Source organism: Gallinula chloropus (assembly GCF_964237585.1).
Source record: "Gallinula chloropus genome assembly, chromosome: 8".
In the NCBI taxonomy this organism is placed as follows: domain Eukaryota; kingdom Metazoa; phylum Chordata; class Aves; order Gruiformes; family Rallidae; genus Gallinula; species Gallinula chloropus.
Window position 1 is genome coordinate 21,547,072 of NC_140093.1, and position 143,275 is coordinate 21,690,346.

At 50.1% G+C, this 143,275-nt stretch overlaps 2 protein-coding genes across 3 annotated transcripts; both read right to left on the minus strand.

The window, feature by feature from the left end:
• Positions 1-17,440: 17,440 nt before the first annotated feature.
• IL12A (interleukin 12A) lies at positions 17,441-20,795 on the minus strand (the record flags this gene model as incomplete). Its single annotated transcript, XM_084267577.1, has 5 exons — positions 17,441-17,608; positions 18,570-18,674; positions 18,780-18,821; positions 18,935-19,042; positions 20,403-20,795. 5 exons carry the CDS (start codon positions 20,793-20,795, stop codon positions 17,441-17,443), a joined length of 816 nt encoding a protein of 271 aa, XP_084123703.1.
• A 12,848-nt stretch (positions 20,796-33,643) lies between these two features.
• LOC311194433 (schwannomin-interacting protein 1) lies at positions 33,644-94,409 on the minus strand. Of its 2 annotated transcripts, XM_084267532.1 has the most exons (8): positions 94,356-94,409; positions 74,425-74,952; positions 40,924-41,042; positions 38,669-38,786; positions 37,865-38,062; positions 37,132-37,255; positions 35,750-35,843; positions 33,644-34,325 (listed from the first exon to the last, which is right to left on the minus strand). In XM_084267532.1, the coding sequence occupies exons 1-8, from the start codon at positions 94,362-94,364 to the stop codon at positions 34,274-34,276; spliced, it is 1,242 nt and encodes a 413-aa protein (XP_084123658.1). In that variant the 5' UTR covers positions 94,365-94,409; the 3' UTR covers positions 33,644-34,273. The 2 variants fall into 2 exon arrangements, with proteins under 2 accessions (XP_084123658.1, XP_084123659.1); XM_084267533.1 differs by lacking the exons at positions 74,425-74,952; positions 94,356-94,409 and adding an exon at positions 44,793-45,169.
• Between the last annotated feature and the right edge of the window lie 48,866 nt (positions 94,410-143,275).

The window sequence follows — 143,275 nt, forward strand, 5'->3', positions numbered from 1 at the left end:
GCTGCTGATGGAAAACTGGACCAGTATGTGCCAGTGAATCGGGCCCTTAATTTGAGTGTTTTGGACCAAGTGGTGTGATTCTCCAAACAATGTGTGCTGGGCTGGCCCTGGGAGAATGAATGAATACTTTACGTTGGGCTGTTTACCAGGAACGTATTTCTTCACCTCAGTGTGAGGACATCTGGAAGAAGTCAGGAAAGGACAGCCTCCCCTTAGCAAGCTCTGAGTGGCAGTCAGGGGATGGGGCTGGGGCAGCAAAGCCACCACCCCAAACCCTCTGCATCACACAGCCACCCTCAAGTTCTCATTTCTCTTCCATCTTGTTGGTTTTGGTTTGGTTTTGTTCTTTGTCTTTCTCTTATTTACTCTTCACTGTGCCCTATTGTGGGCACTTAATTTCACTTCCCAGCTCATGTAATTGTTCCACAAAGGCTTTTTTGCTTCCCTTACTTTGTCCCAGGCTTGGCTCCCCTGTGCCTCACCTGGCAGCAGGGTGTTGCTTGCCAGGGGATTTCCTTCAGGATTTCTCCACTTTTTCCATCTCTGCCTAAATCGACCCTTTCTGTCCCTTTTCCAGCCTCTCCCATGACATGGGCTTTTATTTGGTTGGGTTTCCCTTGCTCTTTCCCAAACACCCCTCGCATCCTGAGCCACACAGCTTGTATTCCAAGCTCTGCATGTGTATTTTCCTGGGAATATGGATTCTCTGGAATTGTTTGGCAGTGTGGGGCTGGCAGGGTGCAGCAGCATGGCAGCAGCTGGATGCACGGGGAGAGGGGCAGCACTGGGGGTGCTCCCGATGCCAAGTGCTGCTCCTGATGCCAAGTGCTGCTCAGTCATACCCAGGGCAGGAGGAAGTGGGAGCTGAGCACTTCAAAGGTGCCTGGAAGGGTGTTTTGAGGCCATGTTTACTTTTATACTTGTTTGTTTATAGAGATTATCTTTTCTTTCTGGGCAGACACACAAAGGGTGACCCCACACCCCGACTGCACCCAGGAGCTGCTTTGGGGTCAGTGCAAGGGGAGGAGGATGATGCTGAGATTTGGGGCCAGATGGGGTAAAAGGAATAATTTTACAAGAAACATCTGACCCTCTCTTTCCCAAGGGCTTAGCTTGCCTGGGCATAAGCTGAGATGACTTGATGTTTCCAGCCCGGCGTGCTCGGCTGGGAGGCAGGGGGCACAAGTGGGAGTGAGGGTGTGCAAGGATGTACATGGGTGTACAAGGGTTTCCTTGTCCAGAATCTGCCCAGAGGCCTGGAAGTGCCCTGTCCCTGTGGGATGGTTGGACCTTGCCTGGGTTTGGCAGGGATGTTTCCCTGGTCTGCAGCCACAAGTGGGGCTCTCTGGCACTCCCAGGGCAGAAGGGCTGCTGGCTCTGCGAGGCTTACTGCATTGCTAGGGGCACCTGGGATGCTCCAGCAGCACCTCACTCCCAAAATGCTTCTGGTGGAGAAGCTTCTATCCCCTCTTTTGAAAGAAATGACCCACAGCTTATGTGCTATTGCAGGCTTGGACTGCTTTTTTCACTCTTTTCTCCTTTTTAATTTTAATAATCTGTTTTGCTAGCATCTGAGAGGCAGATCCCAACACACCAACCACGAGGGCAGGGTATGGCATTTATCCTTCCGGAACTCACAGCATGTGGAGCTGCCCACAGTGTCCCCCACGGGCAGAGGGAGGCAGGTGATGCCGGGGTGGTCCTGGGTGCTGGCAGTCCTCATGCCCTGCCTGTGCGTGGGGCTAGCAAAGGGGAAATGAGTGGCCCAGGCAGCAATTTCCTGCCCTGTGTTAGTTGCCTGGTTCCCATATGGCACCAGCTGGGAAACTGGTGGCGATCCCAGTGCCAGTGTGTCTGTGCCGGGCTGTGACCTCGGCCATCCCCCTGGCACATGAACTGGCATCCCTCATGCCCGGGCTGGCAGCTTGGGGTGAGGGCTGTACCCAGAGACCACGTGTGTGCAGGGGTGATGTGTGTCGCTGTAAACAGTGACATGAGAGCCCTGGTACGTATATACAGCACCTGTAGCCACTCCATTGCAATCTATAGCCACCTATGTCCGGCGCAGGGGTAGCGTGCATCCCTGGCGGTACTCCCTATGGCTCTGTGTCCACGGGATGTACGTGTGTGTAGCTGCGGAGCGTGTAGCGAGCCCCGGGCGAGCCCCGCACACACCCCGCCTGTCCCCGGGACGCCCGCACGCCCGGGCTGTGTACGCGGGGCGCGGGCTGCGCGCAGGGAGGGCGCAGCACACGCATCGCCAAGCGCGCAAACCCCGCCCGCCCGCGGGTTCCGGAGTAGGCGGATGCCGGGGGGGGCGGGGGGATGGCGGGGGGGGCGGGGGGATGGCGGGGGGGGCGGGGGGATGCCGGGGGGGGCGGGGGGATGCCGGGGGGGGCGGGAGGGAGACGACAGCTCACGCCTGCTCCGCCTCCGGGGGGGCGGGGCTTCTGCGGGGCCGACTGGGGGCCGCTCCCGCCTCCCTCCCGACTCGGCAGCTATGGCTGGGCGCGGGAAAACACTCGACAGGTGAGCGGGGAGGGGGGTTGGGGGGTCTCGGCTGTTCACCCACACCCCCTCCCCGCCCAGATGCGCCGCCTCGCACCCCTCCCCAGCATCCCCTGGACCCCCCGGGCCTGCCAGCATCCCTCGGCCGCTCCCGCCCTTACTATCTCCCGCCTTGCATCTTCTCGATGTACCTCTGCACCTCCAGTCCCCCCTGATTCCTCCCTGCGTCCCCAGCATCCTTCTCATCCCCCCCCAGCACCCTTTCCGCATCCCCCCCACCCCCGCATCACTCCTCCAGCACCCTTTCCGCACCGCCCCATCCCCCATCCCCTTTCCGTTTCATCTATCCCCCAGCTCAACCTTCCAACCTTCCCCCGCTGCAGCATCCCCCCTCCATCGTCTCCCCTACCTCGCCAGACCACAGCGAGAGCTCCCCCCTCTCCCCCCCCCGTTCCAGCGAGGAGCCACAGCGGTTTTGAGATGCAGGACCCGGCCTTGCACCTGCAGCGGGAGCTCCCCGGGGCTCCCAAGCGCCGTGCTAGGACCCGGCCCCGCTCCGCATCTCCTCCGGCAGACAAAAGCTCCGACCAAGCCAGCGCCGCTCCCGCTCCGCCCCCTCCCCATCCACACCCCCCCCCCCCCCCCCCCCCATCCACCGCGGGCTTCTCTCCCGCTGCCCCGGCTGCACCCCGGCTCCGCAAACGCCAGCTGCAGCCGTTTAGTAACCAGCCTATTTCCAGCCTACTCGGGGGGTCACCCCGCCTTGGTTCTGCTTCGGCGGGGGGCTGGGAAGCAGCATCCCCCGCGCAGCCCTTGGCAGGCCGAGTGGCGGGGGGGTGAAGCTGACAGGGTCTTTCTTCCTTGTTGCAATTAATTGCGGGCAATAACCGAATAGGGCTGGGTCGGTGGTGGTTGTTTAGGGTGTTTTCCCTCCTGCTTTTCCCTTCCAGAGAGTGTTATTCAGCTTAGAGAGGAGGGAAATGCAGCTGTGAGGGGTCTGTAGCTGCTGCAGGAGAGCTGTACTTAGCCAGCCAGCGCTGGGAAGGGTGGTTGCACAAACAACACTTGGCTCAGGCCCCTCTCTGGGGCTTTATCCAATATTTACAGATACTGTGTAATTTAAAACGTCGTTGTTTTTTTTTTTTTTTTAAAGATACAGTTTGGAAGCACAACCCCCTGTTGTGTAATCTCTAATTCATGCCCACGGTGACACCCTTACCCGGTTTCTCCTGGCACTGGTTTCCCTGCCCTGGACCAGTGAATTCTTACAGCTCCAGGCCGTGCAGGAGCATCCCTGTGCAGCTGCCCCCTCATCGTACAGGACCCCCCTCCCCACCTCCTCCCCCCGCCCCCCCTTCTTGCATCTCTTTGTCTAGTTAGGGTCAGGGGAATTCTTTTCCTGCCTCTACCACTGTCACCTATTTAGTTTTTTAATATTGTGATTGAGCTGTCCCAGCGTGGCAGTGGGGGGATGTTGATGTCCCCCCACTTCGGTGGCACCCCCATCGTACTGTCAGGTGCAGCCCAGGTAACTGAGTTCTGGAGCAGATGGGCTGTGGATGCATCTCAAGCAGGATGGTCAAACTCAGCTTCCTGCGCAGAGCTGGCAAAGACCAACTACCACAGCTTGGCTTTGCCATTGCCAGCCTCCCTCAGCATTGCTGTGGTGGCACAGAAATCCTTCACCTGCCTCCAAAGAGTGAGGGAACATTGGACTTTTCCCTGCCTGGTGTGCAGCTGCTGTTCCAGCTGGCTGCTGGCAGGGTGGATGGGCTGGGGTATTTACTCATCCCACCAAAGTGATGGAGAGCTGGATGTCACCTGCTGGTTGATGGTAACAGCACCCAGGGCAATTCCCTTCCTCAGCAGCAGTTGTGCATGGGGCAGCAGGAAGTGCTTTGTGGAGTTCCAGGGAGAGGTTTCCAGACCTGATGGTTATCTGGGAATGATAAAACCAACACATTTCCCCTTTTCAAGAGCAAACAGAGGCTGAAGGTTGGCCTGGATTTGCCCTGGGCCATGAATGGGTGATGGGATCTGGTGGAGTCATCTGCCAGGTCTGAGCCACAGTGTTTACCTGAGCTTCTTCCAAGCTTCTTCCACGCCTTGATGAAGAAGATGGGTTGGATTGCTAGCAAAAACAACCAGCCCCTGGCACACAGACTCACAGGGCTTTGCAGAAGGGGCTGAGGCTGGTGGGGAATGTGCAAGAGAGCCAGGTTTCCCTGTCACAGCAGGGGCAAGAGCCAGGGCCGTGGGTGATGTTAGAGGAAATGAAGCTTTCAGCACCCTCCTAAGTTACCTTAGTGCCTCGGATTCCCTGGACAAAGGCAGGGAGTGATGCCAGCAGGCTGGGAGCTGGGTGAACGTGAGGAGGTGCAGCTGACAGGTCTGCTCATGCATTTCCCGTTTTGTCTTCCAGTGGAGCCGAGTCCCTCTCTTCAGATGAAAAAGGTAAGGCAATTTTATGAAATGCACTGCTCCAGATAGGTTTTCTGGGGGAAATGCCCATCCTTTGGGATGGAAATGACAGTTTTATAACTTTTTATAGCTTTAAAAACCGTGGTGAGATGCTTTGTTTCACTGGACAGGAAGTTTGATTCTTTTATGCTGATTTTTAAAACCTAGAACTCTCTGCTTTTTACTCCCTTCCTATGAGCTGTGCAGTATAAAGCCACCAAGAGAAGAGTTACGTCTCTTCCAAGCTTATATCCCCTGACTGCTTTTCTCTTGCAGAGGTGTTGGCTGGTGATGCAGAGGATCAGGGCTTGGCTACGGAGCACCCAGCCGGTGAGCACACATGTGGCTGGGGACTTTCCCTGCATGTGGGATGGTGGGGCTGCCTTGCATCCAAAACCCATGGTGTAGACACTGCTGTGACTCCTCAAGTCACTTAATTTGCAATAGTGGGGCATCACCATGAGCCACGTCACTGGTGGGACACACCAGCTTCCATTGATGCCTCTCCTGGCTCATGGATATGTCACGGAAAACCATAATTGAGCTGGTTGAACTGGAATGTGTCACAAATGAAGCTCCAAAGTAGTCCCAGGTTGCATAAAACATTAAAATTAGGCATCTTGAACATCCCAAATACCCTTCAGAAAGGCCTGAGTGGTCCCTAAGTCTCCTCTGATCCTGGGATTAGATGCTCCGATGCTCCTCCCCACCCAAGTATTGTATCTACTCCGTTATTTTAATCTACCTACCTGACCAGCCTGATGTATTTAAACTTCTTGCTGTTCCCTTTCCCTTACCCATAGCGTTGCTTTATTTCATCCTGCCTGTTGCTAACAGTGTCCTTTTCTTAAAGGAGAGGATGATTCCGACAGCAGCTCCAGCAGCTCTGAGGAGGAGGAGCGGTCAGGTGAGCATCACCTTGCAGAAACACACGTTCCTTCTCTCTTTCAGCAACGTGTGGTCATGGGAGTGGTCCCAGGGGTATTGCATGAGGCTGGTTAATTTGGCAGTGGGGTGCTGAGAGGTAGAGTGACGCTATTTGTGAGTGAAGGATCGCCTGGCTGTTGGGTTTTGAGCAGGGCAATAATACCAGAGCGGCAGCTAACGTTGCTTTAGCCTCAGAGACACAATCTGTGCAGATGTTTTTACACTGCAGTAGTTGTCCAAACACCAAGAAGCTATAAATCTGCCTAGAAGTTGGCAGCAAAAGTGGGAAAACAGGATGGACAGGGAAAGAATTAAAGGAAGCGTTTGCCGTTGTTGAGGAGCAGCCGGTGGGTTTGCGCCGGCATAGGTTATACCACCAACAGTTTATTCTGGTTCCGTGCAAGATTGATGGTCTTTAGTTAATAATTAGAGAGCTTTTTCTTGTCAGAAAACAATAATGAGAAGAATAATTAGAAAGCTTTTTCTCATCAGATGCAGAGGAGCCGGAGGGAAGAAGGGCGGGTGAGTGTGCTTTTATGTATATATATATATATTTATACCTATCTATCTATCTATCTTGACCTTGCAGAGCATGAGGATAAGTATCACCATGGATAAGTGATGCACGAGGGTAGTGTTTGGCAAGAGAGCATGTCAGTGCTGGCCCAGCCATCGCTTCCGTGCCTCTCAGGAAACCCCCTGGCTTGAGAGCAGAGCCAGGAAGGGGGGTGCGGGGGGTGTGTGTGCTGTGTTGCTGCCTGGTTGCAGATGGAGCTGGGTTGGGGTTGCGGATGCAGGGTGATGCTGGAGGGAGCTGAGGCACCCTCCCACACCCACGTGCTGTCTGGGCCACTGAAATAACGTCGCTGTGGGAAGGGAGCCAACGTGCTGGCAGGCATTCTCCTTGTGTTTTCCAGGCTGTTCACTGCAGCGATACATTTTGCTGCCTCTCCCACATCCCAGGAGGGTGTTGATGCTCCAGGGTGGCTTTGGGATGGTTTGGCTGGAGTCCCACTTTGCAGGGAGTGGTGTTGGTGGGACAGGGATCAGGAGCCAGCGGCCCCGCCCTCCCTCCATCTCACCTCTGCAAAATCCACCCTTGGGGCTAAAGCTTTTGGCTGATGTCTCAGCTCAGCCTGCTTGCTGTTACACTGGGCAGCAGCCAGGAGGATCCAGACTCTTTTAAATCTGCTCTGCCCTCGTGAGGCCCCAGCTGGAGTCCTGTGTCCAGAGCTGGAGCCCCGAAGACAAGAAAGATGTGGGACTGCTGGAGAGGGGTCAGAGGAGCCACAAAGATGATCAGAGGGCTGGAGCAGCTCCCCTACAAAGAGAGGCTGAGGGAGCTGGGCTGGTTCAGCCTGGAGAAGAGAAGGCTGTGGGGGGACCTCATTGCAGCCTTCCCATCCCTGAAGGGAGCAGAGGAACAGGAGGGGAATCAGCTTGTTAAAGGGCAGAGACTGGCAGGACAAGGGGGATGGAGTGAAGCTGGAGGAGGGAAGGGTTAGATGAGATATTCGGGGGAAGTTCTTTGCAGAGAGTGGTGAGGGGCTGGAAGGGGCTGCCCAGAGCGGGGGTGGGTGCCCCATCCCTGGGGGTGTTCAAGGCCAGGTTGGATGGGGCCCTGGGCAACCTTGTGTAGCTCCAGTCCTGGAGGTTGGTGTCCCTGCCTGTGGCAGCGGGATTGGAACTCGGTGACTCTTGAGGTCCCTTCCAACCCAGACCAGTCTATGATTCGTGCCCACACTGTGCAAGGCCCACACTGCAAGGCCTACCCGTGCAGGCATGCCGGTGCCTGCGTGAGAGAACTTAATCTTAGGAATCTCCTCATCAGGTTTCTGTGAATGTAGGCAAATGGAATTGGTGGGTTGTCCTTGCTGAATATGGAAGCAGAAACATGCTGGAAGCTGAAACGTTTACTGGAAATGTCTTTTTTGTAGATGAAGAGCAGGAGGAGAAGGAATTGGTGCCACACTGCGATGGGTCAGGTAGTAATAGATCTCTTAAGGGTTGGGTTGTCTGGGGTTTGGGTTTTTTTTTTCCCTGTGTGTTTAATTACTTTGCTTTTAATAAGTTTTTCTTCCTATTCCCTCACTAGGAGTGACATGTCTGTCGCCCTGTGAGCATTGCAGAAAGGAAAATGTAAGTTTATTTAAAAACCCAACCCACGGGCTTTGCAGGAGATGATTTGCAGATGGTAATTCTGCACTCTCATCACCTTTTAAATATGTGTTTTTTTAAAATCTATTTCTAGGGCCAGAAGGAGCAGGTGACCCCTAGGAGATTTTCTGGAGGACAATATGTGTATGTATGTTTTTTAATATGATGGGTGTAGGTGTATGTTGTTCTCTTTAGGGTACTTCTCTGGTTTAAGTGGGAAAAAGACTAATTTGCTAATTGGAGCTATACCAGAAGATGCCCTAAATCCTTAAAAATAACTCCTTTAGGGCAGCTGCCTGTGCTGCTTTCAGATCCTGGTCCAAGAAAGCTCTTAGGACAGCTTCCTGCCTGCCTCGTTTTGCTGCAGCAATTAACACCAGGCACATTGTTATGTGCTCCTTTCAGTCTGGACACGTGAGGGGTCTTGCCCTGCTTCCCAGGAATACTCATCCTCCTCATTTGCTCTGAACTTGCCTTTTTCTTTGGATGCCAGGCTTATTCTCCCTCTCTCTGCCTTGGAAGTTGTCATCATTGCGTGCTGTCGGTGTTGTCCCTGTATGGTGTTGGCTCTGATGCAGATGGGAGCTGGGCTGCAGCTCTTTGTTTAAAAGCAGCTGCTTCGTTTGCAGGAGACGTTGGGCAGAACATTGTTTGCAGTTAGTTGGCTGGGTCCTCCTGGCTGGTTTTTAACACTCCAGTGACGGTTTAAATGTAGAGACAGGAGGAAAACAAATCGGTATGACTTCTGTGCTGTTCAGATAAGGCACTCAGTGCTCCCTTGGGTGGGAGTTTCTCTGTTCTCCATTGCAAACCACATTTTTATGGGTTTTATTTGGCAGTGGGAAATAAATTAATGGAGCTTCTCTTGTCCACTGCAGGATACGGCTGGATGGAGAGGGTACTTACCAGTGCAGTCTCACAGGCTTGATTTTTGAGGTAACGAGGGCCGTCAAAATCACGTATTCCCTCTTATCCTGGAGCAAATACGCCAACCACGTGGAAAAACCATGGATCGTGGGCGGCCCCCTCTTCGATGTGCACTGTGATTCACCCTCCACGCTCACCTCCATCCAGTTCCCGCACTCCGTCTGCCTCGGTGGTGAGTGCCTGCGGCCGGCCCGGAGGGTGCAGGAGGCTCCTGGCTCCCTGGCCTTGGGAGGTGCTGAGACAGCCCTGTGTCCCCACAGATCATGGTGCTGGCATGGCCTTCAAGGTTTTGCACATCAAAGGTGAGGATGCAGCCATCGAGCCCTCTGCTGACTACTCATCCTCCCATGTGAAGTGGCTGGTGAGCTCGCTGTCGCCGGTGGGACCGCTCATCCAGAGCCAGGAGACAGTGCAGTACCATGGTGCTGTCATCCTCTATAAGGTCATTGATGAGCATCCCTCCTTATCCTTCCGGGTCTACGTGGCTACAAACAATGACTCCTTTATCAAGGTATGGCTTGTGTTGCAGGTGTAGGGTGGCATGATGTAGAAACACTGGTGGGGATGTTATGTTCAGGATGGGGTATGGCAAAAGGATGCTCTTCTCTCACCCCAGTGTTCACATGTGAAGCTTTGGATGGATGCATGTTTGGATGGATGCATGTTTGGATGGATGCATGTTTGGATGGGTAGATAATGACAATTCCATACCAAAAAGGTCTGCCAAGTTAGGATACGGTATTTAAGGAATTATACCAGCTCACATGCTTGCTTGCAAGCTGCTAGAGAAAAGAAATGCACCAGAAACCTGTTGTCCACCAAAAAATCCACAGAGCTTGGGATTTGTACCTGAAAGAGCTTCTTGTCCTCTCACCTGTTCTCACCTGCGTAGGCAAGCGCTAGGAGAGGATGGTAGCAAATAACCTTCCTATAACTAGGCTTTCAAACTCTTCTAACTTCAGCCAGGTAGCACAGTATCTGAAGAAGTTTATTTGATGTTTTTTGAGGATGGGGTTTGGTGCACAGCTTTTGGTACAAAGCTTGCTGTGCAGAATGGGTCGTGACCGTTCTGTAGAGCTGGGGCCAGAGAAAAGCCCAAATAGTCACATGAAGGCAGGTTTTAGCTGTTAATTCCTTTACCAGAGGCAAGTAACCTTCCCATCATCTTTTTAAACTCTAGGATATCACAAAGGCTGTAAAACATTCAAATAAGAAATTCATGAAAATTGACAAGCCCCCCGTGTGCCAGAAGTTACTACAGAAAGGGAAGAGGTATCGGTTAGTTTGTGAGCCAGAAGCTGAAATAACTCCAGAGGTAAGTCCCTCCACAACCCCCTCATCTCATTTTCCTGTACATCCCTGCACTGGCATTCATTTGCCATCACTGTAGATGTTCTTGGAGCCCCAAAGTTTTGGGATGACCCTAAAGTCAACAGCAGACCTCTGGGGAGATTAGAGTTGGGCTCAGATCTGTGCCAACAGCCAGATACCCCCTGTTTAGCTTATGGTTTTGGATAGATATCTATTTTCAACATCTTTTTGCATCCTATAGGAAATTGAGTTTGTTGATGGATCTCTCTTGAAACTAAAAAGCTACATTGAAGTCTATTTGGAGAAACCTGATGACTTCACCTTGTCTTTGGTTGAGCTCGAGTCTGACGCGACCGTATGGAAAGCAAAACTAAGAGAGAGTGAGTCTTTGGTCTTCCCATGGCTAGTTTCTTCTACCTGAAAAGATGCAGGAATCAGGGTATAATTCAGCTTTTAGATGCAACTATATCCCAGCTGTTAAAATTACGAGGTTTGGAGCTGGAAGGGATAAAAGTTGGAGAAGAGAGGTCCAAGAGCTTGTGTGGTGGATGCAGCAACAACCTGTTGAGTCACTCCTGAGCAAAGGTGAAGGCTGTGGGCTCTACAGGAGGACGCTCTGATTTGGCTGTACAAACTGGGAATGATATGGAATCTCTATTGCATATTCCAGATAGATAAAATATGACAGGCTGAGAGAGTTGGGGTTATTCAACTTGGAGAAGGGAAGGCTCCAGGGGAACCTTATATCTGCCTTCCAATACCTGAAAGGTGCCTCTAAGAAAGCTGGGGAAGAACTGTTTCTGAGGGCATGGAGCAATAGGACGAGGGGTGATGTTTTTAAACTAGAAAAGGAGAGATTTAGGTTGGATATTAGGAAGAGGTTCTTCACTCTGGGGGTAGTAGATCACTGGCACAGGTTGCCCAGAGAGGTGGTGGAGGCTCCATCCCTGGAGATATTCAAGGTCAGGCTTGCTGGAGCTCTGAGCAACCTGATCTTCCTGCAGATGGGTTGGACTAGATGACCTCTAAAGGTCCCTTCCAACCTTAGACATTCTATCGTTCTATGAAAAGGGGGAAAAATCATCTCATTATATAAAATCTTGGCTCAGCAGCTGGATTTTGTGCCTGAGACTTGTTGGGCATTGGGTGTAGCAACAGGAATTCCCACCTTCACCTTTCTTTTCCTTTGAAAACTGTTTACCAGGTGACTGGATCCATTATGATCAGAACAAAAACGAGCAGAAAAGAAGCACCGTTGGTAAGTCAACTCAAAGATGCGCCGGGGTTTCTTCTTTTCTGTGCACCTGGCTTGCTGGTGTAGCCCCAGTGATGAGCAAGCAGTGATATCACCTCTCACTCGCTTCTTAGGGGTCAAAAAACGGAGACCAACCCTCAGCAGTATGGACTCAGATGAGCTCTGTAGCAAAAAGCAGAAGACTGGCAGTCCTACAGGTAAATCATCTTGGGGTCACGTCAAATAACAGGCTTGGGTTGTTGGGTTTCTTCAGTCACCCTGAGCTCACTTCTAGGAAGACTTGCATGGATCTGAGCATGCAAGATGGGAGGGGAAAGAGCTTCTGTAAGTGAGGAACCAGTACCCATGTTCATGTGCTTCAGTATGCTGTCAGTTGTTTGGTAAGTAGGTGAGGAGAAGCAGCTAGGGAACCTGCTTGGCAAGGGCCAGCTAAAATGGGATTGTCTTCTAAAACTGGGCAACAGCGGCTGTTTTTCAAATAGATTTCCAGTACCTGCCTCAGATTTTGCATCTGGGATGTTTCCTGAGCCATAACAGGCTGAGTTTTTCTGGGAAAAATAATAATAATTGGCTCCTGTTTATTGTTGATGTGTGATATCCACGATGGACTTCTTTCCATCAAAAGAAGGGTGGGCGGTGGGAACAGGGAGGGGATTGTCCCCCTCTGCTCTGCCCTCATGAGGCCCCATCTGGAGTCCTGTGTCCAGAGCTGGGGGCTCAATACAAGAAAAATGGGGAACTGTTGAAGAGGGTCCAGAGGAGGCCACAAAGATGGTCAGAGGGCTGGAGCAGCTGAAGGAGCTGGGCTGGTTCAGCCTGGAGAAGAGAAGGCTGCGGGGGGACCTCATTGCAGCCTTCCAGTCCCTGAAGGGAGCAGAGAAACAGGAGGGGAATCAGCTTGTTAAAGGGCAGAGACTGGCAGGACAAGGGGGATGGAGTGGAGCTGAAGGAGGGAAGGGTTAGATGAGATATTCGGGGGAAGTTCTTTGCAGAGAGTGGTGAGGGGCTGGAAGGGGCTGCCCAGAGCAGGGGTGGGTGCCTCATCCCTGGGGGTGTTCAAGGCCAGGTTGGATGGGGCCCTGGGCAATCTTGTATAGCTCCAGTCCTGGAGGTTGGTGGTCCTCCCTGTGGCAGGAGGTTGGAGCTCTGTGATCCTTGGGGTCCCTTCCAACCCAGACCAGTCTGGGATTCTATGGTCAGACGTGCTGGCGTCCAGGAGATCCTGCACAGAAACTACTCATTTACTAATAGTTACTTAGAAAAAATGCAGAAAAATTATGTTATTTCAATAAATTATGGGGGGGAAAAAAAGACAAACACATCAGGTGTAGGTAGCCACCAGAGGGAGAGCTTCTGTCCACCAAAACCGCAGTTGGAGTGTAAGTAGTGCCATGGAGAAGGAGAGCAGCTCAGTCTGTGTAACCAGGTGTGATGAGACTTCTGAGCCATTGTAATTCAAGGAAAAGTGAACATCTGGAGCAGCTGTAGGTTTTAAGAATGGCAAACATCTGGAGTTGCTGGGGAATTTGAGTGCTTAGTGTGGCCTTAGTATTAGGGCTGGAGGGCAAATCATCTGAGGAGCAGCTGAGGGAGCTGGGGGTGTTCAGCCTGAAGAGGAGGCTGAGGGGAGACCTTATCACCGCCTACACTGACTTGACAAGAGGGTGCAGAGAGGTGGGTGATGGTCTCTTCAGCCAGGGGACAGGAGGTGGGACAAGGGGCAATGGGCTCAAGCTGCCCCAGGGCAGGTTCAGCTCAGATGTGAGGAAAAATTTCTTCCCTGTCAGAGTTGTGGGGCTGTGGCACAGGCTGCCCAGGGAGGGGGCTGAGTCCCCACCCCTGGGTGTGTTTAACAGACAGGTAGATGAGGTGCTCAGGGATATGGTTTAGCACAGGACAGGAATGGTTGGACTTGATCTTAAATGTCTTTTCCAATCTGGTCATTCTGTGTCTCAAAATCTCTGGGTGCTTGGCAACCTAGTGTACCAAGGGAGGTGGTTCTGCTGCATGAAACACTGCTTATGAGTGGAAAACCCCCTGTAGGGCAGCCAGCACACAATCAGATGTTGCAGTCTTCAAGAACTAGGCTTGTTTGGGTCCTTTGGGTGCTTTTCTCCAGCTCTTGGCTCTGACCTCACTGGATAATCTCAATTACAAGCTCCCCTTCATCGTACTTTCCCTGTAACTAAGCGTTCCATTACAAGCTGAGTGGGGCAGGCAATGTTACACCCGATTTTTCTTCTATGGCTTTTCAGATGGAATTGAAACGAAAGTCTTAACTGATCAACAGCTGATGGTGATCGCAAAGCTGTTCGGCAGGGAGTGGAGAGAAATTGCCATCGAGTGTCTTCTGATGGAAATGAAGGTCATTGAGCAGATTCAGGCAACAGAGGATGAAGTTAATATGCAGAAATTTCGGGTGTTATGCAAGTGGAGAGACAGGGAGCAAAACAACGGGACCCCAGAGGCTTTGTACAACCTTCTCAAAAATAGAGCATCCTATGAGATCCTGCAGACCCTGGAAGGTATCACTCTCCCATCATATATGTTTAATTACCTCAGTGTTTAATTACCAGTGTGTTTGAAGAACTGTCATCAGAGAGTTTGCTGATTGCCCAGTACGTGTTTTACTGGGTAGGACCGAATAGTCTCACTTCTGGTATTAAGAGTGACTTTCTTCTGGCATTTTCATGCTAGATAAAATGCAGGATTGGATGTAAAAGCAATCCTGGGTTTGCACTGACTGGCTTGAGAGTACTCTCAGTGTGAACGGCCAAACCAGTTGGCATTGGGTCCTCAGACCAACTCTTGGTCTTCTTAGGGAGTCTGAAGAAGAGGTGTTTGGGTCTTTACTCTTGTGTGTCTTAGGAAGGGTTAATTAGCACCTTCCCCTGATGGATGACTTGGGGAAAAAGCTCTTTGCTCTTTCTTAACTCTCCCCAAAAGCAGCCTGGTTGCGAAGAGGGGAGAGCTGCCTGCGCTCCCTCGCTCACCTGACCCTCACAGACCAGCCTGTGCTGTGTCACAGGCTTTTAATCCATTTATTATTCAACTTGACTATTGCAAGAACCTCTAGAGATGGGATAACCCATGTTCTTTTCCTCAGATTTCTCACTTCAGTGCTGAACTGTCATGGGAGCAGCTAGAAGGAGCGTGGTGGGACCTTCCCTGACCAGCCGTTACCCTTCTTGGTCGCATCCCCAGGATCTCGCTGAGGTTTGGGAAGGAAGATCACTGGGTGGAAAGTTCAGGTGGCATTTTAGGAAGAAATGTGAATGAAATTGTGCGTGGATGGAGGCACACCTAAGACTTTTGGGAGTGATTACTCAGGTGGTGGATCCCGGCATCGCATCCGGGAGCGCCGGGCGTCACCTACAGGGGAAACCCAATGGTCCCACCCAGCTTTGTCTCGTTTGAGCCAGCCCTAAAAAGGCACGAACACTGGAAGAAACCAGTTTACCTTCTTCAGGTATGGGACCTTTGCAATGGTTTTTATTTACATCAGGGAATTAAGGGGAGAAAAGTTCAGCAGAAACTTTCTTCCATGTTGAAAACCAAGAAACAAATAATTGAACTGCATGAGGTACATTGAATTTCTCATGGATGCCTGTGGTCAGGTAACAGTAATCCTACACTTGCAAAGAAATTGCCTTCCATAATCACTGTTTATATACCTAATTACTGTATATGATCATGTACACTCAGTCTTTGTTTAGCTGTGGTTCTGTTTTCTGATAACCCAAAGACTGGTTTCATGGGAACACCACTATTTGTTCCAGGCAGCTTTGAATTTTCCCTGGGAATTTCTTCTTTTCCATACTGTCTGTCTCGATGTTTGTGATATATTTTTTTATATTGTATATTTTTGTCTTTTGATACTTTTTTTTTACTTGATTAATTTTAACTTGAATAGAATTAGGTGCTTAAATGAAAAAAAAAATGGGAGAAGCCATCTCTGTGAAAGTTGTTACTCTGTCAACAATCACTCCAGGATTGTGAAAGGTATGGAAATAATGTTGTTTGTAGAAGAAATCAGTGACCTGATATGGGAGATTCTTCTTTTTAAAGACAGGGGATTCATTTGGGCATCTTCCTCTGTGTATGTTTATGAAAGAAAAAAACATACTTTTAAAAAAATAAGGATTAAAAACATTTGAAGTATTTATGTATGATTTTTTGATTATTTTTTTTTTAAGATTTATTTTAGCTATTGGATCAAACATTGCAAGGTTGATGCATGTTGTGGGCAATCTTTGTGACCTGTTGATGCGCCATTGCTCCGTACATCCCAGGGGCATAGCAAAGGAGAAGGGATGTGCTGCTGCCCAGGACCTCATGGGCCCTGGGGTTTGGGGAAGGGGGGAGAAAAAGCTGTGGGAGGCAAGGAGACTTGTGTGGGGCTCTCCCTCCCCAGGTGGAGCTGCCCTTGGCTCTTTTCTCTGGGACAAGCCTGGGGACATCACCATGGGGGGACCTTTTGGATACCCAATAAAATCCAAAGCTTTGATAGGTCAGAAGTAGAAATCCTAAGCTTGAAATAAAGTGCTTATTCGTAATAAGAAGGGTAGCATAGCAGATGGTCAAGAGAGATGATAAGGTCTTAAACTTCGGGTTCTTTAAAGCAAGAGCCTTCAAAAAATGATGTATTTCTGTGTTTGGTTTGGCTGTGTCCAGTTCTTGTGGGTAGAAGGAATTAAAATGTGATGGTTGCATAAGAACACGAAGGCATCGAGGCGTGAGGTTGCTCTTCCCTGGCAACTCAGCCTAGGGACCACAGCTCTGGTTTCATTGGAAAGCTCTGGGAATGTAGAAGATTAATGTATGTACTATATACCTATAATATAAGGGCTGATGTGGTGAATGGGTAAGGCCAACCCTTGGGGAAGAGGAAGAGGATGGCAGCACCCTCCTTGTCATATGAAAGAGCTGCAGGTCTCACCAGCCCCTCAGCCTCAAAGGGTGCTGCTCAGGGGAAGGGGACACCAAAGAGGCGGGAGGATAGAGCCTGGGGAAATGGAACAAGGGGAAGGAGCTGAAGAACAAGGTGCTGATGGGGGTGACCGGAGGGAGCATGGGAGCTGGCTGGACACCTCCAAAGTCACTGCTCTGCCAAGGGAAGACCCACCAAAGAGGGGGATGGACGCCTTCATCTGGGCTGACTTATGTACCACAGGCAGGAATCAGGAAGATAAACCATCCCCACATCCCTCCTGGCCTTCAAAGCTCAGATAAACAAACAACTTAGCCATCACTTCCAGCAACCACGTGAGCAGCAGGAAAAGATGAGAATGAAGTCAAGGGGGCTGATTTGAACACTCAGCCTGAGAGGAAAGCCACAAGAAATGTAAGTAACCAGTATTTTAAACATATGATTGCTCTGAAGTTATCATACTGACTCAAGTTATGCCTTGAGGAAGGAAAAATTAAGGTCACTACAGTGATTTTATGCAAACTTCAATTTTATTAGGCAATAAATTAGAATAAATAAGGAACATAACCATAAATAATCAATAAATATTTTATTATTTATTAATTTATTGTTGTAATAATAAATTAATGAATAATTATTAAAAATATGTTTCAATTTGTTGAAAATTACAGCTAAATAAATAGAACAGGTAAGACAAATTACAGCTGAGTGTTTGGTGGTTTGAGAACATCTTGGTACTACACTGTAGCTTATTTTCCAGAAACTTCACCTAGTAGCTTAAAAGGCACTGCCAACAGCTCACTAAAACATGATTTATAGGAAACTCTTTGAAATATTATACACTTGGTTCCTAAAAAGCCCCCAACCACCTTGCTGGGTATTGACCCTATTATATATATTATATTTTTTGTCTTAAAAACATCCTTAGGTCTAATTTATACCCAAAGTTCTGGAGGGCTGGGTGCTTACAGTGAGCTCTCTGGAGATGTCAGGTAGTTCATCATCCTGTTGATGGTGACTGTGCGGATTCGGAAGGCGTGAAGGATGCTGCAGAGCCTCATCCTCTCCTTGAAGGAGGCCAGCCCCGCGCCTGCCAGCGGCTGCGGCGCGTCCTCGCTGCTCGTCTTCAGGGCCTGGGAAGAGGTTAGGGCATTACAAACTGTATCACCGGAAAACAGGCTAGAACAAAAACCTCTTGAGATGTTTTTCCAACCCCCCTGAGTGGTGTGTGACGACTTCCAAATAAGACTGAATCGCCGTAAATGAGAAATTTGGAAGATTAAACGATACAGTTAATACACTTGAGATACACAGCTGGACTTTCCCCGGGATAAAAATCTCCTTTCTTGCACAAAGGCTCTTTGTGCCCAGGAATAAAGATACTTTTTTAATAATCAGCCCATGGCTGGCTTTGGTGACCCCTTAGACTGGCCTCACGTGCCCATGGCCAGAATCTCCAGGCTGTTGGGAGATTCTGTCTCAATACAAAGGTAATCAGGTCTTTTTTATTATTATTAAATTAGCTTTTGTTAAGCAAAGAAGGTTTAACATCTATTCCCTGCACTCACTAATAATAATAATTATCAAAGCTCAGTATGCCCTACACTGAGCTCTCTTGAGGAGCTGGTAGCAAACCCTGGACCCCATCTCCTTGGGAGAGAGGAGCAGTGGGAAAGGAAGAGGGCTGCTAAGGAGCCATAACTGTTCAGAGCTGACAGGAAAGGATATATCATCATGGAACTGGCCATGAGACCCTCTTGACATGGAGAATTTTGAAACAGCCCCATAAAATTAGTAAAGAATGCCCTGAATATCAGTTGTTTACATGAAAAGAAAACATCCTAATGAATTTTGGCTTTAGATTAAATACATTAAATACGTTAAATACATTAAGTACATGATGTGCTGACCAGCTCAATGAGGCAAAACACATGCTTCCTAAGAATCGAGCCCCTTCTAGGAAAACTGGTAACCATTCTTTAAATTACCAGCTGAAAGGCCACTGTTGTTTGACTGGCTACAGAATGGGCCAAACTGGGTTAAAAACTGGTTGAAGACCGAAGTAGGGGAAAGGAAGAAGACCCAAATGCTTACTTTCATCATCTCATCGATAGTTGCCAGCACGTTTTGATCGTTGAAGCTCTTCAGCTCTGCCCTGTAAGCATTCAGATCCTGATAGATGCCCTGCAGGCATTTACTCTGTGGAAAGCAGGAATGATTAGGGAAGGTGGGAATCTGGTGTTGGAGGCTTTAAGCTTACAAGGAGCAGAAGAAGGGGGTTCCTTCGGGGGACTGGCAATTTACCTTATCAAAAGTTGATCTTTCTAGCTCTGGACAGTTTCCAGTCTGCAAATTAAAGGAGAAATGAGACCTGGTGATTTTGTGGAAGTGGGAATTAGCCATTCCATGAAAATACGATGCTCAAACTTGAGATATATTTATATATAAACACTTTTTACCCCTGCATCTTCAGATGTGCAAGCTGTTATCGTGTTGATTTGATTCTCAGTGATATCTTCAAGATCAACCTCCTCAAGGGTACATTCAAACCCCAGTGTACCAGGCTCCTGTGTTAAAGAGGGAATACAAAGGGGTTATTGGCTCATTTTCATGGCACTGTGTGTATATATATGTAAATAAACACCTAAGTGATGTATCACAGGGTCAGAGCTTAGCTGAATCCCAGGAATGAGGCTGTGTGAGGACGATGGTTGAATATGGAAACTGGCAAACAGCCCCAGAGACTGAAATGCACATGGCAGCTGAGTTTACTGTGAGTGAGCTCAGGCTTCAAACAGGTTTGGTTTATATGTTGTGGCAAATCACGCTGCCTCTCTTCCTTTAAATTCTTCTCTCAGACACTGAATCTGTTGAGAACTTTATGTGGCTATAGCTTCAAATGTAACGTCTCTTAGAACGTGAAAAAATCACAGAATCACTGGGTTGGAAAAGACCTTTAAGATCATCAAGTCCACCCGTTCCCATCCTAGGCTAAACCATATCCCTAAGTAGCTGATCTACCCCCTTTTTTAAGAACATCCAGGGATGTGCTTAAAACAACCCACTCCCTGGGCAGCCTGTTCCAGGCCCCGACAATAACTAATACCAGCTGCACAGATATTTAACAGCTCACATAAATGTTTATCAGCACTCATGGACCTGCTGGAAGCATGGGAACAGTGCCCTTATTCAGTGGTGGGGGTTTTGTAGGTCTCTGAGATGAAGCTTGCAACAATTGAGGGGAATTTTCGGGGGGGAAAAGAAATAAAAATCCCCATGGCACTACTGCTGGGGGCCTTTAGGATGGAGAGATGATGCTACACCACCAAGGCAAAAGTATGGAAATGTAACAATGAAGTAGGGAGTGAGTATTCCTGAGCCAGCTCTGCAGTGGCCTTAGAGAAAGAGCATGTCAAAGCTGAGAGCACTCAAATCAGCTGCTGATGCATTCATTGCTGGTGCCGCTGAGGAGGTGTTTCTGTGGGGCTGTGGTGTGTCAGGGCTGTGGAAGGCACCTGAGTGAATCCCCATCAGAGAAGGCATGAAAGCTAAGACCAGTTATAGATTCTTAAGGAAAGTCCACAGAGAGCATCTACCTGTGTAGGTGCCCTCAGCCGCCCATCACTGCCCAGGTGGGTACTGTCACTGTCTGTCTGGGTACCCTCACCTGCCCATGGCCTCCTCTCCTGGGTCCCATCGTTGACAGGATCAGTACCTTCACCAGCCTGAGTCACATCACTGTCCTCCTGGGTCCCATCACTGCCCCATCATCACTGCCTGAATTGGTACCCTCACCAGCCCATCACCTCCTTGCTTGAGTCACATCACTGTCCTCCTGGGTACCACCGCCACCCTATCACCGCCTGCCCGTGCCCCCCTCAGCCCCCTCCTCCCCTCCCCATTGCCCTCTGCGGGCCCCTCGCAGACCTTCAGCCGGTTGAGGGATGCGTTGACAGCCTCCAGCAGCTCCCGGGAGCGGCTCAGCCCATCGGAGAGGCGGTAGCGGGGGGGCGGCGGCAGCGCCCGGGCGGGGGTCGGCAGGGCCAGCGCCAGGCAGAGCGCTGGCAGCAGCGCCCAGGGCCCTGCCCGCTGCCTGCAGCGCCCAGCCGGGGCGCTACGCGGCGCTGCCCGCCCGCCGCTGCCCGCCGAGCCGCCCCGCTCCATCCTGCTGCTGCCGAGAGAGCCGGTGCCGGTGCCGCTGGGACCGCGCCGGCTTTTATAGGGACGGCGGGAGCGGGAGTTCCCCCTCTTCTCCTTTCCGTGCCGGCAGCGGCTGGGTGAGCGGAGGCAGCCGCGGGGCCGGGGGCAGCCATCACTCATCCCGAGAGCGGCGGGTACCGGGATTCCCGGCGGGCGGGCGGCCGCGGACCGCGTCCCGGGGCGGGGAGGGGTGTGTGTGTGTGGGTGTGTGTTTGGGAGGGGGGAGCATCCCGGGCCCGTGCTCCTGCTCCTGTTCCTGCTCCTAGGGTCGCTGACAGAGCCTGAGCCTGGCCGAGGATGCTGCGGGGCAGGTGCGGGGGCTGGAAGCCCTGTGCTCAGGTGTAGTCCCTCAGCGTGCAAACATCAGGGTTTAAAGTATGTTTATGACACATAAATAAGCTTTGCCATCTCAATTCTTTATTACTAGAAGCTCTAACGGGGAGATGCCATTAGGAATAGCCAAGAAAACCTGCCGGGAAACTTGCTCCTTGGTGATATACTCGATAATCACTGAATACTTCAGGGCTGGTTTGTATTGCATGTGGCAGTTCTTACCCTGCCCGAAAGGTGGTAGAAAACGTTCCTTGGCTCTGAAGTCAACGGGAGTTTGCTTATTGACTTGTAAAGGAGCAGAATGAATCAGGAGTTTTATATTCCATTTTCAGATTCTTTTTTGTTTTAATTGACACCTTGTTTCCCATCAGAAGGTTGTGGTGTGTCTGGAGACTGACTGTTGGGATAGCAGAGCTGCCTGATTTTCCAGTATCACCCTGTGTTTTCTATTTCTGCGCCAGTCACCGGGCTGTGGGCTGTGGTTTCAACTTGGTGCAGGAGACTCTTTTTCCCCTGAGCACAAGAAGTGAAAGAGACCTTCAGCACAGGCTTGCATGTGTGTTCTTGAAAAGGCATCAGTTCGGCTTTCCAGGTTTCCTTGCCCGGTGCTGAGCCAGAGTGTTGCCCTCAGCAATGAGGCACCAGGTTGCCCTTCACGTGGGGCACTGGCACACAATGTGACCATTGGCTTCTGGTTTATGGCATTCCTGTGCTTCACTTAGGTGGGTACTGGGGTGTCAGTTAGGGTTCTTTGTCCAAAAAAGAGGACTATTTAGCTCAGAGATCTCCAAACACAGCTGCTGTTGTGCACAGAACAATTATCTCAGGGGAAGCTCTGCTTGGAGGTGCCTCTTCTCAGCAGTCTCACCATCCAGCAAAAGACTTTCCTTCCTGCTGTAGGGTCCCAGCTTGTGGAAGGACCCGAGGCAGTGAGGTGAGGGAAAAATTGGGGCTAGAAGGTGTCCAAGACGGGCTGCAGAAACCTGGCTGTGATGGCCTGAGCATCTTCCCAGAGAACTTTACCCCAAAGCCCCCACCCCCAGCCAAATACAGGCTGCACAAGTAGGACAGCCGTGCAAGTAGGACACTCCTGATTGCCTTTTATGCAAAGCCTTGAGCTATATTTTGCTTTCTTTGGGTCATTTCTGCCTCTTACGATGCATGGCTCAGGGATACTCTGCAGGGAGTGTCATGTTGGTGTGTAGGTGTTTCCAAGGCAGAGATGCTTTCTCAGCCAGTGCTCCCTCAGCCCAGTGTTTAGTGAATCTGTTACTGAAACATGGGGTTTAAACTGCTGGTAAGATGGAATGTCTCCTACTACCAGTGAGCCTACTTTTTTCCTGGGGGAAGAAGAAATAGTTGAATGTTGCTGCAGTTGCTGTTGTAGAAATAGGAAGCTTTTCCTCAGCCATCTATAAAGAACCATTCATGAACAATACCTTTGTCACCACTCATTTGTTTTCCTGATAGCATCTGAAACTGAAGCCCTGGCCATGCCAGGCTGCTGAGTATCTTTGCATACCTACTGCAGGATCAGAGGAGATAAATCCAGAGACCCACTCTCTGCAGCCCCCAAATGCCCCTGGGGCAGCAATCCCACAGGTACTGCCCTGAGAGTCCCCAGGGCTGATGCTGAATGTGATGTTAAGCTGGTGGGTGTGCTGGTTTGGGTTGGTGGTGAGTTAAACCTGGCCAATTTCTGCTCCTTTTGCCCAATAGGCACAGTATCTATATTCTCTGCCCAGCTGCAGTTGGGTTTTGCTGGTGGACAAAAGCTGAAGCAGGGAAGGGTTAGATGAGATATTAGGGGGAAGTTCTTTACAGAGAGAGTGGTGAGGGGCTGGAACAGGCTGCCCAGAGAGGGGTGGGTTCCCCATCCCTGGGGGTGTTCAAGGCCAGGTTGGATGGGGCCCTGGGCAAACTTGTGTAGCTCCAGGCCTGGAGGCTGGTGTCCCTGCCTGTGGCAGGGGGGTTGGAGCTCTGTGATCCTTGGGGTCCCTTCCAACCCAGACCAGTCTGTGATCCTGTGACAGGCCGTGAGTGCACACCCATGTAAAGAACCTTGTATTGAGATTTGGTTTAAAGTGACACATCAGATACTCATTGTTGGCTCCTGGCAATGAGGTAATAAAGCCTTAATGACACGTTTATTTCAGGCAGGTGTGACATCTGTTTTCCATTCCCAGCCTCATCCATCTGTCTGTCTCCTCCATCTCGAGCCATGTCATATATCTGACCGGTCTCAACTCTGAAGGTAGTGTCTCAATAACTACTGTGTGTGGCCTGCTCTTCAAGCAGCTCCATGTCTGTCTGTTTGGCTTAGGGCAAGTGTAGTCTTGTGGCCAGCCTGGAGAAGAGGGGAGCAGCTATTCTTGGCATCAGGGATGCTCCAGCAGTCCCAGGGCTGCTGCAGTCCTGGGCACCAGTGGTCTTATCTGCAAAATGGGGATCATTGTAGATCTAAGGGCTGAGCTTTGATTTTCCTCAGTGGTTATATGCAGCCTGACATCTAATATTAATATTTTTTGAGGAGTTAGGTGTAACAATATTTCCTACATCAGCAGCATCCAAAAATGAACAGCAAGTTCCCTTGAGAGTGAAAAATCCATGTTCTTTTTTATCATCTCTTGTGTGGATCACAGGTCCCCATCTCACCGGGCAAACAAAGCCTTGTAGATGGAATGAAGCATTAAAGATAGGGATATACCACGGATGCATGTAGGAATGCAGTGCAGTGATTGCTTCCTGCAGTCTACCAGAACTCTTAGAAGATGTATGATTTTACAGGAGGAAAAAATGCAATTCCACAGGCTTTGCTTCAACTATAAATTGCTCTTTGCTGAGATTTATCTCCAGTGACAAATCCGACTGGCTCTGGGTCCAGCTCTAAACCTCTGCCATTATTGCAGCCCAAGACTGGGGAAAACTCCTCTCTTGGTCACAGTGCACTCAACTCAAACACTGCTTCAGAATCCTATTTGAAAAAGAAAGGAAAAAGCAATAATAATAAAGAAACCCAATTAGAAAAAAAGCCAAAACCCCCCAAACCCCTCAGCTCAGTTTAGTTTTGAGGACTGTATATGCAAGTGATGAGAAATAGGATCTTCTCCAACCACACTGTTCTAAAAAGTTTGGGAGGTTCCTGGAAATGTGTGCTGACACACAGGGTGCTGCATGAACCTTTTGTTTCAGTCTTGGCTTGCCTTCTCTCCCCTCTTACCAAGATCAATTTACATCTTTTGCTCTCAAAAGCCAAGCTAGGGGAAGATCACCTTGCTTTCAGAGCAAGCGATGCATGAAGAGCCACGGTGTCACTGGCCATCCTCTCCATCCTCAGCCTGTCTGCTGAGGTCCAGTGTGTGGGGAGGGAAAGCTCCTAACTGGGTCTCCTTTTGCAGGATGTTATTTCTCCTGTAACTTATCAAACCAAAGAGGTTTTAGCAGGCCAGGTCCCAAACCCTTCATGAAGGTCATGTAGCAACTCATAACCTGTCTTCGATGGGAAGAGATGGGTTATAGGTAGGAGGGTTTTAGTCTCTGTAATTATAATTATACATAATAAGGCAATAATTAGAAATATATAATTATACAATAATTGCATACATATATAACTTAAAGCTGCAGTATGATTATATCACAGCTCAGTGACAGCTAGCTGTAAGTAGTTGCTACATAAAAAGAGCCCCAAACTGTTGTGTGGAATAAGATCTCTGGATGCTTTGGTAAATAGAACTAATTTTGATGCTATTTACTCCTGTTAGGACATGCAGAGGAGTGATCATGGATCCTTTTTTTTGGTCCTGGAGAATTTGGAGGGGGAGATCTGGTGTCGGATCGGTCCCCAAATGACCTCACCAGTGGCAGCATCGCCTCTGATTTACGTTGGGAACGGGTGGCTCCATAAAAGGAGAAAGCAAAGACTTGAACCTTGTCTGTTGGTGCTTATTCATTGAGGAATCCCCTGGAATATGTAACCCTAAGAGCTGGTGTTTCATTGATACATGATTAAATGGTATTTATGAATCAAAGTGGCTCCCCTGAGCAGCCAGGGCACCGCAACCCATAAAATCCTGTGTCAATCACCTGCATCGCTTGGCTCTTCTCTCTTCCAGCCATCACCAGAGTTCCTGTGGCTTTCCCTGTGTACCATAGCATCTTTGCTCTTCACTATGGGACTCTGACCCTTGGCTTGTTTGGCAGTCCTGTGTCCTTAGGTGGCCAACAGGACTGGGGACCCCCCAAATCCACCGGGTGTTATTTGCAGGCTCCACTCTGAAGCTTGAGTGTGCCTGCCAGGTTACAGCCTGTTCCAGGATGGTTGCTGGATAGGGGCTGTAGCTCCCAAAATAGTACACAGGTATTTTGTTTGGTTACAGTTTGGGCAGGTAACTCCTCATGGTGGAATGGGGTTGGGGGTTGTTTGAAGAGTATCCTAGAACATGGGAGGAAAGGAAGGGGTTTATTCAGAATCAGTGTCTGCCTGATAGAAGAGTTACACTTCTTTATCCCAGCATTTTTTCAGCAGCTCTTTCAATCAGGTCTAGGAGCTGGGTTCCCCCCACCCCATCATCATCAACTGGCTGTGTTTGCTGCAGGGTTAACTAACTACAAAGCTTTCTGTTTTGTCAGTCTCACCGCCAGTCTCAGCGCTGTCACCCTAAGGGATCACCCTGCTCAGCTCGGGAGGCTCTGCCAAAAATAAAACCTGTGGGCAAGCTCCAGGAACCCTCACCCACAGGAACCAGGTTGGTGATGCAGTCAAAACTCTCCATCAAACTTGTCCTGTGGGTTTTGTTTTGCAGTTTTATGACGTTAGTAGGATAAAAAAAAAATCTCCTGTGAGGATCTCATTGCAGCCTTCCTGTCCCTGGAGGGAGCAGAGGGACAGGAGGGGAATCAGCTTGTTACAGGGCAGAGACTGGCAGGACAAGGGGGATGGAGTGAAGCTGGAGGAGGGAAGGGTTAGATGAGATATGAGGGGGAAGTTCTTTGCAGAGAGAGTGGTGAGGGGCTGGAAGGGGCTGCCCAGAGAGGGGTGGGTGCCCCATCCCTGGGGGTGTTCAAGGCCAGGTTGGATGGGGCCCTGGGCAACCTTGTGTAGATCCAGTCCTGGAGGTTGGTGTCCCTGCCTGTGGCAGGGGGTTGGAGCTCTGTGATCCTTGGGGTCCCTTCCAACCCAGACCATTCTATGATTCTATGCCCTTCACAGGGCTGGATGATGCTGCAGTGCAGAGAGGTGAGGCCGGGGAGAGCTGTGGGCTGGGGCACCATGTTCATCTCCCTGTACCTCCATCAGAGCAGGGAGCAGTGGTGCCTCTCCTGCTCATCACCCTGTGACCTTGGGATCCCGGTGAGATCCTCCTTTGCCTCCTCATCTCTGCCTCCCCCTTCCCAGCCATGAAAACACCCGGGGTGAGTAATGCGGCTGATGCTAGTGGTGCCCGTGGTTTCGTGTGTGGGGAGGGAGCAGGGAGCACTGGCTCAGCTGAGCGCAGCACTCCCAGGCTGCCGGCGCCTTCAGAGGTCCCTCTTTCACTCTCGTTTTCTGTTTCCACCCACAGTGACATTTCTCATCTCCGGGGTGTTTTTTTTTTTCTCTTTTCTTTCATCCATCCCTTTTACCTCCCATCTGGGGGCGCAGCAGCTGCTGTGGAGTCAGAGGCTCACACTCAACAGACAGGCAGAAGGGGAGCTGTGCCTGGGGAAACGGGTGACCATCATTTGGTCCTTTCCCTGCTGGTTCTGTGCTCCCTGTTTCACCTGGTGCACCCAGGAGGAGAAGAGGAGTGCTGGTATCAGTTAACCAGAACAGACTGATTCAATAAGGCGGTTTTTTTTTTTGCATTTCACTGATGCAGTGAAGAAGCAGGAGGGGTGAAAGTGTCTGTGTGCTCACTGCTGAGCCGGCTGATGATTCAATACTTACACAGGTCAGAGTCTCGAGTGCTTGGGGATACCCGGAGAGCTTCTGCCATGACTCAGAGTTCAAGCGTTCCCCCCCTCCCAACACGAGGGGGAAGCGAGCTCCAGTCCCAAGAACATCTCTTTGGTAGGTGCTATTCCAGCACCCATCCCCTCTGGGGAATGCTCTGCACTGGGATGAAGGATGCTGCTCTACGGGAGGGAGCGCATCCCTGGCTACCTGCGCTGCTCCTCCTCCGGTTGGAGCGCTCTCCTGGCAGGTCGTTTCTACACAGGGAAATATATTTAATTAATTAAGAAAAAAATGGTGAACATAGCCAAAAAAAAAAAAAAAAAAAAAAAAAAGCAGCAGCCCTGGCTGAAGGGAGCCCAGAGTCCTGAGGGAAAAGTGGGAAAGGAAAGGCCAGTTTCCACTAAGGCAACTACAAGAAGAAAACAGGATCTTATCTCTACTTGGGGCATCACAGGGTGGTGTTTTATCTGCCAGCATGTGCTGGAGGGATGGGCAGGGACATCCTGGACTTTGCACTAGGAAGGACCAGAGCAGCCACTGTGCTTGCAGGGGTAATTATTACACACATGAGTAAAGTGTGAGTAAATACGGATCCCATGTGTGAACAAGTGCCCTTTGACTCTCAACTGTCGGTACCACCAGTACACCAAACGTGTATTGTCCTCAGGAGGCCAAAGATTATTCAGATTTCACCCTACCTGGAGATTGATTCCCAGGAAGTCAGATAAGGACAGATCCAACGAGCAGCAGGTATCATAAAATAGAAGGGTTTTTGTCCAGTTTCTAGAGGAAGAGCACCCAGCTCACGTGTGCTTATTGGTTCTCAGGGTACAGGGTGCTCTGTGTGAGCAGTAATTCCCAAAGAACTGGGCTGTTATGGAAGCCCATGGACCAACTTTTGCTGAATTGATGGGGAAGGCAACCACCTCGCAGGGAAAGCAGCCGCTGGCTCTCAAAGAATCATCCTGAATGAGAACTTTAAAGGCATTTGTAGCAGCAGCAGCTCTGATTCTGGATTGCAGATCATCTCATCCTCAGAAATGGAAGGGGGGGAAGGATTGTACAAGTGCTTGGATCTGGGTTTCGAGGAGGTAGGGTGGCAGCTGTCCTGGCGTGAGGGGGAGCAGGGCTTTGCCGTGTCCGTATGGAAAGACCAGGAAACATTAACCAGGTTTGGATCCTATCAAATGCCCTGTGAAAACCACCAGGGAAAAAGCTTGAATGTTGATGTAATTGATTTTAACTTTAAAATAACCAGAATAGAAATTTCTGGACTTGGTTTGATTCCAGCATGAAAGGAACATCACATTTCAGCTGAAGAAGCTGTATAATGATGTGCAAGTTGGTTCCAGTTCTTTTCCCAGAGCCCATGGCATTGCTTGGAGGAGCAGATTCCCTATCAGATCCCGGGAATCTTTGGTGCTGGTTCAGTCCTGCCAGTGAGTATGGAGGCAGAAGCAAAAATAAAGCCCCCAGAGCAGGTGTGGAGGAGGTCAGGCTGTGTCCTTCTGTGAGGCAGGATAATCCCTCATTCCATGTGGGTTTCGGGGAGTGTGGCAGCTCTGGCTCTGCTGCAGAGCCAAGGGGTGAGCATCCGGGTGTGATGGGGGATGCTGGGTGCTGCGCTGGTTGTGCTGCAGTTGGAGTGGGTTGTCATGGGAAGGGGGTGTGCAGGAACCAGTTGTGGGGCTGGGGATGGGTGGCTGTCACCCTGACACGTGTCATCCACAGCCCTTGGTAAGGATCTGCTGCTTCACTGCAAGGTGAGGAGCAGCTGCTGCCCCAGGAGGTTTCTCTGGCTGTGTTTGGCTTCACCCCAGCAGCGACAAGGCTTCGGTCATCGTAGCCCAGCTACCAAGGGTGCTGGGGCAGGGGAGGTTAGACTCTATGATCTCTTGAGGTCCCTTCCAACCCCTACAGTTCTGTGACTGGGTACACACACAGCCCTGGGGAGCAGCAGTTGTGGTGCCCAAGCCCAGGAGGAGCATCCCTCTGAGCTTAGAAAGATGGGTTGTGAGCTATGCTGATACGTTTGGATTTAACTTTCTTTCCTTAGGTGGGCAACGATACCTGCCTTGAGGTCAACAGTTCCTCCTCTGGGGTCATTCTGTGGGTATCTGCACCTCTGTGACTCACATCACCTCCTACACACCCCGAGGTGCTGCCAAGCCCTCACTGACAGGGAGCAAGGACTTCACAGCATCTTCTTCTTCGATACAGGGCTCACCGCTGACAGCTGGGGCTTCCTCTGCTGGAAGAGGAAGCTGATGCTCCTAAGGAAACTTGCTGAGCAAGTAAGTGTGGGGTGGCCCTATGATGGGGTGGCTCTGGGGCTGGGATGTCACCTTGCAGAGGGGAACTGATGCGCTGGGGACAGATGAGGTGCGAGAAGCAGCAGCTCCTGCAGAGAAACCGGAACTGGAAGGGGCTGCCCAGAGAGGGGGTGGGTGCCCCATGCCTGGGGGAGTTCAAGGCCAGGTTGGCTGGGGCCCTGGGCAACCTTGTGTAGCTTCAGGCCTGGAGGTTGGTGTCCCTGCCTGTGGCGGGGGGTTGGAGCTCTGTGATCCTTGGAGTCCCTTCCAACCCAGCCCAGTCTGTAATTCTGTGAAAGCATACATGCCAGCACTGATATAAAGTCAGACTTGGTTCCCCAAGCTGGAGCTGGGTGTTGGCTACAAGAAGTGAATTCAAACCAGGGAAAGAAGACCTGTGTTTGCTGTGTGGATGCAGCCTGTGGCACCTCCAGGTGCTGCACTTCCCTTGGCAGAGGCACCGAGATCCCTGGGGGTTTCATTTTGCTCATGGAGACCCAAACAAATGGCTGTGCTAAGGTGCAGGCTGCTGGTTGGTGTGGGACTCAAAGGCACCCCGAATGGGATTGCACAACTTCTGGGCACATCTTCCAACCCATGAAGGTCTGAGCACCCGCTGCAGCTCTTGACCTGTGCATCCCTTTTCTCCCCAGACCTCACCAAGGCACAGGCTGGCAGTGTGACACAGCCACATGGATTCCTTTTCCCCTTAAAAAAAAAAAATCCCCAGTTGCTTTGGAGCCCTGGAGCTCCTCACCAGCTCTTACACCACCTTTGGGAGGAGGATCAGTTCCCTGCAGCCATGGGTGCTGCTCACTCCGGAGTGTCTGATGGGAGTTTTCCCAATGAGCACTTACTCAGAGGTCTCAGCCCTACCTCCAGGATGGATTGAGACCAACACCTGGGAAAAGTCCTCCTCCCTCCCACAGCTCTACTGCCAGGCAGAGGAGGCGTTCTGAGGCTGCTGCCTGGAACCAGCTGCTGCCCCAAGTGCAGGAGCTCCATGTGAAACCCTGCAATTCCCTTTTTTATTGGGCCAGTCATGCCTATTTCACTTTTCTTTTGAAGGCATGTTTCTTCCCCAAACGTGCTGGCGTTGGGAAGCCGAGGAGTACGTGAGTACCACCGTGATCAGCACAGTGCTCCAGCTCTGCTGCTGGCCTTCCATGGTCAATGCTCCATCAGCAGTAGGGCCAGCATCCCAGTTTGATGCCAAAAACTAAATGCTCTGAACTAGGTGAGGCTGAGACAGGTCAGAACCTTCCACACCGCTGAGAACTGGGGTCATTTACTCTCCATGAATCCCATTTTTCCCCCTCCTATAGCCAAGAAACTAGAAAAATTTGATGTTTTGCTCCTAAGATGGTTGATGTAAGTGAAGAGGGATGGTCTAACCCTGCTGAGTGTGGCCAAACAGACTTGGGACAAGCCTGGCTTTGCTGCTGGTGGCTCTGCCTGGTGTGCAGGATGTCCCCGGTCACCTCTGGGGCAGCAAGCGGAGGGCGAAGGGTCCCCCACACATGGGTTTCACTTTGCTTTACAATAAGGAGGAAGAGAAACTCCTCGGGAGTGGGTGTAGGCTTCTGCAGGGAAACGAGCAGGGACGTAAGCCCTCCCCTCCATGGCTTTTCCTTGGGGATGCCCTCTGTAAAGCTGAGCTCCCCTCAGGGCTGTGCAAGGATGGGGTTGCTTTGTTTTTAGGTAAAAACTAGCTCCTTTGTGCTAAATGCCTTTCCCCAGCAGCCTGGGAAAGCGAGGGGGAATGTCCTTGAGTGGGCTGGGAGCGGGGACCTCGTGGGCAGCACACACCCCCCAACCCTTCTCTGAATCTGCATGTGCCTTAATTCTCAAAAGTTCATGAGTGCTTTTTCTTTGTAGGCTGAAATAAGACAAGTGAAAGGCCATGAGTGTGCTCTGATGTGGTTTTACACACTCATGGTCCACGGTGGGACAAGCGCTGCCTCTTCATGCTGGGGCCAGTGCTGCTCCACCATGGCAGGGAGCTGCAGGGTGGGTCCACAAAAACAAAAATAGGGAGGAAAAACAATAAAAGGGGAACCCAAGCTGCAAGGTTTGTTTGAGAGGAAGCGCCTGGCTCATGCTGCACATCTCTGCTCCCGAGGGCTACAGGGTAACATCAGCAGGATGTTCTCATCACACACATCAGGAGGAGTCATTTTTACTTAATTAGTATTTTTTTTGCCATGCAACATCTCATTGTCAGGCACAGGTGATTCTAGGATTAAAAAGAAACCCTGAAGAAGCATTACAGTGTGAGAGCAGCTGGAAGCAGGCAAGGAAAAGCAGGCATTTCCCTTGGAGGGCCTGGGGTGGCTGCGGAAGCGGGTCCTTCCTGCCCAGCTCTTCAGGCAGCATGGAAAAGCAATTAAAAATCATGTTCCAACAGCCAAAACCCTCAAATTGCTTCTAAGCAGCACAAAACTCTGGTCCCATCCTGTGCTCCACAGCAGTGCCACTCCCCAAGGGACAAGGACCTGCCATGGGTGAGCCCCACAGCACCCCATGGTTTGGCACCCCAGCACTGTGCCCATGGTGGGGGCCCAAAAAAGACCCTGGCTGTGCTGTGCCAGGCAGGGAGTGGGGGTGGGGGGGGTGGGGGGGAGCTCTCCTACAGATTTGGCCCCAGCTGGAGGCGATGACACACATCTGCAGCCATTTATCAGAGCTCTGCATCATTCCTTCAGCACCCCCTGCCATTATGAATTATATACATATATAAATCATATATACAGATATATTTTATGGGGGAAAACTTGGTCTTTTATCATGTATTGTCCATGAAACTGATTCCTCCCCCTCCCACCTCCATTATGGGGCACTGGGCATGGGGACAGCTTCAGGTACCCGATGGTCCGATGTTGACTCCCAGTCCCTGGGGCTGGCATGGTGGCTGCTGTCATACCAAAAGCTGCTTATTACTGTCCCTGCTGAGCTCACCCACCCCCCCTGAAAGCAACCTTCTGACCAAGAGCCTTTCGAGCCTCCTCCGGGGAATTCAGCTCCAGGGTTACAGTACTGATACTGGGAGTCCCAAGTGGAACCGTGTAAATGCCCATTCATGGAAGAAAAAAAAGTGAAAAAAAGTGAAAAAAACCAAGAACAACCCCCCTAAATTCTCCCCAAAGATGGGGGCTCCCCAATAAATCAATCCCACCCTGTGTGAAGCAGCTATTCCCCATGGATACTGAGAATTAGCTACAGCCAGTGGGCAGCAGGCTGGGTGCTGGAGGAGAGGCAGGACGTCCCCGTTGCCATTGCCCTGTGTGGATACAGGGTGGGGTAGGTGTTTTTGCTGACTGCATCAGGTATTTTTGGTGACTTCTGGTCTTGGGAGGTACTTTTCCTCTGCGAGCTTGCAGAAGGAAAAGCACTTCAAGCTTGGCATCCCGTAAGAGACAGTTTAATGTTTGCTGGCAGGGAGGAGGAACCGAAAAAAAACCCACCCAGGAGGATACAGGAGACTCAGGAAGTGGGACTGATGCCCAGAAAAGGAGTAGGTGACAAAATAAATACTGCCTGCAGCTATAGAAACCAGGAGATACCTTTCTCATTTAAAAAAAAGGGTCATTTAATCCATGAATTCCACAGTGTTGCCATCATACACCCCAAGCACGATGCCTCAGCACCCAGGACACAGAGCTGAGGAGATGCAGATACCCAGAACCAGGCTTCTTTCTTCACTGAACCCAGCCCACTGAGGATGTCAGGGGAAAACCAGCGGTAGGTGACTGGAATAATTAGTTCTCCTCAGCATGTTAGAGGCACTTAGCAAGGGAACCGAACTCCAGCCAGACCAGAATCCCTCACCCTCCCATCTCCCCCCGTGCCTGAAAAGCTGGGGGTGATGTTGTGGGTGATGCCTGGGGTAGCTGCAGAGGGCATGGGGTCCAGCTCAGAGCTTTCTGCCTTGTTTTCTTGGCTTTTCTTTTTAAAGCTGAGAGGAAACTTTCTGGATCTGAGGCCTTTGTTGGTGTCCTGGTTCTGGCCAGGCCATAGTTAACGTCCCCAAGCAGCCAGCACAGGTGAGCTGAGTTACTCTGGGCTGTTTTCCACACCACCTGACACCACTTCCCCACATAAGCAGCTGATTGGAGAAGGGTGGGGGCTTCATCTTAGTGGGTCCTCTGAATCCACTCCAACAGTTCTCCATCTTTCTTGTATTGCAGGCCCCAGATCTGGACACAGGACTCCAGCTGGGGCCTCAAGAGGGCAGAGTTATTATAATTATAATAAAATTAATAATAATAATAATAAAAGAGGCTCCTTCTGGTGATGGCAAAGGAAGAATCACACACCCAGTCCAAGGGATACAGGATGGGTGCATGACCAAAGTCAACTACTAGGCAACAAAAGACGTATCATAGGAAACAAGTTTTTAAATTTTTATTTTACATCTTTATACATAAAACTTTCAAGGGAACTCTCTGAATCCAACTGCATGTTAATAATAGCACATCTAAAAATGAATGTCAGGTAGTCAACATTCACAAAATGTTGAGAACTGATTCAAATGTACAGATTACTGAAAGCTACAACTTCACTACGAGGCAGGCATGGAGTTTTCCTTGTTGTTGACTTGGGAATAGCACCGTCAAGTACAGTTTCTTTATTTTAAAACTACAGTGAAAGAATAAAAAAGTAGTCAATGGTAAAATATCCTTCAACCCAAAAAAAAAAGAAGTCTCTAAACAAACAAAAATAAAGTCAAACTACCCTCTCTTCCCACCCGTGGTTTATAATGTTATAAGTACTGTACATTTCTTCTTTTTTTTTTGTTTTTTTGTAATAATATTATTAAAATGCCTGATATTTAGTGGCACGAGTAAAAAAATTAAAATAAATTAAGAAGCAGAGGCCAATCACTGGACATAAAGCTTCAGACATGGTCAATGACTAACACTGGTTTGTCTCGGGCGCTACCGTGGACATCAGCGCTTGGGCACACACAGAAGCAAGATGAAAGTCTCGCTCGAGCGCTTCTCCTGGGGTTGTGGGGATCATTTTGCTGGCATCTTCTCTGCCATGTGCTTCTGCTGGCTTTCGGCGTGTCTGGGAGGGTGGGAAGAGGGAGGGGAGGAAAGGGGCTGTGTTATTCATGGGAGGAGGAAACCCAAACGGCAGGCAGGGCTGTGCTCCCAGCCGGCATCCGCACCCCCCGCGCTGGCAAGGAACCAAAACTAATCTTTCCCCCAGGGATGTCTGGTATCTGCATGTGCTCTTCCCGGTGGTGGGGAAGAGGAAAACCCTCCCCAGGTCTGAGGGGATCGCTTCCTCCCCTCCTGTGGGGATGGCTGGTGCGTTCAGCCCCTGAGCACACTGAGCCAGTACCTGCTGTTGCATCCCAAAGCCCCCACCACCCTGACCAGCTTCCAAACAGATTTCATTTACTTCACTGTTACCCGCACTGAGGAAGCAAAGTGCTTCCTGAAGCACAGGACAAGCCTAGATGTGAGGCTGGCATTTGCCTGCTGACCCAGGTCTACCCCCATCCCAAATCCACCCCTGCCCCCATTTCACCCCTCGCTGTTCATTAAGGGAAGCAGTGACGGTGTCATGTGACACCCTCAAAGTGACAACCTGCTGGCTGGTCCCTGTGCCCCCCATCCTGCAGGCAGCCCAAGAACCGGTCCTCAAGCTCCCCCCACAGCCACCTCAGCTGGGGTGAAATGTTTTGGAGCCAGAGAAGCCAGGTTGCAGCCAGCTGCTACATGGCACCACTGGGCTTTAAACCAGAAACCAACTCAGGCTGTATTTTTTTCAGACTTATGGCCTCACTTCAGAAACAGCAGCCCTTGTGCACTGACAATAGCCACTGTCACCTTTTCCAGCCTTCCCATGCCCCCCGAAGTTTTCAGTACTACTTAACGTCTCCGCAGCACATCACCAGCTGTCCCAAAGGAAAACGCTTTGTAGACCTTTTGGCCCTGGGAGATGAAGCCCTTTTGTGAACAACACCTACATTCCACAAGGCTTTCCATTTAATCCATTATCAAACTTTAATATTTAAGGGGATTTGGAAAGTCTCTGATCAGCGAAACCCTGATGGCAGAGGCAGACTGGCTCTCACCCCCAGCCAGAGGGGTGGGGGTCCCATGGGACCTGCTCCTGTTCTCCCACCTCGGGGGGGGTTGCAGCATCACTCCTTCCCAAGCTTTTTTCAGGAAGGGAAACATAGATTCAAGAGCATATGTGCTCCTGGTGTTTGGGAAGCTACTGAAAGCTGCTCCAAAGTCTCCAGAACCCAAGAGCCTGGATTTGTCGTGTCGGAGGAGCAGGCAGTGTCCCCCTCAGCCCTGCTCCCCTCCTCACCTATTTCTTGGCAGAGAAACACATCCCTTACACCCAGCAGCATTCCTTTCTACCTACCTTTGCAGGAAAAAAAGCTTCAGTACCAAAATTCTGCTAAAAGAGAAATCCCTACAAGCTGCTGGGACCTGTGAGAAGAGAGAAACACCCCGAGGAGGCTCCTTCACCTGGTCAGGTCCTCGATGTCCACCAGCATCGCATCCTGCTCTGTGTGCAGCTCATCCCGAATGAGCAGCAGCTGTACCAGCTCCTCGTTCAAGCCTGGTGCCAAGGAGAGAAGGGGCTAAGTGTGTGATGTGCCTGGTTTGGTACCCATACATCCCCCTTCCCCCAGCACGTGACACACAGGCTGGTGTGGAGATGCAGGAGGGACCTCCTTGGAGGATGGATGCTTCCCAGGATAAACCACAGCCCCCATGCTGCTGTGTGTGAGCGGCTTCTCTCTCAAACTATCTCAGTGCAACAGCAAAAATAAAGATGATTCTTCTCAGTGCTTGGAGTCCTGCTGGTTCAGGTTTCTGAGCCGCTTGCCCAGGCTGCCTCAGGTTTGGCTTTTTAATTCCCCATGACGGCACAGAACACCCTACCCACCCCCCCTGGCCTGGAGTTACTGTCCAGTACAGCCCCTCTACTCAAGAGGGATGCTCCTGACATCAGGTTGTCACTCAGGGTCATGTCAAAGAGCAGGATAGAAGAAGAAAATGCAAAGGATCATCATCTCCTGCCAGAGCTGAGTGTTCACGGCATTAACACTTATGATTTCGTGTTCATGTGTTTTCTAAATGCATTTTTAATTTTATTTTTTCTTCTTTTTCCTGGCCTTTGCAGCACAAAATAACAAACCACAGCCCAACAGCACAGCTCTGCATCCTCAGCAGGGATGCTTCCAGAGGGGATGCTGATTAACCAATGCAAGTCGGGAAGGAGCAGCACAGCAGCTCCCAGGCATCCTGTTTTTCTAACCTAAGGTCACCAGAAAAGCCAGCTCCCTAAATTGTTAATTAATTGGAAGGTGGATATCCCCTGGGGGGTGGGGAAAAAACCCCAACACCTGGATCTTCTAATGAGAGCAAAGAGAGATGAGGCACTGGGGCAAACACAAGGAGCCATGAAATGTGTTGGAGCGCTCTGAGAGTGGATTTACCCTGGGATGTTTGCTAAACTGGGGGGTTCCTCCACTTATAGATGGCTTTGATGCCATGGCACAGCATCATGTGCAGACTCAGCCACAAAGCCAGGGATGGCAGGTGCTTCCAGCACAGCCAGATTCCACCAGATGATTATTTTCCCCAGTGAGTGGGGCATTAGGTGCTGGATAGAGCTCTCCTCTCTTATAGAGCCAAGTGACCACTTCAGTAGACAATGAATAAAGGAAAGAAAAAGGCTGAAGCAGCCAAAGCTGGAGAGAACTCCATCTCCAGCTTCTGAGGGGCACCTCTCCCACATATCCGTGTTACTCCTCATTTCTGGACATTTCCAAGTGTCTCCTGGAGAACAGTTCTCAATTAAACAGGACACCCCATAGAATAATCAAAAAAGCAGCACTTACTTTCTATTTGTGAGTGGAGATCATTGACTATCACTTGTAGCTGCCCAATAGTCATGTCTCTTAGATCAGTGGGCTTTAAACTTCTCTTCATCAGGCATTCGCTGATATGAGGCATGTGTGGCAGCTGCAAAGAAACAGACAGTCTTCTCACTCTCCTCTTACAACTCTTTGTATATCTGAGCAGCAACAGTTGGCAATGCTTGCACCCCCTCCCTCACAAGCATTGGTGACCCCACTGGGACTATCAAATCGAGCTGCAGCACCTCCACAGTGTCAGAGCCAAGCCTGCAACCTCCCACCATCGGGGATATAAAGGGAGGAGAGGGCTATGGCTGATACTGCATCGTATCCATTCCTGCCCCGATAAGAAAGTGAGGAAGGAAGGAGGAAGGAACAGCTTTGTGTGAAGGCATCTGTTCTACAGCGCTGTACCAAGGCAGGAGTGCTCTGGGGTGGGATAAGCAGGCAGCACCTTAGAGGATGAGCAGCATCACGCCGGCCTCAAGGAAGTAACAACCTTCACGCTTCATCATCTCACTCCCTGCATCCACCCCGCTCCTGTTAACACCCTCCTAAGATAGCCCCCTTCAGCTCCTGACAACCAGTCCCTATCTCCACTGCTCCCCCGTATGTCTACAAGTGCCACCAGCCAGCATACACATCTCAAGGAACAAAAGTGAACACCAAAAGGGCTGGTGTTACCCCCACACACCATCCCACCGGCCCCACTTACCAGATCTGCTACCGGCGACTTCTTCCTGTTCTGCTTTTCCACCTCCACCTGCATTTTGGCCATGGGCTTTGCCATAGCCAAGGCCATTTTGGCTTCAGCTTGGAGTTTCTTTTGCCTGGTGAGGAAATCCATGTCGTCAAGGGACTCTGACTCTTCCTCTGTCGTGTCTCTGTCGGAGTAGGATGAGCTCTGCTTGCTCTAGGGAAGCAGACATGCAGCTATTACAGCCCTGGCACCCCAGCATGGAGCTTTGCTGTTGGGTTAATGCACTTATTGTGGCATCATATCTACAGAAATGGTGAAAAGCATGGATATTTTTATCTTATTTAACCCACAACATTATATTTAAAGATCAGGGCACTGCCCACACAACCCCCCCTTGACCATTCACAGCCACTCAAGCACTTTAGATGGGAAGAGGAGCCAGCCACATCAATAGGGGGTGAAGGGACAGGCTGGGCAAGCTGGAGGAAAATATCTGGGGCTGCAGTGTCACATTAACAAAGGAAAAGAGAGGAGAGGAAAGCTGGTGGAGGCTGATACCGCATCATATCCACTCCTGCCCTTATAATTATCGGGGCCAAAAAGAAAGGGAGGAAGGAAGGAGGAAGGAAGAGCTTCGCGTGAAGGCGCCTGTTCCAGCCCAGCTCCGTGCCAGCCAGAGGCCCCTCTGCTTCTCACATGTCTGTCTCTTTTGATCCCTGAAGATGCTGTTCTGGGGGAAAGGGGGTTGCTCTTTCAATAGGATCAGCTCTTTCCAGCTTTCTTTGTGCCATTTGGCTTCCGATGGGTCCTCAGACCTACCATGGGCGACAACGGCGTGTCCAGGCTGGTTTCTGTCTTGCTGTCATCGGCATCGCTGTCCTTGTCGCTGCCGCTGTCGTTGACGAAGCAAATCTGCAGGTTCATCCCACTTTGTAATCTGGGGGGGGGGGAGGGGAGAGAGATGGTGATCCTCCAGCCAAAAGCTGAGCCCCCACAGCGGCAGGGCACAGGCAAGGTACCCGCTGCCCAAGGCTGCCATTTCTGAGCAGCAGTTTGACGTGGGGCTGGGCGATAACAGCGCTTCTACCACCATCTACTGATGAGCTCCAGAACTGCCGAGATGCCACAGGGCTGCTGTCACCACGGGTTATATATTAGGTATTAATTATTATATTACATAAAATAGCATGTTAGTGATTCCAACTGTTTATTCAGAAGGGTAACAAGCCTGCTTATGGCTGAGGAGCACTGCTGTACCACAAGTCATTGCCTTTTCTGGACCCTCCACACTATCACCCCATCTGCACAGGTCAAGAACTCCCAACTTCACTTCCTTGGGAATAATCCTCTCCGGATATGGCAGCTCAGGGCAGAGGGATCCCAGCACAAGCTGAGAGAGGGAAAAGCACTTTTACAGCTGAGCATCCCAGCTTTGTCTCAGAGAACAGTTATCCCCCAAAGCCACCGCAGAGCACGGCATCGGGCAGGTAACGCACGTTTTGCTGGTGCTGGTTGATGCCAGCAGAACGTGGCACACTGAGCCCCAGGTGGATCCCCATGGCTCCCTCTGCTCAGATCAGTATCCAAGAGTGAACAAGGGCATGAGTTTTTTGGACAAAAGCTCCTGGTGTTGCCAACATCACAGAGCCACCAGCCAAGCCCTCACACCGCAGGACAACTCACCCCCGTGAGTCCAGGCCCTTTTTTTGCCTCTGACAAAACCTGCTCTGTTGACCACTAAAGGTCCCTTCCAACCCAGACTGTTCCATGCTTTCATTCCATAATTCTGCAGAAGCTGTCAAGCCACGCTGGACACACCTGAGTACCCAGGCCAGGGGATGCATCCTCAGCTTGGCTTAAAGCTGCATCACACAGGAATAGCAGAGGAACTGCAAAAGTGGGTCTGCCACTCACTGTGCCCTGTGAGAGCATGAACCCACCTCCCAAAACCCAGCAACTGATGCCCCTTGGATCCCACCAGCAAGCACAGCTTTCTCTTGTCCCTAAGCACAAAACTGAGAGCAAGGGTCCTGCAATGAAGGGTTCCTACCCACCCTCTAACAGCAACCCTAATGCTTTGCCCGGGCTACAAACATTAACAGAACACTGAAGCATTCAGGTACAGCTGGTAATTTCTGGTGGCACAGCTGCCAGGCCCTGCTGCATAGCGTTAATTAGACCCACGTTATAATTACAAGATAGCAGCTCCTGGTTTAGCTGTAACAACACACAGTGAAACTGTTTTCCCTTTCAAATGACTTGCAGTTCAATTTAATTCCACAATTGTACCTCTCTGGTGTAATAAAAGTGTTCCTCTTGGTTTTCTGCCTCTCTCAGGCATTTCTTTCCCCTTCTCCCACACCATGGCAACAGGTAGATCCTCGCTCCCAATGTGGGAGGGACCTGATGCTTCCCAAGCCCCTGTGGGGCTACTCCCAGCACCTGCGACTCTAAAGAAGCCCTTCTGGGGCATATTTGATGCAGAGATTTTAAAAATAGATTGAATGAGGTACCTGTGGCCATGCAACACCCCAGCCACAGGGATGGAGCCGTGTCCAGTGAGCCAGGACTGGTGGGACAATACTTGAGCCCTGCCCTGTTTTGGGCACAACATTTCTGGCATTAAATCAGGCACTCAGACATCAAAATTCTCTGTATTTTACAACTTGGTGTAAAGAGCTCCTTGGAAAACACAATGAACTGACTGTTTTCATGATGGTAACTCCAGCTGCGCGTTCGGCATCCTTTCACCACCATCCTCAGTCTGCCCAATCCAAAGGAAAAGCTCAGGTCAGGACAGAGATCCAAAAGGAAAAAACTGAAAGAAATGGAACTTGGGGAAATTCAGCTCCCTTGTTTGTCCTCTGAGCTCCTAAACATCCATTCCCTACGGCTTTACCCTGGTACTGCAGCACCCAACGCACACCGACTGTGTCTGCAGCATACGGTGCTGCCCTGAACCAAGGAAAACTCAAGAACACAGTGGGGGTCTTCAGAAAGGAGGGGGTCTCAGGACATCCCACTGGAGGCACCTCGCACCCTTCAGCCCCCAGAGAAGTTTTGGGCTGCCTTACCGGGAGGAGAGGCTTGGCTTGCCGCTCTTGCTGCAGCTGGTGTAGAGTCCCGGGCCATCGTCAAAGAAACTGCCCAGAGCCAACTTCTGCCTGATGGACTCCCGCTCATTCTTCTGGGCCTGGAAGGGAAGTGAGACAGGAAAGGATGAAGCTGTTGGTCATGTCAACATGCAGGAAGCAGCATCACCCCACCGGTGCCATCGTCATGCTCATGTTGCCCAACATCCCCTGAGCCATCTCCCACGCTTGGGTGAACCACACAGCCCATCCCAAGAGGGAAGCCCACATGCATCTCTCTCCATGTACTGACAGAAACATGACTACAAACAGCCACTTCTGATACATACCCAACACATATAGCCATACTCATATCTGTACACAGTCCTGGAGGCCACACTTGCACCGTTAGCATCTTCCACCCCCCTCAGCGGCCTCCAAAACCATATAATCCTGCCACCAACATACTCAAGAGACGTACTTTTGCCCCCTTGCCCTCAAATTATCCACAGTTTTTAAAAGGTATTTTTATATACCTGTTTTCTTTTCCAAATAAGGGCAATCTACAGAGTGATTTGAGCTTCACCACCCATCAATGACGATGGAGGCAACCGCGTAATCACAGAATCACAGAGCTGTAGGGGTTGGAAGGGGCCTCTGGAGCTCATCAGGTCCAACCCCCTGCCAAAGCAGGGTCCCTAGGACAGGTCACACAGGTCGGCGTCCAGTTGGGGCTGGAATATCTCCAGAGAAGGAGACTCCACACCCCCCTGGGAATGAAAATCCCAGACCTAGGTTCAAAATTCCAGTACCACCCTGCTGCCTGTCACCAATGTGCCAACGCTGACAACAAATTCGTACAAGATATCAAGTTATTGACAGAAGGAACATTTTAAAGCCCTCAAACATTTCACTTAAAAAATGACACCTAACACATGATGGAGAATACACACACAGGAAACCAGCACGGGCTGCTTCCACCACGGTAACTGATAGAACTGTACCCTGTACCTTAGCTAGTATCAGCCTGGTATCGAAACATGGGCAGTTTGGAACCTAACCCCTTTTATTTTAAATATTTAAAAAACCCCAAACCAAACCAACCCCAAACACAGCATCAAGTGGTACCGAGTTTTTGGGTTCAGCTCCCAGTTTCCGAAGCTCTACCCAGACCACCCAGTGATGTTTTTCCACTTGGGTTCTTTTCCAGGTTTGAATAATTGATGCCTCTATCACACAGAGGCAGATAGATCTGGGAGTAAAACACAGCCAGCCCTGCTGATGAAGGCAGCACAGCAAGAAAAATAAGTATATAGAGGTTTTTTAACATGCTGGAAGCAGACACAGGGCTGGTCCCAAACAGGCTCCTCGTGCTGCCCATCTCCTGCTGCGTGCAGGTGCGACAGCTGGCTGCATCCCTCAGGGGATCAATATTTCATGGAGTTACAGATACCCACCCTCACGCTTTTTCCAACTAAGATGATCCCCTCTTCACATCCCCCCTGGCTACTTCTGATTCTCCCTAGTGTTCCTACAGAAACCAGGAGCCCGAAGCACATCACCCCCTTCTGCTCAGCTGGGAAAGCGCATCCCACCCTCCACACCAGCTCTGCTCCCCCAGCACCATAGCCACCTGCTCTGTGTGTGCTGAAAACTACCCTTCCTTGCGCTCAACCCCACGTAAACACACATGCTTTCAAGTATTGACCCCTGGTGCTGTCTCTCCAGATCCTTTTTAATTTTGCTCCATTTCCCACTGAGATGGTGACTGCTCCCAGTTTGACATCCATACGTTTGAGTCCATGTGCAACTTGTTTTATCCACCATTTCTGAGGATGCTAAATAACACTGTTCCCAGGCCTGAGCTCAGAAAAATCCCATTTTATGATCCAGACACAGGCTAAAGGCCATAAAGAAACCAGGAGTCCCATCTGCCATTGCAACACAGGGAGTGGTTACTCAGAAATAGAGGATACCTAAGGGAACCGAGCTTCAGGCTTGAGATAAATCACCCTACGGCTGCATTAAGACATCCTGAGCTGGGTACTGAAAGTCTCACATCAAGAAGGAATATGCTAAGTTATTCTGATAGGTCTTGATAGGGGTTTGGGTTTTTTTGGCTACCGAATATACTTACTCGTTGTGTAAAGAGAAACGGACCGAATACTCGAGACACAAAGCTACTAGCCAGAAAACCATAAACCTGTGGTATTTAAACATGTTACTCTGCCCCTGGATCCAAAAGCCTGTATCCTCCTGAAAGAGGGGCCCGGTGAGGAGCTGAAGCCTGGTTCAGGCGGTTGTTTTAAGCGAAAGGCTGCTTGTTTTGAAGGCAAACCAGCTCCGGGCGGATGTTTTCCTTGCTGCCGCTGGCCTTCCGATCGGGAAGGCCGGTAGTTGCCTTTGTTTAAGTACATGAATAAAACTGCAACGTCGGGATCGTGGCCCAGACTGCCTGCATGTGGAACACTTCACACGACCCTTTGAGCCAAGGGGAATTGCTGGGAGAGCTCTGGACTCTGGGCTAGGCAGACGCAGACCCTGTTTCCCCACTCCATCATCCCCTGTAGCTATTAGAGCTCTCCGTCACAACTACTTTGCTGGTGTCTGTGGGGTATCCACAACCATTTGTGCTCTTAATCACCTGGTCCCAACATGCCATGGCATTCTGACACCAAAAATCCCACCCCATATTTTGCTAGAAAGCCCAGGTTTATGCAATGTGTGCCTTCCTCCCAAAGAACCCCATCCCTGGGGGCACATGGAGGTGCCGCTGATGCCAGAGGCAATCCCCCACTGACCTGATGTGGGATAGAGAGCTGATGCCACTGGCAGCACTGCAGTTTTTTAGGAATCTGCACTGGGATCTCTGCAGTTTTTTAGGAAACTGATCAGAATCCATATCATGTCTGTATCGTATTTGCATGGCAACTGGGAAGGAGCAGCTGGGCTGCTTCACTCACCACATCCCTCAGCGTACCACTCCCAATGCAGGCACCTGTACTGGCAGCCTTTCCTCATTGCTGACATCACCCAAAATCGCACAAGGAGGAATCATTTGGCACTCAGATGTAGCAGTGATTTCCTGGTCTCCTTGCTGTGCCCTGAGACCCCCCCACCCCACCTTGAGAAGAGCAGCCGGCTCCTCCTCACAGCTGGCACTTCTGAAGCTGCATCGATGGGTACCAAACCCGGACCGAATACCAGGCTGGGGGAAGAGTCTCATCACCCAGAGAATTAGAGATTAATGAGTGCCAGCAACACGTTGGTGGAGGGGTTAAAACACATCAAGGCTGGATGCCAGGGCCATCCTGCAGCACCAAACAGGGTGCAGAGCCTGTGCTCAGCTCCGGCTGGGAGCGCTGGGACACAGCTGGGTCTCGGAGGCTATTTTTGCCCAGGTCTGTCATTACCAGCCACAGACAATCCCTATATTTAAAGTTCCAGATCCAGAGGCAGCGCCTTATTTCGTCTCCGTGCGGCACCACCAGTGGTATTAGACTCACAAACAGGGATTGTAACCACAGAGCACTTGGATTTACCTCCTTTTCCTTCCCAACAGACTTGCCAGCACCCACCAACTCAAGTCAAACCCACGCACCCCAAACTGCTCCTCAACACCCAGGGACCCCAAGGCACGAGCCACACTTGGGAACGTCTCTCTAAAGTTTTCTTTATCACAAAGCGATACAGAGCACAGGGGGGAGGAAGGTTTGCTGGCCCAGGCCAGTGCATTAAACACTGCCCATCGCTCCCCTGCCCTGGCACCCGAAACCCAGCGCCCTGGGAGGGTGTTGGGCAGTGTTTCACTGGGTCCCCTCCTGTCAAGAGGGCGATTGTTGGCAGACAAAGGGCTGCTTTTTGTCCCTTACCTTTTTATAACTCCCCTCCCCGGCCGGCACGGCTGCTTTCCTGATGACGTCACCCATGCCATCACCCTCCTGACTCATCTCCTTCTCTCCCGGGTCCTCACGTGGCCGATGAAACGCTCCCAACGGGGCATCTCAATCCTTCCTCCGCTCTTCAATCCGCACCATGGGATCAAGCGCTCGCTCCCGGAGCCAAGACCTGTGGCAGCCCACCGTCCCCGGGGTTGGGATGCTTCCCCGGCCTCCCTCACTTCCCAGCCGCTCCGGAGCACCTTGCTATTCCCTAATAAAGTCAACGGCAGCGCCCGGAGCCCCGGCCAGCTGATCAGAGGGAGGCGAGGGCTGCGCAGGCCAGGGAAGCCGCGTCCTCTTCCAGCCACTGCCAGCGCTGGATAAAAATAGCCCCAAGCCCTCGCCGGCTACACAAGGGCAGGAAAAAACCCGGTGTCTGATGTCAAAATCCAAGCCCAGCCACGTAGGGCAAAAGGAAGGGGCTTTCTCCCGGGGTTTTTGCCAGGGAAGTTATCCTAACGAAATCCAGAGGAGCTGCCCAAGGCTGGGAGCGGTGCTCAGCCCTCACATGCCGCTTGGGATGGGCAGGCACTGCAATGGATGAAGGGGATTTTCCCCCCCGTGCCCCAAAAACACCACAAAGGACCCTGGAGATGTACCCCTTGGCTAAACCATCTTCTTCAGGTGCAAAAAAAAGTCTCTAGGAATTAACCAAAAGAGCTCAAAATAAGGCATCCAGCCTTAACCTGACTCCTGTCTTGGGGGCTTGCAGACCCCAGTGACCTCCACACCACCTGATACACCCAAGCACCCCAGCCCTGGCTCTTGGGGGTCCCTGCAGCCCCCTCCCAAACCTGCACCGCTGCCTGTTTCCAGAGAATCCCAACACGGCCACTGCCCACCAACCTCACACAAATCCTGCTCAGTCCTTGCTGAGGTCTCCCCGCTGCACCCCCGTATCATTGCACCCATCACAGTGCCCAAGGCTTGTCCCACATCAAAGCTGTGGCTGGGGAGGTAGAGGCAGAGATCGATCGCATGCAGGGCAGGTGTTTCCAGATGTAAACCCCAGAAAGGTGGAATTTACACCCCAGTTTCTCAGTGATCCCCAAAACCTGGGAGACCAGCATACCAATTCCTTCTGTGACACAGCTCCGCTGCACGCAAGGAGGGTGACTTTAACAAAGTCTGTGTGTTTAAATCATATATCCAAGTCATGCTGACATCATTTCACCAAAAATATATATCCTGGTTAGGTTACCAGCTCTAAGGAAATACAATGCATCGTGGCGTCACAGTGCCCCCAGGTTTTGGGGGGAAAAACCCAGTAATAAGGATCAGGGTTGTTTAATTCCACTCTTGTCCCAGGGCACTGCTTTGTAACTACAATTCCCAAGTGAAACAAAAGTTGTTCTCTGGATATTTAATTATTGTTAGTTCCCCTCCACCGCTGACTCATTGTGTCCTTTCCTGCCATTGGTAAATTTAACTTCCTCTCCTGAGCGTGGGGATGGATCCTGACAATAAATCCGGAAAAAAAATGAATAATAATAAAAAAAGAATCCCACAGCCCCAGGGGAAGGATGTGGTGGCCAGCACTGGGCTAGGACTGGGGAAGAGGGGTGGCTGAGCCTGTGATCTGTTATGCATTTCCTCTCTGATTCGGGACGTCACCCTGCCCTCGTCCATTGGAGTGGGGTGGGTGTCCCAACACCTCCTCCCCAGGTGCCTGAGACAGCAAGCGAGCCCCAGCCTGGTCCTAGATGTGTCTGTGGTACCCAACACGCGGGGAGGAGGATGCTGTGTGAACAAGCCACTCTACTGCAAACAGGCATCAAGCGACCCAGCCTACCGAAAATATATTTAGTGCTTCTTACCCATATTTTGGATGTTTTTACAATGTTTTAATTCCCCAATCTGGTTTTCAGAGCAGCTGAGCTCTGCCCTGCCCCCTGCGCTGGGCTGTCCCAGGATCAGCCTCGCAGAGGGGCACCCCAGGAGCTGAGGGGTCCTGCAGAGCTGGGCTCGCTCCCTGGTGGGATCACCGTTTCCTGAGGGGTCCTGCAGAGCTGGGCTTGCTTCCTGGTGGGATCACCGCTTCCAGCAGCCGCCTCGTTCAAGGCAACAGGAGACAAACCTGGGTAAGGAGCCCCTGCACCCCTGTGGGCACAGCTGGAGGCATATTTGGGTGCGCTCCTGGGTGGCCAGCACCAGAGCCAACCCTGGCCTCCTGGGAAGGGCATCCCCCCCACTAGCAGAGAAACAGCTGGTGTGAACTCTGGGTATCACAAACACCCAGACAAATTATTTTTGCAGCTGTCTCAGCACAGGGACCAAACTCTTTGGTATTCAGCCCCCTCCTACCCAACCCAAAAGGCTACTGCAGGCAGATGGGCAGCACCAGGCTGCCCAGCAAACACCCACAGCTGTCCCTCTCGCAATAGGTCTCAGTTTAAAACATCCCTCCCCTCATCTATTGTGTATGGAGGGTTTAAACAACCCCCAAAAACCCCCAGCGATGGGGGCTATGCAGTCAGGTGCACTCCAGCTCAGCATCAGTAGCTGAGGACTCCTTGCACATCAGATCACGTTGGGAGGGAAGGAGGGAAGTGGCTGCTGCTGTGGCTCCTCCAGCAGCCCACAGCGACGCCAGCATGGAGGAGAGGGAGAGCCCACAGCCAGCTCAACCTGCTTCTTTCTTTTTATAGCATGAAAAGGCTCAGAAGGGGCAAATCTGGAGCAGGTCAGCCAGGGTGTCCCTGCAGCAGGAGCACGTGTGGCCACAGACCCAGCGCCCCGGGGAAGGCACCGGTGGGAGATGGGAGCACTCAAGTCCTTAAGCGAGGCAAGGAAGTAGGACACATCAAGTTTTATGTGCTTTAAAGACGTGCTGAGTGCTTGTGGACAGGAGAGCAGCTAAATTTAACTTCACCGTGCGTGCATAAGGCTCGCCTGAGGCGGTGAAACTCCCCCTCAATGCTTTTGGGGCACATGACATCATGGGGAGGAAATCACCAGCCCATTTCTGCTGGGGACCAGCTCCCAAACACCACTGGTTACAGCATTTGTAGATAAACCCCCTAAATTCCCAGTAACGTTCAAGGAGACCTCTCTGAGCACCCTCCCTGCTCATCCAGCATTCACGGCCACGGGTCTGGGAGCGACTTCCAGACTTGTAGGAACCTCAAGCTGCCACCACCACTCCACAAAGCAATTAGTTTATAGTAAAGGTCAGAATAAATCCCCTTGGAGGGTCCCCTCACAACATCCCTCCTCTGCGGAACAGCCAGTAGAAGGCACTTACAGCCATCTCCTGCACATTTAGGGAGGAGGTGGACCATGTCCTCCCTCTGAAGATGCTTCCCTAAGCTTTAGCACCACCAGGGCTTTCCACCTGCTGCACAGAGCTTTTTGGATTTTCAGATCTCAGTCTAAACAAGGCAGCCTTCAGCCTCAGCTCTCTAACCCAGGATTTATTTTACTCTGCTGTGATGCAGGGTTGGATTGCTTGGCCACACCAAACGAGGTTCCTCTGCTGTACCACGATGTAGCATCTGGAGAGGCCAAGCCAGCAGTTCTCCAGTGCTGCCAGCGCTCTGTGGTGGGTTTTGGGGGCATTTGAGGTCTTCTCCAAGGCCCTGATCCCTCAGGGTTATATTCTGCCAGGAGAGCTCATGTTCACTTGAATGAAAATGGTGATGACAGCCCAGTACTTCTACATCTCTCAAAAGCCTACAAACCCTGAAGATAGCAAAGAAAAGGCACAAATAAATTATATATTTGGGTTTTTTTAATGAGCATTTAATATTTTAAGCTTCTGACTTTTATGGCCCAACTTTTATGGTTCGGTGCTTGGCCAAGACCCAGAGAGTGGTGGGTGCTGGCCAGCCTTGCATGGTCCATCACCAGCTAGACCCACAGAAGAACAGCATCTCCCCAACCCAGGGTGGGACCAGCACCGCCCCACTTACAGGGGTCTTTCTAACAGACCTTCAAGAAACATACACAAACCTGGCATCACCAGAGCAGCAGAGTCAAGTCCTGACCCAGACCATGTCCCAGGAGAACACAGGGGGCTGAGACGGGTGTGCCATAAGCCCCAACCCACCTAGGAAATTATTTCTAAGCAAACAAAAAGCTCAGTTTTCACCTCAGATTATTTTTCCCCCCTTTTCTTTTAAATTTTCCCTGCCTGTGTAGAGCCTGGTAACATCTCCACAGCGACCCTCCCACCAGCAGATAGCTCAGACCGTGACTGATGCCAACGCTCGGAGCCAAAACTGGTTCCCACGGGCAACTGCCTGTTTGGAGACTCCTGCCTAAGGCAGGGGGTGCTGGGGAGGGGGGGTGGATTCTGCGCATTAAAAATCAACCCAATGATGGAAATCTAGACTTAGCACCCACTTGTACAGCAGCAGCAGAGAAACATGAAGATGGCAACAAGCCCCACGAGTCCTATTTAGCAAAGGTGGACCCGTGGGGCATCGCTGGGCAACCACAGCTACAGAGCAAACTGAACTGCAGGCCAGTAAAGTGCTGCTAACACAGGCATGGGGATAAACCCTTTATTTCCATGTTAAGGCCTGGATTTGCACGCTGGCTTTTGATTCTGCACGAGCTCAGGGCTTCACAAACCACCACCCGACGGGCGCGAGCTGACACATCTCCTGTCGAACTCGGAGGAGAAAGACAGAGCCCTAACCAGGAATGAAGGAACACTGAGCAGTGAAAAACAGGGGAAAAGATTAAATAACTACGAGGAGAAACAGAGGGCACGAAGGGTGGCAACAGCTGGTGTGACTTCAGGATGCAGCCATGGGAAAGATGTCAGATGCTGGGACCTCCTGACCACGGAGGACCTGGCCTAAACCCAAAGTGATGAACCCGATCTAGCCACATCATTTTGGGTGTGAAACGAGGCTTTCAAGGCAAGGCCGGGTGTAACAACAGTCACATTCTCTTGCTCAGTACCACCTGCAGAGCACCCAGGTCCCAGCACCCTCCCTGCCGTTGAGCTTACACCCCGACCATGATTTGGCCATGTCAGAGCTTTCCTGATGAATTTCTCCAAAACGAACACATTTGCAAGTCCCCACCAGATCATTTTGATCCTCTCTTTGCTTTGTTTTGAGCTTATTTAGTAGCTTCAAAAGAAGGGTACAAGGAAGAAGGAGAGCAGCATTACATGCTGGCACCCTGTTCCCTCCCAGGGCACTCTGGGCACCCACCAAAATCCTACGTTCTGGCTTCCAGCCTGACCCAAAACCCCAGGACCTCTGGCCACAGAGGGATTAAAACTTGGCCTTTAGGTTAATGGGTTTGGGAGGGGGCTGGGGTTGCTTCTAATCTTTGCAGTGTTGTAGGAAGGCTTTTGAAACAGATTTCACTTGAAAGCCCATTTCTCCAGGCTGTTTTTTCTGCACTTTGCTCGTTTTTTGGCTGCTTTCACTCCGATGTTTACTGGTTCTGAGGAGAGGAACCAACTCATAAACAAGCAAGAAGATTAAAGCAGATAAAAGGCAGCAGTGCTGCCATCCCAGCAAGCCCAGTGCATTAACATGCAGGGATGCTGGCCAGGCCTGCGCCACAGCTCAGCATCGCTCGGCATCGCTCGCCCACCGCCATGGACCAGCTTCCACCCTGGGGAACAATGCGCAACCTTTAACCCTTGCGTTCCTACCAATACGCTGGGAAAACATCCGCTGCACAGAAACAATGGCACCATTTATGAAGGCACTAGAGAGCAACAGGCTCTGAGCTGCAGTTAAATCAGATCCCCTGACACAGAGCCTGGAAAAAAAACCCGTAATTTTAAATTTTTTATCTTTTTCCAAAGGAGATAAAAATGGAAATCCATCTCCAGAAGGGTTTGCTGGACTGAAAATATTCATTGAAACATCTTTTCAACTCTCCTCTCTGTACATACATGTCCTTCTGCATCTTTTCCCTTCATGCTGTGTTTTGCAACACAACGTATTTTGTCTTAGGACACAGCCTGAAGTTCAAATTAAACGTGGTGGTGGAGGAAACCAAGGATGAGCTGCTGTCCTGGGCAAAAAGGCCTGTCTCTGGAGGCTCCAGCTCTGCTGCTAGGAATGCCTGTTGGGTTATTTTGTGAAACACGCTCCCACTGCACGTAGGCAAACGCGTTTCCCAGCATCACCGTTGCAGATGGATGGATGTTTGTGGTACTGCAGAGCCCTAGACATGCCCTGTCTCAGGCAGGTGCACCCAACCAGCACCCACCAGTCTCCTAGAGGCAAATGAAGCCATAACAACAGCTCACCCCAAGCTCTCACTCACCCAGCTATGGTAATCCTGGTTTTGGTGCTGCCTCCCCCAGCACTGCTGCCAGGCCCCAGGGATGGGGGCGGCTGTGATGGATGCTGAGGGAGGGAAATGCTCATCCTCAAACCCATCACCAGTCCTTGCAGGGCTTATTTAGCAGAACAGCACAAGCCACGATGAGACAACATCTGAAAATAACCATCTTGGCAGGTCAACGTTCACATCGACACGAAAAGCATCGCGAAACAGGCCTTTATATTCTAAAATTCACCTCGGTCTCCTACGGGCAACTCCAAGAAGTGCAAAACCGCAGCTCGCTCGCTTACACGGCGCAGTTTGATCCCGGCAGGGAGGAGGAGGCAGGGTGCAGCCTGACAAGCCCCATCCTCCGCCGCTCCCCCGGGCGAGCGCATCCCTGCCCGCCGCGCCCGGAGCATCACATGGCGGGCACAAAAGCGCCGCAGGCAGACGGCTTCTACCCCTCTCCCGAGCCTGTTTTGAACCCGCTGCCTCGCAAGCCCCGGGATGCCCCGGGGATCGGCAGCCCACGGTTTAAACCCGAGCGAGCGAGCGGGCGGACCCGGGCTGCCCGCACATCCTCCCCCTCCGAGCCTTCGGGGCCGGGGAAAGCAGCTTTTTAGGGGGTGCAGCTGGAGGAGGGGGGTGCAGCTCGGTGTTGGGGGACCAGGCCGCGCTCGCCCCTTACCTGGTAGGAGCAGTTTTCCTGGTGTACCATCTCCGTGCATCATCCGCGGCTGCCGCCCAGCCGGCAGCGATCGCAGCCGCCGCGCCGCCCCGCTCCGCCCCGCCCCGCGGGGTCTCTGGCCCCGGCAGGGGTGGAGGAGGATGGGGAGGAGGAGGAAGATGGGGAGGAGGATGGAGAAAGCCCGGGCCAGCCGCCCGCCGGTAAGATGGATGCTGCCGCGCTGCTCCGCCTGCGCAGCGGCGGCCCCGGCGGAGCACGGGAGGGGGGGGCCCGGTCCCGCCCCCGCCGCCGGCTGCGCTGGCGGCACAAAGAGCGGGGAGGGGGAGCGGGCTCCGCGCTCCTCCGCGGGGGAGAAACGAATGCTCTCCTCCCTCAGACGCTGCGCGGTGGCTGGGAAGCTCCCCCTCCTTCCTTCCTTTCCCCCCCCCGACCCTCCCCTCCCCGGCCCGGTGCTGCGGCAGCCGCAGTTCCAGCCCCAGCCCCCGCCCCGACTCTCCGCTACCGGAACGGGGCCGCTCCGCAGCTGAACCGGCTCCGGCGCTGGATGGCGGCTGGAGGAAGGAGCTGCCTGTGTTCTCTCCCCCCCGCTCCTCTCCTCCCCCGAAACGCTGCGAGACACCAGGCCGCTAAACAAGAGCTGCGAAACGCTCTGCTTTCTGCCCCTGCGCCGCAGAAATATAGCGCAGTTCTTTCTGGAAAAGGCTCTGCCCTACATTTCCAGCTAATTATACCTCCACCCTGCAGCGAGAGCGAATGTAGAGCCCTCTGCCATCGCCCCCGCTTGGGCTGGGCCCCAGCCTAAGCCCTGACCTGGTTTTGGGCAGGGGGGTTAGATGGAGGTGATGCCTGCACTTGTCCCTTCTCCCACCACAGCTGCTCCTTCTCTCATCACGTTTCTCCAAAGAAAAGCCTTGGGGAGACCAACCAAACACCCAGCGCTGGCTCTGAGGATGCTCTTTGTGAGATGAGGGCTGGTGGTCACAGTCCAGGGACAGCAAAGCCCCCGTGTCCCAGAAACAGCAAAGCCCCTCTGCAGTACCCCATCGTTACACACCCCACAGGAATTCACTGCTGTCGGCAGAGCACTCCACTGCTACCCCCAAAATAGCACCATGAGATTATCAAACGCCTGTTTGCAAGCTCAGGCTGGAGGCCTGGCACATGGAGGGCACCAAATTTCATTTCCCTTTCTATTTAAAAAGCCCTTCAGTAGGAGGGACTGCAAAGAAGGATGGGATGAACGGGATAGCTTGTGATTCCCTGCATCTGCAACCTGCTGAGTTCAGCTCAAGTATGCTCAGTTCAACTTCCAGGGAATAACACGTACCAGGACAGCATCATTTGCAACACTTTGGGGCCAGATTGGCCCCACAGCCCATCCAAGGGGCTGGGGAGCGATGCTGCGGGCCAGGCTTGCACCAAGCATTGGGTGCTCTTACCCAGGCAAGCAACTAGTGCTTTGGTTTGCAACTAAGAGAAGCTCCACACCTCGCTTTCCTTTGTTAAGGCAAGCAGGGATTAACTCTGCTCTTAGCTGTAGCCAGCTGTGGGTACGTTCAGAAATGCCTCTGACTCTGAAACCCAGGAACAGTTGCTCAGAGGGCGTCTCAGATTTGATTCCTTGCACCAGATGCATCTCTAAAGGGGAAAAAAAACTAAGAAGGCCCTTTGTAGGATGGCTGCTTTGCCCCAGCTTTCCCAGCTTCTCACCCACACAAAAAAGCTGGAGCAGCCGTGGGTGGGTGGTGAGTCCCTTGAGACCCCCAAGCAGCTGTGCTGTGCGGATGGAGAGAAAAGCCTGGACCCAACTCAACTCCAACCCCCCTCCTCCCTGATGCCCTCTTCCCTACAGAAGCAGAGCTTAAAAAAAAGTAAAAATAAGAAAGAGAGCTTTCTTTTTTTTTTTTTTGTCAAAAAATAAAATAATATGACATATTCTGCAGAAGTTTTTAAGAGAGGATGAAGCCCTGCCTGGTTTTTACTGGATCTGCAAAGAATCCTGTTCAGCTGCACAGCTACCTCCAAACATCAAAGTCAAAAATCCCCCCCACCCCCTCTTAATGATGTACCACTTTAGAGAGGTACCTGTGGCAAGCTGGAAGCAGCACCGTGCTATTACATCATCTCTGACGGTGCTCATTGTGAGCATCACATGGAAAACTCCTGAAATTATCGCCCCCCCTCCACTTCCCACACGTGGATCTGTAACAGGGGTGACTCAGAGCCCCCCCACATGCAGCACATCCCCAACGGGGACCGCACAGACCTCCCTGCACCTGGGTTTGGTGCAGCGTGGGGAGAAACACCCTCATGCACCCCCAAATTTATTTTACAGCTTATGCCTTGTGCAAACTGACCCAGCAGAGCACTACGTCCAGCTTGGGGTGTCACCTGCTGTGGAAAAGCCACCTGGTTTGTAGCAAGGCTCTTCCTCCCCTCCCTTGGGGCAGGGAGCCCTGAATGAGCCTGTGATGGAGGCAGAAAGGACCAGGCACCTCAGCCTCTGGATGTGCACCTCTGGTCTGTCTCTGCTTGCCATCACCCCTTGAGAAGCGAGGCAGGCAGGTTAATAAAGCAAGGAGTGATTACACTGAGTGACAGGCTCCTGGCAGTTCTCCAGGTGGGTCAATGGGCAACTGCACTCCCGGATGAAGGCGGTGGAGAAGCGCTGCTGCTCTCCACAGAGGCACGACCCAGGAGGGAGCACCCTGGGGACCCCCAACAGCCCCTCTCAGCTAGGAAGAGAAACCCAGGGGCTACCTGTGCTGCCTTTATGTTGCTTTCTTATCAAGGCACCCTCTAATTTAGGGTGTCTTGTTCCAGCTAGGAGATGATCTGGACAGGTTTTCCTGAAGCTGTGCCCCAAAGCCATCTCTGAAGCAGAAACACACGATTCAGAAAGCGCTGGAGAATATCTCTAGCAGGTCTGACACCAAGCTGGGGACACCCACATGAAATACCTCCCTGCAACCCACCCCCCTTCAGGTCTCCTCCAGAGGGTCTGGGAAGATGCTGCTTAGGGGCTGAGCAGCCCCCCAGCTTGGACCTCTCTGGTGGTTAAGGTGGGCAACCAGGAATGGACCAGGCCTGATGCCCTCGATGTCTGCAGGGCTTTAGGGGTGAGAACATGAGAAATTCAATCGTGTGGTGCAGGCAGCAGCATCCCTCCACTTAACTCCCCATACACAGGTCACTGGGGCAGCTGCCCCACAGAGAAAGAAGATGCAGCTTTACCAGGCACACTCAAATTCATGTAGATTTAATGGAATTTGATGCACTAGCCATTTACAGAAGGATAAAACACCAGTTTTGGGGTAAATACCTAATTCCTGCTGCTCTACATGGCTTTTTGTTGTTGTTTTCCCTTTATTAACTTCCAAGAAGGCCCCATGCCAGGTCCCACAGAGCATCCCAAACCCCAGTCCTCTCCACCAGCCACATTCACAGCACAAGGTGGCAAACGGGCAACACAGTTCCTCCAGGCATGCTGGTCCTGCTTCCCCATCGCAGCCCTTTGGGCTTCCCCTGGCTGCTGCACCTCCGCCCCAAGCCCAAGGAAATCATTAACAGGGGAGAGGAGATAACGCAGGGATGTTATCAGCTCTCCCATCATCATTCCTACTCTGGAAGAACATTCCTTAGAAAACCAATAAAGCCCAAACCCTTCCTTTCACACGCTGCCTGGGAGCAGAGGGCGGCTGAGTCGGGCAGGTTTCACCGCTGAAGGAGGGAAGGGAAGGAGCTGGGACATATTACTCACACAAAAACCACAGCCAGCTGTTTTCTGTCTGTGTTTGTCATTCCTTGCTGTCCCACACATTTATTTTTACACAGGGACAGCCCTGAACCCCACCAGCTGTGAGGACTTGGGCAGCGCTTCAGCCCAGAAGCTCTGTAAGGGGGAAGGAGGAAGGGCTGGAGCAGCGTCTGTTCCTCCAAGGCAGGCTAGTGTTGGGTGCCCTTCTTGATGAACCACCAGAAGCTTTTTCCTGTCCCTGGTCATTCCTAGAATCCCAGAATCCCAGAATCATAGGGGTTGGAAGGGACCTCCAGAGCCCATGGGGTCCAACCCCCTGACAAAGCAGGGTCCCTAGGACAGGTCACACTGGTCGGTGTCCAGACAGGGCTGGAATCTCTCCAGAGAAGGAGACTCCACACCCCCTGGGCAGCCTGTCCCAGGGCTCCCTCACCCTCACCAGGAAGAAGTTCTTCCCCAGATTGGTGGGGAACTCCCTGTGCTCCAACTTGAGGACATTGCCCCTTGTCCTCTGCCCACAGACACAGAGAAGAGGCTGCCCATGTCCCCCTGTGTCCCACCCTTCAGCTATTGATAACCATTGATCAGATCCCCTCTCAGGCTTCTTCTCTCCAGGCTGAACAGCCCCAGCTCACTCAGCCTTTCCTCACAGGGGAGATGCTCCAGGCCCTTAATCATCTCCGTAGCCTCCTCTGGACTCTCTCCAGGAGATCCCTGTCTGTTTTATCTCAGAGAGCCCAGAACTGGACACAACACTCCAGGTGGGGCCTGAGCAGGGCAGAGCAGAGGGTTTGCCTTCCCAACCAAGCTGGGAAAGTTAATTTTTCAGGTTAGTATCATGCAGCCCATTGGGTTGGTACAAAAGCCAGTCTAAATCAATACACTTTCTTTCCTTCAAATCCTGAGATTAAATTTAAAGCTGGATTATGTAGCAGGTAGAAACAAGGCTGAACACAGCATCACTAACAGGCAGGGAGCTCCACCAGCCTCTCCAGGATACTCCTACTGACCCTGACCCCGTGGGCTTGCCCAAGCACAAGAAGCCTGCAGGGAACTGGGAATTATACATGGCATCACAGGATTTCAGCTTTATTTGCTGATGAGTTACGGGGAGTGATGGATTTAGCTCCCCTTTAAGCCAAGCTAAAGCCTTCCCAGGGTTTAAATCTGGCAAGGAAAAAAAATAGATTATTTTGTAATCAGTTAATACCAGACATCTGCTTGGAAAGAGGAGTATTCCTGTGGATTACATTCATAGAATGCTTTAGACTATTACTTTTTCGTTTAAGGAAGGTGATGCTGAAATGGTTTTCATCCTTTTCAATGTGTGAGTCTCCTCTGTGAGTGGATAAACCTCTGACAGTTTAAGAACCCACAGAACCCCAGAATCGGTTAAGTTGAACCTCTGAGATCATAGAATCACAGACTGGTCTGGGTTGGAAGGGACACCCAAGAGCTCCAACCCCCTGCCACAGGCAGGGCCACCAACCTCCAGGCCTGGAGCTACCCAAGGTTGCCCAGGGCCCCATCCAACCTGGCCCTGAACACCTCCAGGGATGGGGCACCCACCCCCTCTCTGGGATCAAGTCCAACTGTAACTTTCCATTGCCAGGGCCACCACTCACCCATGCCCCCGAGCACCACATCTACAGGTCTTTTAAATCCAGGGATGGTGACTCCCCTGGGAAACCTGTTGTAGCACTTGACAAGCCATTTTTTCCTAATACCCAACCTAAACCTCCCCTGGCACCCAAACATCACCCTTCCCTCTTCCACGCCTCCCACCATGCATAGCGAGTTACTGTTAGTTTAGAACTCATCCACGACCAGGGACTTAAGGAGCACCAGGAAGGGTACCCGTTGTATATTTATTTGGATGCTGAAGCACTCATTTTTCAACAGTCTCACGCTCCATTTTCAGTGGCAAGAGATTCATCCACAGCCATCTGTCTTTCCCCACGTCCCACAGACTGTATCCTTACCCTTCCAGAACCAAACCACAGTCTTCTGGTCCCTCAAAACACAGAGCAGGAGGTCACAGCCATTTCACATACAGGATGCCAAATGCTTTACAGGGAACTAGAGGGAATAATCTAAATCACACGAGTGTTTCTAACTCTCTGGTGATGTCCAAGTGACAAGACATGGTAAATAACCAGACTTCTGCACAAAACCCATCTAGAAACTCGCTGATACTGTGACCCAGGTTCGATTTCCAGCTGCACGATCCACAAGCTGGATCATGTGTGGATTTACAAGGCGGCTGATGAGGGGTACAACATCCCACCAGGTATTAATTTACTGCCAGCGAATGGAGGAGCATTTTACCCACCAGCTAAGGAGAAGCAGGGAGACTGCAATAGAAAAGCTATGGCTGCCTCCTTGCCATTTTCTTTATATTCTTAAGAGTAGGCTGGTCTTTTGGGAACATGGTCTCTCAGGAACGTGATGTTCAGGGTATGCAAACTGCTACAGGGAACCTGAGTGTTCCAGCAGGATGAGATAAACCTGGGAGTTTCTGCATTAGCATCAGTAAACAACATTGTTAGGATCCACCTTGCTCTGCAGAGCTACCCCCATCCCATTTGGGAGAGGATTTGTAGCAAATCCCATCAGCCATGAACAACTTGGAGCAGTTTTGGCCTGTACAGGTGCCGTGTGGGAGCCCTGCTGCTCACGGGAAGCAGAAGGGCTGGGTTTGCTGCCGTACACCACATGTCACTCAGCCAGGGCCTGCTATTTTCACATTGCCTCAACCCAACCAGAACCAAACCTCACCCACCAGCTCTCCCCATGCCCATGTGCAAACTAGCTCCAGGGAGAGCCTGTGCTCAGCAGCATCCTGATGGACCCAGATGAGACTGCGCCAGCTCCGCCTGGACCAGCTGTGCCCGACCTCATCCTCCTGCCTTCACCAGGAGCCGCCAGGCACCAGCCTCTGCCAGCTGAATGCGGGGGTGGGGGCCCTACTGACAGCCTGCACCCCTCCCCCCCCCCCAACCCCCCCCCCACTTCAGCACCAAAGCCCATTTTCTGCTCTGAGCCGTGCCCGGATGGGGGGATGCTGGCACTGGCCTGAGGCACCCAGCAGCTCCCCAAAACATTTGAGATCATACATAAGGCATTCCCCAATCTGCAGCCACATCACTATTGCTAGAGAACAACTCAAAACCATTAGACCTATTTCTTCTGAGCACCAGCTCTGAGGGGCATCTTTGTCAGATGCCGCCAGTAACAGATTCAGCAGAAGTTTTTAAAGGAGCTAATAACCACCAATTCACTTCCAAATTCCCTTTGCCGTGCAGCACAGATGATTCACAGAGTTGTAGGGGTTGGAAGGGACCTCCAGAGATCATCCTTGTCCAACCCCACACACATTCAGGCCTGCTAAGTGCAGCCTGCAGGCAGCCCTTCCTATCCCTCCTCACCCCGTTTGTTTTTTCATTTGAATTTTTTGAGTATAAATTTGCTATATCTGGGAAAAAACAAACCCCAACAACCCTCAGAGTTGCACTGTGCCCCCCTCACACACCTCCATATCCTAACAGTGGGCAGGGAGAGCAATCAATGCATTTTCTGCAGGCGATGGGAGATGAGCTAAACAAATGGCATGAGAAGAGGGGGTAGAGAGAGATTTTCTTTTCCCCCAAAGCATGAAGGACAGGGTGGCCTTCAGCTTCCTCAGACTAAGGACAGCAGGAGTTACGTGGAAACGCTGAGCTGGAAGCACGTACAGAAATCCCACGTCCCCCGCTCAGCACTTAGCAACCATTAAGTCACTGGTCTGGGGCCAAAAGCAATTTCTGGAGGAAATATTAAGCCCTTTTTTAATTGTGGCAAAGTCCCTGAAACTCCAGTCTGGCCATACAGCCAGACAGCAGTTTAATCTGCATTTCACCACGGGCAATGAACTCGCCTTCAGCACCGACGGGCTGCACCAACAGTCACCTGATAACAAACCCCAGGCACCAAGTTATCAATTATAAATTAAGCTGCTGACCCCCACGGGAGGCAGAGGGCAACATCTGTGGATGCACAGGTCACCTCGAGCCCATCTATCCCTTTCCATTCCCCTCCTGCTTTCCAGAACGGCTGAGAGGGCTTATTTACGGGCTGGCTTTACATCGCAGCTCATTTCAATTGCAAAGCGGGTGGTAGGAGCACAGAAAAGGGGACTTGCAGGCTGAGGAAATAAACAGACCATACTCCAAACTCACTCTGAAATGAAGTTTTGGAGCCAAACACCATAAATATCAATGTCCTCACGCAAGCAGGTAACAGCAGTGCCCTTTAAGGGCTTCCTCAGCAACATCTCTCTGAGTCATGGCTGGGTTAAAAATAGACAGAAGGGGATTCTTCATACAGCTCTGAAGCCTGATGACTTCAAGCTCTTTGACACAGCCTGGCACAAACATGCTCCTTTATTTTATTTGGAGGGGGGAATTGTTCTACTTACACCATGAACAAACCCCTTCAAAACTCAGTAAACCTTTGAGGAGATTCAAACCCCACTGAGCTCAGGGGTTTTGGGAAGGATGTGCTTGTGGAGTGGGAACAATCCCAGGTCTGTGCAAGGGGAGCCTGGCTCTTGCTTTAGGGGTGTTTGACGTTTTCAGCCTTTGAGCAAAAGGATGCAAAGGTGATTTTGCGAGTTGGGCTCCCGACCCCACTGTCATTTGAGTAAGAAAAAGATAATCCACAGCAAACTGTGGGTCAGAGAGCTGATGACACTGAACAGAGGCGGCACGTTTTGCATCATGTATCCGTTACAAGCACCAAACCCAACACCATCACCACACGAAACCCCATCCCTGCCTGTTCCTGACCCTGCAGCCCTCCATGGGAGACTACCAGGCTGCAAACCCAGGATGTAAAGCAAGAGGCAAAGCGATACCGTTCGGTAGGGCGGGCAGCCTGAGCATGAGCCTGGAAAATGCTAAAAATAACAGGCTAAGCAAGGGTGGACTCCAGCCCAGCCTCCTTAGTCATGGAGCAAGGGAGCTGTGGTGGCAGAGCAGCACCATATAAGAGCAAGAGAATGACTCTTGTGTCTTATATCGGATTTTTCCCCTCTCCTGTTCTGCCTCAGGCACTCTTTCCCTCTGCTCTGGCAGCCTCCAGCTTCTGCTAATAATACATCACATTGTTTTCTGTGAGCCTTTAAAGGGAATAAAGATCACAGGGGATAACGTTTTAGGGTGTCTGCTGGTATCACAGCAATGCTGACAGACAGACAGACGTGTGAGGGATTTATTATAGGTTGTTCTGTGGGTTGGGTTTTGGTTTTCTTTTTTTTTTTTTAAACTTAAACCATCGTGGTGTCAAAATGGAACCGTTGGGTTGAGTGATGAGCGAGTCACCGATGGTGGGAGGGTGGCAGCGCTCACTCCTGGGGGGTTAATTTGGATGAGCAGAAAGGGTAAGGTGAAACCTGCAGTGTTTTATCATGGGATGAAGGTACAGGACAATGGAGGGATCAAAAATATATACATATATATATATACACATATAAAAAAATAATCAAACACCGTTTAGTCTGGTGGGAACCCTCTCCCAGGCTGCTCCAGCCCCATTCCCCACACCAGCCCCACTGCACCCAGTCTTCCCCCACAGTGCTAATTGTACAGAATCACAAGGGTGGAAAAGACCCTTAAGATCAAGTCCAACCATTCCCTTCCTAAGCTAAACCAGATCCCTTTTTTTAAACACACCCAGGGATGGTGACTCAGCCCCCTCCCTGGGCAGCCTGTGCCACAGCCCCACAACTCTGCCAGGGAAGAACTTTTCCCTCACACCTGATCTGACCCTGCCCTGGGGCAGCTTGAAGCCATTTCCCCTTGTCCCATCTCCTGTCCCCTGGCTGAAGAGACCATCACCCACCTCTCTGCACCCTCCTGGCAGGACAGTGGAGGTGGGGAGAAGGTCTCCCCTCAGCCTCCTCTTCTCCAGGCTGAACACCTCCAGCTCCCTCAGCCACTCCTCAGAGGATTTGCCCTCCAGCCCCTTCCCCAGCCTGGTTGCCCTTCTCTGGACTCGCTCCAGGACCTCAATGTCCTTCTTATGGTGAGGAGCCCAGAACTGGACCCAGCACTGAGGCTGCACCTCACCAATGCTGGTTACAGGGGCACAATCCCTGCCCTGACCCTGTGGCCACACTATGTCTGATACAAGCCAGGATGCTGTTGGCCACTGCTGGCTCATGTTCTGTCTGCAGTCACCCATCATCCCCAGGCCCTTTTTCACCAGCAGCTCTCCAGCCACTCTGCCCCCAGCCTTTAGCACTGCTCAGGGTTATTGTGTCCCACGTGTAGGACTCTGCACTTGGCATTGTTGGACTCTACACAGCGTCCCAAGAGTCCTGCCACGCTTCTCCCAGCAACCCCCAAAACAAGCCACTGCCCTGCCCAGGGGATACAGGTGACACCAGCCAGTCCCTCAGCCCAGCAGATGCGTAGCAGCCCCGTGCCCACGCTGCGCAGGGTCCACAGGAGGCCAGTGGGTGCTGAGGGGCCGTCCCACGGCCACCTCACACAAAGTCATCCTGGCTGCCTGGGCCACCCCAACCCAGCGAAGCGACAGCCTGCAGCCTTCCAGCACCCCCAATGTGGAAGTCCCAGCCCACAGTCCTGAGAAGCAGGAGCAGCATGTCATCGCTGATCTGCACACAGTGGCTCCTTGTTCCCAAGGCCAAACCACAGAGAATTGCCATTTGTTCTCAGGACAGGGGCTGTCTTCTCTGCTCCTCTACCACCACATTCTCCCCGAGCAGCATTCCTCTCCCCAAGCCCCTTCTCCAGCATAAGGAGCACACACACATGATGCATCCAGGCTCCATGCACCCCTCCACTGCAATTGGCAAGTAGAATAATGTTAATTAAGCAGTGAAACAATAAGTGCTGCAAATAAACTCCCCACCTTGGCCCAGTTTCCACCCTCACATTGGAGGACCTACCCCAGCCAAGCTGCTGCATTGAATGGCACGTTGGACTTCTGCATCTGATGTCAGGGATGTTAAATTCACCAACACACCTCTGCATCACCAGGGTAGGTGGAGGCAGCCCTAGGACTAAGCCCAACCTTTCACAAACAAGCCTGGTGATGTTTTCCCAAAACTCCAGGAACTCCCCAGCCATCGAGTATCGGCACAACCTCTAGATCTACCATTAAACAAAAGCTGTTCCTGGGTCACAGGCTCCCTCTGCAGAGAAATTACAGCTTAAATCTTTGGAATTTATCAAACTACTGTTGCTGAAGGAGGTAGGGAAAATCCACTCACAGAAGGAAAATGCTCAGAGGTGTTTGCTTTCCATCCACACAGCTTCTCTCTCCATCACCTCCGCCAGCAGCTGCAAGCCCAGAGCGTGAGGATAATAAATGGTGTTTTAATGTGAAAGCTGAGCAGCAGCTAGGCAAGAGCCCTGGTTTAAACTGAAGAATTGTGGTCACCCCTTCACTGGCACCTCCACACTGAGGAGCATCTCTGCCGAGAGCAGCCTGAGCAGCCTCCCCGGGATTCCTGCTCCTTCCCCTGGGGCTGGCTGTGCTTCCCTGCTCAGTCATCAGCAAAATGTCTTTTGGCCCCAAGAGCTGCTGCTGGAGGCCAGAGAAAGCTGCACGGTCTGTGCCAACGCTTCACTGTGGTCGGCTGCTATGGAAAAGGCAGCTCTGGCTCCTGACCTGTCTGCTCAGAGTCACTGATGCACCAGCCCACTGTGAATCCCAGAATCACAAGGTTAGAAAAGCTCTTTAAGATCATCAAGTCCAACCATTCCCATCCTAAGCTAAACCAGATCCCTGAACATCTCATCTACCTGCCTGTTAAACACACCCGGGGGTGTGACTCAGCCCCTCCCTAGGCAGCCTGTGCCACAGCCCCACAACTCTGCCAGGGAAGAACTTTTCCCTCCCACCTGAGCTGACCCTGCCCTGGCACTGCTTGAGCCCATTGCCCCTTGTCCCATCTCCTGTCCCCTGGCTGAAGAGACCATCGCCCACCTCTCTGCACCCTCCTGGCAGGGCAGTGGAGGTGGGGAGAAGGTCTCCCCTCAGCCTCCTCTTCTCCAGGCTGAACACCCCCAGCTCCCTCAGCTGCTCCTCAGAGGATTTGCCCTCCAGCCCCTTCCCCAGACTGGTTGCCCTTCTCTGCACTCACTCCAGGACCTCAGTGTCCTTCTTATGGTGAGGAGCCCACAACTGGACCCAGCACTCGAGGTGCAGCCTCACCAATGCTGGTTACAGGGGCACAATCACTTTCCCAGACCTACTGGCCACACTATTTCTGATACAAACAAAGGGAAGCTCTTGGTAATAAATGCAGTTATTGGGCATTTTGTTTGTCCTTGCTCAGGGCCGTGGTTCTGCAGGGGCTGTGCTGGAGCTTGCATCAACACCTGGCCAGGGGAGCAGAGCCTGAAGCCCCTGGCCCAGCTCAGTTTTTGGGGAACAAAGGAGAAAGGTATTCAGTATCTCCTGTTGCCTAAGCTGTGTGAGGGAGAGGAGACTGATGAGAGCACTAGCTGCGACGGCAAAGCAATTACAGCTTAACCTTACAAAATAAGCTCCCGTGCCTCTCAGGGTGCTGCTTTGGGCATTACTCCAAGGTGTACCCACTACCACGCTGGGAACATGCAGGGCACGGAGATGCTTCTGGTGGCTGTGGAAAGCTTATCTTACCAGCAGCTGTCATTTCCCCTCCAGACTTGCACCATGTGCCATGCTCACCAGCTTTCCTCCAAATACATTACTTTAACAAGCAATTTGTTAATTGTTTTAGTTTAATTAAAGCTACAGTGACTGTCCCACGCAAGCTGGCTCTACCTCTGGGATGAAATGTCATCCTTTGGGGATTGAGGGATGTCTCCATGGTTGGATCCAGACAGCAAACTGCTCCAGCCTTGATTCCAGTTTCCTTTGGTCCAGCACAAAAAATAAACCTCAGAGTAATGAGCAGGCATGCCTTAAGCAGTGTGTTGTATTTCACTGACAGCAAGCTCCAGACTTGTTAGTAGCTGGTTTCTGCTGGCTGCTGAAGCCCTTGGAAGAGCTTTTGGACGCTGCAGCATCTCTCCAGCACCTATAATTAGGACCAGCAATCTCAACGATATCAACCTTCAGCTAATTCCACACCCAAATTATTTCCTGGGTATGAAAGCACACAGATACCAAGGTACGAAGGACCACAGATGAGGTGCCAGAGATGATGCTGGAATGTCATTGTGGGTCCCTAGGGATAACATAGGTTTCTGCTTCACTGAGGGCTGAGATGGGGAATGGCAAGCAATAGATAGGTCTGTACCTGGCAATATGGCATATGGGGCAGGTGGTACTGTCTGCAAGTCATGGGAAACCCCTGTCCCCACATCTTAAGGCAGCCTGGACTGATATCTCTTGGGTATCGTTCACCTGGCTTTTGTGCAGGGATAAGAGGACTGGATAAGCTCCTGGGCGACTTCTGTGTGCACTTTATTATTGAGGCATAATATATGAGCTAGTCTGGTCACTGGGGGATGCATTTCAAAGAACCTCTGCAGGAAGAGGGGACAAGGCTGCCACAGAAGTCTCAGGTGCAGGCGCATGTGCTGATTTTTACCTCCTTTGCCCTTCCCAGCATCAGAAACTGGAAAAGGTCCCAGAGATGGTTTGTTTTCAGGGCTACAGGATATTTCCTTGCTGTTCCCAGCAGCTCCCAGGTCAGTGTACAGCAGTAACACGCTAGGAGCCTTCCACCTAAGGAAAGGCCTCCCTCTTCTTCACCAGGCACAGCTAGAAGCTTGCTTTACTATTTTCAACCTGACAAGTAACAGAAGAAAGAAACAGCCAGCTAGATTGTGCCAGGATATCTGCTAAGCTAGCAGGTAATATGCATTAATGCAAATGCACAGCACACAGAATCCAGCAAGGAAAAACCATTCCCAGATTAATTCCTTTTGTAACTACTAAGGACAGTTTATCATCAACCTTCTGTCAGGCAAAGGAGACAGAGAAGAGGCTGGCCACACACGACTCAGGTATGGCATGATGATATTTCCCCAAGTCCCTCTTTAATAAATCCAATATAGGAATTACATTAAATAAAAAGTTTAGATTAAATTTTTAATAACTCACTAAAAGCACTTCAGTTCCCTACGGGCTGTACGTACGAGCAGCTTTTGTATGCATAAAGAATTAAGCACTTTAATATAGTTCTCTTTCTTTAGCGTTGCCATCTACCAGCTGAGAAGGGATTAAATCTCAGCACAGCACTTCCCTTCCCTCCCAGGCCCCTCCGAATCGCAGCTATTTCCTCCGGCCCCGGGCGAGCGCTCAGATTTCATCTTAACAAAGCACAGAGGAGCTGAAATAAATGGCCTGAGCACGACTTTCTCATTTAAAGGAGATCTATAGATCACTGAGCAGGAAACCCAGATGGGCGACATAAATAAGATCTACCACTTCTGTGACGCAAATGACTCCATGGGCACGACAGGGAAAGACAAAGCGCCCCAAAAACAATGTGAGTACTTGAAAAAGCTGGAAGCCCCTTGAAGAGAAGAGTGATCACAGAGCATCTCATGTCTAAGGCGACAGAATCAAAGGATTGTAGGGGTTGGAAGGGACCTCCAGAGCTCATCGGATCCAACCCCCTGCCAAAGCAGGGTCCCTAGGACAGGTCACACAGGTCGGTGTCCAGAAGGGGCTGGAACCTCTCCAGAGAAGGAGACTCCACACCCCCTGGGCAGCCTGTCCCAGGGCTCCCTCACCCTCACTGGGAAGAAGTTCTTCCCCAGACTGGTGCTCTCCCAACACAAGAAATTCCAAGTTTTACTTCAGTGTCGGACTACAAACTGGTTTTGGAGCTCATGAAGCTTCTTTCACCTACGCAAAGGTGCCATGGCCAAAATACTCACAAACAACTTCTTTTCCACACAAGCCTTTACAAACTGGATCACGCAGAGCTAGGAAGCTCCCTTTGGCTTTCTGTTCACCCTTTACTCTCATAAAACAAGAGAGTAAATATCAAGCATCCCTCACAAACCCACTTTGTGGTGTGTTTTGTGCCCACCTGTGTACCAGCACAGCAGATGGGTGATGGGAGAACGTGCCATGGCCCTTGCCTGCCCATCAACGTGCCACAGCACACTGTAAAGTGGTAGAGAATGGTTCTGCCTGGAAAAAAAATCTCTCTAGATGCTGATTACAATACCAGGTTATCCCAGGAGCACTGCGTGGCTAACCCACCCCAAGCCCACCTGTCTCTAAAGGAGACAAGCATCTGGCTTTACGGCACCAGTATTAATCATAGTGGTTTGATTTGCTCTTAGGAGTATGAGAAGTGATGCTCTGAATGCAGCTGGAACCTTGTTCCTTCTTTCCAGTTTCTACTCAAACTTTACAATTTCCACTTGGTTTTCCAACCAGCAGCCAGTTAACACAAATCCACCTTAAATCCAGGCTGAGAGGAATAAGGACATAAAGCTCGACAAGTGTTGTTGCCCATATCATGGCTAAGCCAGTTCTGCTATTAATATAAACACACTCAGTGAGATTTGGGGGGGATATTTGGAGTATTATTTAAAATATTTACATAGGGGGTTTCAGCCGACATGCCCAGGGTCCCAGTGCAGCTGATATGTCCAAGGTCCCAGTGCAACAGCCATGACTGTTGGCTTTGGAGTCAAGGATGGTGTTGCCCTATAGATACAGGATCATGGAAAGGGCAGGGATTTCTCCATGAGAGACCCAGGACCACTTGCCCACATGGGGACCGATGGCAGCAGGGTAGGAGGGGCTCCTCCATGCTTGCCATTCCACTTCCTCCAGCACCCTCTACCTGGTTAGACTTCAACCCTATCACTTTCTGCTCACTACCTTTACTTTATGACCTTTTCTAAGAGCCTGCCAGAGTTTGAGGGCTCGGTGAGCTTAATGCTTGTTCCTGCAAGGCTTTGCCACCAGCAGCTCTGGCAATCGCTGCTGGGATGGAGCTAGCCTGGCTTCTCGGTGCTCCATGGTGTGGGTTGAGTTCCTGTTCCCCTTGGTACGACTTGTTAAACATCCTCTGAGTAATTTACCACATACAGCATTATTTCCCACAGCGCCAGGCGGTACGGACACCCCATCCTACTCTGAGAGCACAACCGTGGTAACTACTGTCCTTCAGGAATAAAAAAATCACAGGTTTTACACAGCACAGGTTGATTCCAGGAATTAAAACCACACTGCCTTGCATTTAGCACGCCCAATCCACAAGAAACAGGTGCCTAAGTACATGATTATTATCCCGTTGGATAAGTGTTCCGGCTGCCCGCGGTGATTTCAACCCGAGATACTCCGGTTTAAGTGGGAATGTCAAAGTGTTGGTGAAGGTGCAGCAGGGAGGTGTATGGGGCTCTAGCCTGTGGAACCCCTTGGGTTTCAAGATTACACCAACAAAACTATATTCCAAGATGATGAAAGTTTTACCTGGCACACAGACTCACTTCTCTCCTTGGAAATCCACAGCATCTGCTTCTCACTCCACCCAATCCCACAAACACGCTATGACAACATACTGCCTGGCCACCACCAGCACTCTCCAGCATCCCCTACGAGGACATCAGAGGAAGATTGACCACCACCCGGGACACAATTAGCACTACAGCAACCCAACTTCCTCAGCTGGAAGGAATATGGTTTACCATAGGACGGGAACGGTTGGACTTGATGATCTTAAAGGTCTTTTCCAACCCTGTGATTTCCATGTCCCACACAATCCGCTCACCTACCAGTCGACTGGGAAGCAACGCCAGCTCGCTGGGATCCATCACACAGAGGGATTCACATAATAGCAACACTTGAAAAGGCAAATCCTTCATCAAAACAACCTCATGTACGTTGTCACCCCATGTATTTAGCACTTCCCTTAACAAAGGGCTTTGCGACAGCGATGAGATGAAGTTTTCTCTCAAGACTATTAATTGTGAGCGTTTTTCCTGGGCTGGTTTCAGAAGCAGCAAACATTCATCTTTCCAATCTACGCAATTACCAACACTCTTCCAGCGACAAGCACTTCAGAGTACCTATAGATGTTTTCTTAGCTTAATGACATTGTGCACTTTGGCAGAACCATTAATATTTTGCCAGCCCTGTCTAACCTTTGAGCTGGGTGGAAAGTGGTCAAAGTACAGGGCTGCTTTGATTCCTTCACAGCAGCACACGGCAGCAATGCATCGCCCGTGATGCATCGCCTGAATCCCTGCAGGTCCTACACCCAGGGATGCTGGGAGGGGGCTCGTTGGTGCAAAGCGAACACAAACTCCTGGTTTGATGGAGTTGCAGCATTTTTCACAGCTAAAAGGTTTGTTGTTTTTTGTTTTAATGTCAGCTAAGTCTTAAAAATAATTGAACAGCCCTAAAGAGCTTCTCTCATCACGATTTTGACTTGCTTCAGTCGCCTGATGAGGAGTTAACTGGCCAAATCAAAGAGGTTAAAGAGCTGTGAGGTGCAGGGAGGGGGTCTCGCTGGGCCTCTATGCTGTCAGAATGACAGAAATGCAATTTCCTGCAAGCCAGAAGTTTGATTTTTGAAAATTAGTGTGTCAGAGAAGTTAATGCACCGACAGTTCTTGCGCAAGGAAAACTGCTCTCAGGCATTAAACCCCTGACTGTTACTCCCCGCTCCCACAACAGCATCGAGCATCATCTAGGGAGGAAGAACCAGACACTAAGCAAGCTCAGCCAATCAGTTATTGTTATCTTAAGTGAGAACAGACTCGCTGCTGATCTTGTCAAACAAATATCTGCTCCCTGCACACAGGGGACGACACACTGAGGCAGACCAAAGCTTTGCAACACCAAGGCTCTGCACTTGATGCTGGCCCATGCTCCCAACAGCCCTGCTGCCCTGAAACTCTCACTGGGCTTTTAACAGGCACCCGTTGGACACAGAAGTGTTGCTGCTCATTTCTTTCCTGTTCCCCATCACACCAACCTGCTTTACACATTCCTCCTTCTGCCGCGACTGCCCTGGACCAGCTCTCCCTTCAGAGCTGCCCTTACTGCTCCATCAAACACAGACCCCTGCCCAGGGCCAACTGCTAAATGATTTAAAGATCACATCCTGTGCTGTAATAAGTGCTTTGAATTCATCTCAAGTTCTCAGCAGCCAGGAGAGGAGACACCAGAAAAGCCATGGGCAGAAGAAATGGGTGCCTACGTGATCCATGACTTCCATCCAGCCTTACAGTGTCTCCAATGTCAGCCCTAAAGCCTTCTGCAGACACTTTCAACTGTTTCAAAACGCAGACCTGGAACTTTTCCAGCCTACAGACAGGGAACTCAGGACTACCACCACCAGCCCAGGCTCTTCTCTGCCTTTCAGGGTGCCCCCACCCCAAATCAGTCCAGAAACCACCATGGGCAGCTGGATCAAACACAGCTCTGAAGGAAGCAGGAGCACCGTGCCCACCTCCACTAACTCAAGAGAGCCTTGAGGAGCAAACAAGTCAGAAGGAAACAAATTTAGTTTCCTAATGCATGAGCCCACACGCCTGAGGGTCAGCTACATGTCCAGGCAGGCAGCACCGACGTGCCATCTGCTCTACGTGCTGCCCAAGGTACCAGGTAACGGGCATCCCTCTGCCCTGACAGTGTCTGTATGAGTATTTGAGTGATGCACAGGGAAAAAGACAAACTCCAGGACACCCTTACCCATGCAGATGTCTCCAGCAGAAGTCCTGGAGGCTGTGGAGATGAGCTTTTATCGCTGCTGCCTCCAGTATGGTGGCTTTGGACAGCAAAATCCACTGGGTAGTGCCATCCATCTACACACTGCCACGGGCACCCAGGTGTCTTCACAGAGGAAAGGCGGCTGGCTGAGCCCTTTCCTCTCCCACCAGTGTGTTTTTAATTGATGATGGAATTCACAGCTACTATTTTCAGAGAAATACGTCCCTATTGATTGTAATTACCGTCCTCAGAGATGCAATGGAACAGAATATTAAAACCATTAACGCTGATTTGGATTTTATTAGAGCCATTAGTGAAACGGCAAGCGGAGCGCCGCTGCTTCCCGAGCACCTCAGCAGCTCCTGAGCACCATCAATCAGCTTGCAGCACATTTGTTACCACTTTGGATACAGCCAGGAGTTGAGCAAAGGGATGGAAAGCAGGGGGGCAGCAGTTTTGCTGGAGCTGGGTGATGAGATCGGTCCAAGCATCTTTTTTGGTGAGCCTTCCAAGCATCAACCACCTTCAGAAAAGATGTCATGCCTTCTCTCAGGGAAAGGTCCAGCCATCAAATGCAACCCGTTGAGCTTGTGCACATCAGAGGAGGCTTGCAGGTTGCTAGAGCTGCCCCAAAAAGAAAGCAACCCCCTGGGAAGATAGGAGGAACATGCTGCCACCCACATGGTTGGAGCACCTGCCTGGCCTTTCCAGCCTGGGTCAAAGGCAAGAAAGGTTCAGCCCTTCATAGCAGCCTGAAATCGGTGACTTCCAAAAGTATTTTTGAAGTGTCTTGTCCCGTCTCTCAGCAGATTTGGTCACAGCATGAAGCCCCTTCAAGCAACACAGCAGTTGGGTGAAGTCCAAGGGAGCAGTAACACCATCAGGTAAGTTCAGGCCCTGTGGCATGACCGAACTGCAGCTCCAGAAACAGTCGTTTCACCCTCGTTTGTGGGGAAGGGAGGAAGGAAACATCCTCTGTTTCCAGACACCATCTTCCCGCGGGTAACTGACCCACGTGACCCCTCACAGAACCACCAGACCAGTGCAGAGGTAGGGACCTGGGTGGCATTACAGCAAGCCCACATCTTGAGAACCACTTCCCAAGGACATGACACGGCCAGGACACACAGACCTGCAGCCCAGCACCATCCAACCCAGCTGCTCTCAGGGTTCTCTTACCGGTTAACAGGGCTGCCAACACCAAGCAGGATTCACTGGCCTTTTCCTGAATGCTCCAGCAGGAGCTTCTCAGCCACTTAACCCTGTCTGCAACCTGAGGAACCAGCAGTGTCCCTCACATCTCTTTTGCCATCTGTAATTGCATCTGGAAGCTCAACAACAGCCATTCCCAACTCACTTTCTCCAACCTTCCTAGCAACTGGTGCCAATCTCCACACACACAGATGCAACCAAAGGTCTCTCTTCAGAGTCAACATTTTCATGTGGTCCAGCTTCCACCCACTTGACCCCTCCTTGCATTTTAGCCCAGATCTTCCTTGCTGAGAAACCCCCCTAAAGCCACGCTGGCATTTCCACAGAAGCCCAAATTTCCTTTTCCTGTGACTCCCACCCAAACCAACATCCCTCAGCAAGGGCTGAGCACAGGTCACCACAGGCTTGGGGATCACCAGGAGCTCCTGAAACCAGCTTTGGATGGTGCCAGGCAGGGACAGAAGGCAGGGATGGAGCAGGCAGGGTTCCTCTCCCAGCACCACATCGGACAGCACAGCACCAGCTGGGAAGCAAAGCTGAGGCTGGATGGAGATGCGATGGGTCACACTTACCCAGAGCAGTGGCCCTTGCTGCTGCCTTCTCCTGGAGCGACTAAATACAGGTACTGAGAGCAGACAGAACTCCCCATTTCTCCAATTTCATAGGAGTTGCTCAGGATTTTATCTTTCTTAATAGCACATTGGATTCCTGGTAGCACAAACCAGCCCAAAACCCACTTCCCCTCAGAGCAACAGCTGCATTCATATCCCATCCCTGGCGATGGGATCGTTCGACACTACGAGACCCAAATTTCCCTTTTCCTAATATATTCTGCTAGCAGTTGGAACAAGCTAGTCCATCTTCTCTGTAGCTGCTTCCTGGCTGCTTCACAATCTTCATGTTTACAAACACTTTGGTTTCCAGCAGGGCAAGGCAAGGTTTTGTTATAAACAGCAAGACACTGAACTGCAGGAAAATGTCAGGGGCAGGAGAATAAAAAAAAAAAAAATTCAAAATAAGAAGATATTTTCTCTTCAATCTGGTTTTAGCAAGCCTTGGAGATATCAAGTCCCTGCAGCTTATGGGGCATAGGTCTGGGTGCTACAGAGTCCAAACCATGAGGACTGCAGTACCATGGGATGCAACACATACGTCCTCTGAGCTGGTCAGGAGGTGAAATGCCTCTTCCAGAGGGGTCCAGGCTCTCTCCCTTCATCCAGGGGGAAATGGAAGCAGCAGAGCTGGAAATCCTCCTCCTCCTCTTCCCTGAGTGCCCGGGGAAGGGCAATTGGCATTGCAGGAGCGATGACAAAGCTGGGAAGGCAAACGGAAAGCCAGCTTGCTTGGGTGCCTCCAGGACCGCCGGCTGGGCAGAGGGTTGAGGAGAGAGTCTCCCCAGGGCCACAATACAGTGAAAAAATCCACATCTACACAGCAGGAAACTCCAGTTTGAGTGTAAAAGGACAGGCAGCTCAGCCCTACCCACGGGACATGCTCTCAAGGTGCCCAAACCTGGGTACCCATCACAGTTCAGACCAGCTCCTCGTGCCACCAAGGATCCCTCAGGCTGCATGGCACAGCCTGCAATCCCCAGCAGAACAAGTCAGGGCAGGAGACAGGCACAAATGCCTTTGTGCTCACAGGAGGGAGCGGAAGGATGGAGGAGGAAAATCCTTACAGATGTGAACAGGCAAAATTCCTGAGGTGACACCTCACCTGGTTAAGCACATACCTGGAGGCAAGGAATTTCCAGCACGGATGGGGCAGCAGGAGTTTATCAGATAACACTGCAGAAAGAAGCTCTCCCAAACCACAAAAATGAGTCGGTTTTGTGGTTGGGTTGTTTTTTATTTTAAGCTGAGTTTCTGTACAAATGACTAATTAAGGATGTTACCTGTCAGGTCCTCAGGGCACTGAGGCTACAACGTTCAGAAGAAGCATCCTGCATGGCAGCAGCAGTCCCACCGCTCTATCTATTTACCATATCCAGCACCCACCCAGATTTCTCACCAGTTAGTTATAATTCAAGGATTTAGGGGGGGAAATCCCCACCTAAAGCCAGATGACTTCACAGGAAGTTAAGGGGCTGGAATGCCTTAAAATAAATTAATAAATTAAAGGAAAAAAAAAAAGAGAACCCAAGCATGCCAGCAGCGTGGCTGTAGGGTGTGGGTGGTGAGGCACACATCCCTCATCACGTGTGTCATCACATCCCAGGGTTCCTGCAGCGGTTCCAGGAGATTTTTGTAGGTTCCTTTTAATTCATACATTATGGAAGAGTCTCAGCCGGCGCAGTGTGACGGGCATGTGTGCAGTGCTCCTTTAGCGAGCCGTCGCTGCGGCTTGCACCTCTGAAGTTAGGGGCAATATCTAAAACTGCCTGGAAATCCCACATTCACCTGAAGATTTATGGGGTTTTCTGTAAAAACACGTTCTGGGGGGGGTTCATCCTGGCTGACACCGGGTTCTCAGCATCTCTCACACAAGGGGAACACACGCTACCGGGCTGCAGAAAGCTGCTATTTCTCAGCATCTCCAAGGGAAAAACCACCTCCGAGGACGGCGCAAAGCTGGCGGAGGCACCTCGCCCCCGCCGAGCACCGGCACCAGCCGCTGCCCCATCGCCGGAGCCGCGGGGCCGGGAGCGGGGGCTGCCGTTCCCTCACCGCCGCCGCCCCAGACCCCGGGACCGCTGCCCGAGGATGCTCCGGGAAAGTTACCTCCTCCAGTCTACCGCTTCCCAGGAGGCGCCGCCGCACCGGGGTGGGGTGGGGGGCGCTTAATCCCGCCCGAAGAGCGACCCCCGAACCGCCCCGGCACCACCGAGGAGGGCATCCCCCAGCCCCGGTTCCCCCCCGCCAAGCCCGGCTACCCCAGCGGAGCTGCCGAGGGCCGCGACCGGGCAGAGAGTCACCGCCCCGGGGCGAGCCGCGCCCGCCGCCCGCCCGCTCCTCCGCCCTCCCGGTCCGACTCACCGAGGCGGGGCTGGCCCGCTGTCCGCGCTCCTGCTCCCGGCACTGCAGCCCCGCCAGATGCCTCTCCAGGGCCGCCCAGTCCATGGCCGGCGGCTGCGGTTCCCGCGGGGGCTGAGCTCCGCCGCTCCGCCGCGCCCGCCGCCCGCCCGACCCCGCCGCCCCGCCGCGCCGCCGCTCCTGCGGGGGCAGCGGCGGCGGGCGCTGGTGCGACCGCGGGCGGGCGGCGGCGGGGCGACGGGGCGCGGCGGCGGCGGGAGAGCCGCTCCGGCGGGCGGGCGCGGCGCGGCAGCGGGCATCGCCGGCGGGGCAGCGCGGCGGCGGCGGCTCCCGGCGAGCCGGCGGCGAGGGCAGGTAGCCCCCGTCCTCCTCCTCCTCCTCCGAGTCCTCCAGCGCCGCCAGGTCCAGGCTGCTGGGGGACGGCGAGGACTTGCCCTCCGAGCACGGCGTGGCTTTGCTGGAGTTGGACTCCGAGCTGGAGCGGCTGCTGCCGGCGTCGCTCCCTAAATCCATCCCATCCTCCCGGGAGTCCTGCCGGAGAGAAGCGAGAAGCGCCGCGTCAGACACACACACACCGGGACCGGCCCTGCCCGCCGGGCACGGGAACCGCCGGCCCGGGGCGGGCCGCCCGCCTTGCCGGGGCCGCCCCCGCGCACCGGAGCCGCCGCTGCTGCCGCCGCCGCGGGGCGGCCCCGGGCGGGCGGGTGGAGGTGGCGGGGGGAGGGGGGGAGGCGGCGGCGGCCCCACGCTCGCAGCGCCCCCCGCGGGCGGGAGCGGGGAGGAGCCGGACGGAGGGAAGGAGGGAGGGGGCGGCGCTCCCCGCTGCCGCCGCGGGGGCCGGGGGGAGCCGGAGCCGGGGGAGCTGTCGCCGCCGTGGCGCCCGTCCGCGATGCTACGGGCGGGGCTGGCTGCGGGGCGGGCAGAGCCCGGCTGCGGGCAGCGCCGGGCCGCTGCCGTACGGGGGCTGCGAGGGGGCTGATGTGCCGTACGGCCGCAGGTCTCACGGGCTGAAGAGAGGTGGCACACGGAGCCTTTCGCCAGCGGCAGGCTGAGGGTACCCGGCCTTGGGGGGAGGCTCGGCTCTCAGTTACAGCGCGGGGGCGGGATGGGGCGGGGGTTCCTGCGCCGCGCACCCCGAGGGATGCACACGGGCACACCTCATCCTCACGCCCTCGGTTTCTTTCCCCTTATTTGCGTGATAATTTAAAGTAATTAGTTAAGAGCGGCCTATAAATACCTCCCCCGAAAAACCCCTAACCTAGTTTATGCGTCCTGGGTCGCTGAAGCCAAGTTTAACACACAAACGTTCCCATTTAAAGGAGACCTTTTAAGGTTGCGTGGCCAAAACGGAGAGCATTAATCACAGGGCAGAGCAGCTTCATCTTCAACGAGGCGTTTGGGAGATGCAGCAGCACCCAAAAGTCTGACCCTAGCATGGAGCATCCCTACAGAGCCAATCCTGCAGGTACAGTGGGGAGGAATATAGGGGATGGGAAACGTCTTCCAGCCCTGGGGTCTGGCAGAGGGAGAGCTAAGCTTAATTATAATTACATTCAAACAGTTAATTGGATTGAGACTTTTGGTTTTGGCAGAAATAGGGAAAGCTGTGTGAGAAACATGTCCTTTAAGGTTGCGTGGGGTTTAAATTGGTCCCGTTGCGTAGGATGGAGAGGGTGATGCCAAGCACCGATGCGTGCTGGAGCACATGCGTGGCACAGACACCAGTGAGTGCCTGGCATGGCAGTGCGGGGGGTGGGGTGGGGTGGGAGAGGGATCTGTGGGGGACACAGGCACTGCCTGTGCCCTGCCTGCACGCCGGCAGCCCAGCCTGGGTTCATCCCTTCTTCCAAATGGGATAAAGGGAGGAGGGGAAGGAGGGAAACATCTGCAGCCAGTTAACTCAGGGACTTTTGGATTCATTGCCGTGCAGCTGTTCATCCCCAGGAGATTACAGACCTGCGCTGGAGGAGTGGGGCAGGGGGGGAGGACGTGCCTGCTCTGCTGATTTACAAGTCTTAGTTGGCATTCTGGCAGCAGGGACACAGAGGGTCATGATTTCAATCCCAGGAACTCCTGCTGGGTACCAAAAACCCGACACCATGAAGCAGGCTGGAGACAGATCAGCGTAACCTGTTGGGAGTCAAGGCACAGACTCAGGCTGAAGTGTTTTAGGTGGCCTGGAGGCCTCTGCTTTTCTCCCATCTAAGTGTGACCCTGACTACCAGCCACAGCTTGGGAGGAGTAAAACGGGACTATGGTACTCAGCAAGCAATAATCAGGCTTATTTGGCCAAGGGGATACTAACCTCTCTGGTTACCAGGCGCTTCCAGGTTACCAGCAAGGATTAACCCAAAATACTCTTACTTGAACCAAGAACAGACACAGTCAAGGCTGCTTCCCTCCTCCCAGTGCTCTCCCTGCTCCCTTCCCACCCCCCTAGGCAAATGACTGGAGGGAACCAGAGTTAAGCCTCGGTCCTGGAAACCCATTATAATGGCAAAAGGGTTTTTCTGCCAGTTATTCTTTATTTATAGTCTATTTGAATGCCACCATCACCCCAAGAAGTGAATATCTGCTGAGCTGGGGACCTGCCTGGCTGGGTCCAGCTGCGAGCTGCAGAAAGCTTTATTTATAGGATCTCATGGTGTGCCTGGTTGATGAGGGAGATTTCATCGATACCATAAGTGCATCGATAACACCCCTTGGAGAGAACTCCCCTCCTGCATCTCACATTGACTTTCCCAGTGCAGCACCAGTCCGGGATGCTGGGAGGGGGAACAATGTGGGTGAAAACCATGTCTCTTTGGAAATTTGCCTGTTCTGGGTGGAAAAAGGCTGTTCCAGCCACTGTGACCAACACAGTTGACTCAGCTGACTCCTTGGCACTGCTTTTCCATACTTCAGACCTTGTAAATGCCTGCTGGCTGCCCTGCCTTCAAACGCTGGTGTTCTCTCGTGGGGTTAACAAGAATACATCTGTTTGATGATTTCCTAAGTTTCTCTATTTTTCTAACTACTTTTTTTCACTGCAGACAGTTGTGATCATCTTTAATCTCATAGTAAGCCCTCTACATCCCTTAATTATACATGGAGAGTGCATTTCCACTCGACCCTTCGCAAGAAGAAACCAGCTATTGTTATTCCAACCACACACATGTCATTTCTCTCCTTTCCAAGCCTACATCAAACAGGTCTCTTCTCCAGTGCAATGAAGAACTGGAGATTGGTGTGAGTTTGAAAGGGTGACGAGTGTGAACACAAGCCCTGGTAGATGAAAGAACGTGCTTTGTAGCTACTTCATTCAGTGCAAAGGAGGGTTTAATACAAAGGAGGCATGTTGGGTGTGTTCTGGAACAGAAACGTGTTGGAAAAATAAGATACTTACTACTTTCCTTGAAGGAATGTGGGGCTGGTTTAGGAGGTAGTTTGCTTATTATTACAAGCTATTAAATTGATTTCCTGGTACCATTTTGGCACCCCTCTAACCCTGTTCTGCAATGTATCTCTTGTTCTCTCTCACACCCAATTGCAGGAGCTTTTGGGTCGGGGAAGAAGGAAGGCAGGGAACTCACAGCTACGCTGAAGCTGCCTCCTTCTCCTGGCCTTCACAGACATCACCCAAATCTGAGGGAGCCCTGGGACAGGCTCTTCTCAGTGTCTGTGGGGACAGGACAAGGGGCAATGGCCTCAAGTGGGAGCACAGGGAGTTCCCCACCAATCTGGGGAAGAACTTCTTCCTGGTGAGGGAGCCCTGGGACAGGCTGCCCAGGGGGTGTGGAGTCTCCTTGTCTGGAGAGATTCCAGCCCCGTCTGGACACTAACCTGTGTGACCTGTCCTAGGGACCCTGCTTTGGCAGGGGGTTGGACCCCATGGGCTCTGGAGGTCCCTTCCGACCCCGATGATTCTCTGAATCCATAAGTATGAGAACATCTCCACCAGCTGGGTCTTCATCCTACCTACCCTTCAGCTCCCTCAGCTCCTCCCTGAGCTCCCAGCCCCTAAGCAGCCCTGCACAGGACGTGCTGTCTGATGCAGGCCTTGAAACAGGAGTAGAAGACCACGTAGACCATCTGCCCTAGAAAACAGGCGAGTTCCTGGCATCAGTTGGACCTGGGCTAATTGCTCCCGGCAGCAGCCGGTGATGGATTGCAGCACAGTCAGGAGCGAATGCTGACATTTGATCTGGTATTTTTTTTAACTGAATGCTTCTGGATTGTGACTTTTTAAAAAGCTTGGATTTCTCCCAGCTCTGAGAGTCTGCCTTTCCTGCCAGGCTCATTGATTTAGCCTCTCCAAAGTGCTTTCTCCTAGAAGAGCCCCAGCCAGAGCATCTCCAGGTGGCCTGATTCAGGTTGGGCTGCGTTGTAAGAGAACAAAGCTGTATCCTGTAGGTACTTCCAGTTGGAAGCGGGTCTGCTGTTCTTGCCCATGCAACCCAGGGCCCACCAAGAGCCCCAAATCAGACTGGGAATTGGTCCAAGGAAACTCTGTCTTTACCTGAAAAGTCTGGCAGGGGGTTCTGAGGGGGGTGGGAGGAGAGGGGAGATTGCTCTTCACTGACTTCCATGCAGAGCTGACCACTTTCTGTGCACAGGCAGGGATCTGCCAGAGAGCTGATGCTGACCTACCTGCCCCAAGATACTGTACTAGAGTTTCCTCCAAACACCAAGAATTTATGGGAACACCACCCCTGCAAAGGAAGAGGGCTGCTTTAAGATCAATGCACCTTTCCTTTTCCTGGTACAACCCCTTCCTGTGAGTATTCCCAGGCTTTGTCACCCCATGGGCAGCAGAAAGGCTGTCAGCATCTGCCTGGAGCCCGCATCGGACCCCAACCCCCACACACCAATGAGCCTCCAAAAATCAGATGGTGGATACATTCCCTGGCCATTTTTATTTAGAAGCAGGGTTTGTTTACCCCATTCCTCTTCATTCCAAAGTGTCCCTGTCCTGCCTCAGCTCGCTGTGGTGGTACTGGAACCTTTCATCACACGGAATGCATCTGCCAGCTTTTTAGGAGGCGTAAGCCAAGCACGATAGCTGCAGTTCCTTCTGCCTTAGCCTGCAGAGCCAGAAGGGTCCCTGGCATCCTTCACACTGCTGCCTTAATTCTGAGCACCTTTAAAATATCCACCCTGGTAAATATTCCCTGTTCAAGGACTCGCAGCTGTCCCCAGCACCCTGCTCTCCACCCCCAGCACCAGCTGGTGAGGAGGATAGGGGAGGAGAGCCCCCAGGCTGCCTCCATCCAGGGTGTTCTTTGGCAGCACCATCCCATGCACACTCCTCTTCCCACCCTCCAGCCTCTCCCTGCAGCTCCAGGTGGGCATCACACCATTTTCCAAAGGAAAAAAACCCCAACATAACATTCTTTTCTGGGGGTTATTTTTTTTGGTGTGGAGGAGAGCATCATTCTGTCCTGCCTGCCACACGCAGATACCATGGTGACAGACACCTTCCAACGTTCTGAAAGCAAACAGGAACTTGTGAATTTGTGTTTTAAGGCCAAACTTTATATATATATATATGTGTATATATATGAGCACCACGCACTCGACATCTGTTGCTGTTTCCTATCAGTCCCCTTGGCTTGATTAGTCCCCCAGCAGCCAGCCTGGCCCCCAGCTAGCACCAGGAGTTACTGCTCATGCTTTCTAGGATGCGTTGGAGAGATGTCACCGACTCCTGTGTAAGGCAGCTCCAGCCTCCTGCCTGCCTGAGCCATGCCAGGCTCCCACGTGCATCTTCCCACCCGTGGGAGAGAGCAGGACCAGCCACACCAAAGTCCCACCACCAGCTATCCGAGGGGCTGGGGTGGGCTGTGGGAGGAGGGAAGCATGACTTGGGGATGTCAAAGTGTTCTCTCTCATAGTGTTCAGCTGCATTTGGTGTTATTTAGGTATTTTCCAGGGATGCTCAGAGTCCTGGGCACAAGCGAGCCAGCATGTTGGTGCCTCTATAATAAATTCTGCCAATGCCAGAGCAGGCAGGGGGATGAAAAAAGGTCAAATTTAAGCTCAAATGCTGCTGGGAAAAGGGATGTGTCGCTCACACTGAAGCGGTGACTGTAGTGTGGTTATAAATACACCCTTATGAGAGGTGCTGTTCCCTCCACGGGCTGTGCCTTGGCTCTGCAGGCTCTACCCACTTCTCTGCTGACGACTCCTCCACTGGGCACAGATGCTTTGGTTTGTTTTTTCTACCTGCCCTGACTTGTCTTACCCTGACCACAAGATTTTCCCACCTCGTTGGGATTTCTGCTGCTTTGGGAGCTGCTGTGAGCACGCCTGGCTGGGGCTTCTCACATCATCTCATCCCAAGTGAAGGAGAAGAGGCAGCTGTGCTCTCCTCCCAGGTGCTGGGATGGGATTTTGCTCAGTGCTTTGGTTTCAGGGAGCATTTGAGCCCTAGTTAAGCACTGCAGAATCCCTGGGGCTGGCAGCTTACACCCTCACCCAGCAAAGCAAAGCAGAAAAGGAAGAAACTGAGATTACATTGGTTTATGAGTAGCACTGGGAGAGCCTTGTGATGAGGACGCTCGCAAACGGGCCACAGATCAGGACAGAAATGCTGCGGTCGCTTCAGAGGGATAGATGTTTGGAAGGAGTGGGTGCACATCCAGGCTGGTGCTGCAGCTTTGGTGCCATCCCTGGGCAGTGTGGTCCCCAGCACCTTCACAAACAGCTCCAGCAGCTGAAATGCCCTGTGCATGCTGCCAACTCACCATGTTCCCCAGAAACCTGTGTTGCTTCTGATGTTTCAGAGGTTTTTTTACTGATTCTTTGCTCCTTCACACAGCAAAGGTCATCTCATCTCCTATCTAAAACAAATCTCAAAGCCCAGCCTGCAATCCCTGCATGCTCAGATTATCCCTAGTCATGACCCACAACCCCACTGGTTTGGCTTTGGGAGGTCAAAGCAGGAGGATGCTGCATTGCTCTGTGTCTCCCTGCCAGCCCCACGCATCCCTGTGACCGAGACCCAGGCAGCAAACCAAAGATACACAAGAACCACAAGATAACACCATTCCCATGCAAGCCACAGAGCCAGGCACTTGCCTTTGCAGCTCGATGGGGTACAAACATGGGGTCCCTCCAGATGCACCCCCTCTCTGGGGGGAGCTGAGGGGTACAGCCCAGGGCAGCTTATGCAGCTGCAAGCAAAACCTTTGTGGGAACTGTTTCCCTGTGTCACCATTTGGATTTGCAGGTTTAACTATTTAAATTTAGCTAATTAATCCTTTGCTTAATTTAGAGGGGGAGGGAGAAGGGGGGAGGGAAATGGCACGAGGCAGCAAGAGTCTGAGTGATTACGCTCTCATTAAAGCCCTTATGCTGACAGAGGAGGTGACAGAGGTGGAGGGGAGGGATAACGGCCACTGGAAACTAATCCCCTCTTAGGCAGCGCTCAGCTTTTCTGGCTCTGGCAGGCCCCAGTTCCCCTTACTGGGATCAGATTTTTACAGACTCAAGAAGCTGCTGGGATGGCTCATCCCATGACAGGGTTCACCAGATTCCCCTTCCTCGGAGCAGCACAGACCTCCCGTGGGTCTTTTCCCCACACCAACCTCACCACAGCGTGTGAACTGATGCTGCTGCACATGGTGGCCACATCGAGACCGCTGCAGGTACATAGAGGCTGCAGAACCAGCTGGTACCAGCATCTGGACACACACCAGCAAAGACTTAAATAATGATGATGATGATGATAATGATAATATTAATAATTTTAAAAAGCCCCTTCCCTATGTGGTTTTCCTCTAAATAATTTGCTGTGGGCTGGAGGATGAACAAAAGGGCAACATGATGCCAACTAAGCAGATGAAAAGGAGGGAGCTTATTAAACCCCCTCTCTTACATACCTTCTTCAACTCTTTTCATATGCATCTCTGGCCAAACTTAATGATATATTCACATCCTGCTGTCTGGGGAATGCTCACAAAGGCAACAGGGTGGGGAAAGAAGAGGAGAATCATAGAATGGTCTGGGTTGGAAGGGACCCCAAGGATCACAGAGTTTCAACCCCCCTGCCACAGGCAGGACCACCAACCTCCAGGCCTGGATCTACACAAGGTTACCCAGGGCCCCATCCAACCTGGCCCTGAACACCCCCAGGGATGAGGCATCCATCCCCTCTCTGGGCAGCCCGTTCCAGCCCCTCACCACTCTCTCTGTAAAAAACTTCCCCTAGTATCTAATTTAAACCCTCAGGTTTAAATTAGGAGAGAGAAGAGAGCACACCTCTCTTTTCAGAAGAGCTCATCCCACCTTTCTGCTTAGTGGGTTATGGAGGAGAAAAGAGGGAATGGGAAAAATCCCCCTAAATTAAAACTATTCCTTTGCCCTTTGGATAGGGTGGAAAACGGCTGCAGTCTCTTGAGGTTTGTCATTTGGGAGACCAAACTGGCCAGCCAGGGTAACTAATTTTGTTCCCAATCACTGTGAAATGTGCTGATACACACCCCAGAGGTTTTATCACTGGTTTGGCCAGCCAGGGATTATCACCTGAATGTATTTAAACTGAAATTATGCTGAAATCAGGAGGAAGCGACTGCTGCCCCATTGCTTTAACAAAGGTGCATTAAAGGCAATTACCAAAAAATACCCCAGGAGGAGTAAATGGGTTGCAATTAAGTTATTAGCAGTCTGGTGCCAGCATTCCCCAAGGACTGCTGGGCTAATGGTTCTCTCCTGATGAGGAGTTGTGCTCAACCCCTTCTCCTTTGACCCTTCCTGGTACGGATATCCATCTCTTCCACCCCACCCATCACCGCCAGAATGACACCTCCAAACTGTCTCGTTGTCCTTGGGTGGCAACATGTGACATCTTGAGGGAAGCTGATATGGGTTGACATAGATGTGTTTGGTACCTTAGGAAACCTGATCATCACCCTCCCTCCTCCTCTCAACCAAGCCAGGAATATGTCTGCTATCCCATATTCTCACTACAAGAAAGACATCAAGGTCCTGGAGCGAGTCCAGAGAAGGGCAACCAGGCTGGGGAAGGGGCTGGAGGGCAGATCCTCTGAGGAGCAACTGAGGGAGCTGGGGGTGTTCAGCCTGGAGAAGAGGAGGCTGAGGGGAGCCCTTCTCCCCACCTCCACTGCCCTGCCAGGAGGGTGCAGAGAGGTGGGTGATGGTCTCTTCAGCCAGGGGACAGGAGATGGGACAAGGGGCAATGGGCTCAAGCTGCCCCATGGCAGGGTCAGCTCAGATGGGAGGGGAAAGTTCTTCCCTGGCAGAGTTGTGGGGCTGTGGCACAGGCTGCCCAGGGAGGGGGCTGAGTCCCCACCCCTGGGTGTGTTTAACAGACGGGGAGATGAGGTGCTCAGGGATCTGGTTTAGCACAGGACAGGAACGGTTGGACTTGATGATCTTACAGGTCTTTTCCAACCTTATGATTCTGTGATATTGTTCCAACAAGGACACACTGCTGAAGTCGACTGAAGCTCAGTGGAGTTGTGAATCCCTCTTTCCTTCTGCTCTCTGTCCTGCCGGCACTGCTTTCCCTGCACCAGGACAGCCAGTAAAACACACAGGGTAAACAGAAAGCAAGGTCAGCAGGGATCCTCCTTATCTGCCACAAGGCCTCTGGAATTCCCTGTAATCATCAGGGCTGTGGGGAGGGGAAGGAAAAAAGAGGCGTATTTATAAAGCGGTGTGGGTAAGGAATGCAAGTGGGGAAATAGCTGAAATATTTTGAATGCAGGAGCCTGCAGAGCCCTGACGCATCTTGGTACATGTGTGCTGGTGACTCACAGAGCTGTAGGGGTTGGAAGGGACCTCCAGAGCTCATCAGGTCCAACCCCCTGCCACAGCAGGGTCCCTAGGACAGGTCACACAGGTCGGCGTCCAGACGGGGCTGGAATCTCTCCAGAGAAGGAGACTCCACACCCCCTGGGCAGCCTGTCCCAGGGCTCCCTCACCCTCACTGGGAAGAAGCTCTTCCCCAGATTGGTGGGGAACTCCCTGTGCTCCAACTTGAGGCCATCACCCCTTGTTCTGTCCCCACAGACACTGAGAAGAGGCTGCCCATGTGCCTCTGTGTCCCACCCTTCAGCTACTGATAACCATTGATCAGATCCCCTCTCAGGTTTCTTTTCCTCAGGCTGAACAGCCCCAGCTCACACTCAGGGTAAACAGAGAGCAAGGTCAGCCTTTCCTCACAGGGGAGATGCTCCAGGCCCTTAACCCCCTTCATAGCCTCCTCTGGACTCTCTCCAGGAGATCCCTGGCTTTTTTATCCCAGGGAGCCCAGAACTGGACACAACACTCCAGGTGGGGCCTGACCAGGGCAGAGTAGAGGGGGAGGAATTTCAGCATGTGCAGAGAAGGGCACGCAAGGGCTGCAGCTCCCAGCCCAGGAATGGGGAGAAATCAGCCCCTTAATTAAGTCTGATGAGGAGAGCAGTATCCATCCCAGGGTCTTCAGGAGGACAGGGCTCATCTCCATGGGTATCCCAGCAGACTCCAGCCTGCCTGGCTGAGCTGAAACTGGTAGCATTCAGAGTGAGAATCAACACTCAGGAATTTCTCCCAACTTCTTGTCATGGTCTGGGTGATCTGGCCCACTGTCTGACTCAGGGCTTTAGATTTTTTTTATCTTTAGAAATTTTAAAGGTTTTTTAAAAGAATTTTTAAAGAATTTGTAGATAATTTTTTAGAATTTTTTTTTCTAGGGCCAGAAATCATCTCAGAGAGAATCATTTCTTGACCAAACCTATTAAACAAGAGTCATAGGAAACGGCTGAGGAAAGAAAAGCCAGGATATTTCTTAGGCAGTTGTGCAATCCCTTCCCATGTTTACTGAGAGGTTTTACTGTCCTCCCACCACTCTTCCCCTTTAGTTTAGCTCAGCTCAGGCATAGGTTCAGGTTTCTATAAGCCCAGCCTAAAGCAGCCAGAGCCTGGGGCATGGAGCAAACTCATGTTTTGGGAAAGGGGAAGGTGGGATGGCTGCTGAAAGAGACACTGCTGCAGGTGTCCTCCAAAGGGTGGGATGGGGCTCCATCAATCTGCACAATTACCATTTAATTTTGAGTCTACAAGTGTTGCCAATCCCCAGTTTCCCGTCAAGGGCAATTATCTTTTGTTATTTCTTTGTCTCTGCCTCTTTACCAGCCCATATACATTTAGATGCCGTTCAGGTTTACGGGAGCACATGCTGCTGCTTTGCTTTTCTCCAATGATTTATGATATGCTTAATACAGCCCTTCACAGCAATGCAATATTAACATAACAGCTCAATAAACAGGCTCAGAATGAACTCTTCTTAGGCTCTGGGTTGGGTTTGGCGGGTTTTTTTCCTTCTAAATTCCAGGGATGAAACTGAATTCCCTTCACTCCATTCTCCCCCACAGCTTTTCCTGTTATTTATTACGCTGGAGGCAGCACAGTGCTGGGTGGTGTGGGCTGCTCCACAGGATCCCAGAATCGTAGGGGTTGGAAGGGACCTCCAGAGCCCATGGGGTCCAACTCCTTGCCAAAGCAGGGTCCCTAGGACAGGTCACACAGGTCAGTGTCCAGACGGGGCTGGAATCTCTCCAGAGAAGGAGACTCCACACCCCCTGGGCAGCCTGTCCCAGGGCTCCCTCACCCTCACTGGGAAGAAGTTCTTCCCCAGATTGGTGGGGAACTCCCTGTGCTCCAACTTGAGGCCATTGCCCCTTGTCCTGCCCCCATAGACACTGAGAAGAGGCTGGCCTTGTCCCCCTGTTTCCCACCCTTCAGCTATTGATAACCATTGATCAGATCCCCTCTCAGGTTTCTTTTCTCTCAGACTTTCCTCGTATGGGAGATACAACATAGGGTGTGTGGGGGGGTTTCTGTGCCCCTCCTTCCCTTTGCTCTCCTTGCTTTGGCTGATGACAGCCATATAGATGAGGGTACCACTGAGACCACCAACCCATTTTTTTCATGGCTCTGGGGCTGAGCCAGCAGCCTCCCTGAGCATCTCCTCACAGTTACCCTGATAACCCGGCACAGGTTGCTGCACCCATGGGGCAGCCCCATAGCAGCAGGGTCAACACAGGGTAGGGTTTCAGGAACCCAGTCACTGCCTGTTTTCTAGCACCAAGGGAGAGCTGCTTTCCAAAATACACCTAACAGCTGCCTGTTAGAGGGGGAATTTCGGTTCCAGAGCTCTCCTTCCACCACCCCTTGCAGCAGACTAAACAGATTGCAGACACAATGAGCCTGGGCAAGCCTTATCTCTTATCACCTCTCACAGCACCATGCTCACTCAAAGGCTGGTCATTGCCTTTTTGACCCACTCAGTTTTGCAAACCCTACTGAAGGGCCATCAGCATCTTTCTAACATTGCACACCAGGAACCCGGTCACCCATCACTGGAAGTATTTTGGTACCACTCTGTATCCAAGGTAGGAAAAGTACCCTGGGAAGAAAACCAGCCCCCAAAGCCCCCAACAACACGCACAACTGGAGAAAATAAAACACACAGCGACAGCAAATGGAGCTGTGAGGGAACCAGCCCTCTTCCCTGATGATAAACTACACTTCACTTGCAACAGATGCAGCTCTTTATGTTTGTTTTCTGCATAAATCTACATATCAGCCTGAGAGCAACCGGGCGTGCTTTGTCTTGCCTCGGTTCCCTCAGTCGCTGCTCTTTTCAGCTGATTGCCTCTAAGTGCAGAGCTGGGCTCTCCACACACAGCTTTGCTCTGCCAAACAGCCCTATTTTCAGGACTTTTCCAGCCCAAAAATCCCAACAGGGGAGTGGGTGGACATTGACTTTGCTGTATGTGCTGCAGAGACCTTCTTCCCACTGGTTCTCACTGCTGAGGTCAGCATCACCCCAGTGATGGGCAGAGCCCTGGGGATTAGAGCACCCATGGAAACAGGGAGGGATGAGTGACCCAGCGCTGGAGATGGGACCTGCCATGAGAGCCTCAGGTCTTGTTCCACAGCTTGATTTCTATCAAGGTGGTGGTTTTTTCCCCCCCCTATCTATTTTCTATCTATAATTGATCTCGTGCTGCCAACAGGATGGGCTTCCCCAGAGCCAGGCTGGCTGGTGAGGATGGCCACTGGCATAGTGCTGCAGCTGGCATCAAATCCCTGGAACACACAGGTGATGGGTTTGTCCCAGCAACATTATCCCCCAGGAGAAGCCAGAAGTGGGAGCGAGCGTGGGGATGAACATGCTGCAGTCACAGCCAGTGAAGGTGAAAGGCATTATGTACCCAACACAATTAGCTTATTTAATGGCCAGGCCTTGTTTTTCCCCAGGTTTTCTTAATCTCATTTAATGCTATTGGGTGTCAAGTTAAATTATTTTTAATTGTTTTTAGAAAAAGCAGCTGAAAAATTTATGGTTTTCTCTATAGGGTTCCCCAGAACACAATTCTCTGAGAGAATTTATTTTCCTCTCCTCTAAGGAGTCTTGTTAAATATCTGTGCCCTGGAAATTGAAGTGATGAAGCAAATAAACATTTACTGCAGCATATCCCTGATAGGAACAGCCTTGTCCTACAGCCACAGTGGGCATCCCTAGTCTCTGAGGTAGGTTTTGCTTCCTTCAGGGATCCCATCCATGCCTAAGCATCCCCTGGAGCTGGTCCCCTCCCATGGGGAAGGCTCAGGGATAAACTTCACTGGTGCTGGTGGGAAGGTGGGTGCTCTGGTAAGAGCCAGGTGAGGTGAGGGATGGTTCTGAGGCTGAATTTGATGACTAAACCAGTCCTCTGCCCCTTGTACAGAGTGAAGGGATTGCCTGTGGGGTATAAGAACACCTGCAGAGAATGTGCTGGAGACAGCAGAGGGGATATAGGGATGTAGGGATGTAGGTACTGACAGCCCCAGCTCTCCTGAGCCTGTAAGACCTTTTTCCATCCCAGAGGATGGGAACAGGAATGCTTCCCAAGGGGATTTATACAAGGCTAAGGAATGACAAGCTCTCACAGGTGGGGCTGAAGGCTAGGGTGGGGTTTGGAGGGCCCCAGGTGCCTGGAGCTCAGCCCCCCTCTGCCCAGACAGAGCATCTCCTTGACCTCTCCCCTTGCACATGATGTCAGGCTGATGCCATTTCCATGGCAGAAAGGACCCCACCATTTGCAAGGACAGAGAAATGTGCATTTCCCCTTGAAACCCAAGAGCTGTGCTTCCTTCCACAGGCTCTCACCACGGAGCGGCGGGTCACGGGGACGCTGCTGAACTTGGTGCACGAATGCCAAGGTAGGACAGCAAAAAATAGAAACCAAATTGCTGTGACCTATCACTTTAGAAATCTATTTCTGATGCACACACTACTTCAGCTGAGGCATGACTAGCTCCTCTCAGGCTGTAACCCACCTGGGAAAAGCTTCAGGCAGAAAGCAGGGCCACTGCCAGCTCCCAGCTGCTTGTTCACTGGTGACACCCCAGCACGATGCAGCAGGACAGAGCCAGGCTGATCTGTGTTGTCACAGAGGGAACAGTATGGCACTTATTAAAGGGCTGGATGATTTGTCAGCCAGGTTGTGATGTGATTGCTCTGGCAGGTTGCAGCCTCTTAGTGTGAGCTCTGAGCTGGGATGGGAAAGCAAATCCTCTCCAGTTCTGGGGACAGGGAGCCGGAGGATGCCAGAAAATGTGCAGGGGACACTGCCACAGCCAACACTGTGTAAAGCCAACAGCATGCTGCCTTCTGTGTGAGGTACAGTGACAGGCAACATAGTCCTTCAACTTCATCTGAGTCATAGAATCTCAGACTGGTCTGGGTTGGAAGGCACCCCAAGGATCACAAGAGCTCCAACCCCCTGCCACAGGCAGGGACACCAACCTCCAGGCCTGGAGCTACACAAGGTTGCCCAGGGCCCCATCCAACCTGGCCTTGAACACCCCCAGGGATGGGGCACCCACCCCCTCTCTGGGCAGCCTGTTCCAGCCCCTCACCACTCTCTCTGGAAAGAACTTCCCCCTCATATCTCCTCTAACCCTTCCCTCCTCCAGCTTCACTCCATCCCCCTTGTCCTGCCAGTCTCTGCCCTTTTCAATAGTTCAGTCCTCAGGGCAAGGGAAAGGTGTCCTGCCCACAGCCATGAAGAGGATCATCATAGACACAAGCTCCTGGTGCTCACCAGCCTGTGCCCTGTGATGCAGCCAAGGAGAAAAGCTCTTGGTGTGATGTTACTGCTGAAGGCATCTCCACTGAGTCCTATTCCCAGCAAGGCTTCAAGGTGTAGACTAAACCCAGAGATAGGGGTGCTGGTATTTGGGCTCAGCGGGGTTATGCTGTGTCTCACAGGAGAGGTTGGCTCCCAAACAGGCAGCACACTCGGTTCCCTACAGCTCTTGTGGGATAAGGTCTCAAATAAACCCACTGTATCTATTTAAATGCCTTAATAATCAGCGTGCCGAGCGTGGAAGAAGCGGTAGATTTAACTCAGCTCCTGAGAGCTTTCTGTGTTGGCTTCACAGGACCCTTGTGAGGCAGAAACTCCATCTCCAGCTATTCCTGACCTGCCAAGTGGGCGGGTGGGTATTTCTGTGCCGCAAGAAAAGCGTGGGACCAACGTTTGCATCCCTCTGCAAGGAGGCTGGGTGGCAGATCTGAGGCACAGAAGTACCTTCCAGCAGTATAAAGCCTGATCTTATGTTACATAGAAGAAAAAATAACCCTGTTAACTTCCAAGACAGACCCAGGATGTCTAGAGGGTAGGACAGCATAGCGTGTCACCACTGCGGATGCTTAGGTCCCTATGGCCCGTGCTGCAGCCCAGGCTTCAGCAACGGCCTCGTGCCACCAGTTTTCCCACCAGAACTGGAAGTCAGTGAAACAGAAAGTGCCTAATCCTCTTAGCAGCGCTGGCGCCGGCTGCCATCGCCTGTGCTGTGCTCCAATTAACACCAGCGGCTCAGCCTCACCAGAGGTTTTGTTATTAATTATGGGAGGGAGGGAGGGAGGATGGAGCGTGCTTTAGTGCATGGCTGCTCGGCTCGGGAGAAAGGAGATGTCCTAAAATAACTCACAGAGAAGGGGAAAAAATGTAACGCCTTGAGAGCAGCACTGAGTCAGCACCAGCCCTGTGATGGAGGAGGGACGGCTCCAGCCACGCCAGCGTGGTGAGGACTGGTCCCCAGTGCTCCTGATGGGGCTCAGCACTGATACCCCCTAAGCCATCTCTTCAAGCCTGAAGCTGCTTTTCCCTGGGGCTGGTGGGTCTGGGAACAGCCCTGAGGCATTGCCTCTGCCCCAAGAGCCGGTAGTGGGATGGGAGCTAAGCTGTCGCTGAGCCTCCCAAACAAAATCCCTTCACATTCATAGTGCCAGACCCTCCACAAACACAGCCTGAGCACTACTTCCACCTCAGCAGGGCTTTTTAAATCACAAGCCATCCCACTGCCACATTTCTGAGCTGCCATTTAACCCACAGTCACTCTTTCTGATGGAGGGTTGCAGCATACCTTGGTCTGAGGTGTCAAAGTTGGGCAGCTCTCAAAGGAAAATCTCATTTCCTTGTTTTAAGCACTGAATTCAGTAGTTTTCAGTGATTTTTTTCCTTCAGGGAGTAAACTAAGAAGCCTTCCCCAGGCATGCACGGAATAAGACAGGACTGAACCTGTAGCATCCACCCTCTGAGAGGGACCCATCGCACATACGACGGCTGCCACCCAGCCTGTCTCCCCCTGCCCTCTGCCCCAGCTGCTCTGATCACCACCAAGTTTCAGCACACTCAACAGCTTTTCCATTTAACAGCAAGAAGCAGTAGGTGAGCAGAACATGCTTAAGAGCAAAGAGGCTGCCTGGGTTAAACAGGGAATCACTTCTGGAGGCAAAGCCCGGTGCATTTCTAAAAGGGACACGGTGCCCAAAAATCATCTGTGGTGTCCCAAATGCTTTATAAGAGAGCTCCAGAGTGTTACAGATTGTAGGAGGAGTTTTTTCCCCTCTGCTGCTTTGGGTATTTCGTGGCTGTTTTGGGCAGATGGGTAAATGGGAATGTTGCTGGTACCCAGGGAAGTGCAATTCAGACAGCCCAGGGGTTGCTGTGGTGAAGAGGAGCACCCCAGACTGCCCAGCTCTGGTGGCACGGATGCCTTGTGAGGCTGGGTGAAGAAAGAACTTCTTCCCAGAAGCTGCTTTTCCCATATTTCTCCTATTCCCCATGCCCATAGGCTTGCAAGGAGGTGTGGGCAAGTGTAGGAATCCGTGCCCAGGCTAGGGCTGCTCAAAAGCTCCTCACACAGGCACCTTCCTCCCCTCATCACCTTCCTTGAAACAAAGAGCCATTCAACACAATTGGAAAGAGATTACCCTTGGAATGAGATTAGGGGAGCTATTAATTGGATGGGAATTAATAAGCACGCAACTCTTTGGCTAGAGAAAATTAAAATAACTCCTGTGGGGTTGGGAGGGAAAGAAAAAACACCCTTTGAGGCTGAGGATGGACAGCCAGCCAGCCAGCACGTGACACCAGGCTCTTCCCATTTCTGGGGTATGGGCTTACGAGCATGGCTGTGTGCTCCTTGGGACAGGAGGCCAGAGGTAGGGGTGGTAGCTGCCCACAGATCCATTTAGGAATAACTTTCCCAGCTGGTCCCTTTCCATTTTTGCTGCCCTTAGTAATACCTCCAGACAGGCCTGGGGTGGGCAGAGGAGCATCGCCCACATCCCACCCCAGATACAGCTCCCTTGGGGAGGACAATGACTGGTCCCTGTGGGGCTGGCTCTGGGCTCGGACAGAGGGACCACTGCATCTTCTCCCTGCCCACCCTAGGCACAATCAATGATCTGCCCCCAGGGACCTGCAGCACACCCCTGAGGGATGTTCCACCCCCCCTCCTGCTCTAGAAAACACTTAAGTGTTGATTTCTGTGTCCTTATGTCCAGAAAAGGGGAGAAAGGAGGAACAGGGACAAGCTGTGCTGCCAGGAGCCAGAGAAACACCACATCCCCAGGGTACCAGCAGGTCTGCAGAGACTTGGGACCAGAACTCAGCTTTGCAGCCTCCACCCACGGGGCTTTTGCCCACGTACAGCTTGGGGGATGTGTCCGTGTGTCTTTCCACGGATCACACACACACAGGGAGGAGCAATGCACAGGCTGCTTCCTGAGGGACACACAATTATTCCAGGCAGTAGCACAGCATCACTTCCCCACCATGCACAGTGCTGCCAGGGCTCCATCTCAAAGGGCTGTTTCCTCCCCTCCCTGCAAGAGTTATCCTAGTTTTTCCAGATTGTGGAGGGCTGGCCATGCCAGGGGGTCCTGCTTCCCCACCATGCTGGGCAGGTGCCAGCAGAGCACAGCACAGGCAGCATCATCTCCCCTGCAATAGACATCACAGCCACATCTTCCAGTCATGGATTTAACCCAGGATGCTCTGGCTGTTACTGAGAGAGGGGTTATGTGAACATGTCCTTTCTGAGCCGTGAAAACAGACTCACTGCCACTCCTGGGACACCTGATTTTCCCATGGGACCCCAGCCTTTCAGAAGCCACAGCCCCTCTCAACCACCACCTTGGTTTTATGTTTCAGAGCTCTGGTTGTTAATACCCTACTGAAAGTGGAACCGAATGCATGCCTTCTCAAAGCCTCTTTAAAGCAGACAGGGTGGGGGGCTGCCTGACCAGCACCTCCAAGCCTGGGCTGGAAACCCCCTCTCCCAGGCAGTGCTTATTGCTCTGCCACCATCCTCTCACCATCCATGCAGTAGGGATGGAGCATATCAGAGAGAAAACATGCACATTAAATGGCTGTTCCCCCCCTCAGCCAGAAAACAGGGGTTCCCCTGTTTCCCTGCAAGAGATGCATGGAGGGACCCCCAAAGCCGGTGCTATGCTGCAGAGGGGCTGCACAGACCCCAACCATGGGCTCCTGCCCCTCTCTGCACAGACCCCAACCATGGGCTCCTGCCCCTCTCTGCACAGACCCCAACCATGGGCTCCTGCCCCTCTCCGCACAGACCCCAACCATGGGCTCCTGCCCCTCTCCGCACAGACCCCAACCATGGGCTCCTGCCCCTCTCCGCACAGACCCCAACCATGGGCTCCTGCCCCTCTCCGCACAGACCCCAACCATGGGCTCCTGCCCCTCTCCGCACACCTCCCAGCTGCTTGTTTCAAGGTGCTGAGTCACCAACAGATACCTGCAGCATCCACAGCCCCTCGTGCCTGGGAACCGCAGGTGGAGTTATTCCCCTCCCCGAGCAGAACACATTGCAGGGAGATACTCAAGTCCCTAAAGCTCCTGGGAAGACAGTAGGTGCTGCAGGGTCTCACTTACACCCCCAAATGACCACAGCTGAAATAAAAGCAGCACTGGAATAATTCCCCTTAAAATATCCAGGCACACAGCCTAGCTTAAGGTCACACTCAGAAACACTCTCAGCTGCCCTGTATATACTATTTAAGAAAAAAAAAAACAACCCACATGTAAAAATCCATCAAATAAATCAAGTTAAGGCTGAAAACACTGACTGGGGATCTCTCTCAAGGATGCAGTGGGTTTGCCTGAAACACACCTGTGTTTTGGCTGTCACTGGCTGAGAGAAGATGCTCCAGGCTGAGGGTGCAATCCATGGGGTGATGCAAAGTGCTAAGAGGTTTTGCTGTGCATCCCCTGACACCTTGGCAAGCTGCTGAAGAGCAGCGAGACGCGGACCCGCACTGAGCTGGGGGTCTGAACTGGGAAACACACCAGTCCTGTACTATCCTGCAGAATTCCTGCTGTGCCCTGGCTTAGTTCTGACAAGGTACAGGGTTTTTTTTTTTTTTAAAATCTGTACCCATGTCATACCAAAAGGGCTCAAATCCCCATTTTCCTACTGAGTTACAGCTTCTAACAGCATAAGGTGTGGAGCCACCGCGCTGTCGCGCTCTCAGCCGGTCAGACTTGGTGTTATTCCAAGGATTTGCTTCTGCAGAGGTGTCTAAGGGAATAAAAAAGAGACCGGCCAGCGTGAAGGGATCTGCTTTGCAGCGTACTCACATTCATCATCAGCCTCAGGTTCTTCTTTCAAGCCATTTTGTGAGAGATCCCAGCACTCGTCGGGCTACACCGGCTGCCTACGGCTCTGCTCCCTCCTCCTCCTGCCTGCCCGTAGCCATTCCTCTGGGATTTGCCAGTTGAGTTGGGGAAAAAACAATTAAAAAAGGACTTTTAATTCTTTTGGCATCAAAGATTCCAGCTTCAGCATCCCACTGAAGGAGCCACGGTGCCAACTGCTTCTGATACAATCTCCTCTCTGGACGACCAGACGATGCTTGAACTCGTCTTAACCCTCTGGATAGATGGACATCTCATCAGCAACACTGGGAGAGAAGATGATGCTGCTCTTTCCAAAAGCCTCTGCTTTTACATGCCTTGACCTTGCAAGGGAAATCCTGTCTTGTCTGAATTATTCATAATACTCTCTGTTCCGCCAGCTCCGGCGTACGCTTTGAATCATTAATACGTCAGGACTTTTTATATCTTTCAGGACTTTTTTGCTTGTCTCTCCTACACAGCTCACCCCTTTCAGGCTCTAGCACAATCCCAGCTCTAATTAGCACCCGTTGGATTTAGTAAATAATGATAAAAGGAGGTTTCCATCCTCAGGCTTGCCGTTCCTGGTGGGCAGTACCACTGTAACAGCTCCGAGCGCTGGCTGGTTCTAGCTGAAGCACTGCAAAAAACACCCCCCCATGTCTGGAGCTCACACTTTTGGCAGCATTTCCCAGCTCCCAAAACTCTCTGGTGATGGAAGGCAGGCTCCAGGCAGCATAAAAAGCATCCAAGGAAGGCAACCGTGCTGTGAACTCCACAAAAGAGGCTGTTTTCATCCTTTTTAGGTAAAGCTGATGGCAAATTCTGGTATTTCTGATGACGGTGGCTGGGACAGGCTCTGCTCCCCCGTGATGCTTCCTGGCAGGGATCCCAGGATCTGTCCCCGAAGCTTTTTCCCCTGATGATGTAGTTTGTGGCATTCCCAAACCAGCCTTAGGGTCTGGAAACAAATTAAACTGTCTGGGAGATCCTCATCCTTTCCTCGTGGAGACCAGCCAGGCACCCAGTTGCAGCAGCCAAGACCTTGGTTCCCCTCAGGTCCGACGGATCCGCTTCTCTCCCATGGCCAACACTCGTTAATCATGAGTGGGATGGAGCAATTAGCCAGTCACTGGGAGGCTAACACTTCCTTCAGCTCCTGCAGCTCCACACAAGGCTGGAAGAGCTGAGATTTCTGCCCCGTTATCTGAAGAGCAAGATGACATTTCAGCAGCAGGGAACTCCCACCAATAAAATTACAGCCTCAACTCCATGCTTTCATTATCCCTTCAATTATTTGCTGTACTCGAGGTGGGTTTATTGCAAAGCCTGGGATGCAGAGATGAAAGGAGAAGGGTGAAAGGCACCTGGCTGCAGCCACATCTTATCTTCTAGCTAATAACCAACCACAGTTGCCTGTTCCAGCCCATAATTATATGGCAAATTAGTGCACATTTTAAAACAGTTAAATTATTGTGGGTTGGATTTTGGGTTTTTTTTTTCTTCTCCAAGTGAATATTGTAAATATTTACACTGATTTCTGCTACTGCTGCAAGTGTGAAGCTGCACTTTAGGATGGGCTCAGCTTGACCCCAGCAGGAGCCAGCTCTGGGGTCTGAAACTCCAGGGAGCTACTTCCCAGAGCTTGGTGGGATGTTTGAAATCACTGCTTATGAACCAGCACGGCTGGGACCTGGACCCTGATTCCACTGGTGAGATCAAAGTTGGGATGTACACATGCTGAGCACCCACAAACAGCAAAGCTGGAGTGTTTTAAACTTGAATCCATTGGAATTGGAGTGATAGTTGTGCTGGCTCATTCCTAGCAAGGTGTATTTCAGGGTTTTCTGGCACACAGTGATACCTTTCACCAAGTGCTCCCAAGAAATCACAGCGCAGCCACAGTGCAGAGCTGCTGGGGTTTGTCCCGCCCCACGCAGGGACTGGCAGCACCCATGGCCCTACCTGGGTAATGAGCATGGCCACCCCAAATGGCAGCAATACTTTGGGTCCCTTTCCAACAAGGAATTAGGACTTTTGCTGCTAATTCCTTAAGAGTGGAGCACAAACAGATAAATCTCTGCAGCTAAGTTCTTTTCCTTGATGCTGGTGTATTCAAAGGATGAGCCCAGGGAGAAGATGATGTCCCACCAAGTGCTCACATTCCCCAAAACAATCACTCAGACAGCCCCAAGCAAGTTGTCTTCCCAGCCACATGCACAGACTGCAAGCCCCATGCTGCATGTGATCATATCACAGGGCCTAAAGCAAGGATGGACCAGGCATGGGATGCAGGCAGCAGAGCTGTAGCTGGAGGAAAAGGCTGTACAAAAGCCCATCCCAGCTCTGGAACACATCTTTCCCCTGGGTTAGGTGACCTCCATCAGAAAGGCTGAGCACCCTGCATCCCTCCCAGCCCAGTGCTAGATGCCAGGCTCCTCGCTGGGTCCAAAATACTGCACCCTCCTCCCATGAGATGCTGCAGGCTCCTGAGCTAATCTCACAACTCAAATAAGATACAATGGGTCTGTGGGAGACCACATATTATTTTCACAGCCCGAGTCCTGAAGATGCCATCAAACACAGTCAGGATGCTGCCGTGCTGGAATAGCAGCACCAAATCCCTCCCACAGCCGTATGGAGTGGAGCACCTAAGGGTTGGGAGGATGTCCTGTGGACTGGGGACTAATGAGATACTCAAGTTAATGAATTAAAAAAAATAATATTAAAAACCCCAAGTAATAATTGGATGGATTCAGCAGTGTGAAGCCCCCTGGACATCTTGTTTCCCCCTTGGGTGTTGGGGGAGCTCCCATGCCTGCCAGGCTCCATGTAGCAGAGCCTGCAGACCCAAATGCTTCTGTGCATAGGAGTCCCTCAGTTCTAAGCCTATTTGGGGCAATAACTACCAAAAAAATCCCTAAAACCCCAAAAGGTTACAAACACACACCCCTCAGGTAAACACTTCTGCTCTCGATAAGTTCTGTAACAAAGCAAGGAAGCTGGCATTTGGGGGTCAGAATCACAGAATGGTCTGGGCTGGAAGGGACCCCAAGGATCACAGAGCTCCAACCCCCCTGCCACAGGCAGGGACACCAACCTCCAGGCCTGGAGCTACACAAGGTTGCCCAGGGCCCCATCCAACCTGGCCTTGAACACCCCCAGGGATGGGGTGTTCAACAGGGATGGTGTGACTCCAACAGTTCTACACCTTTCTTGTATTTGGCCCCCAGCTCTGGACACAGGACTCCAGCTGGGGCCTCACAAGGGCAGAGCAGAGAGGGACACTCCCCTCCCTGTCCCTGCTACCACCCCTCTGCTGATGGAGCCCAGGATCCTATCGGCTTCCTGATCTGCATCTCTGATATGCATCTTCCCCTCAGAGAGACTTTCTCCCCCTGCCTTTGGCAGGCTGGCAGCTGTGGGGCTGTGCTCACACTTGGCTGGGGATGCTCCTGTCTCAGTGGGTCCAGGCACTTGAGGCAGGCGCAGGAGCCCAGCTCCTTTGTGTACCACAGTTTCACCCTGCGCTGGTGGATTTGCATTTGAAGCTGCTATTAACCATCGGGGTAATGAGGAGCCTGTGCAAAATTTGGAATAGCAAAAGAGGATGAAAGTCACCCAAAGAAAGGCTGTGAATAGGCTGATTATGCCTGGGTGGGAAGTGCTGTGCTTGGGGCTGATGCTGCTTCCTGGGAGCGAGGCGATGCTGTACTGACAATTCCCCATCAGCAAAATGTTCAGGTGTGGAGATATTTTGGGGCTTGGAGAGCTGCAACTTGGGCAAGATGGGTTGGGGAAAAGCCAACAGCATCCTTTTCTGGAGCATCAGTAAGTGCTAGGGGCTGGGGAGGTGCAGGGACATGGGGAGGGGGGGGGAGGGAGAGGTGGAAACATCTTCCTCAAGCTGGGGGCCACCACATGAGATAACATATGTTCACATCTGCAGTCCTAATGCCATCATTTCACCGCAAGGCTCCTGCTGTAAAGCTGGCAGGGTGGCTTAGACACTGGGATGCTGCACCCTGTGCACAGGCTGGTGCTGTTCCCCATGGTCCTCTCTCCCCACTGTGGTCCTCAACATCACTCTCAGGCTATTGTGCTCCCAGACCAGCAGTTCTTATTTCTCTTCCTTCTTTGTGCCTGTTCAGACACTACCCCAAACTCCTCCATCTGTGGGAGACAACCCAACCCAATCCAACCCATCTCTCCCCCTCTGTGGTCCCAGCACCTGATGATACTGTCCTCACTCTCACCCATCACCACGGCTTCAGAGAAAAGAGGAAAAAGAAGAAAGCCTGGCTGTCATCTAGGAGACACCTGGGCAGTACATTTGGCCCAACCTCTGCAAGAATCTGCTCCTCTCTGCAGCGTGGTATTTGGGTGGTTACTGCCTCTTACCAACTCTGTGCTCATGGCTCTGCACTGAAGAGGAGATGGGTCTCCTGAGCTTAGCTTGAAGGGCACTGAGCCATACACAGACTATCTGCCCCACAGAGCCTCTCTCTCTCCAGCACCATCCATCCCCAACCTTTTATGCACAGAAGACAGGAACAAAGAATGGCAGAAGTGCAGGAGGCAGCAGAAAGGTTCAGGCTGCTGAGCTGTGCCCAGGACTGGGCACCACACACACCCACACCCACCACTGCACAAGTACCTGCACCTCTGGCAACACACCCAGACCCCACAGCACAGAATCACAAGGTTGGAAAAGACCTTTAAGGCCATCGAGTCCAACCATTCCTGTCCTGTGCTAAACCAGATCCCTGAGCACCTCATCTCCCTGTCTGTTAAACACACCCAGGGGTGGGGACTCACCCCCTCCCAGGGTACAATCACTGACAGAAACCTGCATCACTTTTCAGCTTTCCTTAACCGAAGGGCTGTGCTGAGTTAACCTGGCATAAACTGAGAGCTCAGAGAACTTGTCCTGAAGTAATCTGCATACATATTTCATCAAGTCACCTTTAAAAACGCTGAGCAGGCGGCACTGGCCCTGCTGAGGGGAAGGCACCTGCCTTTTGGGCTCCTTTGCCGTGGGGCTGGTACACGTGGCATCCCCCGAGCTGCAGGAGAAAGGTACCCTGGCACAGGGACATCACTTACGTGGACATTGCTAGCTGAGAGGAAGCCCAGCTGCTGGGATCACCTTGACCCCAGGGGTGGTTTATGGTGCTAACCCCAGAGCTACAGAAACCTTCTGTTAGAGAATCTAAATCTGGCACATCTTGCAGCACTAAGTGTCCAGCAATGTCATGATCTGTGCTAGAAGCTGTATGAATCACTGCTGTCCCCACCCAAATGAGGGGATGCTGGCTCTATCCCCCCTCCCACAGTGCAAGCATGGAAGCCCCAGCATCTCCAGCAGCATCACCCACTCCCATCCTGCTGCCAAGGACCCAGGTACCCCCAGCTCAAAGTGGCAGCATGTGTTCCAGGACTCCCACCAGCAGCCTCCCCAAGCTGAGCCTCTCCCATCCCAAGGCACAGACCCTGCTGTCCTGCCCACCAAACACCAGCTAAAAATAATTCCTCAGCCTCTGCTGCTTGTGTTTAAGGGAAGGGGCAACAGAAGACAGACAGACAAAACCACATCTCCTGCTATTTCTGCCTTCCCAGCCTCTCTCTGCCACACATGGGACTGGCAAGAACAAGCAGCGACCCAAAGTTCACAGGTTTCACACCATTCCCACTGTCATTTTTATTTACTTACAATTTTGCCTTCTCGGGCTGCTCACTCAGCTCATATCCAAACTATACAATTAGCACCAGTCATTATGCAGCTCCTCGGACTTTTCCAAGTTGGCAGATTATTTTTTTCCCCATCCATTTTAGGCCTTTGGAATCCAGCAACAATAATTTTAATAAGTAAACATACAGAAGGTTTAGTTCAGCATAGCTGTCTTCTCACTTAATCCTGTTAAGCATTTCCAGACCAGTGATGGGAGGGCACGTTCTTCCCCCACCTCCTGTCAGCCATTCAAGGGTTAACTTCACTGTATAGTTTTGTGGGTTTTTTTTTTTCCATCTTTTATTTCATTATTACAAGTGTGCTGTGAAGTTTAATTGGCAGGTAGGTAGCAGAGCAAGTTGAAATAGATGAAGGTTTATTGCAAGCTCTGTTGCAGCTCTCCCATTTACTTCTGCTTGACCGTGGCTCACGGTAGCAGGTCGTTTCAAGCATGGCAGCCTGTTAAATACACCGTGGCAACAGCACTTTGTTTTATCCCCTCAGTGGATACATGAAGGGGAGGTTTACTTAACAGGCCTGGTCTAAACTAAAACCCACTGACCTCAAACAGACACCAGGAGCTTTAGGGCCGTATCCTTTCCAGGCAGATCTGTGGTTTAACGGTGAGGTTACACATACCCGACACAGCCGTGATGCGCTTGGAACCACCCTGGTCTAACCAATTTATTCCTGTAACTGGGAGCTGCTCCCACCCAGTCCCAGGAAATTCAGTGGCAAGATGGTCTTCAACCAACCAAGGTGTTCACAGAGAAGCTCATCCATCATGTAGGATGCTGCCAGCCAAAAACCTGTTGGGAAGGAGGACCCCTGTTCCTGGCCATCGAGGAAGCTGCTCTCATGCAACATGCATTCCACTTGCCCACTGTGCCCTCAGTATTTAAGCAGACAAAGCTGCACAAACCCTGGGTACCAGGAGTGGAAGAGCTAAGCATTACCACAGTGCTGGCCAGCACCTCCACCCACACCCAGGGTACCCATCCCTTGCACCCATCCTCTCTTTTGGTAGGAGGGTTTTGCTGCAGCAATGACCCTGTCTGCAGTTCACAGCATCCCAAGGTGCCTAGAAAAAGGCTTCTCAAAAAAGACAGAGCAATTATTTGCTCAAGTTATTAGCTGGTGATAATGGCTTGTTAGGAAAACTAATATTAAGGCATTTAAAGAAAAAATAACTGCTTTGGCCTGATAGAGGAACTGGCTCCTTTATAACTCCTCTCTGCGGCTCATTAACCTGATCGACAGTGCCAGTTGCTACGCCTGCAGAATTGTGTGAGGTTTGAAGTGGGCTGCTCAGCCAGCAAAGCCTCTTGTGCTGCCTCCTCCTCCTCTTCTGAGGCTGTCTTGGCCCCCCAGTACTGGGCACAGCCCCTCCCAGTACCAGTGAGAGCCTTTGCTTGTCCTACACACTGTCTCCAAATCTGGGGACAGCAGAGGCTGGGACAAAGTGATTACAGAAGAGTACAGCATCAGCATGACTATCCAGGCAATAACAGCCCAATCATTCATTTTAATTAAACTCTGGTATGTTGATAGACAGCAGTCACCACTGAAGGATGGGTACAGCTCCATAACCCTTCCTTCAAATTGCCTTCCCCGAGGTTACACTCAGAGAGATCAGTCTAATTCCTCAAGCATAAAATATTTCAGGAATCTATTCAGCCCTTGACATGCCAGGCTGCAATTAATCAGAAAGCTGATTTTATGTGTCTTAAAAAAAAAAAAAAAATAAAAAGAGAGAGAAATGCAATTGTGTGAGATGTCATTTCTTCTTCTGAGGAAGTGAAAAAGCCACAGTGATGGCGTGGCAGACCCTGGACAGGAGCTGCCCCATGCCCACCACAAGGCTGGGAGGACACTGGGCTGGTTCAGCCTGGAGAAGAGAAGGCTGTGGGGGGAATCTCATTGCAGCCTTCCAGTCCCTGAAGGGAGCAGAGAAACAGGAGGGGAATCAACTTGTTAAAAGGGTAGATAATGGCAGAACAAGGGGATGGAGTGAAGCTGGAAGAGGGAAGGGTTAGATGAGATATTGGGGGGAAGTTCTTTGCAGAGAGAGTAGTGAGGGGCTGGAACAGGCTGCCCAGAGAGGGGGTGGGTGCCCCATCCCTGGGGGTGTTCAAGGCCAGGTTGGATGGGGCCCTGGGCAACCTTGTGCAGATGCTGCTTGGAGGTTGGTGTCCCTGCCTGTGGCAGGGGGTTGGAGCTCTGTGATCCTTGGGGTCCCTTCCAACCCAGACCATTCTATGATTCTGTGACACTGGCCAGGCTGGAGCACCAAATCTCAGTGTTTTTACCAGTCTACTCAGGAGGTAGTGAGGTTTTCATGTCTCTTCACTGTGCTATTTTGAGTAATTACTGGAATAGCTCTGGGTAACTCGCCAGCCCTGCGGGGACTTGGATAGGAAGGGTGGCTGGAGAGAATGAAATTGGTAAGACCCCATAGGTGATGTTGATGGATGAACTGCCCCTGAATCAGCTTAATTTCTAGCTTTAAAGCCTATGTGGCCACTTATCATCAGAAAACTGTGAAGTGAAAACATACATGTGAACATAGATGTAGAAACTAATTGCACAGAGCAAGAACAACCTAGAGCAAGGATACTACACTCCCTGTTCCTTAACACCTCCTCACCCTGCCTGGTTGGCTGCAAACAGGGAGGCTCAGAAGGCCTCGCTGGGCAATATTCACCATTTTAGGTCAACCCCCTGTGCTTTGGGACTGCTTGGAGCCGTGCTCGCACCTCTGGAGCTGGAGGTGTGGCGTGGAAAGGACCAACCTTCTGGAGAAGACAGCCTGAGGTAGCAGAGGGGAAAGCACATCTCATATGGCAGTGATGGTGCTGCTGCAGGGAAGCCAGGCCCTGATTTATGCTCACCCCACTTGTTTTTGTGTTCTCAGCTCCAACCTCTACCAGTGGGCAGGAGACTATGCTAGTTACAGGCAGGGCAGCGGCACTGCCTCCCATGAGAAGGGGGATGCTCCACGCACTCACACTAAATCACTGCCGCTGTTTACTTACAAAGATGAAACCAGGCTTTCTGCTAAAACAGCAATAAAGAACAATCCCAAACTAATGTAATCTTCTACTAGCAAAACCCCACCAGCCTATCTGATCACGAGTGAAGTGCCAGCATCCAGGGATGCCGAATACAAATGGGCTGGGGTTAAGCGCTTCCAAGCCTTGGGAGATTTAGCTTATAAAGACATGTTTTATTTCTCTGAGCTATTCTCAAGCTGTTTGCAAAAAAAAAAAAACACAACCAAACCCTGTATGTGTCACTTCATTTTCATGTCTTTTGTGTTGCTTTGGGCTTTGAAATATCTTCTTTGCTGGCTCAAGCTGAGCCTACGGTAAGCTATTGGTATCAGCTGTTTGGAATTAATGCTGAGAACTCCCAGCTAATATTTTCTCCATCAAAAGAGATCATTGGAGAAAGATCCTAATAACTCTTTGTCCTTTGTAACAGCATTAGGATGGAAAAGTATTAAATGGCAATTACGTGTTATCTGCTGTGTAAATGGGTATAATTTGAATTTATGAATAAAGTGCCCTTCTAATGTGGCTGAAGTGCCCTGCCCACTGGATTCTGCAGGTGTCACAGGGTGCTGTGGCTCACATAGGATTTATCACAGTGGGTTTAAGTGTCCCTTACAGCAGGGACAGCCTTCATGGGTTTAGTTTTCCAGGAGCCCTGAGAGCTCCAGGGGGTGGATGGGGCTAGTGCTTCCCTGCAAGGTCTCACAACAGGTCCCTACCCTCTCTGCTGCCACCAGCTATGCCCCAGCAGTCATGTGGCACACAGGCTATAAAAACAAGAGGGAAAACAAATTAAAATTGCCTCTTTAATGCATTGCAGTCAAGATTTCTAAGCAGCTTTCTAAGATCATGGCTTTTCTCTTTTCACAGCCCTAGTAGGCTTTGAGTTATTTGTGCTCACACCATATTGACACCAAGACACTTCCCTATTATGCTCCAATCTGGCTGAGCACAAAAGGAAAAACTAAACCAAGTGAAAACAACCAAAAATCCCAAACCCACATGGTTGACTGGTGGTCAACAGCAGCCTAGGTCCTGCTTATCCCTCTCCTGCACAACCCAAGCCAGCTCTGGCACAGCCACAGCTCATCCACACCCCCACAGCACAGGTCATCCCCTGCATCACCCTGTCTCGGGTACTATCAATCACCTGAGAATCAACAGGAAATGTTTCTAGCAAAGGTTTGGGAAGTCCAGAAACAGGGATTTATTAGAAAAGCCCCAGTATTAGGCAGTTCACTCATCACTCCCTGTCCCCTTCCTCCATCAGCTCCATGGGTGCAAGAGGAGCAGAGCTGGGAGGCAGGAAGGGAATCTCCCTTTTTCCAACCCAACCCACTACCAATGCATTCATAGACTAATTGTCTTCCCACCCCCAACACTGCCACCTTTGTACACCTTTACCATGACCTGCCTCTTCGTCAGCAAAACTCAGAAAGCTTCCTCCTGCCGGGGTGTGTGTGGAATATTCTCTTAGCTAATGGTTAGCCTCTTTAGAATGCCAAAATCCGCTCTCTCAGCAGGCTAAAAGGGGGCTTTTAAAGTTTTAACCACGGATGTTTTGCTTCCTTACAGGAAATTCAGGCTGCTGCTTGGAGATGGGGATCCCAGGAGAGGTGTCCTTAATGCCCTGCTTTGAGCCTTTCTTGTAGGAATACGTGTAGAACACCATGTTAGATGAGCATCGAGAACTGTGTACAAACCACTACCTTCAAGCCTCCTTTATTAAATAAAAAAACAACAAAAACCCACCATTCTATTAAAAGATACTTGCTCCAAGTTATCTTTTGCCATTGTGGTTGCTGAGGGATACTCTAAAGCCACAGGGATTCCTCCTGGGAGGAGATACAAGGCAGGAAATCCCTTCAAGGCTTTAAGAAAAGGTGGAGGAAGCACTGTTCAAGAGAGTTTGAGGATCAAAACACACCCTAATCAAACAGCTACACTGAAGAAAATAAAGCAAACCCCAGAATTTGGCATTCTAGGTCCATCTGCTGTTGGAAATCTGGAAATATTGTGAAAATATCCTGGTTGCAAAGTATCTCCAGCTGATGGGAAGCACCACGGAGCAAAGGAAGAGGGAAAATCATGCTGAAAGAGTGGAGGTGAGAGTAAAAAATGGGGTGAAAGGGTCCTAAGAAGATTAAAAAGAAGAAAAAGAAGCAGAGGAAAGAAGAAGAACTCAATGTTGGGTGTCAGCTGTATGGAAGATAAAGAGTAGGAAAGAGAAGCTAGAAAAAATAAGGGAAGATAAAGGGAAGAAGTTGGGTCAACAGGAAAAAGGACTAGGGAAGGTCCATGCAGTAGCAGAGCTACCAGAAAAACTACACCAGCAAGGTAAAAAATTAAGTTTTTTACAGTTTTGAGGGGAAGGGACACCTGCACCAGGGGCAGGATCAGACCAAGCCCTGTGGGATGCTGGGCTACTGCCTGCCCCCACTGAGCCCATCTCCAAGGCCTCTCTCTAAGCACTGCTTGGGAAAAGATAGCAAAGAGGAACTTAAGCCATTAATTATTAAATAGTGGGGGAAGAATTAAAAATTGAAAGAAATGTTAGATAATTTAAAATCAGTAAAGCAGAGCCCTGCTGCAGAGGGGGAAGCTGGGTTCTGGAAACATAGGAAGAGATGCTTCAGAGTGGTAAATAATTAATATGGTATTTAATTTATTCATATTTCTTTACTTTACTAATGTTCCAGAGAGAAAAGGAGGGTTTGAAGGATGGGGCTGTGTAACTGTAGTGGTGAGGGGAGTGGAGGGAAGGTGGGGAGCCCTGGAGAGCCCACTGGTGGCACAGCTGCTTTTCCTCTGCTGCAGCATTACAAGAGACACGTGTTTCACTGCAGATTTCACATTAAAAGTGTATTTCAATCTCCATTTATATCAATGAGGTGACTATAAAACCACAACCACTGAAGCCACAAACCAGCCCTGTTAGAAGCCATCACTAATTAAGCTAGTCCTTGCACGGAAGGGGACAGATGAGACGTGGCTTTCACAGCATCTCAGGCATCCCTGCAGCCCTGCTCCAGGCTGTTGGGTCTGTATCATCATGGAGAGAGGAATTATAAGGAGCTCTAGGCACTTGCTGTTTCAGAGAGGATTTGGGAGTGCAGCAGGGTGTGAGATGCAACCAGACTTGGAATGAGGCATCCACAGTGCTGCTGCTGCTCCTCCTTAAAGGGAGGACACCGAATGGGGACTTTTCCTTGACTGAAAGGGTGTGAGTTGGCATCAGGTCTTGCTTGCCCATGGTTTTCAGGAGCTCTTGTGCCTGGCCACCTCCAAGCACAAGGTCTCAGCAAGCTTTTTGTGAGCCCCAAACCCCTTGCACCAAGAGCTAAAAAGCCACATGGGATGGCACAGATCCTGACCTCCTGCTCCCACACCCAAGGGGATGTGCTGGCAACCACCTGAGGTTTATCTTCAGGTAAAACCAAGGAATGATGCCCTCCACTGACCACCCATTTCTGATTTTCTCCCTGAACTTTGTCCAACTGTCTAAGCTGAGTTGGGGAGTAAGGGATTTTCCTCAGACACACATAATGGGCATAATCAAAGCCCTGTCTTCAGGCCCCCTAATTTGCAATGTGATATGATGGCACTTTTTGGCAATAACTGAGGTGATCTATAGTCATGAGGATCTAGTTCCCAGGTAGAGGGGAGATTTATGGCTCTGGCTATCACAGATATTTTACTCCTCAGCAGCAATAAAGGCATGGCTGAAAGCTCTACAAAATCAAAATAAATGCAGAAAATGAGGAAGCTTGTCAGGTAATAAAGGGAGTTCTTTAAATCAATGGGGAATTTAAGGGAAAGGTGACTGGAGTTTTGGAGCAAGTGCTGCACAAGCCCAGTAGCAGCACTGCAAAACTGCTTTCAGCAATGCTGACTTTTACCCTGTGCTTAATGCTGTGTCTGTTTTCTAATAGGCTTAAACTTCATTAAGGTGTTTCTGCAGGTTACATGATACAGTTTTGCAGCTATTTCAGTTACTCCATGACAAATAAATACCAACTACTAAATTATAAACATTGGGAGAGCACAAGAGTATCAAAAGCACCTGGACCAAAAGCTGCTTCTGAAAACAGCTCCTACAGCTTGGTTACAATGAAACAGGGCAGAGAATTGCAACTGTGAAAGCCTGGGTTGGTACCTTGGGTGCCTATGTTGGTCCTCCACCTGCATAGAGCCTCTCTGAGCAGAGGCAGCAAGGTCTGGGAACTCCTTATGGCTATCAGGTAGGACCAGCAGCTGTGGCATTGGTAGCACTGGGTTACCTGCCCATGGATGCTGTTTTTGACTGATGTTGCTGGGAGAAGTATAAGCAATGCACCACTGAAAACCTCACTGGCAGCTGGTGGACTGTCCCTCCCTTCCTCCTAGGACACATGTGCCCAAAAAGCAAAAGCAAGGCTTGGTGTGGAACCCAACTGGAGAACCTTGGCAGCACTGTTGGGATGTGCACATGCCTCCAGCTGAACAAACACACAATATCACTGCTGTACCATGGTCACCTCTTCCTGCCATCCCTCTAGAATTTGCCTTTTCCTCTCCATCTTCACTGCAACTCCAACTTTGCTGCCACACAAAATATGAGCTAGGGAAGGCAAAAGTTCTTCTCACTCCCATCTGTCCAGCCTTAGGAGCTCTGACTGAAGCATTTGGAGGCTGAGGTGACTAAGAAAGAGGTAAGGAACTTCACAGGTTCACCAAAATGAGAGAAAACAGAGAAATAATACAATGCCACCCCCTAAACTCACCCTATCAGCTGAGAACGATGCTCCTGTTATTGCCCTTACTGCAAACATTAGTGATGGGTCTAAGCCAGTCACTTGGGTTCCTTGGGCGGTCAACTGCAGACCAGATGAGTTCTCACACAGCAAAACCAAAGAGAGAGGAAAGTCAAGGGAGAGGTCAAGGAGAGCCAAGGGAGAGGTCAAACCAGCTGTTTCCTGGCTGTTAGAGGAAACAGTGCAGAATAATCTTCTGTAATAGATTTCACAGCAGAGTATCTGACTTCATGTGATAACCTTGAGTTGCAGAACAATGCCTGTGTGTTAAAGGCTGAGTGAGCTGGGGCTGTTCAGCCTGGAGAGAAGAAGCCTGAGAGGGGATCTGGTCAATGGTTATCAATAGCTGAAGGGTGGGACACAGGGGGACATGGGCAGCCTCTTCTCAAGGGGACAGGACAAGGGGCAATGGCCTCAAGTTGGAGCACAGGAAGTTCCACACCAGTCTGGGGAAGAACTTCTTCCCAGTGCGGGTGAGGGAGCCCTGGGACAGGCTGCCCAGGGGGTGTGGAGTCTCCTTCTCTGGAGAGATTCCAGCCCTGTCTGGACACCGACCTGTGTGACCTGTCCTAGGGACCCTGCTTTGGCAGGGGGTTGGACCCCATGGGCTCTGAAGGTCCTTTCCAGCCCCTATGATTCTGGAATAAATACATCAGAGACTGGCAAAACTCAAACCACACCTCTTCTAATATGTCTTTCCAAGTATAAATTTAAACCCTCTCATCTGTTGAGTCTAAATCAGGGACAAATTGCAAACTCTTACACTGCCCTCCAGTGATTTCTTAGTGTCCAGCATCTATCCCTACAAAAAGCAGGGACTGGTGTAGAAAGTTCTACCTAAACCATACTATTATTATATACTAAATATGATACATTCTTGTGTTTGGCCCAAGCACAGATTGGCTGTGGTTCACAAAGTACTGAATCCCTGACATCAAATTCTTTTTCCTAATACAGAAAAGGCTGTTTGAAGCTCTGATAATGGTGTTTTGCACCAGCAGCACGTGAGATAAGGGTATAAACGTGTCTGAGCTGGTTCCACAAAGTCTGGGTTCAGTGGCAGCCCCCAGAGGCTCCGCTCCCCATCACACTGCATACCTTGGCCAGCTATCACAGTGCAAAAATTGCAACAAACCCCAGCACGTATGACTCACAGGCAGCTCCTAATACTCTATCTTGTCAGAGAGACACAAGCTAATTAATCCCCTAAGGGACAATGACATCAAGGTAATTTTTCCTATCTGTTAATTTAGCTTCCTCTGCTTGCTTGATGCCACCTTAAATAAATGGGTTTGAGCCTCTTTGTCAGCAGAGACAGGCACCAAACATTGCTGAGGCTCCCCAACATACCCTCTAACAAAATCTTGTGAGAGTTCAAGGCCCACTTAGCTCTCAAACCATACAGGACAGCCAAAGGGGAAGCAGAAAACAGGGATGCAAAGGAGTGCCAGAGGAGCTGGGACCCACCACCTCCTTGGAAAGTCTCCTCCCAGTGAGGAGCTCCTTGGCTGGGGCTGTGCATCCCTGGTGTGCCTTCCCAGTGATAGCTGCAGTCCCCCTGGGGTGGGTACAAGTGGTGTGCCAGGGCTCAGCCTTCCTTCTCTGCACTGTGGAAAGGTCAAGCTCCGCTCTCACACCTGCCTGGCTCTGTTATGGTATTGGTATGGGCACAGCATCGAACAGATGTTTAAATGGGGTTGTGCTCTTCAATGATTGCAGAGGTATACCATGAAAGAATGGGGCATAAATAATAAGAAACCCAAAGCATCAAGCAAGAATGAATTTCCTGGGCCAGCAGAGCCTGGGGTCACTGGGCAGACTCTTTCAGAAACAGTCCTGAGGCCACCTTGGAGCCAACCACTGCAGTCAAGACCTAGAGTCCCATCCCAGGCGATGCTGGAGCACACAACATGTGGCACCTCCTCCCTCCAGCTGCCCCACACCCTCTCCCAGCTCCTGGGGGATACCCCACAGGAACACACCAGTACCTGGCACAGGTTTGTTACACATTGATTTCTGCAGAACTCATTCACCATAATCTGAAGTCTTTGCTTCAGGGCTGAGATTCAGAAAGCATCAATAAATTTGTCATCAGAAATAACATCTACAGTCCAAACCCTGGAATTAACCTTCACTTCTGCCTTGCCACACATCCTGCTCAGGATCTGACTCTCCTCCACACCCTCAGCACGCTCAGCTAATGAGTTCCCAGGCAGTGTTTTATCAGAGATGTGTCAGGGCCTTTCTGTTATTGCTTCTTGTTTTGCAGCGTTACTGTTAGTTATTATAGCAAAGCATGTGGGTTTTTTTTCTCCCCTTGACAGGAACCACTGAGGGCTGTCAGTAACAGGAGCCAGGGTAGAACAGCTGGCACAAGTTTAATGATGCATTGTTGCATCGTTAACACAAAGCTGTTACATGCCTTGATAAACACCTAACAGGCCTCATGAAATTAAAAGAGAATTAAAATGCAAATGTTTACACAAGATCTATTTCCTCTCTTTGTGTTTTTTTTAGCCCTCACTCACCTGCATCACAGGTGTGAGTAAGAGCAGTGCACGCAATGAACAGCAGCTTGCAGGGTGCTCGTGGTTGTGTCACCAGCTTGTGGCTGGGGATGGTGGTTTGGGAGATAAAGGGACACCTATATGGTCCTTCCAGACCATTGGTCTCCTTGCAATTAACCACCCAGATGTAACAAGGCAGCAAGGGTGCTGCTCAGCCTGGCACTCTTATGGCTGGAGCTTGTGGCTCCATGCTTGGGCAGAAAGGGGGTGTCCCTAATTAACAGGGGAGACAAGAAAGATTAAATGCATAAAATAGGTTCTCTCAGGGAAAAGGCACTCCAGTCACCTTTGTGCAGATGGCTCCTTCAGTAAACCAACACTAATTACGTGGACTTGATGTGCTTGTGAGGCAGGGATAAGGCTTGGAATCAGGCAGGGGAGCCCAAGGGGAATGATGGGGTGACAGTATTTGGGTGACACCCAGCCAGGGCACCTTCAGTCCTACAGCATCAGGTGGTGGGGCTGCCAAAGGCCTAAAACAGCTCTCGGTCTGAGTCTAATAAGGGACCAGGGTCTGACTCCTGAGATCTGCTCTGTTACTCCAACTGTTGTCCCTGTCCTGGGCAAACATCAACCCCAACAGGGAGAGGAGGGTGTTTGGGAGCAGCTTCCACCCTCTGATGGGCACTTTCCTCACCACCACAGCCCAAAGAATCACAAGAATCTGTTTCCACCAGCATTTGTTGAAATGCATGAGCACCAGTTAAGGGATGAGGTTACCTCCCTTGGCCTTTAATTGCTGATTTTTTAAAAAATAATCTTTTTTTAAGAGCACACATAGGTATAAACCAGAGCACACTGGTCTCTCTGGGCACATGAGCAAGCCTCAGGGAAGAGGCTGCTTGGAGCCACCTCCCTTGTTCCTTTCCTCACTGCACAAGTCAATAGAGAGGCAAGGGAAGAGCAGAGTGCCTTCGTGCCAGACCTCCCTGCTATCTGCAATTTCCCCTGTATATTAATTCTTATTATAGATTTTAGGAAGCCACCTCAGTTCTAGGAAGCAGCACACACCGTTTTCTTTCATAAAGCCACATGCCTGCTGCTGCCAGCCAGGATCCCACTGTGATGCTTGGGTATCACCATATGCAAAATCCTTTATTTCCTAATGGCTTTCACACTCTCCCTTCCTTAGGCAAGTTGAAAAGATGATATATTTTGCTTAATTGTCTATCTTTCCTTAAAAACATACATTACCAAGCATGCCTCGAGTGTGCAACTTAATTAGAAAAAAGGAAAAAGAAAGCAACCATAAAAAATAATCATAAAAAATCCTGAGGTGTGTTTTTAATAAGTTGTAGAGTGTAAGACAACACCTCATGCAAGAAAATTAAGTATTGTATATAACATAGATCACTAAAGTATTGCATTAAGCCCCTCACGTGAAGCGTACAGCCTATTAACTAGGCCCAGCAAAATGTTTAATTAGAACTCTAACTTTAGTCAGGAGGAAACCATTTTTCTCCTATGATGATAATTAACAGGTGTTAAAACCACAGGGGGGTGGAAGAAAGAATCCATTTTAAGCCGTGCCTACAAGGAAGACAGTCTGGATACTCCTCCTTTATGGCATTTACTCTTACTGCTGCTACACAGTAGGTCGGAGTAATTAGGTTCATTCGCAAGAAATGCCTGGAATCTGGCTGAAGTTTTGGGAAGAGCCCACAGCTCTGCTCACACAGCTGCTGAAGAGGCACCACAAGCATTTCTGCTAAGACCAGAGCTCATTTTCTCAATTATATCTTGCACAGCGTCATTTCCCCCTGTCCTCAGACTGGCACAACTCAAAATTGATGGGTTGCCTTTTGCTTCGCTATGAAGGGCATTGGCTTTATCTTTTCCTCCCTCATTTGCAGCACCCGTTGGATGAAGAAAGAAGAGAAGCCCAATGACATTAGGCTTTCTGAGACTCATTTTCCCCACTAGCAGATCTCCTGGCCATGATGTTATCATGACACAGTTTTATCTTGAGAGTTGCTCATTCAAGTCCTTGGGACCAGTTTTTGAGAGGTACCTACCAGTGACCTGACATGTCCACTGGTTTTTGTCACAGCTCTGAGAGCTCAGAGCTTGTGGGTTCAGACCATCTACTGCCACACAGCAGTTGTGGATGCTACATGTGAATGAGCAGAGCACAAGACAGCCAAGCAAGGCAAGGGCCAAGGGATACAAAAATGGGGTTAAGTCTTCAGAGGAATGGGTACAGTAGAAGACTTGCCTGGCTGGGGAGACCAGTAGGAAGAAGATTTTAGGTCCAGTTCATGGCTCCATGACTGGATCCAGCTTCAGAAAGGAGGAAGGTTTGTGGGGAGGTCCTTGGGTAGTCCTCCTGCTTCATGGCCTTTAACCTGCCCAGTCCCCTGTGAGGTGAGCAGGGGAAGACAAACAGAACCGTGGCAGAGCTAACGATCATTGCCCTTCAGAAAGACTTGACTGAAGAGCACTTGGAAGGGAAGAGTTATATCTGCTCAGTCCTACATGACCGTACACCTTGCCTGCTTTGGGCTGCTTATCAGCTACACCTCCAGTTTTCAGGAGGTCCCAGGCAGCAGCAAGCCATGGCCAGTGCCAGGACAGGGGTGGCCGGGAGATATCAGGATTGACTTTGAGCTGGCTGCACACAGCCAAGGAAGAACAACCCATCCCTATGCCCATCTCAACCATATGTTAGTGGGGAGCAGTGCACCACAGTTCTCCCTCCCTCACTGATTGAAGGAGGCAGCCAACGTCCCCCGTGGGAGCCATCACTGCTGCTCCCTTCCACAGAATCCCAGAATCACAAGATTGGATCTGGGGGGGATGTGAATCCGGTTGGATCCGGGGGGGGGTGTGACTCAGCCCCTCCCTGGGCAGCCTGTGCCACAGCCCCACAACTCTGCCAGGGAAGAACTTTTCCCTCCCATCTGAGCTGACCCTGCCCTGGCACAGCTTGAGCCCATTGCCCCTTGTCCCATCTCCTGTCCCCTGGCTGAAGAGACCATCACCCACCTCTCTGCACCCTCCTGGCAGGGCAGTGGAGGTGGGGAGAAGGTCTCCCCTCAGCCTCCTCTTCTCCAGGCTGAACACCCCCAGCTCCCTCAGCTGCTCCTCAGAGGATTTGCCCTCCAGCCCCTTCCCCAGCCTGGTTGCCCTTCCCTGGACTCACGTCCAGTCTCCCAGGCAAGCTCTGGGCAGCACCTGGAGAAGAGCAGCGTGCCAGCAAAGCAAGAGCCTCTGAGTCTCACAGTATTTCCAGCTTGCAGTTAATGAGTACATGAAAAACCATTCAAGTCATGAAAAGGCCATTTAGGCTGGTAATAACCTATGTCCCTGTTGAGCAGGGCCTGGCTACAGATGCTCAGGCAAGATCCAGGCTGCAGCAGGAAATTCTTTATGGAGTTTCTAGGTTATTAACATAACAAACCCCTTAAGTTATCTAGGCAGCATAGAGCTGGGTGATTTTTCTGCTACTGGTGCAAGTTTTATCATTAAATCCTCCCACATAGATTTGGAAACACAGATTTCCCCCCCCAAAAAAAGTGACCAAACCAGAGCAATTAGAAAATAATTCTGCTTCACAATAATCAATTAATAACAAAAAAGTAATGTTCAAATTCATAGTAACTTCCTACAAGGCATAGCCTCTGTACAGCCAAAATATGTCCAGCATGAGCCTAGAGGAGCAGTGAATATTTAAAGGCAATAAATGATTCTAAAACTAATTTATTCTACAACCTACCTTGTATTTATCAGGGTACTTAATCAGAAACAAAACAACTGATTTTCAGATGATGCAAGTTAATCAAGGAAATTATCACCCAGTATAATAAAGTTACCACTGTGTAAGCTACAAAACAAATACCTACTCTAAATGCACGTTCCCTTTCTGTCCTAAAATTACAACAGTCTATTCCTGGGTTTAGCCAAGGAGATATATTTAGTTTGCTGGTGAACTCAGGTGATCAGTGAGCTCAATTCTGCTGTAAAAAGTCAAGTCAGCAGATGCATTAATTTGCATTTTTAAGCTAACATCACTCAGCTGCACTGACAAAGCAAACCTAGGGTTTTATTAATGAGCCTTGTGTAACTTCTAATTGCATGCTGTAGTACCAGGCTTGGCAGGGATGGTGCTGTATGCACTTGCTGTGGTGTGCTCTCCTGCAGCCACTGCAATGCACAGGATGGGAATGGTGGTGAGTCCAGACAAGCCATCCTGGGGCTAAGGGGAAGCTCTGAGTCCTCCTCAGCTGGGACTTCTCACAGTAATGGGAAGCAGAACCAGCCCTAAGGCATTCCTCAGGGATGTAACTGCTTACAGGGCTGTCAGTGAGATGATGGTAGAAGATAGAGGTCAACAGTGCCAAATAAACATGTACTGAATCCACAGGCTGTCCCCAACCCACATGGGCACCAACAGTCTGACCCCACTGACAGCTTACAGAGGAGGTTCCCCTCATTTACTCAGGGAACAGGAGGATGCTGGTGGAGCACCCCAACAGCCATCCCCAGTGCCAGAGGGGACGGGGCACCGTGACACCCACTGCTGTGGGGAGGGCTGTCAGCACACCCATGGTGTTAGAAAAGCTGAGAAACATGGAACACAGAGGAAGAAACCCCATCAACATCAAACAATCAACAAACCAACACTCTTTTCAGCAGAGCTCCTGATAAAACCAATGATGTAACTGCAAATGAACCAAGCCAGCCAGACCTCGAGGAATATTTCTGGCAAAGCCAAGGGGAATATTGCCATACAAATCACTATCATTTCACCCAAGTTATTGGGGCAGCATGTTTTAATATTTCTCCTAAAAACAAAGCAGAACATCAAGGCTCCAACCCTTTCAGCTCCTGTAAGTCACTGCCTTTGGAGCCACCACTGAGCTGGGTATCCTCCTTGAGTTCTTGTCCCCAGCCCTGTGACAGCATTTTGTCCTCTCTGTCTGCTACCCCCCACAATACACCTGAGAGCAAACTAATTGCCTGTGGTTTGCTTTCCCTGTTATTTTGGAACAATTATCCAAACAAAATTTTAAGATGCAAGTGAGAAAGTGCCAGCATCAGAGAAGCTGCAGGCAAAGCTAATTGCTTGATCTGCTTATGTAGATCTAATTTAAAACAGGAGTTGAACTTCTGGAACTGCTGCTTATTTCCTCTGAGGCACATCCATCAGTGGGATGTGAGTAATTTCAGCGTGTGGAGACATTTTTACCCTTCTTTGTAGGTATAATTCTGTTAACACAGGTAAGTGGGTGCTTCTGGGCATGCAGGAGAGGCTGCAGCCTGAGCAGCAAATTTGCCAATAAGTAAACTTGTAGTATGGCTCATCCTACCCCCCCCCCACCCCACCCCTCCCCAACAGTGCTTTCTTGGGATTCCATTTTTCAGTGGTATGGAACACCCTAGTGAGACCGTGGGGTGTCACCCCAGGGTCCCCTGGAGCTGGGGGCTACTTCTGCAGCAAAGTGCTGGAGCATCATGTACCACAGCCAGAGCTGCATCTTAAAAGAAAAAGGAAAAATAGTTAAAAAGGTGGGGTTCAAGTAGGTTCCTTAGATGCTTTGGGTTCTTCAAACCTGATTGGCAGATGCCTAATCCCTCAGCCTGGGGTTTCCTGCCCCAGGGAGCTACAACTGTTCCCACCCAGGACCCCACATCCATAAATTGATCTTGGCATCGCCCAGGAGTGATATTCAGGGAGCTGGCCAGCAGCCTAACATCCATGGTATGAATTATAGCATATATTCTTTAGTAGACAATCAATAATGACAATTTAAGACCCTCCTCTCCCAATTTTTAGCTACCCTTGGGCTCCCTCCCCACTGCCCCTTAAACCACTCAGATCACAAAGTATAAAGCCCTAAAAGCCATTCTCCTGTTGGGTTCTTACTGCACTCCCACCAAAAGGTCCACATGAATGTATGCAAATATATGTACAACATGATTAAAATAAAAGTGTTGCTTCACACAGTTTAATCAAACCATAAAATTAATCAGCAGTGTGGCTTATCCTACTCTACTCCTTACAGGGAAGTGAATGCAATTAAAATGTTGCCCAAATTCATAATTGTTGAGCTGGTGTAATAAGCATGTACAAAAAGGGACCCTGGAGACACACAGTTGAGCCCCAAATTGCTTTTTTTACTCAAGATGAGCCCCAGCATCATGGGAGCTCCAAAAACAGCAGCAGAGCTATCACAGGAAAGCTAATTACTTTTGCAAGACCTGCTCTATTTAAAAATAAATTAAAAAGGAACAACAACAAAAAAAAGCAGCAGAAAAGCAGGTGCCAGGATCAGACCTTGTGACAGTGTTTATCCTCTGCCATACAGTCCCTCATCCAGGGCTCTGCCTGTGTGGTACATCCCCATGAAAGACACAGGCAGAGGGCTTTGTCCTCAGAAAAACCATGGGGCAGGTGAGGTTTTAAAATAAGTAAATAAATAAATGTTATGAGCATTGTTTTTCCTCTAGAGGTATTAGCAAGAAAAACCAGCAAGAATAAGCCAAGTTTGCCATTAATAGGGTTGGGTTATGGGGTGATTTCAGCTCTGGCTCACGTTACCAATCCTGGGCAGCAGAGGTACTTGTTGTCTTTCAATGGATACTCTCATGTGTACTTGTCCCATTCAGCTAAATTGTGGCAATACATCTGCTGAACACTGAAGGTTCTGAAGAATCCCAGACTGGTCGGGGTTGGAAGGGACCCCAAGGATCACAGAGCCACAGGCAGGGACACCAGCCTCCAGGCCTGGAGCTACACAAGGTTGCCCAGGGCCCCATCCAACCTGGTCTTGAACACCCCCAGAGATGGGGCACCCACCCCCTCTCTGGGCAGCCTGTTCCAGCCCCTCACCACTCTCTCTGCAAAGAACTTCCCCCTCATATCTCATCTAACCCTTCCCTCCTCCAGCTTCACTCCATCCCCCTTGTCCTGCCAGTCTCTGCCCTTTAACAAGCTGATCCCCCTCCTGTTTCTCTGCTCCCTTCAGGGACAGGAAGGCTGCAATGAGGTCCCCCCACAGCCTTCTCTTCTCCAGACTGAACCAGCCCAGCATGACAGTAAGCAAGCTTTAACCCCTGGAAAGTACCCAAAATTCCCATAATTGGGGTAGGTAGATAGGTGAGCTAATGATGAGTACAAGGAGAACTTAAGACCCCTACAGCCATCAGCAGGTACAAAATACTGTATCTAGATCCAACACCATGACACACAGGTACTGATTATCAATAAGACTTTCCAAAGAATTCAGGAAAAGCTCCAAACCAAAGCTGCTCCATAGCTCAGCATGGCTAAAGCCCCTTTTATTCCATTCCTGCCTCTCTGTATCCATTTATTGCAGGAAATACAATACCTAAACTGTGGGTTTTTTCCATAATTACACCCTGCAACAAAAGAACAGGGAAGGAAAGGTCAGTTCTTCCAGCATCTTCTGCCAAGCATGTTTCAGTGCCACTTTCCCAGTGATGCCAGCCCAGCTTGCAGTGCCAGGTTTGATGCCAGCAGTTCACCACCACCCTGGCACAGGTGGACACAGACCTGGCAGCAAAACATTTTATGAAGCTTGTAGCCTGCACACACCTCACTGCCCGTGTTAAAACTACCCAGTAAGAGGTTATTTACACCAATGGTTTAACCAAGGGGCTTTCCCCCCTTTCCCCTACTTTTCCATCTCCAGTGGATAGTCCAGACTCAATGAACTTGGGTGTCTTCCTCCAGATTCAAGGGTCAGCCCCAGGTTCAGATTAAGCAGGGCTATCACCCCAAAAAGGGTCAGACCTCACTGCCTGCCACTCTCCTGGATTTTCAAACTGGCTCATCAGGCTCTGGCATTTACTGTCCTGACCCCAAGATGAAGGGCAAGAACAACACAACTATCTGCCCGGCAAGGTCCCATGGGACCTCCTAACCCAGCAGAGATGGGGCAGAAGTTACTAATGGAAACATTTGATGGAGAATTTGACTTGTCTGGCCTCCACTTACTTGCTCCAGGACATTTTGCATGGTAGGTTGTTTGCATATGTGGCTTCTAACCCCCTCCCAGCATCAGAAAAGCCTCTTTGGGGAAGCAGAGCTTGTGTGGTGCTGCATGGAAGCTGAGGTCTCCTGCAGTGGTTTGAATCTAGAGTGATTCAGATGTAGGAAACCCAGTTTGGTGCCCCTGAAAGCCAAGTAAAATCCAATACTCTGCAGAAAAAGGCAGCATGGTGCATTTAAAAAGAAAAAAGAACCCACATTGCTACAAACCTCCTCAGCTTCCCCAGGCTGCCTAACACAATCTGGTTCCCCTTGGAGGTCCCTAACCCAATCAAGCCAACATTAGCAACAGGCTTTAGTGGAAAGCAAACTGCAAATAAATACCAAGCAGTTACAGGAGGCCACAACTAGGTCTCCTGGAGTGATTACTTCCCTGCAATGCTTGGGGCTGGAGGTCATCAGGTGCCCTCTCCACTTTCAGGAGGACCCATTTTCCTGGTCTGCTGTTTCCTGCCTTGCAGGGACACCAAAGGCTTGTGCTGAATCTGAGGTACTACTATAACCACAGAGATGTGCTAATTGCTTTTCAATGATTAAGAAAACCCCAACCAAGCAAGCTACATTTGCCAGCTACTTCTATATAGGAAAAAGTTTAACCAGGTGACAATACCACCATCCCATGGGAAAGGAATTTGGTCTCAGTTTTATAGGCAGCCAAAATGCAAGGGGTCCTTGTCAGACACACAACCCACAGAGTCAAGGGGGGAATTCTTGCTGCCCAGCCCACCCCCAGAAAGATCTTCATGACCTCCAACCCCAGGTTTGTCTGTACATAGCATCACTCCCCTGTAAAGCAGCTTTAAAACAAGGTGAGAGAACAACTGCACATAGACCAGAGACCTCATGGACTGTGCACAGAGTCTCCCCAAAAGGGTCCAAATCCTTTTGCTGGAAAAGCTGCCCTATGTTTGCTGAAGGACATCTCACTGGCAAGAGATCAGCAGCACCCACAAAGTCACTACGCTCTACAACCAAAGGCCAGTCCTGGTCTCAAAGTGTTTCTGCCTAAGGACAGACACAGTCCAGCTGGAGCACAATACCTACTTTTAATTAGGTTTTTTTTTTTTTAAAGCAACAATAACTACTTTGTGTTGGGGTTATCATTCACATTTCAGGTCAGGGAGGTGAAACACTGAGTAAGTTGGAGACAGGGCTGCAGAGCACACAGCTCTGATACCAGCTGAACCAGACAAACCACAGCATTAAGAGCTCCAAATTGCACCCCAAGCTCTTCGCTGGGGTGTCACTCATTATTTTTACTTTTTCCCTCTTACAGACCCACAGAACCCCATCAGCTTTTGTCTTTCTATCACACACACACTACTTACACCCAATCACAGCAGCAAGCTTATACCACAGGCACACCCTGAACATACCCCAGCCCCATACCTGGACACAGAGCAAACAGATAAGCTTTAAAAAAAAATAATCAATGAGCTAGCAAAGGTTTCACTCATCCCATTGATCCAAGCCCCTGGACAGGCACAGCAGCATGCAGAATGGCATTAGCATAACACAAGTATAAGTTTCACTCCCAGGAAGTACAGTAACAAAAACTAATAGCAGCACAAATGCAGTCCAGAGCATCATTGATCCCAAAACATTAGAGGACAGCATCAGATAATTTAATGAGCAGTGAAGACCTTTTAAGAGTGGCAGCAGCCTGTTTATTATTGCCTATTGTATTTCTGTGCCATGCCAAGCTGCACGGTGCTGTACATCTTAGCAGCATGTTTATAACAACCAGTGTTTAAACACTGATCTACAAACTATATTTGGGCTTATAAATTCTTACAGTATTTTCCTAGTAAAGTTTTTAACTTGATTTCCCCACCTAGATGTATTGCTAGGGCTTTTTCAGCACACAGCAGACACGGTCTGCAATACTACACAGACAAACCTACATACATCATCACTGAAAAGTCTCTTAAACACCATCTGTGGTAGTCTAAACCTGAGGGTCCATGGGTAAGAGCACACGTGGTCATCTCCAGTTTTCAGTGCTTGGTGTAACTGGGATGTTTGCTCTCCAAAGCAGGGGCAGGATGGGGCTCAAGGGGTACTTTGCATTACACAAGTCAAATTCTTTTGGTTCTGATGCTGGTGATTAGATTGAGGTGAATCAACCTTGCCCACAGTTGCCACGTGCAAGGAAATAAGTATTCGGAGGGGGGGGGTCATATTGAGAAAATACTAGACATCTACCATAACACTGAAATTAGGAGATTTCCTCTCAAAATATCTTCTCTTGTTTTTTTTTTTAAAAGACATTTTTCTGCTGCTAAAACCTGGTGGTTCATTTTTTTTTTATACACTTTAAGAGCAACACCCAGCCCAGATACTTCCCAGGCATTGGTATTGTAAGGAGCATCCACACCACCACGTGGCAACACATCAGAGACACTGAACTTCAAACCAACACTGATTTGCTCCAGAGATTTACAATCTTCATTAAAATACTCTGTCAAGGTGAACCTGCTCTGGCAGGGCAGTTGGACTAGGTGATCTTTTGTGGTACCTTCCAGCTCCTAACATTCTGTGATGCTATACACAGTTAAAGCACTAATAACTTAATGTGTTAGAAAATTTATAGGAGCACATCACAGCCAGCAACAAAAGCTTTCAAAAGTCACCTGAAATTTTTATTTGTACCCCATAGAGAACTGGCTGGTACAGGGGAACACGAGCTTGAAGCAGCAATAAAACTGGGCAAGAAACAGGTGAGCTCCTTGCAGTTGTACTCAAGGCCAAAGGTTTGCAATAGGTTGAAGAAAAAATTCCTGTGGTCAGTTTTTCCAAGTTCTCTTAACATTTTCAGAGGAACCTGCTCAAGAGCTGGATGTCCCCTTGCCCATCAAAGTGCTCAGCCAATAGCTAGCCACCACAGGCCAGAGTCCCATGGACCTCCAGAGAAGGTACAGGGACAGTATGCCACCTGATGGGACACAACACTAGGTCAGATGGGAAGTTCTGACTGCAGCTCTCCATCTTTAGCCCCAAAACCCCACATCTACCTTTCTCCACTCCACCTCTCCTCATACATCACCACATACCTCCACCCACTGCATTGTCTTAGACCCCCAGGGCTGGGTCACACCAGTTCAGAGCACAACAGACAGCCTATTTCCAGTGAAAAACCACAGTTGTCTGTGTCAGTGACTATGCAAACATCATTTTCTCTGCAGCTGAACTCTGCTGAATGGAGAGTTAATGTTCTCATCTGCACGTCAAGCCCAGACATGACTAAGGCTCCTTGTCTCGCTTCTAGAATACAGTGATTTATATTTCAAAGTATTGCTGACTTACACCCTTCCTAAAAGATCCCTTCTGAGGGGCTGCACAGATTTGATTTCCTCAGCCTAGCTCCCCTGCCTCTTAAAATTGCAATAATTATTCATAGGCAAAGCCTCATTTCTTCCAAAAAAACCCTGGAAACAGCAAAGAGATTCACACTGCACTGATCCCCTACAGTGGGGAGCAAAAAAAATAAAAGGGGAAAAAAATAAAGAACATGCATTTTATAATCATTTTTTGATTAGTGATTCTTGAGCCATAACCTCTAATGACAGTAATTAACTGGCTGAACTCTAATGTGGGGATTATAAAGGCCCTGATGCTCACTGGAGACACGACGTGCAGGGCAGCCGCATCGCTACGCAGCTGCCAGCTTGGAGATGTTGTGAAGAACGTGGAGGAACAATAAACATGATTGAAACACTTGTTTGTGGGAACTGCTCAAACGCTGTGCTGCAAGCAGCGGCAACAACAACAAAAAAACAGGAGAAAGCAGGCTTAATTGTCTTCATTAGGACTGTCAGACAGATAAGCTACTCTGGAAAGCAACGCAGGGGCTCACATCACCCAACACCATGCTAAAATGTTCTGCTTGTTCTGCTTTAGTTGCCAGTTGTCACCAGGAGACAAGGGGCTTTCAGAGTACAGACAACCAGACAAACCAGTATAACAGTTTTTTGCACCTCTTGGATGCACAAGCACAATGCCTGGGTTATCAGTTCCAGTTGTCCCAGTATAACCTTCCCTGAGGGCTGCATTTTCAGGTTAAAGGCAAGCTTGCCGCTTGTCACTGCCTGTTCTACCCCTAAGTCACACAAAGTCAGGACGTGTGCTGGTACACCTCAAGTCTTAAAGCTTTTTAGGGATGCCCTCTAAAGAAAAGAATAATAAAATAAGGGTGATGCAGACAAGCTCTGCTGCACCAGACGGAACGCAGGGCTTCCTCAGAAAGCGCCTAGACTGTTACTGGGAAAGCATTTCCTTTATATAGGGTATCATACACAGGAAAAGAAAAAAAGACTCACTAAAGTTATCATTTTCTCCTCTACCTCCAGTGCATATGATCCCCAAAGAGCCCACACATGTGCTCGTGCAGGGGGGCAGCTCTCTGGTCCAGCCCCACTGCATACAGGTTACAGATTAGGAAGGCACTTGTGCATTTCATCTCCCACAAGATGTGGAGTCTGTGAAGCTGCAAACTGTTTCACCTAAGTGCTTGAGGCAGGATGCTGCCTACATGCCAGCCCACAGCAAAGCTGGAGCCCCAAGCAGAGTGGCCCTGGGGTGTCCTGCACAAGGGGCCAGGACACATCTCCCCTGCCAGGAGACAGACAGGGACAGCAAGTCCCATGGGCACCACTGAGGCCTGAGCTCTGCTGAGGGGGAAGGGCACAAGCACAGCAGGATTTGTTTCCAAACCCTTTCCCAGAGTTTCTTCACAAGGGGAACTCCAGAGGTGTTACAGGCAGTCACATCAGTCCCCCCCCCCCAGCCACCTTTGCTCCCCAGCATCCCTTCTCAGACCACAAACACGCTGGTGCCCCAGATGCCAACAGCACCTTCCATACATCTCAGCATTCATTTTGCCAGGTTAGGATCTGCTCCCAAGGGATTTCCTCAGCTGCTGCCTGCCTGCAGCTCCCTCCCTCCGCTACACAGACAAGAACTTCCCTCTCTTCACCTCAATGCCTTCAGCAGACACAGAAAACACAGCACAGTTAATTCACACACAGGAACACAAATCCATACCTGGGATGTCCAGGGATGTGCTCTCACTCCACGGGGTGAAGCCCACAGCCTTCCCCAGCCATCTCTGCCCCCAGCACTGCTGAATCACAGCCCCTCACAAGGAGCACTTCTAACCAAGCCCACAGCCTCCAGCTGCAGCTCTTTTACCATCGCAGCACCAATCAGCACCTCCACGACTAACCAGGTAGGGATGTCTCTGGTCCAGCTGAGGAGAGGCTCATTAAACCCCCACAGCTACCCTGCCAGAAAACAATTGCCTCTAAACGCCTTATAAATCCAAGAGGCTTCCCGATTAAAGCTGGTGCTCTACTAAATCATTTCACCACTTAATAGCTCAAGGTTCAATCTGCACTTGACTCCTCTATTTACTATTTTTCGTGCTTTCTATTACCTAAGGCAGTGGGCTTAATTAAATGCAATTACACCTCTCCTGATTAAAAGCTACAAGTACCATGTAACAGAGCACACAAACCAGCTCTGTGGGGGGGAGTGGCAGCTGGGGGATGGCATCTCCTCCCCCCTCCATACCTCCCACACCGTGTTACACCCCTCCCCACTGTAACCAGCACATGTACATCTGATGATCTCAATGGGCTTTCTTCGACATTTCATAAAAATCTGATGTTTGCCCTTTGGCTGTGTAACAGAGCTTCTCCCCTCCCAGCTCCTGCACCCCCAGAACCCCTCCAGCATCCCACCCACCGCCTTCACCTCCCCTTTATTACTTCAGCCAAGCAGCTGGAAGTATTTGCTGCTGACCTTGAATGAGTTAATGTTTTCCAGGAAAGAAATACCTTGTTAAACATATACTCAAAGGAAAGTTTTCTGAAGGCATTGCAGCCAGAATCCTGGCAGCACCGGGCTGTCAGCTCCCAGGCAGGTTGTCTGGATCTCCCAGCTCTGTGATGCAGCAGCCTGGAAAGCCAGCAGCTGCTTCACTGGGTTTAAAATGGGAGAGTTTTGAGGAGGAGAGGAAGGAGCGGTTTGGAAGAGGCTGCGTGCTGCTTTGACGTGCGGTCCTTCCCTGGGGAAGGCCAGTGGGGACACACGTGATGCCTCTCTGAGGCTGCTAAAACCATCAACAGGAAAGCAGCAGCTCTAAAAAAAAACCTCACAGAAGGTGGTGATTTTAGTCTCCAAGGGACTCTGATGGGAAAGGAAACCTTGGAGAAGTTAAACCTACCAGCCAAAGTGAAAATACTGTATTGATTTACTTTTCCTTATGATTAATACCACAGGAATGGAGCAGTCAGGTTTTAATTAATGTAAATTACACTACAGCAGTCTATAACTTTTTAATTGACCCCCCGGCTCAGTGGAACATAAAATAGCTGAGTAAAGAGCGACAGACAGATGTGCAGTGGTGTGGGTGCAGCAGCAAGGAGTAGCACTGTGGGGTGAACACATCAACCCTTCATCCACCTCCTCCTTCCCCCCTCTTCCTCCCAGCCAGGGAGATGCTTGCAAGCAGGTCCTACGTACCCCCCTCGCTACCTCCCCACCTGCTGGTGTCTGGAAGCTCAATATAATAAATACTTTATATTAATCAGGAGCCTTTTTGATTCCAGGCACGGTACGTGGCTCATTAACGCTGTGTGTATGTGCAGAATGTGTTCATTTATAGCTTAGTCCCTTCAGGAGAGTTAATATTGTACTCAAAGTGACTCCAGCTCTTGTTTAGGTTGGGGGGGGTGGGGAGCACAACTCAAGTGAATGGCACTGATGGCCCATGCCCAGGTATTGATAGAGCCAAGAGCTGGATGCAGAAGGAATTCCCTGGAGAAAAGTCTTGATTGCCATTTTTATGGTCAACTGTTTAAAGTCTTGTCATGGGCCATGGTCATTTAGTGATGTGTGGTCAACAAAAAAGCTGTGGCTGAAGAATGCTGTTAAATCCTTCTTAAGTTCTTCAGTGCAAGTCTTGAAAATAAATAACTAATTGCTGAGAGGGTGGAACACTTCATTCGCTGATGTTTGGGCTACTTCACAACAGTCAACGGGCATGACTTGGGCTTTGGAGGTGTTTGGCAATATTGCCAAATGTTCTCTCCATGTTCTCTCTACAGAAACTCCTCTGAGCACTGTTCCTCTGCAGGAACTGAGAGAAAATGAGAGTTCAGTCCCTTCTCTTCCATCTGTGCATCATGAGATCCCATTACGGGTCCCAGAAACATCAGGTGCCACCTCCAAAACAGTGACCGACCTCATCAGGAGCTTTACTCCTAGTGCTCCATCGGATTTCCCTGGCAGAGTGATGTAATTCTCTGGTGTAAATGCTAAACATGATGGGATCTGACCAAAGCAACACGTAATATTTCCTTCTTTCTCCTGTCAGGTCTGAGCACACCTTCTTCCCATGGGCAGCATCCTCCCAGCTGCCTGCAGCATGCAGGACCAGCAGACAAACCAGCAATTTAATGGGGCTTTTCCAGCAGAACTTTCCAGAGCGTGCTTAAAATAGGGAGAGAAGTCAGGTGAGTGAGCATGATGCTTTGGTGTCACCTTATTATTTGAGCTTAAAGTAGAGGGGAACCAGTTTCAGGCCTGTGCTGAATGGCTTCAGCAAAATGCTTGTTATCATTGAAGTGATAAATAAAACCAGATAGCGGCGTATCTCAGGGCATCCCCAAGTGCCACCGCCTTGCCTGGGAAAGCTATGTGAAAAGAAACTCAACAAACAATCCCCTATCTGTTTGGAAAGATAAATGGTCTTCCTGGTAATGACTTCTTTATAAAAAAAAAAAAAAGAACAATTTCCTCTGCTAGGATCCATTTCTCCATGTACTGTCAGGCAAAATAGCTGGTGGACACTGAACTTTTTCAAATGAGACCTGTCAGGTTCTTTAAATATATTTTTAAAGATATTTGAGTCCAACACTCTTGATATTACTCACAGCAAGTGTGATCTGCAGCTCCCACGGTGTCAATGTTTCCTATTAATTGTTAATGAAACAGCCAGATCTCCTGGGGGCAGGGGGAGGTGGTGTTTTCTAATTTTTTCAAATCAAGAGTATTGTAATAATCCCTCATTAACTCACTCATCTTTTCTGTCAGATAACTGCTGTATAATTTAAGGGATGAGATTTTAAATAAAGATCCTGGCAAAAACCATCAGGTTGATTTAATACAAACCCTCCACCTAAGCAAAACCCAGGACCCTTGGAAACAGGTTTGGCTGAAAACCAAAGCTAGGTGGCAACAGAAATGTCATAACTCTCTACATCTCTTTTCTCTTTCACCCCCTGTCTCTTTTTCTTGTTCTCAACCTCTTGTTTTGGTTTTATATATTTTATAATTTGGAAAGAAACACTGCTCATGCTTCACATCTGTTTGTGTGGTCCCTCTAGCTCCCCAGAGGATGTCTTTTCCACCCTTGACCAGTTTGCAAGGAGAAGCAGCAGATCTTGCCCGGTTTCAGCTCTGTGTTGCTCCCTAGGTTGGCAGAGATGGCACCAAATTCTGCTCTATCCTTGGCAAAACAACCTATAAACAGCACTGATGGAAGCTTTGCCCAGAATTATTTGCTGAATCTCACAAGCATTCATCAGCCCAAAGCCTGACTGGAGATAGCAAACACCCAGATCTCCTGTTTTTTCTGGGACACATCCTAAGCCCTGTCAGCACATGATGCAGTGCTAATATTGGCTAACCTCCCTAAAAATACCACCCGGTGTCTTTAAATGGGTGCAACACTCCCTGCCCTCATTTTTCCTGGCTGTGAGGTTCTGTCATTGGGGAACGTGCTTCAGAGCCCTTTTCATGGAAACAGGAGTCGGCTGCTTTTCCTCTGTCCAGAGATGGGGCCCCAATACAAGAAGTCCTGCCTTAATTCTTCTTATTCAAAGGAGAGTACATCTCCTCGTGCCACATCTCAAGAGCACTCCTTTCTAAAAATAAAATGAAATAAAAAATAAAATAAAATAAAATAATTAAAAAAAACCCAAACACCAATTCTTATTAATGTTTATAAATATCTCAAGTGTGGGACACAGGGGGACATGGGCAGCCTCTTCTCAGGGTCTGTCGGGACAGGACAAGGGGTGATGGCCTCAAGTTGGAGCACAGGGAGTTTCACACCAATCTGGGGAAGAACTTCTTCCCAGTGAGGGTGAGGGAGCCCTGGGACAGGCTGCCCAGGGGGTGTGGAGTCTCCTTCTCTGGAGAGATTCCAGCCCCGTCTGGACGCCGACCTGTGTGACCTGTCCTAGGGACCCTTCTTTGACAGGGGGTTGGACCCCATGGGCTCTGGAGGTCCCTTCCAACCCCTACAGCTCTGTGACTCTGTAATTCAGTACTTTGGGCTGATGTTGGACAATGTTAATCATAGTGAAAGTGCCCACAGTGAAATTATCCCTATTTGCTGTGAAGATGCTCACTGGAGAATGCAGAGGGGGCCACCACACATCTCAGGGTGATGGAAATGTGCAGCTTTACACTTTCTTTATCTGAAATTGCTGGGGATGGCCAGATAGAGCTCTTGCCATTTGAACTTTGCAATTTGCTCACCAGGGTGATCATTTCAACTCGCTGCATGGAGTCATTATTTATAATTAGAGCTACAAGCCCAGAGATGTAGGTACTTAAAAATAAATATATTTTCCAAATAGCTTCTTAGGTAGAAAGGGAAAATTTAGGCAATTTAGAAAGTAATAATGCTATTAGTGTGCAGGGAGGAGTACAGGAAAGATGAGCACTGCATTCGGTACAGATGGAGGCAAACCAAAGACTGCAGGAGACCCGTGTTGGAACAGCCTTTCTCCTTCAGCCCCTGTCAGAGGACCCCCACACATCCACGCCCTCTACCTTCCCCAGTAAAAGCTGCACTGCTTCCACTTTTGCAAACAGCATCTCTCCTAAAAAAAAACCCAGAGAAAATAATGAGTCTGGAACAAAGCTCCTGGGAAGCACCACAAACCAGCAGCAGGCAGGTTCACCTTCTCCTGGCTGAGACAAGCTGGCTCAAGCACGAAGTGCAGTGGATTTGACTAAAGACTCATCTGAAAGCTAATGCTGCCAGGTATGGATGGAAAATGAGCTTTGAAATGGGAGTTACAATGAGATCATTTTCTGGATGCACAATAATTAGCATTGCTAGAGCCCCAGAGTCTAATGAACCCAGTACCATTTCCCTTGGCTCTGCAGGAATAGGCATCTCCAGGGCAAGGATGTGTTCAGACATCTATTTCTTTAAAACACTTTGTTGGCTGGTGCAGAGCAAAGTCCTTCACGTGCATGGGGAGTCTTTATGACTTTAAAGTGTCTCTGAAAACTGAGGGATAACATACATTGTTAGGGAGATTGAGGGGGGAGCATGTGCATGCCTCTGCATGCAGGTATGTGTGTCCTGAAACTGCACCATGTCACGTATGATGCTGGGTTGGACAAGTGATGTCCTAACCACCCGTTATCACCTGAGCTAAATTGCAATAAAAAGGAAAAAAAAAAGTATTTGCCCTTATTTTACTAGATCTTACTTAAATATTTTTAATTTAGAAGTTTTTCTACTGAGTTTTACATTATGAAAGCAGGGGGATCATCAAAGCCTGAGAGGGGTTCCTGGATTCTGGGCTGTGGTGTGGGGTTTATCCAACCAACTGGAACAGCTCTGTCAGTCTCTTGCCATTATTCAGAAAATTCTATTTGTGCAGGTGTGGTTTTATTTTATTTTAAATACCAGAATCTGTCAACAACTGCTTTAATCTGTTTTCATACCTTAATAAGTGGTAATTGGAAATATCAACTGTTTTCCTCTCCTCTTCTCTAGAAATAACTGTTGCCATGATCGGTTCAAAGAGGCTCAGCAGCTATTTCCCAGCTGACATTTAATGAGAAAGCTGGAAGATTTTAGGCCCTCTGGAGAACACGGTCAGTCTCTGGCACTGGTTGTGCTTTAGCATCCCACCAGGATTACCTCTTGTAATGAATTTTGCTCTAGACTTTCATAGAGACATTTTTCAGTTATTAATAGTTTTAGTATCATATAACTTCTACTAAGAGGTTTTTAATATTTCACTTTCCCCTTAAATTACTTTAAATCCTTTAGAAATGGAAGCAGGACAGAGTATATCATACAATATTATTCTGTAGATTCTATGAATCATAGAATGCATAAGGCTGGGAGGAACTTTTAGAGGCCGTCTAGTCCAACCTTCCTGCAGTGGGCAGGGACATCTTCACTAGATCAGGTCGCTCAGAGCCCCATCAAGCCTGACCTTGAATGTCTTCAGGGATGGGGCCTCCACCACCTCTCTGGGCACCCTGTGCCAGGGTCTCACCACCCTCATATTGAAGAACCTCTTCCTAATACCCAACCTAAATCTCCCCTTTTCTAGTTTAAACCCATCACCCCTCATTCTATTGCTCCCTGCCCTCAGGAACAGTTCTTCCCCAGCATTCTGAGAGGCCCTGTGCAGGGACTGGAAGGCAGCTATGAGGTCCCCCCGGAGTCTTCTCTTCTCCAAACTGAATAACCCCAACTCTCCCAGCCTGTCTTCATAGCAGAGGTGCTCCAGCCCTTGGATCATTTTTGTGGCCCTTCTTTGGACACGCTCCAACAGGTCCATGACCTCCTTGTGCTGAGGGCTCCAGAGCTGGACACAGCACTACAGGTGAGGTCTCCCCAGAGAAGAGCAGGGGGGCAGAATCCCCTCTCTTGACCTGCTGCCACACTCCTTGGGATGCAGCCCAGGATGGGGTTGGCCTTCTGGGCTGCAGATGCACATTGGTGGCTCATGTCCAGCTTCTCATCCACCAAGTCCTTTTCCTCAGGGCTGCTTTCAAGCACATCATCTCCTGACCTGTATGGACAACAGTGATTGTCCCAACCCAGGTGCAGAACCCTGCGCTTGGCTTTGCTGAACCTCATGAGGTTCCCCTGGGCCCACTTCTCCAGCCTGTCCATGTCCCTCTGGATGGTATCCTGCCCCTCTGGCACTTTTCCTATTTCAGCTCTTGTTATTATCATACATGATCGAAAACATTGCATACCCCACCTCTATTTTTCAATGCTCAGAACAGCTACTTGTGTCCTCATGCCTGTTGCTGGCTGGTGGAGAGCAATGAAAGGCAGGTAATGAAGAAGACTGGGTCCATACAGTGCCTTGAGGGCTTGCTGCTAACTCATTTATACAGTAAATCTGTAATAATAGATAACAACATCACATGGCAATTGTAGAAAATAAATACTTGGCCACAAAGGTCAAACCAAAGGCTGCTTTGTTTGTATAAAAATCATTGTTTTCATAAAATGAAGAGCAGATTAAGCTTTGAAATAGCGGAATTAATTCCTTGAAGAGTCTACATTGCTCTCTTAAGACTGATCTTTATTGGCAGAGGGGAGAGGGTGTCCACTCTAATGGAACGATTTAAATGCATAACAGTTGAAATAAAGCCCTTAAACTATGGATCCATATTCCTTATGTTGACTCATGAGCATCGCTGTTTCATAAAATACCGTATCACCGAGGGATGTTTAAAGGAAAAAGAAAAGGGGGAAAAAATTATACTGTCCAGTTTAACAATTTCTGCACTTAAAGGCACGATTGATTGTGTAGAAGGTAAAACTCCAATGTTCTCCTCAGAGCTTTGCAGATTTAAGCCTCCTTTCTCTTTATGCATATGTAACTTTCCCTGGGAATCTGCAGCAGGGAAGGATGAATCAGTGGGGAACATGATAGAAGGGGGGAAATTAAAATAAACGAACCAAAGAAAAGCAAACCACACTAAAAAAACAACCAAAAAAACCCAAAACACAACAAAAAAGCAACCAGAACACCCAAAACCCAATCCCTGATCCCAAAAAACCAAGGTAAACCAAACCTTAATATCCTACGTGCCCAGGCTGGTGGAAAGAGGGAGAGGACACTAAGTGCAACTCTTCCCAGACAACCTGGTGGGTCCCCAGGGCCCAGGAAGCTGACCCTGTAGCTCAGTGGGTGTGTTGGTGTCACTGCTACCCCAAAATGATGTCACCTTGTTGGGACTCCCAGGGAAGCAGAGCTTGGTGATTTGTGCTTTTTCCTCCTAAGGGTAATCAGCAACCTCAGAGTTGATGATTCATAGCTGAATAAATCAATTCTGGGTACTTCTCATTCTAAGAAGGTTAAATAAATAGATATACATTGAAGCAAATTTATTATCTGGCTAATGCATTGCAGTTTTACTCTGATGGAAAGATAGAGCGATCAAATCCAAGTCACAGATAGGATAGAAACAAATCAATGGATTAGAATGATCAGATCTTCTTCATCAGCCATAAAACAGACCTAAGGATAAGTTTATGTTGACAGGAGAACTGACAGAGGCTTCACCTTTCTGCCAGTATAGGGCCCTGACTTCAATTGGGAACATGTCTGGTTGAAAGCATCCCAAAACTTTACTTCAAATATAGTTATTTCAGATACAAGACAAGGAGACTTCCTAGGGAAGAGTGGAGATGAAAGAATTTGGCCATCCTTGTCCATCCTTACAGGCAGGAAAGCTGGTACCTGCTTACATGGGAGGGGACCAGCTTGCTAGGACAAGGTATTTCCCCTGTGCTATGGTTTTGGTGCAGTGAGACCCCGGTAAGAAGCCTGGTGTCCCAGCCACAGAAGACCCAACAACAACAATGGGGTTTATTTGCACCCATGATTTGACTTTAAAAAGCCTAGAAAAACAACCAGCTCTTGAATCACAGAACCACAAGGTTGGAAAAGACCTTTAAAGACCATTGAGTCCAACCATTCCCATTCTAAGCTAAACCACATCCCTAAGTACCTCATCTACCCTTTTTTTAAACACATCCAAGGAAGGTGACTCAACCACCTTCCTGGGCAGCCTGTTCCAGGCCCCAATAACTCAACAGAAAGTGGAAAATATACATCAAGCCCAGTTTCCTTGGTAGAAACCCTATTTCTTTATTAAAAATCAGTTTTCCCACCCCATTTCCAGGGACAACTAGTAAATCCTGAGCACTCAGCTTCAGACCTTTGTGTGCACCAAGACACAGCCGCTCCTCCCCAAGACACTTCTCTACCCTTAAGCAATGCCCCTAGTCTGGCCATCTCCCTCTCCCTTTGTGCTTTGCAATGCCATCAGCTTCCCCATTACACACATCCATTGACATTCCAAACAGCTATTAGTTGCCTGCTATGCCACCCAAATACTGCTTCTCCCATGTGCCATGCCCCAGCATCACACCACTGTCCTACTCTCCCACCCCTTCTGAAGCAACACGAATGTCCTTACACCTCTGCATGCCCTTTCCTGCCTCTTCTTCCAGCTGTCTGGGCTCAGACTTGCTGTTAGATGTGCATCCTCCTTGCCCACCCTTGGGATCACCCCCTGGTTAGGGCACCGCAGAGCAGGAGATTCAGAGCCCATTTGGATCCCAGATAAAGCTTTAAGTATCAACCAAAAGAATTAAGAGTAGTTATTTCCACTAATTAGGAGTGGTATCAGTCAATTTTATGCATGGGTGGTTAAGACACCAGGGGCTATAAAATTATATGATAATGAAAAGAAAAATCCTAACAGCTTTTATTTATTGCTTTTTTTTCCCTATCACACCACAACCACTGCTGGAAATGTGTAAACAATACCAATGAAGGCTTTAATCCATTTTATCACTGATTTCCATTGTCTGGAGGCTGATGAGACATGGCTTTGTGCTCCACGTGTTGTGTAATTAAAATCTTGTTAATGAAAAGCAAAGCCAAGAGAGTTATCAACCAATTTATGTAGGAAAGGGGGAGCATCCAGCACAAAGACATGGCATGGAGGTAAAGCTATTGTAGATATTAGATGCTTAATTGTATTTATTATGTGTTTACTTGGATGAGGGGCACGTGGGCAGAGCCCACCCCAGGCTGCTGTGGGAAGAGGACAGCAAAACCCAGCAAAAATAGTGGGATTTGGGCTGGGGAGGTGGGGAACGCTCACAGCCCACATGGCACAAGCAGGGTCAACCTCCTTCCTCTGTTTTCTCCACCACCACCCAACAAAATACACAACAAAGTTTACCTGGATGGTGCCTCATTCTCTTGGGCTAACTTGAGGGGGGTGTTTGGGGAACCTTGGGAACTTGGGTTTGGTTCTGGGGTTGGTTGTTGGGGTTGTTTTTAGGTCATTTCAATAGATTAATCAAGCTACAAAAAAAAAAAAAAGCCATCTTTCTAAAAAAGTTTGCCAAAGAAAATGCATTTCACAGGTTCTCTAAATACTGTCAGATGCCTCCAGGCTAAACATATTCGAATTAATTCTGTTACATCTTTCCTGGCTGAACTATAATTATTGCAACAGTGGGGATGAGTCATCACTAGCTGTAGTTTATCACCGGGGATATAACGTGTACTGTACCTAATACTGCGTGTGCTGGAGCTAAATCAGCTACTTACTCCAATATCTTTATTATTAAAAAAAAGGAGAGAGTCAAAGAGAGGATCTACCTGTCATTCACATGCAATGTGTAGCACCAGCCCTTAATTTGCACCTTCCTTACAAGAATTGTAATAAGATGTTTGCTCATATGTTTAACTACCTCTGTAAGCCATGTGTACAAATAAAGAGCAACAGTCTTGGGAGGAGGGAATCAGAAGCTGGTGAGAGAAAGGAGGTGGGGGGGAGGAAAAAAGGAGGAAACCCTGCCCTGGAAAAGGAAACTCTATTCCTTTGGATGTCCTGATGGGCACAGGGAGGCTCTGAGTGGTCTCAAGTGCCCCTTGGGTTGACCTTCCCCCCATGGCCTTTTGGAGGAAAGCCCTGGGAACTGGGTGTTCATGAGAAAGCCCAGCCAGCCTCAGCAAGCACATGCTTTTTCTACGTTCTCAGAAGTTCAGATTTCCTCATTTCATCTCTGGTTGAAACATCTTAATTTAAACTTCCCCCTTTTCATTAATTAGCTTCCACTTCCTAATTAACAGCTTGTGCACTTGAGAAATGTAGCCTCCTGTTTTAAGACTAATGACTCTTTCCTTTTTTAGGTGCCTGCCTAATTTGTTCTGTGCCACAGACTTTAGAGATAGCAGCTTTTAATTACATGGAAAGGTAAGTCATCAATTTGTCTGTACAACCCTCGTTAAAGATTTCCTTCACAAAAGTTATCGCCGTGGCTTGTTGCACTGAAACCTTCAGAGATCTGCTGCTGCTCCTAATGGGAAAACCAAGGGGCTGTTGTGTCTACTCATAGCTTTAGTTTTCTCCACTAAAACCATCTTCTAAATTTATCTTCTCTTCAACACCAGGTGTGGTAAAAAGTCCTTGTTATAAATGAACATGTCACTCCCCAAGAAAATAAGGGATATTTCTGTGACCACATCAGGTTTCCCTCAAAAAATGTGACAGCTCACAAGTCAGACATGACAATGATGGGCAAAAAACCCCCCAAAGCTTGGGAGAGCACTTAAACAAACTTAATGCTAGGAAAAGGCACAGATTTCCTATTTTCAGAGATTAACTCCTTGAGGACAACTCATATTTGTCTGAGAGTTTGAAGGACACACAAAAGTACCCACAGAATCACAAGGATGGAAAAGACCTTTAAGATCATAGAGTCCAACTATTCCTGTCCTGTGCTAAACCATACCCCTGAGCACCTCATCTCCCCATCTGTTAAACACATCCAGGGGTGGGGACTCAGCCCCTCCCTGGGCAGCCTGTGCCACAGCCCCACAACTCTGCCAGGGAAGAACTTTTCCCTCCCATCTGAGCTGACCCTGCCCTGGCACAGCTTGAGTCCATTGCCCCTTGTCCCATCTCCTGTCCCCTGGCTGAAGAGACCATCGCCCACCTCTCTGCACCCTCCTGGCAGGGCAGTGGAGGTGGGGAGAAGGGCTCCCCTCAGCCTCCTCTTCTCCAGGCTGAACACCCCCAGCTCCCTCAGTTGCTCCTCAGAGGATCTGCCCTCCAGCCCCTTCCCCAGCCTGGTTGCCCTTCTCTGGACTCACTCCAGGACCTCAATGTCCTTCTTATGGTGAGGAGCCCAGAACTGGACCCAGCACTCGAGGTGCAGCCTCACCAATGCTGATTACAGGGGCACAATCCCCTCCCCAGACCTACCGGCCACACTAGTTTTGATACAAACCAGGATGCCATTGGCCTTCCTGGCCACCTGGGCACACTGCTGGCTCACATTCAGCCTGCAGTCACCCAGCATCCCCAGGTCCTTCTCTGCCTGACAGCTCTCCAGCCAGACAGAGGCTCTCTTGAACACCAGCAACTCCTGGAGCCAACTCATCAGGTTATAAACAAGGTGAAATTTGGCTGCCCTCCCTTTGGGGGCTTGTGCTGCTGGGAAGATGCAACGAGGTTTTTGGGCATGCTACAAAACTGCCTTATTGATGCAGACTTCTGGGTTCTCTTTCTCTTCTGCATGGTCCTGGTATACTGCATCTTCCTGGTATATTGTACACTACTGTCCTTTCTAATCAGATCATCAAAAACATAAATAAATAACATTGCCCAGCTGGTGTAATCCTCAAGCTACATCTGTCAGGCTGATGAAGGAGTTCACTCTTGTCAACTTGCTCAGTTTTTATTCAATTTCTTTTCCCCGCAGTGTCAATGTTTAGGCAACACTTATATACAATAAAACTTCCAGTATTTGGCCACTCAGAGTTTTATTTATCTTTCCATGCTCAGAATATGCTACTACAGTGCCTAAAAACACAAGCAGTTAGAAAAGCCACAGCAGAAACTACCAGTTTTTTCCTCTAAAATTAAAAAGTAGGCTCTGGCTTTCATCAGCAGCATGACTTGAGGTAAATTAACTTTCACTTTGGCTTTTGATGGATGTATAATGAACTCTGCATTGTTCAGCTAGAAACCTTGGAGCTATTTTTCATTCCAAACGTCTTCTGAGCAGCACGTTTGACAGGTTATTAAGATTTTAGTATCACTGTGGAAACATTTTTCCAGGCTTCTTGGCTAGGATCAGGAGAGGTTCACTGCACCTTCTCCATCTCCACAGCAGTCTGCTGATCTCCATCAGCTTTTTGAGATTGCTGTGCATAGGAAATATTTAACAAGCAATTATTTCTGAATCTGGCTTCTTTTTTGTCCTAATCACTGAGATGCACTGAGCAGGGCTTTCAGGGGATGAAGGGCCTGGAGCATCTCCCCTACCAGGAAAGGCTGAGTGAGCTGTGGCTGTTCAGCCTGGAGAAAAGAAGCCTGAGAGGGGATCTGATCAATGGTTGTCAATATATGAAGGGTGAGACACAAGGGGAAATGGCCAGCCTCTTCTCAGTGTCTGTGGGGACAGGACAAGGGGCAATGGCCTCAAGTTGGAGCACAGGGAGTTCCCCACCAATCTGGGGAAGAATTTCTTCCTGCTGAGGGTGAGGGAGCCCTGGGACAGGCTGCCCAGGGGGTGTGGAGTCTCCTTCTCTGGAGAGATTCCAGCCCCGTCTGGACGCCGACCTGTGTGACCTGTCCTAGGGACCCTATGAGCTCTGGAGGTCCCTTCTAACCCCTATGATTCTGGGATTCTATGATAATTTAATTTAGCTACTTAAGTGTAGGAAGTTTAGCTGTTAGTTATTGGGAAAGGTCAGGTTTCTCTGAAGGATCACCGAATTATGGATCCAGGGAGATGTGGCTGGAGAGCACTGCCAGGAGCTCATTTAGAGACCCCCGACCCTGCAGCATCCCTCTGCCAGGGCTGCAAGGAGCCAATGGACAGGAGGGAGAGCAAGTGGTGGGACAGCAAATGGCTACTGGATGCTCCTGACTGCAGCTCTCTGGCCTATAAGGAGGGGTTTTTATTACCTGAATTACTCAAACCTCTCCTGCTTGTGCGCTGTCTCCATAAATCTCACTTTTTATAAAGGCTTTAATGATCTGCAATTTTCCATGCAATTTACAGAGCACATTTCACCCCACTGAAACATCACAGGCAAACATTTCCCCTTTTCTTTTGGTGTACTCCGACGTTAGTGCTTATCTACTACAGACAAAACTTGTCAACTGTGAAAACAACCAACTCTTTCGTGAACAGAAACTATAGAAAAATTTAAAATCTTCACCAAATTAATATATCTGAGTAGATTAAATTTCCAGCCTACCCAAAGATCATGCAACCACTAGTTCCTCATTCTCTTACTTTATGTTTGGTTACCAAACTGACTTTCTACTAAGTGAAGATATACCTCTGGAGAGGTACATGATGAGGTGAGCCCTAAGGAAAGCAAGGGAGAGAGAGGCAGATGTGGGATGAGAAATGGGTTCCAGAGGTGTTTTCTGAGTTTCTAAAGCCTGCATCTGGCAAAGGAATTTCAGAGTTCTTCAGAAAGCACAGTCTGATGACACATAATATCACTTTCTTGAGTAAAAATGACAAGACGGATGCCTTTTGCTCACTCTGCTCTGATATAACTATTTCTTCCTGTCTGAGTCATCTTGTCATCCTGCTCAACTCCAGAGGGATTTTTATTGGTATATAACGCCACTGATTCATGCCCTGTATTTCAGAACTATATGAAAGAGAGAAGAAAGGGCTCCTATATTTTTACAGAACAAAACCAGCACTTGATCAAATTAAAAATTTACCAATTAGCATCAGCCACAAAGCTACCACGACATTAGAGCTGAATGTAGGGCTTGCTTAGTGCCTAGCTCCAGCTCAGCCTTACCTCAGCATCGGTCACAGCTATCATTTTTGAAGCCAGCAGCTTGAATTACACTGAGATCATAGAATCACTGACTGGTCTGGGTTGGAAGGGACCTCAAGGATCACAGAGCCCCAACCCCCTGCCACAGGCAGGGACACCAACCTCCAGGCCTGGAGCTACACAAGGTTTCCTAGGGTCCCATCCAAACTGGCCTTGAACACCCTCAGGGACGGGGCACCCAATCCCCCTCTCTGGGCAGCCCCTTCCACTCCTCACCACTCTGTAAAAAAACTTCCCCCTGATATCTAATCTAAATCTTCCTTCCTTTAATCTATCCCCCTTGTCTTGTAATTATTTACCCTTTTTAACAAGCTGATTCCCCTCCTGTTTCTCTGCTCCCTTCAGGGACTGGAAGGCTGCAATGAGGTCCCCCCACAGCCTTCTCTTCTCCAGGCTGAACCAGCCCAGCTCCCTCAGCCTCTCTTCATAGGGGAGATGGCTGGGTGTAACCCTCAGCTCGGGGACAGGGACAAGTAGAGGCATATAAACTCTTTGTCCTGCAAAATCTTCATTGTGAAAGGTCCCAAGAAACTTTCAATTACAGGGTCAGGGTGGGTTTTTTTTTTTAATTATTTTCTATAAAAACTGATGAAATGCCTTCAAAATAGAAGTTAGGAAGTAAGCTGAACAAGATTCTCACCAGCATTTTAACATCTTGGCAGTCTGAAGGTCCAAAGTTATTAAAAAGAAAGAATTTTCAAACAGAGAATCTGTCTAAAATTCTTCCTGCTTAATTTTTTTTTTATTAGCTTTGCCCTCCTGAAATGAGAGTAAGAAGACAAGAGGAAGAACAGGGAAAGTGTCCAAGAGCTGTGGGTCATTTGAATACATCTAACTCTGCAGTCAACCCTTGCCAGATGTGGTAATGAACACGAAACTGTAATAGCTTTGCTTTTAACAACCCTCTCTCTCTCTCTTTCTCTCTCCCCAGTAGATCTGTTGTTTTTACGTGATGGATGAATTGGATTTTCATCTTTTCTGTCACTTTTCCCCCCAACGCTATAAATCAGCATTTTATGAATGAATAAATCCCATCTGCCAGCTGTTAAAAATCTGCTTCAAGGCTATGATATCTAGGTCATTTTATTTCATGACTCTGGTGTCACCAACAATAAATAAAGTTGTTGCTGCAACTAAGGATATTTTAGTCTTTCTCAGAAAGAACTGTTAAAATGAGCTGGGAACTGTTTAAAGCACTTGCCTTAAAACCATATGCTGCTCTGAAGGCAAAGTCGGCAGCCTCCTTTCCCCATCGGCCTTGGCCTGTATTTTGAGGTGTGCATCATAATTAGCACCAGGATGACCATGGCCCAGCAAGCTTGGGAAATGAGCAACTGGCCAGCTGAGATAAAGGGCCACAAAGATGATCAGAGGGCTGGAGCAGCTCCCCTACAAAGACAGGCTGAGGGAGCTGGGCTGGTTCAGCCTGGAGAAGAGAAGGCTGTGGGGGGACCTCATTGCAGCCTTCCAGTCCCTGAAGGGAGCAGAGAAACAGGAGGGGAATCAGCTTGTTAAAGGGCAGAGACTGGCAGGACAAGGGGGGTGGAGTGAAGCTGAAGGAGGGAAGGGTTAGATGAGATATTAGGGGGAAGTTCTTTACAGAGAGAGTGGTGAGGGGCTGGAACAGGCTGCCCAGAGAGGGGGTGGATGCCCCATCCCTGGGGGTGTTCAAGGCCAGGTTGGATGTGGCCCTGGGCAACCTTGTGTAGCTTCAGGCCTGGAGGTTGGTGTCCCTGCCTGTGGCAGAGGGATTGGAGCTCTGCGATCCTTAAGGCCCCTTCCAACCCAGACCACTCAGTGATTCTATGATGACACATCTGAAAGTGTACTTTTATTGCTCGAGTATGGCTGCCTTTACCAAAGCTCAGAGGACAATATTACACAAGCATTGCTATGTCCTAGACCCTCTTGGAGTTTCAGTCCCAAAAGACATGTACATTAAAATTTGGATGAGTATTTTATGATGAGATGAGATCAATATTTTATGGCTTGTTGAAAGATAATCTACACCTAAGTGTGGGGGCACATTCCTCCCCTCCATAAAAGCACATGGGCACACGCTTCGGTGCCTTCCCTACAACTGCCGTTCCCCCCAACACCCAGTGCCAGCCCTACATGGGCAGTTTTGTTGCAGAGCTTCAGACCTAAGAGAATATATTTTCTGAAAACTGTGCACATCTGAACACACATTTATCTCTCTGCCTAATTTACATGTACAGTTATTATTTGAGTGGGCAGCAAGCAGCCAATATGCATGTGGATGATTAATGAAATGTGTAAAAATCCCCACATTTGGTTGCTGTGAATGTCACACAATCCTAATAATTTTGTGCGTAAGTTCTGCCCAAAGCACATTTTTTCTCCCTCCCTACGCACCCTTAAAAGCCAGTCTGAGTACTGGGAACCTCATGGAGGGCTGGGAAGCACTTTCAACACCGTGTAACCTTGGGAATCAAGATTGCAAAATATAAAAGTACAATTTCTTACTAATAATATCCCTAATGTTCTGTTCAATCTGTGTCCTGGTAAGTGGCCACTGCTTATATTATGTATTATGCTAATGTAGCAGAAGATGCTATTTCCGTGTGTGTCCTGAGCTGGCATGGTATCACCCAAAAGAAAAGGCAGAGATCCTTTCCTGGTGCACATGTCCCTCTGAAACTGGAAACTGTTGTCACTTTGTTTTTAATTAAAGCATATTTCAATTAAAAAGGGAGAACAACTGTAAGGGAATCTTTCTGCCAGATGGTGATCCTTAATTTACCCTCAAATGTGCTGGATGCAGCACGCGTCGTTCCTGATGAGCTGAGGTTGATCAGATTGCTATGAATAATGAGTTGAAATGACCCCAGGAAAGGGCCAGGTGGGTCTTTTCTTCAGTTGATATCTGAGCTGTTTAAGAATTCATGGGAATTCTGGCTTTGTCCTAAGGCTGTGGCTGTGGAAAAGAACCACTATTGATTCAGCAGCCAGGGATGGGGAAATACCTGTGACTGCAGGTAGCTATTGAGTCTCTGAATCAGGTCCCCATCCTCTCATCTGCAGAGTGGCAGAGAATACACTAATTATCTGCCATTTAAAAAATATATTTTTGATGAAACAACTTAAAAGCAACTTTGTCTTTTTCTACTTCCTAAGAAAATAGAAACACACAATGTATTTTGTCATATATTATGTTTCTACATGGAAGGGACTTGCACAAATTCCACATCTGGCCTGTGGATCTCACAACTTCAGCTCCAGAAAAAAAATTTCCAAGACTCAATGCAATCCAGTATTAGATGGCTCCTTTCACTTTTACATACTTCATTTCTGGCAGCTCTTAATTTGGCCTGCTCCTTGACGGTGAATGAATAGACTCCACCATACTGAAACAACAAATCACGCACACAATGAGCATTAATATTTCCAGTGTGCAAAATACCCCTTACACATCAGTGAAATACATGTTTTATAAATTAAACTGAAAATCCAACCATGATTTGGCACTATATTAGCAGATTATGAGTTGCAATTTATTGCAGTGGCTGAATGCCAGCCCCAAAACCCCCAAGTCTTGGATCACTGTCAGCACCCTTCAGACTTTCACTCTGCTCTGGTTTTGGGATTATAATATTTATTTTTTTATAAAACACCTGGGATTGAAGCCTATTCTCATGCTAGAACTGGTCCTGATACTGTGGTAAGAAACCAGGATACCAAATTTGCTGAAGAGGCTACAGAACTCTGATGCTCCAGTAAATCTGGCCCTGAGAACTGGGCAGGATTAAGGACATAGAAATTTACTGCAGTCACTGCCTAAATTCCTGCTAATTTTAGAAGTTTTATGGTAGGGTGTAAACAATCCTAAACCAGATCTGACCACATTGCTATTTTACAAGTGGAGGAGGAGAATGGAAAGATGTGGAAAAGGAGCTGAGCTGTGGTTGTCGCCTTTTATCTTTCCCACAGTTGTTATTTCTTTCTATAACTATCAATAAAACTTTACCTTAGCAGTAACTCACAGGAGATGTAACTGATAGGAAATTAGATCCTCTGATATCTTGATATTTGCTGCTGCAATATTACCTGAAAGGTTAGGTGGTATCTGAGACCCCAACCCTATCATGCTGGGACATTGCGAATAGACCCCGTGTGCCCAGGGAGGAGGTTTTACCATCAGGGAATCATTAACTACCTGACTCATTAATTCCATGGTATTTACAACCACCCTCAGAGCCCTAATATTTCCAGCCCCATTGGAAACTGGCCAATGGCATCCTGGCTTGTATCAAAACTAGTGTGGCCGGTAGGTCTGGGGAAGTGATTGTGCCCCTGTAATCAGCATTGGTGAGGCTGCACCTCGAGTGCTGGGTCCAGTTCTGGGCTCCTCACCATAAGAAGGACACTGAGGTCCTGCAGCGAGTCCAGAGAAGGGCAACCAGGCTGGGGAAGGGGCTGGAGGGCAAATCCTCTGAGGAGTGGCTGAGGGAGCTGGGGGTGTTCAGCCTGGAGAAGAGGAGGCTGAGGGGAGACCTTCTCCCCACCTCCACTGACCTGTCAGGAGGGTGCAGAGAGGTGGGCGATGGTCTCTTCAGCCAGGGGACAGGAGATGGGGCAAGGGGCAATGGGCTCAAGCTGCCCCAGGGCAGGGTCAACTCAGATGGGAGGGAAAAGTTCTTCCCTGGCAGAGTTGTGGGGCTGTGGCACAGGCTGCCCAGGGAGGGGGCTGAGTCACCTTCCCTGGATGTGTTTAAAAAAAGGGTGGATGAGGTGCTCAGGGATCTGGTTTAGCTTAGGATAGGAATGGTTGGACTTAATGATCTTAAAGGTCTTTTCCAACGCAGTGATTCTGTGAAATAAATGCCTGTTTTCAAAAGCTCCATGCAATGGCACAGCACTTGCCTGGCAAAGCAGAAGGTCCCTGCAGGACAGGCAGCAGTCAAAGATTTCCAGCTCACGTTTCATAGCATAAAGAACATCCTCTTACTCACCAACCATGGCAATACTTGGGAGCTAACATAGCTAAATACCTCTTTGCATACTACTGTATTTC

Excerpts from the sequence above, each read along its gene's own strand:
- LOC311194433 (XM_084267532.1), bottom strand. Across the intron at positions 41,043-74,424 it reads AGCGGGCCAGCCCCGCCTCG|GCCCAGAAGAATGAGCGGGA; the intron begins GTGAGTCGGACC and ends CTTCCCTTCCAG. Across the intron at positions 35,844-37,131 it reads TCTCCACTCACAAATAGAAA|GCTTGAACGAGGAGCTGGTA; the intron begins GTAAGTGCTGCT and ends CCTTGGCACCAG.